Source organism: Parambassis ranga, chromosome 4 (genome assembly GCF_900634625.1).
Source record: "Parambassis ranga chromosome 4, fParRan2.1, whole genome shotgun sequence".
NCBI classification, from domain to species: Eukaryota; Metazoa; Chordata; class Actinopteri; family Ambassidae; genus Parambassis; species Parambassis ranga.
In genome coordinates, this window is record NC_041025.1 from 4,823,494 (window position 1) to 4,967,672 (window position 144,179).

The 144,179-nt window shown below is 40.8% G+C and overlaps 3 protein-coding genes across 3 annotated transcripts; 2 read left to right on the top strand and 1 right to left on the bottom strand.

Moving 5' to 3' along the window:
• Window positions 1-1,527: 1,527 nt before the first annotated feature.
• LOC114434568 (bromodomain-containing protein 3-like) lies at window positions 1,528-11,639 on the bottom strand. The gene is made up of 22 exons (XM_028403883.1): window positions 11,534-11,639; window positions 9,302-9,559; window positions 9,018-9,155; window positions 8,749-8,884; window positions 8,176-8,297; window positions 7,706-8,044; window positions 7,491-7,619; window positions 6,879-7,076; window positions 6,634-6,800; window positions 6,304-6,590; window positions 6,063-6,176; window positions 5,860-5,978; window positions 5,706-5,802; window positions 4,440-4,495; window positions 4,194-4,353; window positions 3,933-4,003; window positions 3,607-3,644; window positions 3,401-3,533; window positions 3,153-3,319; window positions 2,803-3,013; window positions 2,459-2,551; window positions 1,528-1,668 (listed from the first exon to the last, which is right to left on the bottom strand). The coding sequence occupies exons 1-22, from the start codon at window positions 11,570-11,572 to the stop codon at window positions 1,603-1,605; spliced, it is 3,138 nt and encodes a 1,045-aa protein (XP_028259684.1). The 5' UTR covers window positions 11,573-11,639; the 3' UTR covers window positions 1,528-1,602.
• Window positions 11,640-20,266: 8,627 nt separating this feature from the next.
• On the top strand, window positions 20,267-73,600 carry tgfbr3 (transforming growth factor, beta receptor III). Its single transcript, XM_028403251.1, has 17 exons — window positions 20,267-20,494; window positions 23,479-23,649; window positions 37,414-37,601; window positions 46,192-46,329; window positions 52,186-52,369; window positions 54,292-54,454; window positions 54,878-55,025; window positions 57,049-57,226; window positions 57,409-57,689; window positions 58,507-58,662; window positions 59,716-59,865; window positions 60,255-60,440; window positions 61,719-62,012; window positions 62,437-62,557; window positions 66,038-66,085; window positions 66,809-66,916; window positions 70,099-73,600. The coding sequence occupies exons 2-17, from the start codon at window positions 23,589-23,591 to the stop codon at window positions 70,215-70,217; spliced, it is 2,523 nt and encodes an 840-aa protein (XP_028259052.1). The 5' UTR covers window positions 20,267-20,494; window positions 23,479-23,588; the 3' UTR covers window positions 70,218-73,600.
• Window positions 73,601-109,213: 35,613 nt separating this feature from the next.
• Window positions 109,214-115,356, top strand: znf644b (zinc finger protein 644b). Its single transcript, XM_028403884.1, has 4 exons — window positions 109,214-111,866; window positions 112,508-113,077; window positions 114,469-114,571; window positions 115,197-115,356. The coding sequence occupies exons 1-4, from the start codon at window positions 109,214-109,216 to the stop codon at window positions 115,354-115,356; spliced, it is 3,486 nt and encodes a 1,161-aa protein (XP_028259685.1).
• The last annotated feature ends 28,823 nt before the right edge of the window (window positions 115,357-144,179 follow it).

Below are 144,179 nucleotides of genomic sequence, written 5' to 3' on the forward strand. Positions count from 1 at the left end.
ATGGAGGGCCATTGGTGGCAAAATGTTATACAGGCTGTAGCCTAAGCTGCAAATGTATTCAGAATCTAATATTGACATTTCAAACAAAACATGAACAGTTATATGCATATAAAGGTTAGATTTTAAATTATGAAGATATTAGCAATTTGGTGCAGATCCTGATGTTTTAGTCGTTTGTGCTAATAAACAATCCAGTTTTAATCCAATAAAAATAATTTTTGTTTTTTTAACAATGAAGCTTTAGAAACCCAGCTAAGACATGCTTAAAATGAGCAAAAGTCTATGGAATAATATGACCAAGAAGATAAATCCATCCATTGTCTTTACCTGTTTTGTCCTGCACATGGGTCACAGAGGTCTGGAGCCAACTGTCATTAGTTGTGGTTGTGTACACCCTGAACAGGTCTATTGGTCAGCAAACACATTCGGACAGACGCTAGAATAAAACAAACACTTTGGCTTTTTTCCAACATGGCTGACAAGTAGTGGACTAACTTTAAAGGATAAAAAGTGTGTCCCTGCACTCTGTAACTCCCTGGAAACATTTCAGTGGTGTTGTGAAACTCTGCATTGCATTGTGCTTCATTATTGTTAAGTGTGTTGCACATTTTCCTAACATGCTAGTGCAATGTGCTGAAGATACAACATTTTTTTACCCAGTTCCTCTATCAGCTGACCTGTTCCCACTGCCCTCATCATATGCTGGCTGACCTGACCAGCTGTGTGGATATTGACCTTTGCCTGCTTTTCCTATACAAGCTTCTAGTATTTTTCATGAAGCCATTCTCATCCTCCTCATTCTAGACACAAACAGCAGAGCAGTTAACAGCTGTAGCCAATCATGTGGAGAGAAAATCTACCGTGTCAGCATAAGTAAATAATCAGAATGTAGACATCTGCTTTGTGAAGTAACCCTCTACAGCAGATCAAATATTATTACTCTACAGCAAATGAAACTTAATGAAAACAGTGCAGATCAAAAATATTTATTTTGAGTACAAAAAAATCACATACACAAACTGCAACATATAGAATATAATAATAATGCCCCAAAATAACAAAGTGCAGTGCATATACATCCAGTAGTCAAGGTGTCAAGATAATACAAAACTGGAACCTTTGGAGGCGACCTACTTCTTTCTCCTAAATATTTAATTTCTTTTATGCAATACTGTTTTTTAAAGAAAAACAAATAGTGGAAACTGTAGTTTTATCTAATTTAGTGCATATTTGAAAAATGTGTGGCAGGGATTCAGGGAATAGTGTAAACAGTAACTGAACAACACTGCACATTTTAGTAAACAACACAAGGTGACATTGTACCTACAGTAGATGTAACTGCCACCTGTAAGGCATCCAACATACAGAAAAAAAAGCAGAAAAGGTTTCTTTTATCACAGTGCTTCACCCCAGTAATGCCTAATTTAACAGTGCATCAGTGCAAACACTTGCCAAAATGGACACAATTGTATTTTATTTTTTTTGTTATTGTCAAGAACACATTTAAGGTCCTGTTCCCTGGAAACAACCAACAGGACAGTTTATTAGTGGACAGGTCACAACAGAAGTCACTTGTTGTCCTTGGAATGTCTCTGTTGACTTTTAGTCCATGTTGAGTTCAAACATTGTCATGACGTCCCGCTGCATACACAAGTCAATTGTATACATCTATAAAGAGAAAGAAGCCACACAAAAGCTGTCAGAATGCCATTTACAGTTAAGTCCATAAGTATCTCCTGCTGATTTTGTAAGTTTGCCCACTAACAAAGAAATGATCAGTCTATAATTTCAATGGTAGGTTTATTTGAACAGTGAGAGACAGTGGGACAAAATCCCCCTGAGGTGTGTGCAAACCTTGTTGCCACCAAGCAGCCTACTAAAGAACATTTTGCGAAGGGATCAAATACTTATTTTATCAATGAAAATGCATTATATACATAATTAAGTTATAATATATTGTTATTGTTTTGTCTCACTATTCAAATAAACCCACCATTGAAATTATAGACTGATCACTTTTGTTGTGGGCAAACTTTGCCTTTGCACAGCAGCACAATATGAAGGACAAAAGAGAGGTGGTTGGCGGCACTAATCTTGCTGTCTTGGCAGTTTGTGTCCCACTCAGCACTATTAAGTAGTAATTTAGTTAAGTGCTTTGTGACCACTGCAAACATCACAGGGCAGTTAGGCCTTAACACCAAGTGGGTAAGCTTAAGCCAGAAAAATCACAGTGTGTTTGGGGTTGAAAAACACACTTTCATGAAATCTGCCATTTTAATTTTTTGCTACCATGGTAACAAGTCCTATCCTGCACACATGCACAGTTTTTGTTTTCATACCTGGAAATACTCAAGATTAAGAAAAATATCAACTTTAACTAAATACCCAAAATATGTCCACATACTTACAGACATGATTCCTGCATTTAAATACGATAAGCACGATAAAAGTTACTCACAGTCTCTCGTCGGCGGCGTTCTTGCGCTATTCTCCGAGCCAATTCTCTCTCCCTGGTCAAGGACGACCGCGTAGTTGAGGATTGTGTTTTCTGCTGCTTAACATTTCAATGGTAGGTTTATTTGAACAGTGAGAGACAGAACAATAAACAAAGCTATAAAACAATTCACATTTTCATGAATGAAATAAGTATTTGATCCTCTATCAATCAGCCAGAGTTCTGCTCCCAGGTGTTTTATACAGGTAAGGAGCTGACACTGGGAGCTAAATACCCAAAATATGTCCACATACTTACAGACATGATTCCTGCATTTAAATACGATAAGCACGATAAAAGTTACTCACAGTCTCTCGTCGGCGGCGTTCTTGCTCTATTCTCCGAGCCAATTCTCTCTCCCTGGTCAAGGACGACCGCGTAGTTGAGGATTGTGTTTTCTGCTGCTTAACAGGTTTGGGAGAATCCAAACGAGCCTCAGGGCGGACCCTCGCCGGCAAGTCAGGAACCTTTTTAACAGGCTGTGGATTCTGAGGATTTGCTTTACATGAGCCTGTTGGACTAGAAGGAGAGATGTCCTTGTTATTTGGCCTGTCAACTATTTTGACCTTCTTCGAAAACATTTGTCAGTAATTATAGGTTAAAACATACGTTAATAACTCACTTCATATCTAATGTATTTCCCGTTTTTGTGCATTACCCGTTCTTTTCAGGAGACTCCTTCTGCTGGTTTTCATCCATTGGTTTCTTCTTCAGTGCTTTTTCACGGAACTGCTGGAAGCTCTCTTTAGAGGACTTGATCATAGTTGAGGTGACTGACTGTCTCGCCAGTCCTGCCCAGGACGCAGCATTTTTCAGTACAATGTCCTAAACCAGACAAATGACTATGTTGAAATGCAGTCCATATTTGTAGGGCAGAAAAACACAACAAAAAAGGGGGCTGCGTACCTTTTTGGCAATCTGGGAATTGTCCTCTTTAGTGGCTTTTGCCTTGGTGTAAGGAACATTAGTCACATGGCCATTAGGGAAATCCTCAGCAAATCTTAAACCTGGAACAAACATTTTGTCATTCAAGTGTTGTCTTTGTAATTATAATTTTAAATGTATTAGGTCGGCATTTAAACGACTTACTGGTTCTAGTCTCATTAATGGACTTCAATGGGCTGGCTCCAATAGGGGACAGCATTGAAGGCTGCCAAAAGGAGAGCTTTGTTTTAGCTATTTAGTCGAACAGAAGCTCTGTACACCACACATAAAGCTCAGTGGAGGCTGTCTCTTCATTTAGAATGTTCAGAAATCAACCCTGCCAGCGTCTCAGGCATTGTTCACACCTTTGACCGACAGGTGTCTCAGGTGAGACAAGAGTGGACAAGTGGACAGCTCGAAGTACAGGTGTGAACACACAACAAGTGATCTGATAACCAAACTCCACACACACTCACACAGTCTGTGTGGAGTTTTGCGATTCGATAGGCAGTACCTCAAATCTGACGGCAGCCCAGTCCAGCAAAACTCCAGGAGATGCCATGGGGGATAAAAGGGCAGACACATCTGTAACAGAGTGGGAACTGACTTTCAACAATTCATATATCACTATATGAATGACTGCATCAGATTATCAGGCCTAGTGTAAGAGGGGCAAAAGGGACAGTTATAGGATGTTATTGCAATATTTGTGACAGATGCTACAATTTATTATACACTCGATGAATAAAATATGAGAACAAATTATAAGACTTACCTGGAGGTGAGATTGTTAGCCTGTCACTGGCCTGTTCTTCTGTGACCCGTGACTGCCCAGGAGGAGGAGGAGGAAAAGTGTGACAAGACTTGACTGAAGTTTTTGCCACATCTTTTGTCTGTGATGTCTGTTTACTGCTGAGAGCCCGCATCACTGTTGACTGTAGGAGACAACATTTAAATTGTCACTGTAACTTCGAATGATCTCTGGACCACAATAAGCATATAGTGGATGTGCAGTACATACCTTTCTATTTACTTTCTGGTAAGAGTCTTCAGTTTTCAGCTTCTTAGTTTTGGGCACTGGAAAAACAGACACATAAAACAGCCTAGTTTGGCATCATGTTTTTAGTAACTAAACTTTAAACTTTAATTTGTTTTGATCAATGGTATGTATGACAGATCTCCAGTAGAGTATGGCAGCATCCTTTAAAACTGACAAACATGAAACTGAATTTTTATTTGGATTTTTATATCTCATCTCAAACCATTTTATATTCACCATCACAGACCTCTAATATCATCACCATAACGAAATGAGAAGGGTCTTTCTTACTTAAAGAATGCTTCACAAAGGTCTCCCTATAGAAGTGGTTTCTTTGTGGCCATTTGATCACACAGGCATGGTTTACATAGTTCCTCCACATGTTTTCTTTTTAGAATTGATATGTTCAAAGACTCAAGAGATTCAAATATGTTTCTATAGGGGTGAAGATCTAGGGAATCTAGTATTTTTCATATGGTGCTTTTTTCACAATGACCTTTGTTTTAGCAGTTGATGACCTATGTCTCCTTAGCTCTAGAAAAAATTGTACAGCTGTTAATTTCTGATGCTCTGATCTATGTGTTCGTCATCCTATCCTAACGTCATGTTTGATCAAGGGTGTATTTCGACCACTAAAATATATTGCAATAACAAAAGACTGTGGTATATTTTGCTTTGCAAGGCTGGGTCAACCTCATCTCCTCAATACAAACCGCTGCTAGTAACATGGGATGCTTTGTGCACGCATTATAGTGAGATGGTGCAACAACATGCATTAAGTTCTTAAGGGTCATGATAAGATGCTCATTATGAGCTAATGTATACTTGTTCAGTTTTACTAAGGTCAACCTTCACAGTCCTCCTGAGCAGCAGGTTTCATCACTGAGCTGGAGAAAACTTTGAATTTGCTGGCTTCAGCACAACAAGAATAATAAGTAATGATTATTGTGCAGAAATTCTGTGTTGTGAGACACAAGTCTAATAAGCAATCACCATTAGTTGTGTTACTATAGCAAGACCAGTTTAGTCTATGAATTTTGACATAGTTTTATTTTTATTGTGTCTTAACACTCTCCTTCAAATGTGTGATCTGTAGACTCAGATCACACACTAGACATTTCATGAATAAGTAAAAGTTTAGAATGTGAAAATCCAGAAATCCAGGCTGTGCGATGCAGCAGAAAGACAAATAGGAGGAAAGAAGAGGTTAAAACAAAGGAGAGGGGAAAGCTGTGGGCAGCAGCTAACCTGATTCAGAACTGCTATCAGAACTGTCAGAACCACTGCTGCTGCTGGAGCTGCTGCTGCTGGAGCTGCTGCTGCTGGAGCTGCTGCTGCTGGAGCTGCTGCTGCTGGAGCTGCAGCTGCTGGAGCTGCTGCTGCTGGAGCTGCTGCTGCTGCTGGAGCTGCTGCTGCTGGAGCTGCTGCTGCTGGAGCTGCTGCTGCTGGAGCTGGATGAGGTGCTGCTGCAATCACTGAGGCGTGGCAGGGGGCTGGGTTCAGTGGAAGGCAAAACTTTAGCTGTAAGAAAAATACAGGAAGTATTTTTTAAAAACCAGAGTGTCAGAGCGATAGCATAATTGTTATACTGCTAAACAAGTTTACCGTCTGGCCTTTTCTTTTTTATTAACTGCCGCAGTTTGCTGATAACCTGAGATTTCCCAGCACTGTGTAGTTTCCCAGCTTGCATTCCTCCTGAGGGATTCTCCTGTTTTTCTTCTGAAAGATAATGAGCATGCAGTTTCATTGTGAGGAGAAGCTTTCATTTTAGCTGAATCTAATAAAAAGGAAGCTGTATTTGCTGACAGAGGACAGCTTTAGCGAAGCAGGACTGAGCTGTACTTACTGCCTCCATTTGCGTTGACGTTCCCTAGGCACGCTGCAACAAACCTCTGCAGGGCTCTCAGTGTGGAAGTCTCGAGTGTTTCAATGTCAACTTCAATCTTCTCTGGTATAGAATGTTGCGTAGAAGACTCCCTGGTGTGAATGATGTTCAACAGCGTGCCCAGTTTGTCACCAGGCAGCTTGTTGATGTCCAGTTTCAGCTGCTTCATCTCCTCGTAAGTCACTGATTTTGATGGGACGTCCTCATCCACACATTTTATGCGTGCTTTGTTGCTGTGTTGTCCTTGCCTACACATAACATAGCAAACAAAGCAACACATTTGATCGTAACAACACAATCAACACTACTTGCACTGATGATAAAATAAAGTATTCATACTTCAGTTGAGCAAGATATTGGCCTTGTAGTCTTTTTCTCTTTTTCAGCATCTCCATCTTCTTTGATTTCATCAGGGACTCTTGGGTACGTTTCTTCAGATGGTCACGGGCATCTTTGAACTGAAAACACAGGACTTCATCAACTGATCAACTTCTCAAACACCAATGACATCGTTTGCGTCTTGCCAGAATACGTACCTTTTCCTCTAGATCATCCAGCTGCATTTTCACCTCTTCTGATGTACTCTCTCCCTCTGAGGAGCTTTCACTTTCAGAACTTGCAGAAGTTGACAGACGTCCATTTGCACTTCCCTTTCCTTTCACAACTTGCTGACGAGATACTGAACCAACCTCTGGTTCCAGGGAAAGCTCTATGTAACGGGCCTCGAAAATTTCCTGTTAATAAAGACACAAAGCAATTATGAGGCAGCAGTATTTATCCTAATTGATCCTAATGCTATAATTGTTGCTTTTTACTAGGAAATAATACAACTGCACTAAAGTGTTAAACTAACGACAACCAAGACAGTAAAAGAAGCCCTGTTCTCCACCAACACCAAATCCAACTACTTAATTAAACACCTGCAGATGCACCTGCAGTTTTAACATCCATTCAAACATCTCCATCTACTGTCTGCTCTTTTTAAGCCAATGCAGATGCCAATTTCATCATATATACAGAAAATTTATTGAATAAAACCATCAATACATCTGCTTAGCTGCTACATGAACTGCAGACCTACTGGGAATAGGGCAACTCTACATTTGACTTTTCCTTACTCACTGACAGAATAACAAATAAAACTCTACCTGAAGTTTTCTTGCCAAGTAGGCCACCTCATGTGAAGGAGGATTGTAGCGGTAACAGTTGGAGAACATTAGTCGGACATCTGCCGCAAACTCCTTTGCATTTGCATATTCTCCTTCATCCAGTTTTTTCTGAGGAAAGAACACTTTGTATCCTGAAAACCTGTACTGAGGTCCTGGCCTACACTGAAACAATGCTTTGTTAAGCACCAACTCACCCTGATGGTGCTCAGGTCCATGGGCTGCTTGATGATTTCATGGTAGTCGTGCAAATTCATAGCAACTGCATCTACTGGGGTGCGAAAGGGCCACGCGTATGCCTGGTGCCTCTTTGAGAGCATCTCCTTCAGGATGTCATTGCAGGACCTGAGCTCCTTGGAAAGTCTGGCCTTCTTGCTCTCAAATACAGGGAAGTCTATCTTAGGAGGTATGATTTGTGTTCTGCTACCCCTCTGAGAGACTAATGTGCACGGTGCTGAAAGCTCCTGAGCAGGGGAAAGCTCCCTGCTGGTGGTGTTGGTTTCAGGGTATGCTTTCCTCTTCAAACCTTTTTTAATCTGAATATTGAGAAAGCAGTGGGACAGAAATAACAATTAGCCACATATTCTGACAGTATGGCTTGATGTACAGATGATTACCCTAGTCAGATTCAGCATGTATATACTTGTCAAACCATTTGAGTGCTCACTGTTGTATCAGTTGGTCCAGAGGGCTGGACGGGTGGGTTGAGCTGAGGCACATCAGGAGGAATGACTGTCACCGTCCGCTGTAGAACAACTTCTGACATCAGGGATCTCTGGTTGAATGGACCTGCGTCACAGGAAGTGTGAAGAGAATACACACAAGAACACTGAGTATCACAAAGAAAGCCCCCCCTCCCAATGTGGCCATGCCATTTTACACCTTCATTTAAACAAAAAATAGTAAGACAGAACAAAATGTATTTTAAAGATAATAGTAAAAATAAATACTAGAGAATGCACAAAGTTGTTTTCCCACGTGCCAATATTGCCCAATTCATCTTGGCTGATTTCTGTTACATATAGTACATGTACATATATCATTTCAAAGCAATGAACGCCAATATTATTATATATACCAACTGGGAAATGTTGCCATGTGTATACTCTATTTTAATATGTTATGGTCAAAGTAAGCATTGCTGATCAAATCTATTCAATCCATCACTGAGTCCAATAAAAAGACTGTCCAAAGTAATCATGTTCACAGGACTGTGGGTGATACACACCGTGCAACATACCTTTGCTTGTCATTTTTCTTTTTAGTTGTTTCTTTGCAGCAATTGCTGTAACTACCTCTTCCTCAGGCATTTGAGACAATTTCTGCAAAAACAGCTTTTCCAGTATGTGTGCCATAACTACTATGTCTTCTCCAGGCTGTGAAAAAAAGGGAGACAGAGATAGACAAACAAACAAAGTAAAAATCATATGGAAATTATTTAAAATAAGCAACATTTGCATTTTACACGTGTTGCTGTGTTAAACAGATTCACAAAAAGTATTCTCATACCTTGTTGTACAAATAACAGTTGGTGAACATGATTTTAAAGTCTTCAACACACTCAATTGCTTGCCAGTAATATTTGTTCTGAAGACGCTTCTTAATAGTCCCCAGATCCATAGGATTGGTTATAACTGTGTAATAATCCTGAAAGAAAACAAACACATTAGTATAAATAAACAATTTTTTCCTATAGTAAAGTAAAGGAATGAATAACAAACTAGGCTTGATGCATCTAATTTTAGATTACAAATAAAATTAAAACAGCACACACACTTTCTATTTTTACTTACAAGAAGACCCAGTGACACTGCATCAACTGGCTTTTGAAAGGGCCATGAATACTGATGCCCCCACAACGCTTTGATCACCACCCTCTCCAGGTACTGCAGCTGATTGGTTGCACGCCCAGGCTTTTTGGGATTTGTGACCTCTGGCGGAGGAGGGTTTTTACTCACAGTGGGACAAGCTTTCGTATCAGACATTGTGCTGTGCACAGACGAAAACGGCTGAGGTAGGTTATGTTCCAACTTGGAGCTCATCAGTCTTTCCTAAATGAAGAATGAAGAAGAATGTCAACTGTTTTAGCTAACAGATTTGAACCTTTTACATGGTATATAGTGATTGTGTAAGTCATATTTTCTTAATGAACATTTTAATGCTTGGATTTAAAAAAAATAAATGATAATTTTATTTTTAAATCTAAAAAAAAATCCAAGCATTAACTCCAAGAAAAGCAGCAAAACTACATGAGTCCACAGAGGAAAACAAAAATAACAATCATCTGATTGTTGATTACAGTATGGCATGTAAGGTTTACCTGTTATGAAACAAAAATAAATTATTCACCTGTAAAAATATCACATGGTCAGAATTGTGATTGAAGGGTATATGACATAATCTGGTCATCCAGCAATTTCAACTGAGCAAAAGGATTTTGTTGACAGGAAAAGCTCAGATCATGTTGAAACACCAGGTCATTAAATAAGGCCTATTTCTACTGCTACTCAAGGGAAACACTGCCACCTACAGCATGTCTCAGAACCTATGCCATTGCACAAATTAGCTAGGTGTGATTACCAAATCCAAATTTCAATCCAGCATTTTGGATGTCAAAAGTATCAAACTAATAAAGGATTATCTTATCTCTCTCTTAAGTAGTAGTAAATATGATTCCTTACATGGCTACAGTATGACCCCAAAACACTCTGCTGCCCTGGTTGAAGTTGAAGCTGGGTCATAATAAGACTTGGTAGAAAAAGTCTTAAAAGTCGGCTTAAAAGTCTTTCGCTGAAACATTAAAAATTCGCTGACTTTTGCAATGTCAACAATGCGTTGCTATGTCAACAATGCGTTGCTATGTCAACAATGCGTTGCTGTGTCAACAATGCGTTGCCATGTCAACATTCATGTCGTCAAAGGAGAGAAGACAAAAAACGCATTCCAAAACTTTCAAAAGTGTTACGCTGTGGTGGGGGCGTGGCCTCAAAGTTGACCATCCGCCATTACCAAGAAACACTGTATGTTCTGCAGTACCACCAACACACTTCATGCAATTACATATAACATGAGACACATATGTTATGTGTTGTCATGTCCATCATGCAATCATTCCAAATGTAACTGCAGATAACCTGAACCAGTGTTTACTGGTTGGTATTTTAGTATTGCAAGCACACACTGCTTTGACAAACAGTTCTGTCAGTTCAGCCTGATTGTGTGACGGATTGAATTTGCCAAATTATCTGAGTAATCTAACCTCTGTTTTACTCGCCTCATTTGCGCTGTTAATACATTTAAGTAATGGATACATCTGTCTGTGAAACACTGGCGCGTTATACATTATGTCTTCACTCATTTAAATCCTCATATTTAAACGTTAACGCCGCGTTTTATTCAACACGGGTAAAAGCACGCTGCTTTGTTGACAGTCCTCCGGCCAACACGTGGAGACTCTGACACGCCCACCGGCGCGGCTAGCTAGCTGGCTAATATCTGGCTAACATCCACTGTGCTGCAAACATGCATATTGGAAAGAAACAACGACACGTGGGACGATAACACGCTGATTATCGGTTCTTAAAATAAGCAATTAAGTAGTAGTACCCGCCCATATCAAGTCGTGTATATGACACAACACTTTTGCTTTGTAATAGTTTAAAAAAATGCTAACGTTGCCGTGTGACATTAGCCTGAAACAAACTTAGCCCTCATACTTAATACGTTGATGTAGTGCAAAAACGTATTTTATTTTGAAAGTGGCCTTTTTTTGTAGACGTCTGTCGAAACATAAGCAAACACGTCTTGTCAAGTCACTTTTACTGTAGTCACTTTAAGCTAACGTATAGCATATCAAATGCTAACGTTTAGCTCGCGCTCTTAACGGTTACAGGTTATAATTAATTATGGTCCCTTTCAACAAGTATTGACAGTTATCACTTATCAGAATCACGCCAGCTACCGTGACAGAAGTTTAGGTCCTGACAAACAGGCTAGTTGATTCACCATCTTCGTGTTAGCATTACCTTTCGAGATATCACGGGTTCTGGCGTTCGACTCTTCATTTGCAGGTGTCTCTATGGCAACCAGCTCAAATTTATACGCATCTGCTCATAGTTCTAGAACTGATTGGCCTAAACACTACCTGCACGTGTTCGCACACCCGTTCACACATAGTTAACCCAAAATCACAGTCCTCCTCTAAATGTGTAGCTCCTCGATTGTTTTAAGTATTGTCCAAGTTTTGTGTTGGGCTGTTCCAAACAAAATGGTAACATGATGTCACCGAAACATCCTGGTGCATTGTCACTGGATTCAAACACATCAGTGCCAGACCGCTGCTAATTATGCCTGTCGCCCGTTCCTCCGCCTGGAAGTGCAGGTAGTGTGAACAGCTGATCGGCCTCTCTACCGGAAGCAAGTTTTGTGTTTCCGTGTTGACCCTTAATACTTGTATGTCCCGTTTTTTTCTTTCTTATCTCGGCAGCTTTTGATATCTGAAACTTTTAAAGAAACACCAGCCAATATTAATATTTTAAAATCATCAATTTACTTCAGGTGTTGCCTAATACTCCAGTTATTGTGGTGAATTGTCAATTTATTTATAATTTAGTACCCTGATTTTGTGACCTTGTGTTGTATTGTAGTCTTAACATAAAAATACACAATTCTTATTATTGTGTAGCGATGTTACACGTTTAAAACACACATTATCATTTTTCACAGTTAAGGCCTCACTAGTAATTTACATGTTTTGTCCACAAGGTGGTGCCATTGGCTGGTTAAAAGTAAGGCTTATTACAGTAATACTGTATATCTGTCATACTGACAATGAAATGACATTATTTTTATGTCCATAATATGTTTTTCTATTGTAAGTATTGTAACCTATAGCCAACAAAAAAGAAAGGAAGAAAGAAAGAAAGAAAGAAAGAAAGAAAGAAAGAAAGAAAGAAAGAAAGACCCCACTGTGAAATGTTTTATTTTTCACTGAAGGAGACAGAAATACATTTCAGAAAATGATTACACTATGACAAAGGCCCCAAAGCAGGGATGTTTAGAAATGTAAAAAGAATGGTTGGCAAGTCAGTGCTACTTGAGTTTTGAATTTGACCATAAATAGTGACACTGTAAATAGTGTGTATTCCCCTGACAATGACAGGAAGCTTGTTCAGAAGGGAGGAGGTCATAAAGGAAAAGGTTCTGCGCCCCTGATGTTTCAAAAGTGAGGAGGAACAAAGGGTATTTATTTTTCAATGAATAAATATCAACTCCCCAAAACAAGTGAGGGAACACATGTTGTTAACACATGTAGTCACTTCTAATTAGTAATCAAGTAAACTCAATTGTGGAGAGAGAAGGAAATCAGAGAAAAGGGGCAAAACAGAGGGGCAGCATTCAGTGAGAGGGTCCGGGCTGGAACTGAACCTGCACCTCTGCATTGAGATAGTTGAACATCATGTGTCCTAGCTTGTTAAAATACAGCAAGTATCAGAGTCATCATCAGAATGAGAAACTTTAAAAAAAATTATTCCATCCAAGTGGTAAATTAGAAAATAAATATCAGCCCTATAAAAACACCTATACACAACAATCTGTAAGTGAATTCAGAATGTGATACCATCCAAATGTATTTATTTATTCCTTTTATTTGATAAGAAAAGGGCCTATTAATCATATTAATCGTCAGAAATAAACCATAATGAGCTACAGTTTGACCTGTAGGACAGTTTTCATGTATTGTCAGTAACCTGATAGTTGGAGTCAATATAAAATATGTTGTTCTATATAAAATATATTGTTCTGTACTAATATTATTCAGCCTACTTTTAAAAATCTGATTGTGTTTAACTCTGAATAACCAGAAATACTGGGACATCTTTTTATATCTGCCTCATGGCCTGCTAATGTCATTTACACATTTTGTCCACAAGAAGGGGCCATTTGCAAAAATGTAAGCCTGTAAACTGAGAGGCTTTGATTGCAGAGGTGTGTTATTATGGTGGATTGTTTTTAGTGAAGGTTTTTCAGCTTTATGTTGATAAAGCCCACTCTTTAGTCTGAATTTGGGTCCTTCCTGCCTGAACTCAAACTTAACTACTAATATAATTTCACCTGCTATTTTTCTTCCATCTTCCTACATCTGCCCTCGGACTGTCTGCCTGTTTGCAGTGATATCAGTCCATTTACTCACACAGAGATCATTTAGAACTGATACATTCAAATCATGAGTCCTTCATGAGTGCACAAGAAGAACAGCTCTGTAAGCTCTGTCTGTTCTCGAAACACTCTGATGTTGTTGGTGATGGCTGTTTTCCTCTGACTGTCTGTTTACTTCAGTGATGTGAAGAGCTGACGGACAAAGTGTCCACCTCCACCTGAAGGACCAGGGACTCAACAATGTGCACATTTGTTCAGAGAAGAGCGAATCTTTGAAGCAGTCCTGACATCTGTCCTCTGGAAGTTTCTGCATGAACACACGGTGGCACCAACACTCTTTAAGAGTGATTTTGAGTTTTAGAATCAGAATCAGAATCGTGTTTATTGCCATGTAAGTGAAGGGGGTTCACATTACTAGGAATTTGCCTTAGTGATTGGTGCATACAAAGAACATAATAATTAACATGAAATAAGATAAGACTAAGATAAAATTAAGTAAATAAACTAAAGTAAAGTATGTTGAAGGAATCATCTCCTACAGTGAGTGTGGGACTCACATCATTTTAACATTCACTGAAACATCCATAGTTCCTTCTACAGCTGCATGTCACATACTTATGTCTACATCCATAAAGAAGAAAGCAGTGAAACAATAAAGTTTTTCTTTGCCTGACCCCTGAGCACTTTAGGCGACAGTGTTAAGGAAAAACCCCCCTTTAACAGGAAGAAACCTTGAACAGGACCAGGCCCATGTGGTTTCTAGTTTCTAGTTCTGGGCGCTGCCATTCCGTTTGTCTCGTCTTCTTCGCCCCCAGGTCTAGTGGACACTTCTACAGGATGGACTGGGTTTAGCTTTTGAAGAAGCTGCTTCTTTTGACACCTCCATGATGCTTCTCTGGTGATCCTGCTGACGACTGGAGAGAGCAGACTGGCACAGACACAGCTCACAACAACTCACCTCAACATGCACACCTCACTCAGTGTTAAGTGAATGTGAGGCTGTTGTGGTCGTGTCTCAGTGACTCACTTCTGTCTCACTTCTGTCCTCTGTGTCTCTGTCTCTTCTTCAGTTTTCAGCTCTCTTAGCTCTTAGCTTTGCCTGAAATGATAAGCAGAAGAAACTGGTTTGGAACCCATTTGTGCATCTTCACCTCGCTCAGCCAAAAACATTTCAACATTAAAAAAGATGTTACACATCTAAAATCATCATTTTACAACGGTACATGGTAACAAATGAAGAAGAGCTGACGAAAATGAGACAGCTCTGCTCATCACAGCAACACACAGACATGTCAGACACACTGTAACTACACACAGAGAGACTAATGTACAGATCCTCCTGTCAGCAAAGTAAATGTCCTCAGAAACAAACGTTTTACAGCTGAGAGGTGCTCTTACCTCTCTGAAGGCTGCAGCTGGAATGAGCTTTGGAGCTCTCTGCAGCTCTATATATGTGTCTGTGTGACACACAGACACATATATAGCACCAACATTGTAATGCTGCTGCTGTTATTTTCACTAATTCAAATATCAATATTATCCAAAATCGGATTCATATTTAGCCCTGGGCCTGTTAAAATATGCAAAAGAGTGGGTTTAAGTTTAAGTTTAATGAAGACGTTAGCCGTGTCTGTTCAGCAGGCCGTATCCCTCCATCTTTATTAAACAATGTTATCTCTTAGTTTCTCTTCATTAACAAAATTGATCTTAAAATCATCTGTAGTACACAACACAACAAGTCTACATCTAACTCATGTCCACACCTTTCACACTTTCACCACAGCATAAATGTATAGTGCACATCACTGGCATAAACACATATAACCAGATTTGGCTTAACTGTCTCAATACAAAAAATATTTCAGCAGATACCGCTGAAAGTTTCTGCTGTATTGTGGATCCTCTGGAGGTTTACTCGCAGACAACGCCACCTTGGGATTTCACCCAAGGAATTAAGGTTTTAGGAAGTTTGCTAACAGTTTTCAAACAAAGGCAGTGCGGGAACGTTGTACTGAGGGGCAGAAGATGAGGTCCCAAGTTAAAATAATTTTATAAACAGGCTTAAACAATAGTCTGTAAATTCCACATTCAAACAGTAAATATAAAAAAGAGTACACTAGTCTGTTCAGTGGCTGAGCCTTACCGGTGAGAGACGGGTTGGTTGGGGTGAGGGGGATCCTGACAAAAGCAAATCACCCCAGACTCACGTGAAAAGACACCCAGGTCACCACCACCACCACTGGTTATTATGGTTTATTTATATGCCCATTAATTTTAGCAATTTGTTTTAAAAACATCAAAGTCTAAATGTAAAGTTCCAGTCTGCAGAAAATGGCAAAAACAATATGTCATATTGGAAAATATCAGTTTGGTTCCTCTGTTGTCGTATATGGCTTTATATACCAACAGGTTATATGTAATAGTTCAACTTATGTATAGCTATGTCTTCTAGCATGTACATTTTTTTGTAGTTGAATCCTAAAGTCCAAGAAACATCGTGAGCAGATCTATATTACTATCATTATCATCCATAAGAGGGCAACAGATTCCACATATTGGGGCTTTCTTCACTGTATGTGTCTTCACTCACAGAACAAAAGTGTAAATTTGGCTGCAATAAAGAAAAGACAAAAGAACCTCAAGTGTATTTCATAGCTAAATGAATGATACATGTAGGTTAATACAACCAGGAATCTGTTCTTTACTAAATTTGAACCCTCTGTGTGTGATTTGTGTGCCACACATGTTGTTGGTTGTGATGGGAACTCCACTGGAATAACTGAAGCTGTTTGGAGTGGCCAAACAGCATGTGGTTTGAGTTTAAAATGAATTAAAAGGAGAGTCTAACATTTCAATAGAAATCAGATGTGTTACTGCAGTGATAGGACTCAAAACACAGTTTTACCATAAAAACCAGTGCTGTACTACCATGAAAATCACCTCACCACTCCAGCTACTGATAGGTATTTGAAATCAAAGTGAGAACATGTGAAAGACTGTCCTGGTCTGCCCAAAATCACGGTGCACTACCAAGAGCCAGCTGGAGTGGAGCTTTAACACCGGCTTTGCCTTTTTTTTGTGTGGCCTTGATTGAAAACGTATGAGACAGGAAAACTTTCTCCTCTCTGGCCATTTGATACCTCTCTGTGCCCAATTCAAATATTAACAGCATCCTTGAGACATTGCTGCTGGAGCAGGGACAAAGCAAAGAGGATACCTGCGGGTATGACAAGATATTCTACTCATTAAATACATGACTGTAATCTGATTCTACGTAAAACAAGCGGACAGCGAGAAGCACTGAATACATACACATATCTCATAGGGGTGTTACACAATCACTGGCACTGTCCGTCTCATATGTTAGACCAAAGGGCACACTTCCTCTAATATCAGACAGGACTCACTATCTTCAGTCACTCTTTGATATAAGGCAGAATCTAGTTCTGCCCCAAACCATGACATTACCACCGCCATGCTTTACAGCTTCTTCCCTCCTGATTAACAACTCTATGAATGAATTATCAGTGCAGAGAACATTATTCTAAATTGGCTGCATATTCATTAGAAAAGTATAGCCTTCATAAAAAGTAAAGCCTTCATCTGAGAGGTGGTGTCAGAGGTCTAGGTAAGGCAGGTTCCACACTTTACAGGGAAATTATAATAAGCATTGTGCTACACCGCAATGCTTACTTTTCCATTTATTTAATTTAGACCATGTGTCATTTGACTGTGATTGAGTTCTCACTTATAGTTATACATAACATACATAACAGCAATAACAAGGAAAAAAGAAACAACATAAATCAGCAAAGATGAACAAATTTAAGCCTGATTTGTTTAAAACGTGCACTGCCAGCAATACAATCCACACACAAAACACTGAGCTCATTTGACATGTGGTGGCATTTGCACTGAGAGCATCTGTGACAGAGCGTGGTTGGACTTGACAGCTAATGCAATAACAACTGGGTCAATACAAACTCAAGGACTGCAGATACATTAATGGAAAGCGAAGAGACTTCAGATTGCTCATATCTTTGATGCACTGTTGCACTTTCTATTCCCCTTCATCTCAGCTGTATTCACAAGCCAGCACAGTGTAAATAAACAAAGTGGAACACTTTAACGGAGACATGCATATGTATGAGATGTAAAATAATTTGATCCCTTTGAGCATTTCCTTGTCAATTCTCCAAAGCACTCACATCGGTGCCTTTTTGTGTGTTTTTCCACAACAAAAGTTTCCTTCCCTCTTGTCACAGGTGCCATCTCATTAGTGGTGAATCACTAAGCTGACATTTGTGTTGTACCCAGTCACACAGCATCTCCTTTTCAGTAGAAGGCTGATATCACAGCAGTGAAATTCAGTGTTTGTTCAGGAGGGTGCGAGAGATTTCACACGTGGAAATCATTCCACGTAGTTTAGTGCTTGTGATTGGGGTTGTGGGGTGGTGAAATGAAAGGATGTGACAAAAATGCCTTGTGAGAGCTGCAAAAAAAATATTTTACACCCTAATATTAGAAGCCACCCAAAACTAAAACATGGAAATGGTTTAGATGTCAAATAATACAACAGATATCTAATAAAGTCTGTATTTATGCTGGTAAGATCACAATGGAAAGCTTCAAAACAAAAGTTTAAAGAAGCACAACAGTAATGTTTAAATATCACACACATGCTTGAGAGAACTTGTTATGTTGGTTAAACTGGATTTATACCATTATTTATGACATAAACTACATATTCAAAATGCCTAATGTATGGCAGAATCACATTACAGTCAGGGGCTGTGCCTGTATTTTCTGGCATTTTCTGGTGTCTGACCTCACACATGACAACCAGCAGTGAATTTATATTTACAGCAATTAATCAGCAACGCTGTTTAACTGAGAACAACTAAAATATGAAATGTCTCTTTTTTAGCAGTTTTTTTCTGTGGCTGGAGGAAAGCAACAGAGCATTACAATGTCACTTTTGAAGTAGTGACGCACAGGGTGTATAAAAAAGCAAAGCAACAAAACAAACAATGTACAATACTTAGTGTATTTTACTGTATTACTGTAGGTATACTTTTCCCTATATTATTAAAAAAAGATTGCAATTACTTTTTGATCCGCAACTTTCAAAAATTCATAAAATTACAGAAGCACCAATACTGAAAATATGCTTATACTGACATGCCTATGTTATATACAGTGTACTTACAAGCATGGCAAGCTGACCGAATAGGTCAGAGACAGGGTCATGTTAGAGTGATTGTAAATTAACTTTCCAGCGATGTCTTTCACAAACTACTACAAGCAGCTTACCATCATCACTCACTGCACCATGTGCTCACTGTAAGGATTCACTGTACTGACTGTAAGAGTTGGAAAACCTCTGACTATAAATTCCAGTATTATATCAGTCAGCTCATATATCACTACATATATATGCTAATACTGATGGGCCAATATTGGCCAATAGTATAGGTAGAACCAATGTAGGTCAAGCTCAATTTTAATTCTTGGACTGTATTTTCACACTGTTAAATGTATAGGGTTGTTTTTTTTTTTTTAAAGTATTGTGACTTTCTTGTGTTGAAACGTCACTTTGAAACATCACATACATGAGCCAGCATGGACAATACTTCTGTTGAATTCAGCCCAACCCAAATACATTCCCAAGTGATGTTTTGTATTGGTGATTAGGCATTATTACCAAGGGGTTAAGGGTCACTGTAGAACCATTGATTGTTACTATGGATACTTTGTACATTTACATCAATTTGTGTAAACCAGATGCATCCATTTTTCCCCAAAGGGCCAAAAATAATTATGAATGGTGTGCTTTAAAAATACATGCACATAACATAAGCATTTACTTTCTTTCTAAGTGAGAGGAAAAAAGTACAAGCTTTTCAAAAGTAATTAGCAGCCAAAATAAAGGGAAGGTGAAAGTGGACCAAATGTGCCCAAGGCAACAATGTCTGCAGCCCTGGTATATGTATTATTTTAGTATTGCACATATATTGTGGATTTGTAAAGTCTGGACAAAGTACAGCTGCCAAGAGAGAGAGCTGGAAGTTAAAGTTCCCCTATGTCTATTCCTAGATTGCAAATCCCAGTGGTCAATATTGGCACAGCACTGTGGATACGGTGTTTAAATAGAACCACTGTGTAAATAATTATTACACACACATAAAACACTGTAACTTTGCATCAGAATATTAATGGGCAAGAAACATTTGAATGATTTATGATCTAACTGATGTTGAGGTGCAGAAATTGGAACACACATCGCACAGTAATGGTGAAGTGATGAAAATAAGTGCCATTAATCATCATTAGAAACAAGACTTTTGATAAGATCCTGATCACTGTATGGACCCTCATGTGAGACTGACCTATAGCATCCCATCACAGTAACATACCAAAGTTTACAGCCCTGCTTTTTAGAATCTGGGCCCCCCACATGTTTGTAAGTAAAACAAGTGCCTAATGGACCTTGTGGTCCTCCTGCAGGGGCTCCTGAGGAGACCGTGCACCCAGCTTTGGGAAGCTCTGCAGCAGCCTCCTCCCTCCAGGCCCCGCCCCCAGAAGAAGCCCCGAGTAAAAAAGAGAGACAGATAGTAGTGAAGTGGTAAACACTTTCAGCGAGTGGGGGGCTGGTTATCCACACTTTTTTTGTATAAAAAAACGTCACTACAACTTCGTCTGTAGGACTTTTATTTCTACAGCAAAGTCACGGTGTGAATGTTGAAGCGAGATAAGACTCTGACATCCGCACCAACCGGAGCGACTTCAACCAAGTTTACTTGGGCATTTTCTGAAGACTCTGCATGGTACGTCCGTTTGCTTTTTAGTGCTAACGCTTTGACAAATCACTGCTTTGCTTATCATTAAAGAGTACAGGCCGCCATTGTACCCGGCGTCTGTGAATATTGTAAAAAAAAACAGCTGGTTGTGTTTACTTAGTCGCTCAAAAATCCAGCTGAACATCTGTCTCATAAATGCTCTGACATGCAGCTCCTCTTCTTCTTCGTCGTGAAGCTACACGCTGCTAGCTTGTGGTCGCTCTTGTTTATATCCACCTTTGTTGTTTGTTTTGCTTAGGAAACTGTGACAGGCAAACATAAAACACATGTAAACAGTGTGTATCCTTTCAGGGGGCATTATACTGTGTGTGCGCGCGCTCTGTTGGCAGTCCACGCGCTGCTGTGTAGTGGAACGTGACAGACGTGGGTGTAATATTTAACATTAGTCAACAGGTGTGTTTTGTAATTGTGGGTGAAGAAGAGGTGGTTTTATTGCAATGGTCCTTCATGACAGTTATTAAAACTATCTATTGTTATTGTTATTGTGGAGATTTTTTTCATTCATAGCTGTGTGGTCTATAAAATACCAAAATAATAGATTAAATTTAAGATTTTGGAAGTACAGTCAGTCAAGAAGTCATATAAATACTCCGTTTTGCATCATGCTGACATTGATTACTGCAGTGTAAATGTAGTATGATTGTCTGGGTCCAGACAGTCTGTAGGAGGTCATGTCACTGTGTCTGTAAAGGCTGATTAGCTCTGATGAATCCAGAGCTGCTGTATTTGAATAATGAACCGGGAGGGAATTTTGGTGGTTTGTCAGCTTGAGCTTGAACACATACACTGAAAGCACTGAAGGTCTCATTTAACATCATTCACCAAGACTTACAACCACATGAATGTTCAGATGACTTACAAAGTAATACCTCAACCTCTCATTTTGCACACCACACGATGCACTTTCAAACACAGACACAGCTTCAGCCTGTTTTTGTGTCTCAGAATGTGGCTGCATGAACATGGCCTCTGGTCGTCACAACGCTCAACTGCAGCATGCGCACACGTGATGATACAGATATAAGCCAGGCCTTTAACATTGGGTGACCACAAATATGTATGTTGGTTTCAGCTGTGCGCTGTACGTTCAGTCTGGGGTCTGCATGTTCTGATGTACTTTCCAGATCTTCTTTGGGTGAAATAGTTGCTCGGCTTAGACGGTCAGGGTTGAAATGAAGTCACATGAGGTGATTTGACTTGTTGCTGCAACAAAAACCAGCACCGTGGCGTGGAGCCTCTGGTGTAAGACCCTCAACCCAAAACAACAAGCTTAAAATTGTCTGTGTAAAATTCTGAGAATTTCTTTTTCTGCAGCCACTTTATTCCTATAATACTGTTTTGTTTGAGTTATGAAAGTGCGTCTTCTTTATTTACCTATGTTTAGTCAGTGAGGAGATGAAGGTCAACGAGGAGTGTACATCAAACAGAGGCTGGCTCTTTCTGACTAGCTAGACGTGCAGTATTTGTCATGAACTTCCAAAATGACTTCCCAGCCCTTTTCTGCTGCCGCACACTGAAAGGCCCTTTTGTCCTGTGCAAGCTGCTCGTGCTGCAGAGTGATGCACCTTAACACTTTGTGCATCACTTCTCATGCATGCTGTATGGTTCACCAGGAGTCACAGAGATGCACATCTGTTTCTCACAGCACAATACGAGTCAGAGTCGCTGCCTTTACACTTTGAATGCACACAATTCCTGTCACAGCACCTTCACCACATTGCTTTGACATTCAGCGTGAGTTACAGTCACAAGTCTTTTATAAAATCAGGTGTCTCTTCAAGAAAAGCCTGTGAGACATTCATAGACCACAACTTTAAAAATCAAATGTTTGATTGCTGGCTGCAGTCAGAACATGCTTTTTGAAACACTGGCATTAACAGAAACGGAGGAACTTCCTTTAATTGAATAAACAGCTTTAAATTTGCATTGTTACAGATTATAGTCATTTATAGTAATGCAGAAACAGCCGGGCAATGTCTTCTTTATGCTTTGTTGCTCTGAAGTTGCTCTCTGCTTTGTAGACACCGGCAAAGATAGCTTTCTGTTTAAAATATCTTGTATTGTTTTGGTCCTTTGTATAGATCTATAACTGTTTTCCTATGATCAAAATACTAATCAAGAACCAAAGGTACAACAACACCACAGCAGGGCCTTTTATCAGCTTTAAGACAGTAGTAGCGTATTAGACATTTTCCCCTTTACGTCCAATCCAAGGTAAATTTATAAAACAACGCACTAAGTGATGTGAGTGGCGTCATCATGATCAAATGAATAAAGAAGTTCTAAATAGTCTAAAGCAAAAACACAGTTTAACAACTTTACAAAATGTCTTTTCAAGTGTGCTTGATGGGCACAGTTCGATTAATAAATCAGCACTCATTAGAATTACTCAGACAATACGTTGTTTTTAGCAAGTTTGCAGTACTTTGCTTCTTGATTTTTGCCTAATATATGTCATTGTTTTATGTCTCTCTCTCTAAGTGTGTGAAATCTGTCTGTGATTTCTTTTCTCTGTCCTGCAGGTGAGTGTTTAGGGTTGGATTATTTGAAGTTAATAAAGCTTCAGGCAAGGTCATATTGATTAGCGCGCTAGTTATAAGCTGATTACTCAAGACCCCACTGCAAAGTCGCAGTGACTCCTGAGGTGCTAAATTAAAGTGCGTTAATTACCTGTGGCATGTTCCAAAGTGTTTTACACCCAGGGAGCTAGTCAGCAGTCTCACACTCTGTAGAGACTTGGGAAGGTGTGCAGCACGGTCTTTTGAAGCATGCATGACCCCCAATTAACCTTCCCAGATTAATCCCCTGGTCTCCAAACTGCTGCTACTCTTGTCTCATCTCATCACTCCCACAGCGAATATTAAGCAGAGCCCAGTTCCCTGCTGTTTGCCTATGCTCAAATTGAACCAGCTTCTTCTAGTTGACGTCTTGTATTTTTGTTCACTTTGCAGCTGGAGCTTGAAGGTGACTTCCTGTAAGCCAGAGAGGGAAACCTTTGTGAAAAGCAGAAGGAAGGCCATTTCACCCACCTTCATCATCCTGGAAGCTGCAGGATAATAAAATGGCTCAAAGATCCCACATTCCCTGGCTGGTTCTTGCAATATGCTGCTATGTATCTGCAGGTAAGTTTCTCTCACACAGACATGTGTTACTTACATTTTACTTTACATCCATATAGATAATTCATTGGTCAGAGCCAGTGTCAGACCCATCCATATGTTGTCAGGAGTCAGTGCTGTTTACTACACACCAAGGCTTGCAGTGTTATGCTGTCAGGCAAACACAATTTTTCTCATGCTATGGGATTTTCCACTCTTTTTCCTGGGATGCCTTTCTAGACGGTGCTTGTTAGAGTCTTGAGTTAGGGGGATTTACATTTAAGAAAGCGCTGACAAGTTCAATCTCAAAATACACACTCAGCAGGTCTGCATGCATGTGTCAGATTGGTTGGAGCGAGACTGAGATCATTAATAACAGTGAAGCAGACAAAGCTAAAGAAATAAGGGCATAGAGAGAATAGGGGCTATTTAAAACACTATGGGGATGATGGCACTTAAATGGTTGGCCACACTGTGAAAACCTGTTCAAATAATGGAATAGAAAGCCTTTATCCAGTCATCATTGCTCACCACAATGAAATTAGGAGTGTTTTCCAGATTAACAAAATAACAGTCACACCAGGAACACATAAACACATTAACATAACATGTAGTGTTGACTGGCACACCAATGTCTTATAGGAAACATCCTCTCAAAACATGAAACATGAAAATCTGAACTGTTTCAGTTAATTTAGCAGATGAAGAGACACTAGATGTGTGTTAAAAATTAAAAAAAAATATCAGTTTCATTGTACCAACAGAGGAAAGAAATTCAAGAAATTCTTCCTTTGGGGACCACCAACAGCACTCAGCAGGTCTGCATGCCTTTTACCTTATATATGGAGAAATCATATATGAGAAAACATTGACGTGAAACTTAGTATAAAGCATCAACAGAGGATTTAGTTGTTAAAATTTTCTGGGGATGTAGAAAATCTATTGCTTTTCTTTTACGTATGCAGAGCCACAAAAGGATCATGTCCTTAGATTTCATCCTCATACTGAGGATCTGGATTGTCTGAAACAGCTGTTCATTGATGTTGTGTTTCTGGTGAGAAGTTATGGGATGTGGCTATAAGTAGGTGGAGTTGGCCAGTTGAATGATCACTGCTGTAGCATCCAGACTTCATTCAGAATTCAAAAGGTGGTTTTCTTTGCTTGGTAACTTGACCAAAGTATTCAGTTTGCTGATCTAGGCCTAACACCCGGTTTGATGAAAAATATTTATTCTTGGCCAAATTCTGGCACAGACCACACTAAAAATGTAGTGTAGTTTTTTCCCGATAGTAAGATGTCCTGTTTACAAAGAATGGTTTCACAATGTTTTGCTTTGGACTTGAACTCGGTCCAGTGTTGGTCTGTAACATCCCATGTTGTTTTTCTGGCAGCATAGGAATAATTACCCAGTAGGAGGCATGCTACAAAATGAACACCCCAAACAAATGCGGTTCACATTTTTCATACTTTCCGCCTGATTGCCGCCATAGGTTATTATTTCCAAAGTTCTTCTCTGTTCTCTGGAGGTCTGAACCACACTCTGGAGAGCTGACTTTCACTTAGACAATAGTTGTGTAGTTACTATGTGCTGTGGGCAAGCATAATTTCTTTCACAATGCCAGGATCTACAACACAATGAAGTCCCGTATGAAGCTTTCCTCTATATTCTTCCTCATACGGTAAGGCACATTGTTACTCTGTGTCACAAGGGACAGATATTTACAGTTAGACAACCAAATGCCCTTTCCTCTAAAGTGCCCTGGCAGTGACTGCACTCAGTTACAATCAGGTAATTCTTTAGAAACAGGCCAAACAATACATTTTGGATCAAAAACATAACCTTTTTATGACTGTCAATGATGAACCTATCGGTTTTTTATTTACCTTTAATACACCCTTACCTGTCTTTCACCTTTCCTTCTATTTTACTCTTTTTCTATGATCCTGCAGCATCTGTGTAAACAGTCACATCTGCCTTTAAACTTGTCAGGAGTGCTCTTACGTAATGTTTATATTAGTCTGCAATGAGTCTTGGGCTCTCAGCGTAATGCAATCCAGGATCTGAGCCTCTCATAACTCTTAAAAGTCAGACTGCGAGCACCTTGACATCCATATTTCAGTTCTGTGCTCTGCTGCTTTACTCTGCTTTTTGCTGTTTATACATTTTTTTCCATGTCATTACTACTATTTGGTCATTGGCGTTTCTCCACTGGCCGTAATGGTCATTTTTGTTGGGCTGACTGAGTTTTGCAGTAAAATATTGCTGGAGCAATTTGAGGCATTTGCCAGAAACAGCTCCAGCAGGATGCTGGTTATACTGGAGGCTGGGTTTGGTGGTTCAATGTGAAAAAACAGCAGTGTCCCTGAATGAAGAAGATCTTTTTCTTCCTCCTGTTTTGCATCTATCCTGAATTTACTTACTGATGAATGATGAGGCTCTTAGTACAAATTTGTCCTCAGCTATTCAACGAAGAACCAAATACACTATTTAATAGAACAAATGGAAAAAAGTATCAGAGCTGTGCTTGTATTCAGTCCATATGTCCAACGTTCAGCTATACAGTAAAGTAAACAACTTTCTCTCTGTCTGCATTTTTGTATACTTTTGGCAGACAAGAGTCACCGTGATGCCAGAAGTGGTTGTAAACTTTTTTTCCTCCCCCTGCAGTTGAGCAAAAGGTTTGTCTCTATATCTGCAATGCTTTCTTCGGGCCAGCAAGAGTACAGAACTGCCAAGATGTATTGTGCAACCGCTGTAATCTGAGAGGTGGGGTAGCCAGGAGGAGGAGAGAGGCAGGCGCAGGCGTGGGTCGTCTGGTCCAAATTGACACACTCCACACACGCACGGCGTGCCAAACCAACAGAGTCCCTTCCAGCATGCTAAACCAGATGTGGCCCTGTGATTCATACGAGGAACCGAAGGAGCGCAGCACAGAGGCTGTGTGCTGCGAGGCAGAGTGGTCGGGATGTTTACATAGCAACGGGAGTCCTGAGTGTGTCTAATTACAGGTCTGCTCTCCCCTATGGCAAAACCTTTATCTTAACAGTGCTGTCAAGAAGGAGGCAGTCATTCTGGCCCTGCTTATTGAATGACGGTAACCCCAGCGTTTAGGTTTAATTAACATCAGCGTGTAAATTCAGTTGTGGAGTATCACTCTTACCTATTGACTCAACACACCAATACCACAAGGTGCACATAATTTTGTGAAGGACTGCAGACAGGTTTCTACAGATAAATGATCTTCCACATCTATCATATCTTGTCAGCCTCCCATTAAGAGGACACTTACGCAAATCTCCAGAAGTAAACTGAATTCCTGCCTCCCGTCCCTCTCTCTCTCCCTCTCTCCATAGTTCCAGTAAGCAGGCGTGTAAATAATTTTGGTCAGAGCCAGTAATGGGAGACAGCTGGGGTGATCGTGCGCTTTCCATTGTGTTTCACCGCCCTGTGAAATAAAAAATAAAAAAAAAAGCACTGAAGCTGGGGAGAGTTAGAGTAAGAACGTTACGTGGTGTGTGACTTCATTGAAGAAAGAGATTAATAGTAAAAAAATAAATGGACTATCTCTGTCCAGATAACCTTCAGAGGCAGCTCAACAAAAATATCTTGTGTTATCTCCCTGTAGTTGTTAAGATATACTTTTCTTTATTAAATGTAGAGTCATCTCCAAATTTGGATGCATGACTCAAAAAGTCCTGATACGGGATGCAAGCTAAGGGCCTCCAGGTGGTGTCTTTCATCATACTGACCCCTCCAGGGGCCTCACCTTTCCCACTCCATTTCCACCAGATGAGTCCTGCTGAAAGACCATGTCCCAGTTTTGGAATGGTCCTTTGGAAAAAAGGAGGTGTCCATCCAAAAAATGACAGAAAGTAGGCCTTTCTCTGATACTTGCCATAGATCACAAACACACATGCTTGGAAACACTCTCATTTTCCACTTGTTTTTTTGAATTGCATTTTGGATATCTAATAGGGAGAGAAATCCAGTCTACTTCTGTCTATCGAAGCTATAAATGTTTTTTTTAACAATTATTTGTTTTTCTCTTCACAGCACATTATTATGTAGTGTCTGGTCTAACCAACCCGTTATTCATCATGCCCTCCATTTGTTTACTGTTGACTCAAGAGGCTCTCCCAGCATCCTTTGTGCCTGTTCATACACGAGGCAGCATGACATTTGACAAGTCATTCTTCTTTTATGAAGTTGAAAAAGCCCGGTGGAATGTAGCTACTTGTAGTGTGTGTGAAAAGGCTGTCTGCCTTGCCCTTTCTCACCTCTCTGACTCCTTCACACAGGGCTCACTCACTGGTACAAAGGCCCAGCATCGTTTTCAGTCTTTGCTTTTCTGTTGGTGTCAACCTGCGGTTTCTCAAAGGATCCTGTTATCACATCTGAGTGATGACGGCTTTGTAAAATACCATAGGAACAAGACACGTTTTGGCCTTTTATTTGATTAACGTTAAAAAAAAAGTCCTTGGTAGTGACATTTTTAGCAATGTGCAGCATTAAGTGGTTGTGTGTGTATGTGAATTTAGATGTTGGGTTAGAAGAGGTTAAATATGGGTTAACTTGATAAACACTAGTGTTATGATCCAGATCTGTATGCTGGCTTCCAGATTTGTTGCTTGAGGTCTGTTGAGACATGAAGTGGATAAAAAGCTTTCAAAACAAAAAAGTGCACTGTGATTAGAGTGGAATGAGTTACAGAAAATCCTGTTGTTATTTAAACTATTCCCTGGGTTGTATTTTAAGTAAATGAACTAATCCTATTGCAAATATTAATACAAGAGTAGTGCTAAACCACCAAAATCAGAGATGAGTTGCGTTAGTTCGACTTTGGCCAACTTTGATTTACTTGATTATTTTATTCTTTTTTAAAAAATAGGCTTTCTACCCTCAACATGTTGGATGGTTTTTAAAACGTACATACATTTACTCACCAAAAATATCATAAAACATCTTCTTGCCAGACACAAGTTTATATGTCTGCAAGTCTAAAACATGATAGATTCTCTCTGTTTTATTGATAACCACAGATCTGTGGCATTATGGAGTTCTATAAAAACAACTCCATAATGCCACAGTTTTTACAGCTTTCTTGGTAAAGATTAAAATTAGAGATCAAATAATTGACGTCCTATGGACATAGGATAACAATATCCATGATATACACTACCGGTCTAAGGTTTAGAACACCCCAGTTTTTCCAGTTTGTTTTTTGGAATGATGCAGGTATAAAAGAATAAAACAAATAAACAACAAACTAGCAAAACACCTCCTCCTCCATATTTGACAGTTGATGTAACACACTGAGGGACCCTCCTGTTACCTACGGCTACCTACTCGACGGCATACAAAAATCACGTGCCATGAACCAAAGATTTCAACTTCATCTGTCCATAACAACTTCTTCCAGTCTTTAGTATTCCATCGGCAGAGTTTCATGCCCCTACCAAGCCTCTTTTTCTTATTGTGATGTCTCAGCAATGTCTTTCTTGCTGCAACTCGACCTGTCAAACCTGCAACTCAAAGTCTTCTCTCCACAGTTGAAACTGCCACTTGCCTACTATGACCACTACTAAGCCGTTGACCTGTGAGCCACTCATCACGCAAGCTGATGACTCTTAGAAACTTGTCTTCTGATTCTGTTGTGGCTTTGGGTCTGCCAGACGTCTTTCTGTTAGTTTCCCCCAGATTCTGAGTGTCTTTTGATGGTGAAGGAAACTGTACTCACTGACACCTGACAATAACGCACGTTATTTTTCAGTTTGGGCTCACCTTACGTTTTTTCTAACCTCTGACTGTTCACCACATACCTTTGTATAATTTCAAGCTATCCATTAGTCTTCAACTAATTGACTTTCAATCAAAAACACAAACAATTTGGGTTTGACCTTAACCAGAGGTTCCATCATTGCAGACATTTTTCTCAGTGTGTGTAGCAAAATCCTTATCTATGATTTTTGATAAACAGCAGAACTGAACTCGATCGCCTGTCCCTTTACCAGATTGACTTTTCATTACATCAAGTTAGGGGATTTCATTTAGCACAGAGACCATTTAGCACAAATAAATTCAGTCTGATATCCAGAGGGACAAAACAAATGACCCCAGGTCAGGTCTCTCTGCTTCCCCTACTGGGCCTAAAGCTTTGTGAATGTAGACCAAGTGGCTGCTCCCGATCCCCTGCCATGTCCCTGTCAAAGAACATGGCTTCGCAGGAATGTATGATTGATGAGAGAGATGCCTTTGGAGCAGCAGGACAGATTCTCTTTCCAGAAAAGGGTATTTCTCTCTTAAGCATTTAGTGTTGTTATGTACAATGCTGCATTGGGTTAGCTGGTTCACGGTGGCACTCTGCTTGTGATAACTCAATATTCATGCAGCCTTGTGTATGATCCTAACTGTGCTTTTTAGATTCTGTCAGCTCATGCATACGATTCTCAGCTGGTCTAATCCATTCACTACATTTTAGATAAATGGACAGCCAGTTCCTCAGTTTCGTGACTGCGCTGACAACTTTTTTGTTCTTTGGTATTATAGGTTCAGACAGCACATGTCAGCACCCATCAGTAAAGACATACAGTGGTAGCACAGCCAGTAAAGTCTTTAGTCATATGCTCAGTCTCTCCCAGCTGTCTCACTTTACACAGTGGCTCCTGTGTTCCTCTGGGAATTAGCCTTGTCAGCCATCTCTTCAAAGCCCTCTGATTTATGTCTGCATTTGAGGTAGGGAGAAATGTACCCACTTCGATCTTCTCTGCTTGCCTGTGGCTTCATATGCAGCTTGTAATTGGTCATGTATTCTTTTTTCAACCACCGCTGATGGTTTACCAACAGGTGCCCACTTCATCTGTCAGGGCTGATGAACAATAACCAGACTCACTGTCAGGAACAGAAATGTGTTTAACACACCTGTCATGCATGATATACTGTATGAACTACTGCATTTCTGTTAAACAAAGCTATTTGTCTTAAATTGTCTTAAATACCCTCATTATAACTGGCATAAATAAAATCCCCAACACTACACTGTTACCCTATAGTATTGAAATTAGTAATTGATTAATGGGTAATTTCAGTTTAAATTTAGTTTTTTTTCATGTCTAACTATGTCTAAGCCAGTTTCTCAGTCACTATTATCAGATTGATATAAAGCACTTGGCTAAAGTGAAAATGTAAATTATAAAGATACCTAAAATAACAGTTGAACCTCTGACTTTACTAAAGATTAAATAATCATTTTGGTTTTACCCACAGGTGTTACCAATCTTAATCTTAACTCTTTGCATTTTTATAGTTTATATAAGCCACTATTTTATTTTACTTTACTTTGTACATCGACTGCAGATCAGCCAATAATTTGTGAACTTTGTGTTCTCAAATCTGCACACTCACAAATAAGATGCCCTTTGTTTTCTTTTGTATTCAGGTCCATCACTGTTGCTGAGGGTTTTCCACGTGCATATAATTTATTGTCTGAACACCTGTTAACATACTTACAAACTGAAAGAGGCTTTGTCTGCAGATCCATGCTTCCTCCACATACAGCAGATAAAGTGTAATCCAGTGAAATTATTCTCTTTGAGCTTGTTCTTTCAATTATATGCCAGCTGATGAGATTATGGTAGATGAATCTACCAATAAAGTTTGGGTGATATCAAGTTTCAGACAGATTTTGACTTGAGATTTCACACTTTGATGGGGAGAGTTTATGACTTCCCTAATGGAGTATGGGCTCACCCTAACCCTCCCTCCCTTCATCCCATTCCAACTTCCTCCTCTCATGCCTCCAATTTTACAGTCCAGAGATAAATCCTTTTCCTTAGGCCGGCCAGCATAGTGAACTTACTCTACCCTTATGAAAGGCTTTCCTCACTTCCTGTAGTAGTGGCTCAAGGTTCAGGGGTGAGTGGGCTGTGCTAATGTCAACACTGCAGAGCTAGTGATTCTTTAGTCCAAAGCCCCTAAGGAAAACAAAAACGGGTAGAATATTATGTTCCCCAAACTGGCTCATTCATACTCCATGGGAATCATGCCCTGCAGAGAAAAGGAAGGAGACCAGAGGATTCAAATAATCCTATTCTTCATATGGGAACTGGCATGTCGTAGGTTCAGAGTAGATACGTTTAAACAAAGAAGCTTTGCTGTATTTATTGTAATTAAGTTTGCCTTATTGTATTGGACAACATGCATATAATGCCACTAGGTACTCCTTGACTTCCTTGTTTTTGTCATGTAGCCAATGCAATCTCGATTTGCTGCTGAGTTTCTTTTGCATCTTCTTGCAAACACAATAAGTCTTTCTGGAGGAATACTGGGAACTAAACATGTGAGGATGTGTATACACACACAGAGGGAAGGTTTTGTTTATTTATCTTCGGAAATGGCTTTGTGGGAACATCAGATTTGTCCCTAACTGGCACACAGACTGACATCACTTCCTGTACCAAAGCCTTGGCTCAGTGCCACACTGTGGAAGGCAACAACGTGCAATCTCTGGAAACAGAGGCCTTTATCTCTTATGATAGGAGGACTGTAATGGTAAATGTACCTAGCAGTGAGGGTTCAAGTTTGTCTTGCATAGAAGGAGCTCTGTTTGTGAGTGGTCTCCACCAAGGCTATTCTCTTATAATGCTAATGCAGCCGTAAACATTCACAGTTTTATACTGATCATCCAAAAAGTATCTCTTGCCTCTGCACTTATTTTTAAAGATGCTATTTTTGCTGTTGTTGAAAAACACATTTAAACACTTTATTGAAAAATAGTAACACAAGCAACAAACTTTGGCATAGCATCAGGAACCTCAGTAGTCATCAGATGTCAGTAGTTCCCACAACAAACAATGTTTCGACATTTTGAAGTGGAACACCAGAGACAGCATACTGTACACATAATATACTGCTTCATTTTAAGGTTTGTAAGAAGAACATTGACTTCAAGAAATGTTGACACATAAGTTGTTAATACCTCTAAAATACATCCACCAACATGCATGAGAGTGTCAGTGTTAATATGAATAATTAGTAGAAACACAGACCAGCTCAGAGCACTACAAACTCATTACAGCATTATTTCTGGCTCCCGGCCTTGTCTTGATCCTGTTTCTCTAAAATTCTTTCAATTCCTCTCCTGTGCAGTTTCTGTTGTTTTTGCGGCTGGTTTTGTTAATTAAAAATAACAGGTTCCGACAGAAGAACACCAGTAAGTCAATTTAATTGTTGTTTCTGTGTTAAAATATGGCAGGGATGCACTCTGAAAAAGCAGCTTCTTACTTTTAATCTCCGTCATTTTATCACACATTATAATAGTCTGGAATGACGATTATAACTCTGAATGTGGGAGATGAACTAAATATCTGAAAGAGATATTAGTGTTTAAATCACAGAGGAGGTTATAGTCCAGGAGTAGCCTGCCAAGGACTGTGAAAAGTGTCTAGTGACATCAGTGCCTGGACCTCACACTGTTTAAAAATATCAGAAGTATTTACACAGTCTCTCCTTCCTTAGTATGGATTTACTGTGGTTGCTTTCAGCCTTACCTCTAATACTATAACAGTGAAACCCAAATGCATTTGTAGGATAATATAAGCATTTGTAACGGTAATTACTCTCTGAATGAACACTTCAACTGCTTACAATGCACACACTTCCCTACTGTCAACTAGTTTTTTACTACACCCTGTCTGGATTGTTCAGATTGGACCTGCAACCATTTTACTCTGTACTTTCCTCTCTCCCGCATCAAACAATATTTCAGCTTTCATGTTGTGTTTAAATGACATTTCAACTCCTTTCAGCACACTTTCAGACCCTGCTCTCACTTACAGTTAATGTCTCTCCTACACCTGTTTTAGTGCTGTATGTATGCATGGCTTTCCATTGTTTCTGGTTAGAGAGCCAAACCAAGCTACCAACTACAGCATGTGGTGGTATCATGATTCAATACTTACCACACACAGAATTTTGTTTTAGATACTTTAACCAGTGAAAAATGAGTCTCAAGCAAGAAAATCTAGCCCAGTTCATGGTAGCTTCCTGTGTTTGTGCCCACGTAGAATGAATGAAATGTGTGTCATGTTTCCCGCCTGATTACTTCTCACTTTCAGAGCAGAAACCACAAAACCACCTACATGTGGTGTCTACACCTGTGACGTCTAAATGAAACCTGTTGTCTACGATCAAGTTTAAAATGAATAATACTGTGTAAAGCTCCCGTAGTTTGACAGTGGTCCAATTTGATCTGCAGTGTTCTGGATAGCAGCACCTTTCAGTGGATCCTGTTGGCTAAATAAAGTCTGATCTATTTCTGATCCTTTGTTTGTTTGCTCCAGGTATGGCAGCTGTCAAAAATCCCCTGCTGATCCCTGTTACAACACAGGTACATGCAGTGTTGTGTGAACTACAGAGCACAACAAGATGTCTCAGTGGGGGTTACCCAGGCTAGTTTAGACTGTTGTCTGTCTTCAGATCTTTCCTGTCTAAAACAGGCTAAAAGACTACAGTATTGACAGTATTAAGTTTTAAAATACAACATATATATGAGAAATGATTGGGGAGATGAAGAGTTGTTGAGTCTGTTTGGCCCAAAAAGAATTTGGCTCTCCTGTCTGTGTTAGGTTTTTAATCTAAAGCCCCATCACTAGCTGATTTAGCTTGACACAGGCCTAGGCTCTTCATCAATGAAAGGTAGGTGTTTTTCCACTGCAGGAACTTGGGACAGGTGAGAGTTGGTGCAGTTGTCTTTAGGAATGCCTCCTAACTGGCCTGCTAAGAGTGCCTTGTGTGGTATTTTCATTACATCTAAATCTAACTAGAAAAGAGCTGCAATTTTGACTAACCACTCAGAGTCAGAGACTTGCCATGCTGTGTTTTAGCTATCTATATTAGGTACATTTTTCTTAAATAAAAACGTGTCCTTTGGGAATTCCATTTGGAAGTTTCAGAGAAGTTCCAGCAGTGGAAACAGCATAAATATGTGATAAATCATCACAATCACATTTCAGATTTGTAAAAATTGAAGGTTTTTATATTTGACGTCTTTGTTTTATTTCATTGTCAGCCTAAAATATCAACTTACTTGATGTGTTTTCATAATTAATATTAACCAATTAGCGTGCCTGCCTCTTTTTTTCAAGAGTTTAGTCGTTTTTATGTAAACTACTAAGGTTTGGTGAGATATTAGTTTTGAATGTGCCTCACTGCAGCTAACTACAACAATTTGGTATAGTGTTACTCTATCTGTTGGGTTAAGAAGGTATTTGTGGTATAGTCTGCAGAGTGTCTGGTGGGTCAAAACTGGACTTGTTTTTCAGGCAGAGTGAACAACAGCTTCTCTCATTCCTCTGCTGTGGGCGTTTGGCCAGGCCAGCTAAAAGGCAGTAGTAGCAGCTGGACAGGACGCATTCTGTACTCCACTGATGACTGAGGAATAAGAAAGATGGTTGGCAAAATTGTGAGACAGAAGCGGGGGAGAAAGGCAGACAGACAAGGTGACAGCAGATGCTGTGTTGTTGTGGCAGGGCCAACAGATGCTAGCTTTATTTCCTCTATAACTCTTTTCTGTGCTTGTAGCCTAATGATAATGGCATATGTAATAAGGATACAGCTGAATGGAGCCTGAAGACCTCGGTCTCTTGAAAGATTGAGACATTTATCAGCCTCCTGTCATGTGAGAGAGTACTGTAGAGATTTTGGCACACACCCTCAAACAGTCTGCTTGAGCAGGCATTCGGGATCCTACACAGAGAAAGAGGATAAACACAAACATTTATTTTCTCACCTCAGCACACTGGTTCAAACGCTGCGTGAAGAGAGTATCAGTGTTGGATTATGTAGTTCATAAAGTATGTTCTGCAACCACCAAAAACTATAATATATATAATAATACGTAATGTTAAAGCAGTTTAATGCTACAGGATTTGTCCTTACATCAATAGGCTAACCTATGTGTTGTTCTATATGTACCAATATAAAGAGTAGCTACCCAGCTTTAGTCTGTCACTGTATAGTATATGTACAAAATAAGCAATGTTGACTGATAGATGTAGAATTTTTACTCCCTCAAAAATGGTATCTATTTCCATTGGGTTATAATCCTTTGGGAATAATGACCACTTTTTTACTATATCTATAAAAATCTGGTCAGGATTATATTGCCCTATTTTTTCTGTGTTATCTTTTTCTCCTTTGTCTCCGTTCTGTCGTTTTCTTTAAACAATTAGAAAATCAGATCATTTTCCAACCAGTGTTGTAATCTTTTGGCAGTCTCCCAGAGAGAAGTACTTTTTTCGTTGTTTGTCTGGCAGTTGTTTGTTATTCTCCATGTGTGAGGGGAAAAAGTGAGTTGAAGTGCCCTCAGACGTGTTTGTGGGAGTGAGGCCTGATGACATGGTTAGGGAGGGAATAGGCTTGGGTCCTATGGGAGGAAAAGGGAGGGAGAGGGGGGAGGTTGGGGGTTGAAATACTGATGCACCACAGGTTTTTGCCATTAGGCCCTGTGCTTTTATCACTAAAGCCAGACCTCTTGCCCTGTTTTAATATACGTATGCTCCTAAGAAGAGTCAAATACGGTATGGTGTCCGTGGGTTTGGAAACAAGAGACAGCACAATGTCTAGGTTGAGAATGTCTGTCAAAGACTTTGGATATTTCTCAGGAGACAAATATGGTAACAATAAAGCCTTTGTGTTTTTCTCACAACACACACAGGGGAGCTATGCCATACATGATCTCTGGCTTTATGCTGATCTAACATAGGCTTATTGGACGGCACGGAAGGGGAAAACAATAGCTATGTGTTCGGAGCAAAAAAAGAAAAGCATTTTCCCCCTTGCTGTACCCCAATGCAGAGGCACTGTATTTTTGGAGAGACTCTAACGTTGTTATCTAGCAGTTTTTTTTACTTAGACTTTAATTATTCCCAAATGTTCCATCTGATTGCTATTGGCAGTCTTTGCGTGTTTAGTGAGATACATTTGAAATGTGAGTGCGTCTTGGCTGGCACAGGGCTGAGGGCTAAATGCAAGGTCTGACCCTAAGATAAAAAATAAACCTGCAGTATACTTTCTCATAGTATACAGGATATTCTAATAAAAGAAAGAGCTGTTTGGTAGCTGACTCAAACCTCAGCAGCTTGCTTTGTGCCACCCTGACATGAAGCTGGTGTATCTGCAACTCACTGACTGTGTTTAAGTGGGTCATACAGATGTAAAATGTAGAGGAAGTTTACATTATAGTTAGCTCTCAGGCTGTGGTGAGGCTCGTTAACCACCTGAGAGCTTGTGGCTGATGAAACGGAAGTAACATATCAAGCAGGAGCTAATGTCAATGCCAAGAGCAATCCTGTAAACATAAGTGAATCTGTGTTTAAGTCAAGCACTTCAGACGTTCAGGGGTGACAGAACTGTTCATTAGACAAAACACAGAGAGAGCCAACAACCCAGACTTCAGTGTCCTCACACCCTGCTGAGCGCTGCTCTGCTTGGCTGACTGATGTCTGTAGCTGGGTCTGTGTGATGTCTGTCACTTAGACTACAGAAAAAGGAGATAATGAGTTTCAACTTTACTATAAAATAAAAAAGAAATGTCTGAAAGACACGACCAACCATTGACAGTTGAAGGTGATAACTGGCTGATACTGTGTTAGTGTTAGCAATATGTAAAACCTCACCCTTGTTTTTTTTAATATGCTTGTACCATGGTGATTACTCACCATCATGTGAGGGCATGATGAGGGCAAGTGTAGCACCGTATTCATAACATATTCTTATTGTTCTTTCTGCAGGGCCTTTGTTTCGTAGCCCCTGTGAGCTGCTGCCAGTAGGGACAGGACACCCAGTGCAAGCCACCCAGAAAAGCTTCACTGCCCTCTCGGGCTGTGCAAGCAGAGGCACCACCAGCCTGCCGCAGGAGATCCACATCATCAACCTGAGAGGACATGCTCCAGAGGGTCCAGGCAACACTCCAGCAAAGGTGAGTCAGCCAAACACAAAAAAACCACAATTTCTTTAAAGCCATAGTTTTCAAGTTCATTGGCCAGATAGGTTTTAGAACATAAGATAAACTAGTCCAAACCTGATGATCCAATTAGCTTTCCATATTTCAACATTCCACCTTTTACAGGGTTGAAAAAAGAACAGTGTCAACTCACTTAAATGTCTGTTTGTTTCCAGCCACTCTCTGTTATGAACAGATCTCTACAGCGCTCATTCAAACTGTCAGCACGTCTCACAGTGTTGATCATGTTGATGTCGGTTGTTAGGCCACTCCCTGCCTTCAGGTGTTACATGGCACTGTTGTAGCAGGACCATCAGCCATAGTTAGGAGATGAATCATGGGCCCACAGCCTTTAAAAACTCTGCATGTGGATTTTAAACTGTCCCACGTATCATCCCCCCTTAGTCACAGCAGTGTAAAAAGCAGCATGCATAGACCTGCCATTGCAGTTTTCCTGCTGATGTAGGATTTCGCAGTGCCAAGACCAAATATAAATGCTGTGAGGGTATGCTGCATCAGCAGATAGATGAAAAATTACTCACTAGTTTCATTGGCTGCATTTGTTCTAAGGGTTTATTACACAAACTTAATTTATGTTATATATATTATATATAAAATCATAGTTACAGATTTGTTTTTTGTTATGATTGACGATGATCGACTGATTGAAAGAGAAACAATGCATCTGTTTTTACATTCTTCCTGATAAAGTAGATTTCTACAGAAAATGAAAGTTTATGCTGTAAATGAGCACATTATTGCTTCTATGAAAAGACCAGACTCATATCTAGTGTGAGAGTCTGTAAAAATCATCTGATCACATCCATCTCTTGGTAAACCATCACCTCCATGGTCAAGTGAGGACTACTGCGGAGGAGGCTGAAATCCAGCTGTCCGTCCCCCTGCCTACAGCCTTGGCTGCAAAAGGTTGAGATTAGACGGCCCTGCAGTACCTCATGTTGTTACTGAGGTTTTCTGCGTTTATCTGTGATTAGATAAAAGCTCCTAAAGGACACTGAGATACTCTATACTCATTTTTGTCCTTGATCACATTTCCACCTGAGACGTGGGCACAGATTGGCCTTACTAGGCACAAGCAGCACCTTCTTTAGCCTTCAAAAGGCCACATTGGAGGGCACACAGTGCGTCAAACATATACACTCATATGCAGTCCCTGATCTTTAGTGACATGAGGAGGTGAAACTCCACTACAAAAATATCTCATCTTAAAAAAAGGCCCCTCTGTGGGGAGGGATGTTTTCACGTAAAAAGTCTTATGAAAAAGGATTGTTCTTTATTAATTTACCTTGATCACTATAAATATATTAAATGTTTCCTTCCTCCAGAGCAAGTATACAAGAATAATTTTCTTGCCAGCAGACAAATCCCTAACCCTGTAGCATAGTAAATATGAAAGAGTAATACACTGAAAAGTGGCTTTGAAAAGTGTGCGGCTTGCTCCTTTGTGGCGGAAATGCGGTCAGTTTGGATTCTCCACAGTTACTGTGGATTCCAACAGCATCCTAATTCATGTCAAATAAAATGCCCACATAAACTTCTCAAACCACTTCTGCAGAAAAAAAACATGTTGCCTTTTGTCCATCCATAGTAGCACCATGTACCATACTCTCAGGTTTGTTTATCAGTGCAGTGTATATATTGTCAGGAAAAAAATATTTCTGTCCCATCCTGAGTCATCCTGAAAAATAATATGTTAAACTTGTATCTAAAGCTGTTTAAGGTGTAGCTTAATATCTTTCTGTCTATTTTTATTGTCTGATTAGAAAGTGTGCAAATTGATTTCACTCTCAGTAATCGGTCCTTTCCTATGTTTGCTTTGCGTGCGTGTCCATTGTTTATTTTCTAAGTCAGCAGAGGGGTTCCCGGTCAGTGTGTGATTATGTAGATTTTTGTCTAAGTTCACCTCCTCACCTCTGCTTATGGGGGAGGAAGTGGTGTCTGGGCCGCAGAGCAGACTGTATTTGGATGTTCTGAATGAAGGCCTGCAGCACAAAAGGTGCCTGTGGCTGTCTGGGTTCAGGGACTGCTCAAGAACACGATGTGCCCCAGTGACTTCTTACTAAGTGTCTGCACAACTAAGCCTCGACCAGGTAGGGGAATAAATCTTCTGTTGCACATGGGCTAATATGGTCTGCTAGGGGAGATCACATGGTCAATTTAAGACACACAACACACACATGCACACGCATATCCTGCAGCTGCAATGTGTGAGGCCTGCTTCTCATCTCTTTCACATCCGTGTGTGAAAGTCACGGCTTGCAGTTTGTCCATATTTTCAGTAAAGACGTGAGAGAGCAATGAATTGTTTCCTGCCTGCGCCAGTGAACCCATTCTGTATGGGTATTAACCAACGGGTATGAACTGTTATCCACAGAAAGAAATGCACAGCTGGACCTGACTCAGGATACACACTTTGGCTTCTGGCCAATCTCCACACCAAAGCTGAGTTATTAAGTGCAACAGAATACCTCAGCAGTGACTGTGCATAGTACTTTGTCTGAGGTTTGCTGACATTTACAGGGTTGTAGTTACCTACGATACAGCCCGAGGTTGATTTATTTAGGTATTTTAAATCTAGAGAACAAATTTGGTTTTTAATTATAATGTTAAAGTGGCAGATGAAAATATAACAAACTGTGAATATAAATACACATTCAAACTAAAAAAATATCAACAAAGTAACTAAATAACATTGGTATTGATGTATCCGTGAAAGTCACCGGTTTTTAATTCAGGTACTGCCGATTCATATTAACAAGTAACAACAGCTGGCTCTTACATCAACATAAGAGAATTCTTTTGGTAAGTGGTTCTGCCTAGTTTTACAAGTGCTCCCTCCTAGTAATCTGATGACTAAGATTAAGAACAGGTTTCTTATAAATGTGTGATTTGCCATCAATAATTCCCACAAAAAATAGAAAAGATCCCTCCTGGTTGGCATGATGGCTTCAGCTTGGTGTTACAAGTATCGAACATACAGTATAGTTAGTCCTTACTGAAAAATCTGAAAAAATAAACATGTTTTTAGATGATTCATTTTAATTCTGTACAATGGCTATAAGTCAGTGGTCCAATACTACATTGAAGTTATATAAAGAAGAATTCATTCATATTTCAGCATGTCAGATCACTTGCCAGTTTTATATAGACTGGAATTATATTCACCCTGAATAATATCCATTCTGCATTAGCAGCTTTGCACATGGCTTTACTGAGCAGGTTTGTAATATCAGACCTTGCTTTTTTACTCAATATTTCTCATAAACAGTCTGTTTCATAAACCCTCCTCCATAAAATGGCCAGTGCGGACACTGTCTCGCCTGGACAGGTTTTTAACTTCAGAAGTATTACTCACATTTGTCTGAAGTGCCAAAAAATGATTTCTTCAGTCTCAAGAAACCCCTCCACTGTCTTTTACTTATGTGGGAGGGAGACACGCCAGATTGAAAGAGCGGTGTCCTTTGATAGGTCAAGTAAAAAGACACTTGGCTGAACTGGATTCAGTGCCAGGCTGAGGCTGTGTGTCTGAGAAGGTAGTCATTTCCTCTAATAGTGACAGAATGATTTTCACATTTTCACAAACTTCAGTCATAGAGAAGCAGAGTAAAAGAGCAAATGAGAGTCAGAGTGACCTGTGCTGTTCATATTACCTCCGAGCTTTAAACCCCACCAGATTTTGGAGCAAAATATCTTTTCACGGGGGTGACTATTGACCCAGAGGTGTTGGTGTTTTGCCATTTAAGCTCTACCAAAACAATGACCTCATCCTAATGCGTTTTTTCTCTTCTCCTCTCTCTGGTTTGAAGGTGTAGGTATCAGGTTTGAACATTTTTCCACATGCTTTCTGTCTCATGCTAGGAAGGATAACAAGCTGCCGCTATCACCACATGTGCGTTAATGAACATGGCATTTTTGCAGACACCTTCTTCACAGCTTGCGACAATCTGTAGACAAACATAAGTAAGAAAAAAAAAGCAGCCTTTTAGTGATAGGGTTAAAAATAAACAAAAAGGTCCAGTTAATCTCACATCACCCGTCTTTCTCTAATCAGTTTACCAAAGGCAAACATCAAACACAGCCACTGGCTCTGAATCAGGGTGAGGCAGAGCAGATGATTATTTTATCAGCTGGAATTTGCAGATATCTTACAGGGTGTGAGTGACTAGCTGAAGGAGCTCTCCAGGCACAAACAGCTGGTGAGAACACACTGTCAGATATGAGTTGAGCTCACACACAAGGCAAACTGCACACACAGACGCAACATGCAAACTTGCTGTGGGGGCCTTTTGGTCCTGCTATAAATATATAATAAACATAGGAAGATGCACAGACCACTTTCACACAAGTACTGAACTGAATTCTGATGCTGGGAAACTGAAATATATAGTTTATATACCTAAAATCAGTAATATTTCACTTCAGGAGCCTACTTTGTACTATAGTGTGATAGAGTGAAAGCTAATGTAAATGTAAATGTAAAAGAATGATGTAAAATGATCACATTTCTTCAGTTCATCTTTTATCTGTCAAAGTTTAATCTCAGTCTGTTATCTTGACAACCCCCCCTCATGTCCTGCGATTCTGCCATACCACAAGATTACTATCCAGACGTCCCGTCTCCGTTTGACGTCTTTTCAGGTTTTTCCTTTTGGCATTTAGCTGAGTGCAGACTGATTATCATCACAGCTCAGGCTCCAGGTAGCATCCCCTTTACTCTGGAATATGTGGGTGGTGCTGATAAGAGCGGTCAACAGTTTTTGGTCCGCCTCCCTTCTATCACTGAGCTTCTTTCCTCTCGCCCTCCTTCCCTCTGTACACCATAAGTGATCCAGAAAGAACCAAGATCCAGACAGACAAGACATGCACATACACATCAGATAACACAGTGTGATTGGTCCCAGGCTGTTCTTAGCTGAGTTCTTAGCCAGTGTTCCAGGCTTTAGCATTCATCAGTTCGTCAATCTAGTTTAGTGTTAAGTTGTTTTTTTGTAATAATCTAGATAGCACTCTGTCTGAACCCATACTTTTTCAAACATGCAAGCTAGCTATTGTGGTTCATGTCATATTGTACACAGGGTTTCTATCTAGAGTTGATTATTATTTCCTGGGAGGGAGAGTGTGTTCCCAGATTAGTTTGACTTTTTGGCTAATTAAAGGATGTTTTGGGCTTTTTTTCTGAACCATCAGGCCTCATCAAGCACTTAATTAGCTCTTTCAATAAAGGAAACTCCCTTTTCCTACAAGGACACTGAGCTGCACAGATACTGAGCTCTGACTGCAGGGTGTTTACACTGCTGGGCACAATATTTAACTATGAAAGTATCACATTACACAGTTTTTATAAAGCACACTTAAAACACAGTGTGATTTAGTTTGTTTAAAAGGTCGTGAAAATTGTAACCACACGCTCAGGACAGGACAAACAAATCACAGTGTCACAAACGTCAGTAGGATCTAAATCTAAACATGTGGGTTTGTTATGCAATGAACGCTTTTGTATAATTTATCTTTTTTGGTTTTCGTTGCACTTGGCGGTGTGGTTGTTGTTGGAACAGATGTACAGCTTAAAGTTGACACTGCATTGTTTTTTCCCCGTAACATTTCCATTGTTTACACATGCTACCACCACTAATGGTATGCTCTGTGACGGGCCTTGATTATCTTGCTACAGCTGTCGTCCCTTGTGTGGAGTTTAATTTCAGTAATGTGATAGGCCTTGACAAACCTCTATCCATGGCTGCTGGTAAATGTGCCCCTTAACTGTAATGGACCCTGGACCCCTAAATCCCTGTGCCAGCCTCTTGATAATTAATCAGGTGTGGCCTCTTGTTCCCAACAGACTCTGCAAGGGTCTCTGTAGGTATCTGCATATATCAAGGACATCACAGCTCCACCTGATCCTTGGAAACAACACAAGGCATTTTGATGCCTGGCACATCTGCGCCTCTTCTCTCCACACCCTGGCTCTATGACAAGGTCTGTTGGTATGCCCACCAGGCTCAACAGACCTCACGATCGCAGCTCAGTGGTCAGAGATACCAGCTGCTGTTCCGTTAAATTGTGCAAATTGTGCATCATCATTTCTAATAAATAGCACTAATTGCTGCAGGTTTGCTGCCCTCACGCCTCTTGGCACTTCCTCCTCTTAGCACTCTGTTTATGTGTGTGTTTGCAGGTGACTCACGTCTTCTGGAAATGTTTCTGTCTGGTTTTTTAAATTCCTCATCTTTTACAACTCTCTCCCTCACTCTCACTCTTCCTCTACCTCCCTCTACTATCTTTCAAAGCCAGAGCCTCAAAGCCAAGCCAGGTATGATTATATCTTGGTTGTTGTTATTCTCAGAGGAGCAATGCGCTTGATTTTTTCCAGTGTCTGGACTGGGGGGGGGGGGGGGGGGGGGGGCAAATAAGCAAAACAAAAAAAAAGACTTTCTGCTCTGTTTCTGTCCAGATTGCCTCATAGATAAGTGTTTAGTAATTTCTTCCATTTCTTGTCTCAAAGGGATTTTAATGATTTTTGCAGCACTTTCATAGACCGCATCACTAAACACTGCGGTTTGTGTTGCTGCCCTCCAGGGCTTACGTCTGGTGAGGACTGATAATTAAGCTTTGATGCTTGATGTTCACTGTGTTTGCTCTGTTAGTAAGTGACTTCATGCAGTGTCAGTGACAAGTCTTTGAACATGGAGGATTGTCAGGATATAAAATCAGACTTTCCAAGGTCAAAATCTTCTTTGCTGAGGCACATGTTAGTCTGGTATGCTTCACTAATTCAGATGTTAAGTGTAATTACATTTTTTTTGTGCTGCCCTACAGGGAGACAGGTAAAAAAAAAGATTAGGAAACAGCCAAGAATGCAAATTTTTACTGCTTGGTACAAAGTTTTTGTTGTTGATACATTTTCTTTTGCGATAGTTGTACAGGGTGTGAATTTTTATATAACTCACTCTTTTAATTATATTGAGACTTCAAATGTTCCCTAATTATGGGCCTGTAGGTGCCAACTCACAGCACAAGCGTCATGCTTCTGTGACTGCCGGCCCGCCGAAGACGCACTCACAAGGGAGTTTAGGCAGACTGTGATGTTGCCAACATGGCGGCTGGAGCCTTCCACAAGGATTTAAACCAGCTCTTTGAAAGTCTGTGAGTGATGTCACAGACTTTTTATCTGTAGTTATATACCGTCTCAAAACAACAAGCTTAAAAACAGTGTATATAGCAGCCACATTACTAACACATCTTTATATATATAATGTTTGGCCACACGGACAAGCATCAGTTTTGACCGGTCAGTTCATGTGGATTATTTGATAATTGAACTTGCTCTGATAAACACTTCAGGTATTCAACAGAGAAGAAAGGGTGTCAGTGTGAATGATATGGAAAAATACTGTAGGGATAAATTACTTTATTCAGTAGTAGTGTTGTGGCTTACTTTGTCCATATATATCTGATTTGTAGTGACTGAAATAAATATGAGCGTAGCAGAAATGCAGCGTACCAGAAAAATGTTAATGGTTTCCATTTACGATGTAGATCGCCATCTTGATAATATGCACCCTGCAACCACATCCAAACTAATTATTGCTTTGAACGTTTTTCATGGTGGTAACTCATTTAAGCAATCCTAAAATTAACCTGTCAACTCATTTTCACAATCTCTCTCTAACTATTGTTATTAGAGATAAATTGAGATTGTTTGTTTTAGTATTACTTCAAGTAGAAGTATAAAGGCTGTAGTTCTGTTGAAAGCAAATTGGATATTTTTGTGATCTGCAACTGATTAAATTAGTGTAGGGGTCATTGCAAGTGAATCCTTGTGGGTTGAATTTACTGGCTTTTACTGCTGACACACAAGTTAGGACTAATCTGATAAGTGTGAGAATACAGGGAGAAGTGTCAGCAAGGCCACTACACCTCTGAGAGCATCAGCTCTCATCAAAGGTTGAGGACATTTAAGTGTTTTACCAGCTCTTGAGCAAGCTTTGGTAATAGTGGTGTTTGAGCTAGAGCTTTGCCTGAGATGAGTTCAGGTTCAGTGAACGCTCAGGCCTGCACCACCTGACTTGATTTGGTCCAGATGATCCAGACACTGGAAGGAAACAACAGTTTAGGCCCCAACACATGCAAGTTTGTTTTCCCTGTCTCACTAACAGTCTGAAAATCTATTTTAATGGCAGTCTGAGAACCAAAGGCATTGCTGCACGCTGTAGAGATGGTAACAGCAACCCCCCCCTTCTTTTAACAAAGACTCCACTGTGTGAAAGTTCAGATCCCGCTGAGGCTACATATCAGAGCTAAGCAAGTGCCTTTTAGGGAGAACACAGCATGCTGTCTTTGTGAGTTTATCAGCAAAGTGAGTACATAAACAACCATAAAGCCTGATAAAGAAGAACAATCCACAACATAACAGAGCTGCATTTACACCAGCAGAGCAGCTGTGTGAAACAGGATGATGTTATGTCCTGAGACTGGTCTTATATTGAATTGTTTTTGGTTTTACTGGTGATTATTGACTCCACTCTTTTTTTGTGTGTCCTACCAGGTCGAGCTCCATCTAAAGCCCATCCAGTCCATGCTGCATCACCAGAAGCCGCTGGTCTTTGTGCTCAGCTCCCCCCAACCACTGATCTGGAATGTCAAAGCAGAGAACCTGGCACTGCGCATCAAACACACCTTTCATGTGAGTCCAGCATCACTAGAAGCCTTTAAACCATCCTTCCTAAAACTGTGTGTTCATTTCCTTGCAGGTAAAACCCTATTCCCTGCTTCAGTAGCCTTCTTCTAATAAAATATTTGAAGTGATGTAAATTTGCAGTGGACTATAAAAGAGGTCGCTAGAGTTCAGAGCTCGATCTGGAATTCATGTGGTAAAATATAAAATGTGCTTTGTCAGCTTTATTCACACTTTACAACCACATGGTCGTATCCCCACCCTTCTCCTAACAATCCTGTTGATAGATTGGCTGCAGTTCAAATCAGACTGGGTGTATCCCAGTCCCACAAAAACCCTGTCAACAAGTAAGAGGAGGTGCCAAAGCTTAAAGCTTTACTGAGGACGAGTGTAAAACTTTTCCTTTCATCCACTGATTTTTGCTGAGTGGGGCACAAAACTATTTTTTGCACAGCGTTTATAACATCAGCCACCATGTTGTGTTGTTTAGTTCTTAAATCCAGCTTTCATGTGTGTCAGGAAGAAGACATATTTTACTCATTCTAAAGTTGTTGGTTCATATATCAAAATAGCTGGGCAGGGGTTTTTGTTACGATGAGGGCACACATAGGGGAGGAAGAGGAGAAGATTTAGTGAGGGTATCTCAGTGTAGCTGGAGCCAGCTCCCCTGGGGAGCCAGCCATATTTAGTAAAGGTACCAGGGGGCCTCTCTGGGAAACTTAATAAAAAATGTAAAAGCACACTGCTTCAGCGCTCTTGTTCAAAGCCTGTGTATCACATGAGAAAATCATAGCAAAATGGGACCCAGAAGCCTCAGCCGTGACTTCACTATGAAAACCATGGTCTCTGTGTGCTCTAAGGGCTTTTTTGCTTTTCATTTTCATTCGTATGTTAACAGCACGGCATTGTGCAAGAATGCAGCATCAGGTAGACAAATTATTTCCATATGTGGGCCAGAAGTTTCTTGCTTATGTCTCAAACGCAAAACATCCTGTCATGAAAGCCAATTTGGCATAGAGGAGAATATACACGGATGCTTTAGCTCATCCCACGCACATACACAAACAAATGTTTATTAAAAAACTGTCGCACTTACATTTTCTATGTCCAAGCCTCTTTGACATTTAGACCATGCTTCTTCTAGTCCTTATAAAACTTCTTAGGCATGTGTGACAGTCACTTCACATAGTTATATTAGTAACCATCACCACTGCATACAGAGAAATTGCAGTGTTTGCGTTGTTAGCGGGCAGGATATGGATTTTTACTCATGTTGCATCCGAGTGAAGCATTTCATTCAAGATTATTCTCAGTTCTAATTCAAATATTTAGCCTTTAAAGAATGTATTGAAGTCTCAGCAAAATTCAGCAACTGAAATGGACCATAAACACACAGACAAATACACTACACCAGTGCCAAATACTCCTCTTACTTATTATTTCCTGTATAATGGAAACATTCTCATGTCAAAAGAAACGGATGTATTTCATATAGATGGATGCACATCTGGTCTGCTTGTGTTTTGCTAAGCTGTTATAATGTGTAGCCAGCGAGATGGGTGTTTCATGTAGACGAATGTATGAGAGCAGCAGGTCAGCATCACACTAAACGTCTCCCCTTGTCAGTGATGGCAGACAGAAAACAGCTGAGAAGCATCATTAAAACAGGCAGTCCAGGCAGAGCTGTTGCTGCGTGTTAATGAGGTTGGACATTGGTGCTTTTGCAGAGTTTCTGCTTTATCTCAATTTTTAAAAAAGACAGCTCTTAATGTACTTTCAAAATAAAACACATCTTTGTATTAGAGTAATGTGTATTAAATTCTTTAGTCACACATGCTCTGTTACTCATCGGCTAGAAGAAATATCTTTTTTTCTGAGACATGAGGTGTCAGGTTTCTTCTTGACTTTCGTCTGATACATAGCTTTTTTAAAGTGAGGTTAGAAGATATAAAGAGAATCAGTGAAGAAGTAGGCCCCCACATGCAGACAAAGCCAAACTAATGGTTTTGACTGACTGCAGGGACCCTGCTGAATTAGGTGTTAAGTATGCTGTGTTTGAGTGACAGCACTGAGGCCTCTGGCAGTGCAAGCTGTTGGTATCTTATCCACCAGTGTGACTGCTGGAGAGAAGAAGTCCCCAATTCTGCTCCTCTTCTCAGGTTCTTTCTACACAGTGACAGCATGGTATAACATGTCAAACATGTGATATGCCATACAACGTGTTGCTGGAAGAATGATTATCCTGTTTCGCTGATAATAAGCATACATTCTTTTTATCACTAATAAATTGCAGCTGACAGTTCACTAAGCCCAAGTAGTGGGTCAGCAATAAAGGCACAGTTCAATAACAAAACTCTTTGGTCATGGTATGCAGGCATGGACAGGCCATGGTGGGCTGACGTACATTTTGAGGCCAGTGACGGGATGTCATAATTTAATCAAAATTATAAATTTAATAAAAGTATAAATATATTATAAATGTTTGTATTGGCTGTGACTGCTCCCTCCTCTGCCCACCCCTTCCCCCCCCCCTTGACTAAGGTTATAAAGTTTTGCTATTGGAGTTAGAGAGAAGGGACTGTCCGTCTTTTACCTCAAGATGGAGATTGTGCCACTGTGGCCATCTCTTCCAAGATGAAAATCTGTGCATATATCCTCTGGTACATCATATTGCGTATATCGTATAAATAATTATGGTGGGCCGACATGGCCAAAAATGCTGGGGCCAGGCCAGCCCTGATGTATAGATTTCACCAATTCCCACACTTACTAATCTGTCCTTTACAGTGGAGTTGAGATGTTGTTGTGGTGAGTGTAGAATAACAGAGTCAAGAGGAGCTGGTATTGGCCTTAACGCTTAACATACAGAGCAGATACTCACTGCCAGACCTCCCTCATTCTGCCTTTCCACTGGAGAGGCTGTTTCCTGGGGCTAATAGGACTCTGCATCAGGCCTGCCAGTCCTTGTTTCCTGGTCCCAATGCTCTGGGCTCAATGGACACAGATGGGCTGCCTGGAAAAGCTTCAGAGATGTGGAGCACACTGTTGCTGTTGGCCAATGGACCTGACTGCTTTTAAAATGCCAAAATCCAGACTTTTGTTGTAAAACATGCACTCTGCAGTAGTTTTTTGTCAATCAGCAGCAGGCCAGGATTCATCATGGGTCTAAAATGACATGAAATATGAACAGTGAATTTTACCAAGGGACACCAAGGTTTGAAGAGGGACACATGTGCAGCGTGTGCTGTGTTGATCTTGTGGCCAAATGTGTATGTTTCTTTTTGGAGGGTTAGGGGAGGGAGAGCTGTGTTGCATCTCTGCTTGAAGGGCTTAATCTGGAGCAAATGTTTTATTACTCTTGATGGAACAACACTGTTAAGTTTTGCTGTTGGCTCGTGTACTGCCCATTGTTTGTTTGCCAAGCTTCGCCTCTTCACCCTTGCATTTCTTCCACTAGTCAAAGGCGTGCAGTGTGAGCTCTTACATGAGCGCTCTCCTCACTGTAATTGTTAATGGAAACCACGGGTAGCCACGATTGGTTTTTATTCGGAGACAGACACGGCAGAGGAACGCTCCAGAGTGGCGCTGAGACATATGGTATTGTTTTCTCCACAACATAGCCTGCCAGTTCACAGGAACACATCTGCAGCGTGATTAGCTCCCCGTATCTCATCAAGAGGGAGAAGATCAAATCAGCCACAAAAAGCATTTATCACATTAATATCACCAGAGAGTTATTAGCCATCAACCCTTTCTGCACTTTCCACCACCCTCCTCTGTTTGCAACACCTCTTATTTTGCAAACAGCTTTTGACCCTTTCCCAGGCTAAGGGTGTTGCTCAGAGGATAAAATCCAGCTCTGATAATTAATCTCAAACATTTGGCTTGCTGTTTTCTTTTTATTGCACATATGGCCATAATATGTTGACGCTTATAGGGCGAAAGGGCAGGAAATATACTGTTAAATGTTTTGAATCACACAAAATAATAGTCAACCTACTGAGATGCCTTGTGAGTTGTTGACTTAACATGCCTGCAAGTACCATTACCAAGATGAAAGCAGGAGTCTGAGTCCCCTTGGTATGTTGCTAACTTCTCCTCTACATTCTTTCTTTTCCACTGCCAAGTCTAAGGAATTCCTCACAAGTCAAGGTTATGTCCAATGTTCATGTTTTTCAGCTTCACAGCAATAAAGGAGTTGCAGTGGCTTACTTAGGAATATTGTCATATAGTGGACTTATGCTTTACTTGGCACTTGAGACCTTTGCTTCAAGCATTGTTTGACCATGTGATGAACATGAATCCAACACAAAGATTCATCTGATATGACACAAGCAGAACAACAGCAGAACAGTTTTGCTTTGTGTGAGTATATTTATTGAATGGCAGCTTATGTAAGTAGCATGCAATGTGGTGTATTAGATATATTCTGTTGGAGCCTGTGACGATTGAAAATTGCTTTTTGGTTTCTAGCACTTTTGTCTGTCAGCTGAGCAGAGAGAGAGAGTTTGTTAAATCCCAGAGTGGTCCCTCACTTCCCTGCTTCAAATTCCTGAGGTTTTCAGTGTTCTGCAAGGCCTGGAGCTAATTTGGCTTTCAGGCTTTCCCCCTCTAATTCTTTGTGACTAATTATGGTCGTATACCCGCAATTAAACTGATAAACTCTGCTGAGCTTGGCAAGGTTAGCGAAGAAACCCCAGCCCCTCCTCGACAGCTCAGGGCTCCACCTCTCTGTTCTTCAACATTTCTCTTACTTCTCGCAAATGCAGTAGACACACTAAAAATACATTCAACCTGATTCTTCGACAGAGAGTGTCTTTTCGGACCTTCACTATTTACTGCCTCTGGTTACAATGCCAGGAACGCTGAGAGGAGCGTCCAGAGGTCAGACAGATGTTGCGCATGAGAGGACTGTCAAAAAACCTAAAGGGATGTTATCCTAGTATCATTAGGGTTTAGGACAACTTCATAACATCATCACAAAGCGGTGCTCTTCTGTATTCTCCTCCTGGATTCAAAATAGATTTAATGTTTTAATTGAGCTTGCCAGCACTGTCTCAGCTTATGCATACAGATAGGGTAGCTTGGAAGAAAGAAAAACAAGCATAGAAATAAAATAAGGTAGGCCGTCTAGACCGTGCGCTTGGACTCATTTGATTGTTCAGTAGGCTTTCAGCACATGTGAATGTTTATCTCTGAAATGAAGCACATGGGCCGGACGACATTAACTGCCAAAGGTGATCACTGATAAATGCAGCCAGGCCGGTCTTCTTGTCTTTTCTCCCTCATTTGTGTCAGTTTTTTTATGTGTTCTGTTGGAATTAATGGAGCAACAACCACTTTATCACAGTGGTATTTAGTGTTGTGTGAAATTCAAAATTCTTATTCTTTGTGGCCATGTTGAAGCACACTGACACATTTGTGATGACGCAGTACTCTGTATAAACACTGGAAACCAGACACCTTATTGTGCAGAGGAACATGTGTAAAAATATGCAGGGCATATTTGTAGAAGCTTTGCAATAACGGCTGGGATGGAGTGTGAAGGATGGGTTTCACCGGTGTTTAAAGAGCTGGTGTAATTTTGGAAAGAGAGTTTTTTTCTGCCTGCAGCTTCTTTTTATGATCTCAAGTTTTTGTTGAAAAATAGGTTGGGTAGATTTTTACGTGCATTCTGAACAAATGGGTCACTCTAGGCTGACATTTTGGAAATCAGAAGCACAATAGTTCTTTTAGGGAAGACCACTTCTATTCACTGATGATTGAAATGAATGTGAGCAAGAGTATAGCTGAACAAACTGTGGTAACAACTCATCCCAGCAGCTCCTTTGTCCTCTAACACTCCTGTCTGTTCTCTTCCTCAAGGTATCCGAGGGCTCAGAGGTCCACTTTAAGCCAGGAAACTTCTCCCTCTTCACCCAGATCCAGGAGGAGACCCTCCCCCACGGCAATGAGCATCTCCTCAACTGGGCTCAGAAGAAGTACAGGGCAGTCACCTCCTTCACTGAGCTCAGGATGACTCAAGCCATCTACATCAAAGTTGGAGAAGGTGTGCAGATTCACAAAATTCCCAAACATAGCTCTAGGCCCCAAGGCAGCAACCTCCCCCCTCCACCCATTCCCCTTTAGCTTTCATAACTTTACTCAGCTTTTGTGTTTTAGCCCAGGATAGAGGTTTACAGGCTCAAGTCTAGGAAAAGAATTCCTTTCCCTCAATAGACATTCAACCTATTGCACTGTTTAACAAGGTGCCTGTGGTGTTTCTGAGTTTTTGGCTGCTGACAGTCTAAACCCAGAAGAATAATAGAAGTGTTTTGGCACAAATAAAATTATATTAAATTAATCAAATAAGTGCTTTCTCAATAACAAGGCCAAAAATATCTGAAAACAGGATAGTGACAGACACCATTATATTTTTATAGACCTACAAATTTACAATGATCAGACTAATCAAAAGTTAAACATATAGCCTCATAGTGGCGCACAGTAAATAATATCTTATTGGTTTCTGTAGAATAGATATTTGCATGCTATTAAAAATTATTTTAGTTATTGGTTTATTTAAACATGTAAATGAATGCCCCATCTAACATAATGACATTAGTTTTTCCTGGCAAGAAACAAAAATGACATCACACTGTGTTTGCCCCTTTTTTAATTTTTTGTGTTATAATCTGTGAGGAGGTGTTTTTTTTTTAGTATTTTGTCAGACCCACATAAAGAATAGCAAATCAGTTTGCAGCTGAGCAAACACATTTTTACTAATGGATTCAAATTACCCGAACTATCAGTCATTTGTTTCATCTACAAATTTAAGTTGTTGTGTAATGTCCTTTTGTGTGGAGGATACAGACTGCAGCAAAAACAAATATAAGTAAAAGACAGATTGCACCTTTCCAGTTTTTCCAATATGCAATGAGAGTGAGGAGTGTGAGGAGTGAAGAAGCGCTGTGGGATTCTCAGGGGAGGCTATGATTGATCTTCACATGTGTCCAAGATGCAGACTTTCAATTCTTCATTTTCTAAGGCCAGTTTATACAGTGAACAGACAGCACGGTCAGCTGTGCAATTTGTCTTTCTATCCCAGACAGGATATCTCGTTTTTAATGAGAATCTTTCACTACATGGAAATAAAGCAAAGCTTGTGTCCATGGAGGAGTAATGGCTCCACTACTGCTGGGGATAAGTAAGTTTTCTCTGGGTTTGTGAGTCGCTGTGGAGAGTGGAGTGGTTGCTCAGCCTCAAAGCACTCGGCTTGTGTGATTAGGGGCTGTGGTCTGGCAGAACCCCAGAGTGCCATGATGTTTGCTTCAAGTAAAGAGCTGTAGATTTCCACTCCTTCACATCTTCAGTAGGGTTTCATAAAGATGGTCAGATTCTCACTTTGCTTCCCATACTCAATGTCTCTCCTCAGCTCTTTAAAGTGCCACAAGAGTTCCGGAGAGGAAGGTGCCAACTTTCAGTTTACACTTTGTCCAAAGTTCTGTTTGCCAAATAAGGAAGCATCTGTCTTGTGTTTTCTCTGTGTGCTGAGAAAGAGCTTAACTTATTCATGTTAATGAATTTTGTAAAAAGTAGCGGAAAACACACGGAAAGGTTTGGTTTGAATATTATTGTCCTGTTATTGTGAAAGAATTCTGGTAAAATTCCCTACTTAGTTTTCCCACAAAAACCTAAGAGACAGGTCAAACCAACCAGAGCACAGGTCCTGCTAGTGCTGCAGAGACAATGGGAATATTAGCTGCGGGGTTCCAGGCAAGCTGTTCTTCAGTTGGGTCAAAGCAAACATTCAAAGTCTCTGTGAACCTGAGATTGAATTCCTTTCAGAAGCAGGGGGTACTGTTCTGTAGCTGACCTCGAGCTCTGACCTCTCAGTAGTGATGTAACAGAAAGCTGTATTTCTCCCTTTGAGGATCAGAATAGCCTCACAGATCCCCACCATCAGTAACACAAACATATCCCCACTTTCAGATCCAGTGTTTTCTGACACCTGCAAGATTGACACCAAGTTCCTGTCTTTGAACTACCTGGGCAGCTATGAGGAACCACAGGCATCAAGGGGCTGCGTCCTGTCTGTGCCCGACAAAGACCAAGAAGTCCACATCATTGAGCTCCAAGCCCCAAACTCCAGCAGGTGAGCAGCTGAAGCCAAGAATACATGTTGCCATGGTTTATTTTTGGATGCTCTCACTAATCTCTGCGGTGTTTGTTTTGGATGGGATCTAACATGAAGACAGAGGAGGGGGGGGGGGGTTCTCTTAATGCTGTTCTTTTGAGGAAGATATTTCAAAACTGGGTCTCCAACTCTAGGTTGCCAGTAATGTCCTCACTTCCCAGTAGAGTGATTATTCTAAACACCCAAAAGACCACAAATCTGGGAATGCGTTGGTAGCCATGTTAAGTCTTGCTTCGGTGCTATCAGGTCTGTAGTGCATATGTCTGCTTTTTTTCTGGGAACACTTCCAGCTTTTTAATTAGTTGGCCAGACACAGAAGGCACGATAACACAATGTCCATCTAACCATCCAACATTCTTTTTTCTCTCTATTTTCCTGCAGTGCTTTCCAGGTGGATGTCATAGTGGATCTACAGCCTCTGAAGGACGATGTCCCCATATTTCGTAATATCGTGTTGGTGCTCAAGTGTGCCAAGTCTGTTAACTGGGTTGTCAAAGCCCAAAATGTGATTGGCAAGCTCGATGTTGTGGTAAGCTAACGTGATAACAAAAGCATTACATGCTGTTTTTTGCTTTACAGACATCACAGGAGATTCTGTGTAGTTGTGTCACACATCGGAGTGGCTCACAAGTCATGTCGACAGAAACGTCAACACTTTTTACTGTTGGCCAAAGAATGTGTCACACCAGGATGTGTGCCGAATTGGTGCCTGGTGCCACACTGCAGGACAGGGTGGGGATAACAGGTTTGGAGGAACTGTGAAATTTCATCGTGGCGGCTCCGGGGATTGTCATCGCTTTCAAAGAGCCAGCGGCTGGAGGGGTGGGGGCATCACATATTTTGCAGAGCCAAGGCTACTGCAGTGCTTAAACTGCAGCAAGCCGGAGCTGTGAACATGAATTATGAGCAGCATTTGCTTCAGGCACTTTTTTAAGCTCCAAGCTGTTAGACATCCTCCCCACACAGAAAAGACAAACACTGGCTAATTACTATGATATATCAGGGTGCCCTTTACATAGAAATATGGTTTTGTACATATGAACACCAAGCATGAGGATATAGTTTTGAAATTAAATCTTCATTATTGCTACTAAAGTCTCCCAGCCCCTTAGAAACCATAATAATATGACACCTATGCACACTTAGGAAGAATCGTTGAGCTGTAGATCATGTCAATGTAGAACTGGAAGTTGTTCAACCTCCGTATTTGCTCCGGGGTTGGAATTTTATACCTTGTCTTGAGTAAAAAAATTTAAGAGACTCGCCAGTGCTGTGTGTTTCCAGATGTTCTATATGCTTGCTGCCTTTGGTATTCACTGCATGATGGACTCTCATTGCTCATCACTTTTGTCTTGCATGTACCTCTCTGCTCTCTTAACCCTGGACTGATTTCAGTGGACGTGTGCAGGGGCTATGCTGTTTCCTCAATGTGTAATGGTGATACTCCTACTGCGCCGCTGCAGCCATGACACCGTGCTTTTTCCAGGCGCAGCGTGTTTGTACAGCTGCCCGGCCTCCCCTGTACATTCAGGTTGCTGGAGTGTAATGCTAGTCAAAACTTGTAAACATTGCATAGATGATCGTGCATCATGTGTCTGACGAATACACTGACTTTTTCATTTCTAATTCCCTAATAACACAGACACAAAACACTTCAGTAAATACTACAATGATGATTTTTAAACTTTTAAAAGTCTTAAAAAGGCAGTTGCTAACAAGTGGCTAAATGAAGCTATAAACGATGCAATAAATATCATCAAGGATGAACCATACTGACTGAAAAATACTTAAATCACTGATCTCCCTAAACATGGTCTTTGCAAAGACATGATTACATGTAAACATGCTAGTGTTAGTATGCAGCACCGAGCCACTGGTGTTGCGATAAACTCTTGTTACCTAATAAATAACTTAAATAATTAATAGTTACTTCCTTATTAAAACTGATGCAGATACATTTAAATAAATAGTACAGCCCTAACCACCATTTGTATTACTATTTTATTATTTAACACTGTTCTAATAAATTGAAACATGTTGATATAATAAAACAAAATCTGCTACAGAAAGCATCATTTCATCTCTGTTAATCCCCTTAAGAGTCAGCCTGAACACCATTTTTTGAGAGCCTCAGACAGTTTGACCACAGTGGTACACAGGATGTTGTGCTTGTGCAATCTTTGGGAGGTCATCTGCTGTGCAAGTGATAAAGCTGAGGTCTCACTCCTGTCAGACTCTGTCTTCTCCTCTGTGTTGCTCAAGAGACTTGAATGTGTGGGAAATGGCTGTGAGAAAGAATGAGTCCTCCCTCACAGAGGGAGCAGCGGGGCAGGACACGAATTTTAAGCGCAAACTAACACGCCGGTTTCTCTGCTGAATTGATCGAGCTGTGACACGCCCATTACCTCACACTCATTGTCATGATTCACACTTTACACAGAATGAGTGCAGGACTGTACTTGAAGTCAATACCTGAACATTAAATCATGTCTTTCTATGCCTGTCTTTTGTGAACTGCCTTTCTTTTTAAGGTTTCATTTTTTTCCCCGCAGGCCTCTGATACTGTGAGTGTCAGCGCACAGATGTCAGTGTCAAAGTCCCCCAAGCAGCACCTGCCACCAGGGCCACAAGCATTGATCAAATGGGCACAGGAGCATGGGTACAGACCAGTCACATCTTACACCAGCACTCCTGTGGCAAACTACTTCAATATCCGACTCAGACAGCCAGGTAAACCTGAAGAAAAGTCTAAATTGAATTAAATTGTAGCTAAAGTGCTATGTGCAAGAGAAACATTTTAGCAGCTGCTCTAGTTTTGTTAATAACCAATTTTTTGTGAAATTAGCGTAAAAAGTGTGAGGCTTCCCTGCCTGTAAAATCTGCCATATCATGATGTTCTGTGTGACGTCCAGATGTGGTGGATCCTCTGGATAGCATGCTGCCTCCTGAACTCTCCATCCTGCGTGATTCCAATCCTCACCCTCGACCTGGAACTGCTCTGCGCCGCTCCGGCCCGCCCTTACCCTTCCCTCCTTCTCCGTCAGATGACCTGCCTTTCCTGCCCTCACCTCTTGACGACTGGCACTGGGAAAATGGAGAGCCCGAGGAGCAGCTGGGTGTTCTGAGTGTTGGCCTTAGTGTGCAGTGTGAGGACAGAAGGATGGTGGTCAGCATCGATAAAGAGAGCCTGGAGGTGAGTGGAGATATCTTAGATCCTGGACAGAGTCTTCATTAGCAAAATCTCCAAATATATTTATTGTTCTCATATTTGATGCATAAATTAAATTTTGTTTTCCTTTAGCTAGAACACTAGAACAATCAGTCATTTATCCAAGCCAGATTTATTTTAGGGATTGAAAATGCAACAGTTGCACATCATCTGCATTGTCTCTTTGATCAGTCAAACTGGTGTTTGTTGTTAAATCTCTTTTCATGTGACGCAGACTTGATGTGACAAAGTGTGACAGAAAAACGGAAAACAACAAAGAGGACACCCAAAGAAAATAGGAGTGTCTAGACCAATTATGAAGCTGAATGACAATCCTCTGCTCAGTGATTAGAAAATGCCAGCATAAACCACTGTGTTGCTGTGGTCTTGATTTTACAAAAAGCACCCATTGTCTGCAGATCTGTCAGTAAAGGATAAAGTTGTCTAAAGAGATTTATCTGCTACAAACCCGATATACAGAGTGGCATTTTTCAGTTCTACAAAAGAAAGAAGTAAGAAAAAGTAGAGAAGAAACGCACGAAGCAAGCAGGACTGTTCCACACATTTGGCGGCGGAACATGGGGACAGCTCAGTCAGACCACATCACAGAATGGAAACTGGCATAGAGTGTAATTAGGAGCTGGAACTAGACCACCTTGTGGGATTTGTTTATTCCTGAGAACTCAAAAGTTTCACACAAGCTTTTTTTCTTCTATTTCTTTACAATTCTTAAAATGAGTTAATAAATGAAAAGCGTTTTTTGATCTTCATCCAGTGTTGCTGTTTTTTGATGTTTCCTCAGGCGAATGGGTTTATTCATGCCAACATCACGCTCCAAGACCCAGACTGCAAAGCAACAGTCAATGCCACCCACTACACATTGGAAACTTCTCTGACTGGCTGTCAGACCACCGTATTTCCCATGCAGGATAGCCCAGTGGCCCTCCACATTAATTCTGTAAGTATATTGATGTATAAGTCAAATGTTTTCTGTATTTCAAATTGAACAGTATTCATTATCCACCAATAAAGAGCCATGACGGATTTGTTAATTTTATCATTAATTTCCATGGCAACACATGCAGTTTCTGGCTTGGATGTTGTTAGCTGCTACCGCTGCTGTGTTCCAGCTACACAGCTGTCAAAGTTGGAGCTCTGACTGGAAAACTCAAACCAATGTCATGCACCCAATTTCACAGAGAAGAACATCTTTACCCTGTAGTTGCAATTACATTAAGGAAAACATCTAGGGAAACTCTCATCTAGTACCTTTTGCTTTGCAAGCTGAACAACGATGTGTCTATAGAACTGTGTGTCTCGTGTGTAAATGGAAAAAAAGGAAAAACAATAACTTCAGTGGGATTTTAATTCATACTTCAGGCTTTTTTTCATAATGGTGAACCCTTATGTTTATGGGATTTAACATCCTGACATCCCCAGTCATCTTCATTATTATGGAATGCATTCATTCAACATATTTGTTCTAACAAGCAAAGGATGAATCACTTCCTCCCAGACCTTTTGAAATCCTTTGTGTGCGGAAAGTTGGAACAACACTTTTTTCTGTGTAAACTCTGGGCAGATGTCCAAGGTCATCTTTTGTGTTAACATTCGGTCGCAAGGGCATCTTCTGACTTCTGGTCAAACATGATTGATTTTCATCGTCTGGGTTTCCACACACCAAGGATAATCTGTTGCCTCCACTGTGCTGTGATCTGTTGATTTAATTCAGCAGTGGCACCAATAGCTGGTCAGTGAACAGCCCTGTTAGGGTCATTAAAATTGGCCTCTGTCCTTAGTAAATCTAACTTTTGGTTCCACCAGCAAATTCATATCAGACTCATGTCTCCACTGAGACATTACAAATATGTTACTGGCCATTTCAACATTTGTTTTGCAGACCCCTCTCAATGATTAACATCTCCGCCTGAATTAAGCAACAATACTTACAACTGAAAGTGTTCTTTTTCACTTTGACTTTGTGAGTCACAGTCTTCTCTGTGGTTTGCAGGTCATAATAAATCATGCTGAGACTAAGGATGGGAGTGGCGGGCCGCTGGATTATGAGGATCTGGAATCGGAAGACGTTCTGTTCCCAAGAGTCCGAGCTGGGTCAGAGAAGACATCTACAGATCAAAGGCAGCACCCGTCCATCATAAGGGTAAGACAGTGGACTCATTGTGGTGCTTTCTCTCTGAGAGCTGGCGAGTCCACGCCTCTGAAAACTACATCTCTATACACCTTAAATCATGCACAGTTGGACAAAACTCCATTTGCCAGAGCTGCTTGCTTCTAGTAAAGCCCCATCTTTTTGTGATGTCCATTTAATGAACCTGACCTGACATCTTCTCCACACTGATTTTTTCTTTGTCTCATCTCCCTCCTATTGTTCTTATTCTTACAGTGTCTGTTATATTCCTCCTGAATTCTTCTGTACTTCAATGTGGTCATACAGTGACAGAGTCATGCGGGGTGAGGGTGCTTAGCAGTGGAATCTAATGTCAGATCCCTGCTGATGTTTGTGTTGGCTTTGTTCTTCTCTCCTCCTAGTTCAACTGCACTTACAGAAAGAACCAGAAACCCTCAGAAAAACTTCCCAGGATTGGATCGGGTCCAGCCAGGCCACCAGGCAACAACATGACGTTCAACATGGAGCTGTACGACACCCTGCCCATCAACAGACCTTCCCGCCAGGCCTTCTACACGGTTTCACAAAACCAGAAGGTGTTTGTGGAGGTATTGTTTGCATTTATAACACAATTGTTCTCGTTTCAGTGTGCAGGATGCTGTGTGCTCTGTCTGAGGCTTTAGCTCTTCCTGCTTTGATCTCTTAGTGTGGCGTCCACAAGGTCAGTTTGTATTTTGTCTAGTTGAGGCTAAAAAGCACTTACTTTCACCCCTCTCATTCATTGTATCTGTGTGTCGGGCTGATAATATTTGTTTCACAGCAGTAATGTTGGTCACACACAATGTAAGAGAAGGGAAGACTCTGAGGCCCTATGATTTATGGTGATGTCAGCAAGAGATGCTTTACTGACAGTGTGGACGCAGAGTTACAAAGAGCTGTCTGTGTAACTGTGAGAACTCACACTGTGCTGAGACCTGACCTGACCTGAGGCAAGAGCCGAGAGGTGCACAAGTGAACTTTGATGGTCACAAAGTGTCTTTTTGTTTCGTTTGAAAATAGCTTTTTAAACCATTTCTAAGCCACTTTAATGTGTTCCTGTGTCTGTTGTACTCTGTCTGAGACCTTTCTAATGAGAATCAAAAAGAGGAACAAGGAGGAATAATAACTCAGCTGACTAGCTTGTGGTTATGAATGGAAAGATATTACTGCTGTCCTAACTGGGACTAATATATGACTTGAATAACTTTGTTTGAGTTTCTGACTTGAGTCAATATCAAGGCTGTAGTTTGCTTTGGTTTCCAGACACACAGTGGCAGCTAGAATTTGCCAAATGTCTCAGTGAGCAAGGATGAATACAATTCACATTTTTCTTTAAGGTGAAAAATTTAAAGCAAAAATGCACAGATGATAATAATAATAAAATTCCCAACAGAGAGAAACAAAACTTGTGATTCACATGATCATAAATTCACACAAATCTAAATGCCAGACTTCAGCTATGTGCTTACAGCTGAACCATGGGTGGTTTGGACCAATCAACGTCCTGTTAGAAAGCAGGCGTTGTGTTGTCACAAATTCACAGATGAGTCAGCCAGCAACATGCTGACTATTACATTGCCTGCCTGTCCTTTCCAAATAGTTTTCTTTGGGTACTTACTTACATGGTTCTGTGTGACTAATCATCTGGTGCCAACTGCAGAGGGAAATATCCAGCCCTTTAGCTGCCAAATCTTTATCTTTTTCTTTGTCGAACTGTTTTTTCTAGGAAGCTGCTGTAAGAACAATGAGCATGAATTAAATTTAAACTAATGGGTTTACAGAAACCTGAAGTACCATACAAATGATCATAATTTGGATTAAATCTTTTTTTCTTCTCTACACTCCAGGTCACATCAGCCGCATCAGACCCAGGTCTGGGGTTCACCATCATATCGTGCTTCATTTCTCCAAACTCCAACCCCAGAGAGGCCTCAGAGTACAAACTCATTGAGACAGTTTGCCCCACAGATGACTCTGTCACGTACTATCCTCAGAGTGACTTCCCTCTCCTTCCCGCAGAGACAGAAAAGAAAAGCTTCAGCTTTAACTTCAACTCACAATTTAACTTGTCTCTGCTTTTTCTGCACTGTGAGATGTCTCTGTGCTCAAAGAGATCTCAGGGGAACCACGAGCTTCCACCGGTATGTAGTTTAATCTTCCCAAAATTACTTTTATTCCTTTGCCTCTTCAGTGATTTCACTGTACAAGCTGTCACGGTTGTTTTAGTCTCTACAGAGCCGCAGTGTTTGTTTGAGGTGATTTCATGCCAGGCTTGTAGTGCATTGCCTGGCTGACCTGAGCCGTTATTATCAGGTCTGCCTACGCAGGATTTATGAATTGATGCAAGGTTTGCCAGGTGTCCAGCTGCAGAACAAAATAAGCATCTATCTTATTCATCGTTTTTCTCTCACTGTTATCTTTCCAACTCATACAAGTACTTTTTAGAGCTCATTTTGCCTCCAAAAATAGTGTTGGAGAGTAAGCTTATGCAGGTTTTCATCTGTTTGTTTCTGTGACAGGTGTTTGTGTGGCATTTTGAAGTTTATTTTTATTTTTCTTGCACAGTGCTTAAAGCCCGGTGCGACCTGTGATTCTCTTTCTGCTGACACTATCTTGGCATTGGTGATGAACACCAAGCTATCTACCAAGCCACTGGTTGTGGTGGACAATAATCTGGACATGACAGGTTAGTGAGAGGAGAACACAAAGATTACACATACTTACACTTATGAGTATTCAGAGTGTGATAAGAAACCTGGTATAATAAAGGAAGCTGTTCTGAGGGCAGAGGATCCAGTTAACCAGGAATTAGAAAACAAAATACTGCACATCCCTTTTACACATCTGGTTATCATCAACTGCACTATTGTGTATACACATTTGTGTGTTCGAGCTTGTGGACAACTGTACACGAATGTGTGTTTTGGGCGTGTATACGTACTGACATATGGCCGACTCCAGTAAAGGCGAGTGTGCTAACACTGAGGCCCAGTTCTGCTGTTCTGGACCAGTCCACGTTGAGCAAGATGTGGAAAAAGAGGAGTCATACAGCACTGAACTCCAGTTGTTTTCACTTAGACCCTTCACTGTGGCCTCCCCTTTCCACTAGAGAGGGGGAGAAAGGGGAGTGGTGGTCCTCTTGTTGGCTTTGGGAGCCCAGCCAGAGCCTGAAGGCCCCTCGATCATCACTTTCTCAGTCATTCATAGGTTCATTCACTGTATTGCAGTGTCTCGGGGGCTGTGTGTGAGTGTGATCACACACACACACACACACACACACACACACACACAGAGAGAAGGGAGTCTGCAGGGGGTGGGGGGCATGAGGTAATCATTCTTACATTGGACTAATTATGACCTAAACTGATATCATGATATCTTGTGGACTGCCAGAGTTTTTCAAATTAGCATCTCTTCTGAGAAATGACATCAACCTGAGACCCATGGTCAGATTGAGTCAACTTTATTGGCTCACGGATTACAAATGACATCATTTTAATCAGCGGCATCTACAGCACGACCGATATAACAACATAGCTGATATTGGCCAATATAAGCGTGGATTATAGATACACTGGATTAGCTGGGTGTTACACCGGTGTCACTTCAAGTAGGGCCTTTCTGTGTCATGTATGCACTGTCCAGGTTTTCTGACTCCTTCCTAGACTAGAGATTTACATGTCACAAAGAATAATAAACAATTTTAACATCAAAACCCCCTCAAAAAAAAAAAGTGAGTTTTCTAATTACATGTACGGTACATTTAAATTTCTGGCACTGTAATTACATAACATCCAATAATAGAAATGATGTGGCATTTCATTTAACAAAACTGTAAAAGTTTTCTCTTAGACAATTATATAAACACTGTTACATAACAGGATAACTTACATTTCACAGGTTTTATAAACAGATTTTTGAGCAGATGTTAGCTGGTGCAGAGAGATAGGACTGAATAATGAATCATTTTTGCTCACAGTAACGAATAAGTGATTTACTTATGAACTTGAGATAATGCCATGAAAAAACAAACAGTTTCCTTTGATATTTGAGCCGTTTGTCAAGCTTTTTTGTTCCGTCTCGCTGTTAAACATCATCAGTATTGGCCTCAGACATCCTGTATCACTCAGACTGCAGTGTGAGTCAGACTTGTACAGGATAATTCTGACCAGAAGTAGGTGGATTTATTACACTCTAATTAGACATCGGGTTTCACTGCTGGGCAACGATACTGCATTGATGGAGTCACTATTTAGCTCAGACATACTGTTGATGTAGAAGATATTGGTGAACAGAGACTGTGAAATTTAAAGTAATGACCGAGTGAGTGAGCTTAAGCTAGTCCACAGTGGGCAGCAGGGTGCACTGCCCACACCACTTTGCCAGTGCAGCAGTTATTTTCCATGGAGTACAGCAAGTAAACACAGATATGCCATAAACACGGTGAAAAAAAATTCAAAGATCGTGTTTTCTAACACAAAGGCGTCTCTTATGCTAGGATGGCAAACAAAACAGGCAGCCACAGTTCTGCACTGGACGGCATCCCTAAGAGCTGAAGTTGATTCTACAAATCAAAGAGGGCCACTTGTGGCCAACTTGGTGCGTGGAAAAACATAACAGCCTAAAAGCCTTGCCACCAAAAGTAGATTTACTGCTTCACAACATCAATACATTTTTTATGGCTCTGGTAACGTTCCGAAAAAGGGGATTTATCTGAGAGGCTGGTACTGTAGATTGTATCATTACACCAATACGAGTAGTAGTCATTTTGTTTTAGTCTGCAAAGTTCTTATATTAAACATATTGGAGAGGCTGGGGCTGTAGTGTATAAAATATGAGCCTTCAGATTGCTTATCGTTCTAAGTAGCTGATTTCGGTGATAAATATCAGTGATGATGTATCACCTTAAACCTGCTGCATGCGGTGTTGTTACTATACACATGGGCCGCTGTGTGCACTGGCCAGATGTCAAGCAGCACACTTTATGATTAAAATTATCATAAAACTCCAAACTTGTCATTTTAACGCTCAATATCAAAGGATGTTTACACATGTACATGAGTTAGGATCCATGCCTCAGCAAACTGCAGCCATTAGGAAAGTATAAATCTAGCACAATATTCCTTTTTGATGGTTACAGTTCAGCTGTTGTTGGCTTCATATATTGTGATCCCTGTGTTTCAAGAGTTGCACAGGGACGACATCAGTGCTTTCTGCTCTCCATGTGGAAAAGGTCAAAGTTGAACAAAAACAAGTCATTACGCAGGAGTGCTCTCCCATTCCACTGCGAGCTAACTTACATAAACAAATGACGTGTGTAGTGATATCAGTGTTTTTCCAACTTTGGCAACAGCTTAAAGCTGCAAACACAAGTCATGAGTTTAACTTTGGCGGCTGTCTAATGCTGTTAAAGTAGGCTAGCAGAATATGCTTCCCCACGGATATCCCCAAGGTGCATTAAGTTTTCAGCGTGACACGTAACATAATCAAGTAAGAAGACTAGAGAAGATAGTGGCTTCACTTTGTCTCATCTGTTTTTCTGTTTGTGAAGGTCTTAAGTGCTAATGGCCCCTCTCTATATTTTTAACATAACAAGTCACCCGGGACAGATAACAGCAGCGCGGTGGGATGAGGAGCAGGGTGGCAGAGAGGGCGTCCTCTGGCCGTCGTCCCCTCTGAAATTAAAGTCTTCTCTGATGACCTGTCATCATCCATTACGCGAGATGAAAACTTAAAGGTGTTCTTTCCAAGAATAGCACCCATTGTGCCGGAGTCTTGGACGCCTACCAGATTTGCCTCTTGAGTTCGCCTGTACACAAGCGCCTTTGTGTTGTTTGTTAAGACATCATTACAGCTAATTTCACTTTTGAAAGGCTTCCAGATGGCTTGAAATAAACAGGCGAGCAGAGCTGGTCGGAGTCAGAAGGTTCATCTGCTAGGACACTGTCAGTGTGCTGCTCTTTCAGCGTTTTCCTGGTTCAGGTTTCTGTATCACATTCCACAGAGAGTTGCTTATCAACACAGTGCCATATCAGCAATCTGCTTCTCCTCTGGCCTCTGGCTGGACAGGCTGACTCAGGACATGTATTGTGTTATTTTAAATGTATCATAATTCACTGCATATATAGCCTGCAACACATTAAAAATGTGTTCTGTCATTTTGCAGTTTATCCACCCAAACCACCCACAGGACCAGAGAAACCTCCTAATGACAGTAAGAATATACTTTTGATTTCTTTTTACATCACATATCTACCTACAATTCTTCCGAAAATGTCAATAAAAACTTTTTTTTTTCTTTTTTTTTCTTATTTTGAATGTGATGTCACTGAGTAATGCTAAGTTAACATCATTGGCTATAAGAAGAGCATCATGGAGATGGATTTAAACACAGTTCAAATCAAATGCATGGACATATAAAAACATTATATGATTCAGAGAATCCCGAGAAATTCGTATTTCTAGCACAGAACTGTGGTCCGATCAACTACAATTTAAAATGCCGTCTCAAATTGTCTACTTGTGTACCTACACTTGCTATTTTGAAAGCATAAGTGTGTCCATACGGTCACCATCAATGCTCACCTCCTTGGCTGTGTAGCATAACGGGAGAGACCACCAACCAATGTCCAAATCCGATGTCTCAAACTCAGAACATTAGGCTGTTGCTAATGCTGCTCACCCTGTGCATGTGTTAAATAAGCAGCGATTATCAACAGCAGCAGCAATTGGCTTTTTCCATGCTGCTCCAGCTAACAGAAGCCTTCACTACTATTATAAAAAATAATTGAGAAAATCACTTTTTAATTGTTCGCGTTTATTTATTTCATATATTCAAGTCATATTTACTTAATGTTGTGTAAATTGTCTGTTTAAAAAGTATTTTTCCAAGCTGTCATGTGGACATGTGTGAACAGTGTGCTGCTTTGTTTCACAGACGCTGTGTATGTGCTGGACACGCCGACAGTGGTGGGGATTGCCTTTGCTGCCTTTGTGATCGGTGCTCTGTTGACCGGGGCCCTGTGGTTTATCTACTCACACACAGGTAGGTCCTTTACCTGCTGCTCCACAGCCCCCCGACTCGGGTCTCTACATTAATGAAAAGATAAGACGCAAAGGAATGTCCGAGCGTCTCGGTGCCAGAAATGTGCCGCTGTGATTGCCAAACATCCTGCTGCTGACAGGGGCCGGTTCACAATAACATATTGACTCCTCTACTGTAAATATATCCTGTTGGTCAGCAGCAAGAGCTCTTCTCTTTCCTGCCTTTGAATGTTTTAGGGACTGCTCAGTGGTCAGCAAAATATGCTCAGCACAATGGCTGGAGACGAGTTGGAAATTCCCCTTGTTGGGTTTAGTGGGCGCTCACAGGAAAAGACACACAATCTGTCCATTAGATGCCAAGACCTTCCCCACCGTCCCCAGCCTGCTGACCCTAGCCAACCCCTGAAAGGAAGCGTGCTCCCAGCAGCCCTCTGAGTTCACCATTACATAGAGCTGCCCTGTTCTCGTTGGCCTCCGTGTTTAACTGATGATCCGCAACCCCATTGACCTGCAGCCTCATATCTGATGTCCTCTCCATGGACGGCTTTCTTTAGGATTCAGGGTTTTTTTAGAAAATACAACAATTGTTGTGTCAGTACATCATCCTCCCTGTTAGTTACAGACACTTGTCAGAGTGGTTGCTGTATTAGAAAGTGTTTCAGCCACGCTCTGTCAGAATCAACATGCTTTCTGTAAGTACTAAAGATTAGCTGTCCGATTTCAGGGCCGTTATCTGTATCATAATATTGCTATTGGCCTCTCTATTGAAAGTCACTTCATTTCTGCTTTATGGATTTTTTAGTGAGCGACCAACAAAGACACACAGCACTTGTAACTGGCTGCTTTTCTAAAACATGTGAACAGGTGTATACTGTACTAGACATGGAACAAAAACACATGTTCTTCTTATCATAATAGGCCTCTTTGGACGGGATGTGTTAAGCTGCACTGGATAAAAAGACCTTATAAGGCAACATTTGCAGTTCTATGTAAACCCCAGAATGTAGATCCCCAAAACAACCACCAAAAATATCACTTCAGTGTATTTAAAGTAGTTGATGAAACACAAAAACAAATTTGTGTCCATCCCCTGGGAGGGGGTTGAGAACCTCGTAAACAGCTTTTCCTTTTTTTATCTTAATCTTAAATTCCCTACAAGGCAATTAGAAGTACAAACATCCACCCCACGGTGTATTATTTGACATTTTGTTCATTGTGTTGGCACAGACAGTCTGTAGTGTGCCAGGGCTGTACTCACCTCAGCCAAGAAACCTGCACCTCTACACTTGTGCTCAAGCCGTGAAATAATACACCAATGAAAAATCCAAACTAACTGTATAAACAGGCTCACATGGGGAGAAAGCTTTTATGAGCCACGGCTCTATGGACTCTGTTGAGTTAGGACTGAAATATGTCCATGGCTGATGGATGACATAAACCTTAGGATTTCAAGATTTTATGTGTCTTTTTAGGGTGTTAAATGACATGCAAGAAGGTTATGGATAGGGCAAAGGATAGGGGGACTCTGCCTGTCACCAGGCTGTAAAGTTATTGTAAGGAGACTTCAACATAGAAGAGTATGGCAAAGTGGAAATCATAAAATGTGTACTGATCACATGACTTCATCAGATGATGTCATTCTGATCTAATGATCTTGGTGAACTCCCGACTTTGTCACCTGAAGTTGACTTGTAGTTCTGAGTAAAATTAATTAAAGTAAAATTGAATGAGCCACTGTTATTATCAAGTGGCAGAGTTCTGTTATATGCTCATATACTTGCAAAACTAATGCCTCAGCTGTCCTTTTGTCTTTGTCACATTAGCCTTAAATACTTCCTCACAAAGCCTGCCTCTAAACATCTAACAGTCGTGAATAAAAATGTGACTGTTATAGTCTAGATTTCTTCTAGTGTCTTTCATAAGTCTTTGAGGACAGAGGCGGGCAAGCATCAGCAGTTCCTGCTCATTGATTTAACGTCTACATAAAGCAGTGAGAGATACATCCTTAGAAACTTGCAGCTTCAGATTGTTGACAGTACATTTGTGATTTCTTATCCCTGAGTGGACATCTGGTTACATGTTTCTCATGCACATTCTGTGACATAAAAGCAGCCTTTATCTCCCCCGTCTTGAAAGATAATATTGGACTGGGACTTGAAATTTCCTCAAACGGATGAGGTGAATCCAAGTCCCTTTGTTTTGTAGAGCTCTGAGTCCTGTGAGGGAAAGACTGCTATCAGTCCTGTTCTGCTAAACATTAGCAGAACTGTGGGGCCTGGAAGAGGGAGCAGGATGCAACCATCGCCTGTGGATACATATATGCATGCAGCTAGCTATACGCATCGTGCAGCATACACTGTAGTAGATAGAATCTTAGGAGAGACATCTGCACTTTTCTGTGAGTAAAAAACAATCAGCAGCAATAATAACTGTGCCAGATACCCAAATTAAACACAGACCTGGCTTTATTTCAAAAGCCGTTCATTGTCTGTCAGAGACACTTTTTTGTAAACAAACACAAGCCTTTCATTTGAATGTTGGATCTCTAGAGTCTACAAAATGAAATGCTTATTTAGACATAGAACAATAAACCAGTAAGAGGTTGGAGCTCCAGTCACAGGGTCCCATGTTGTGTTTGTTCTACTTTAGCTACGAAGGCAAAGCTAATTGATTCCAGATAACAAAAGAAGTGTGCGAACAGGGAGACGTCTTCTTTTCTTCTGTCAGACAGGATGTGACGGGTCGCTTCTGAGACATCTTTTAGGGTCGAGCAGTTGAAAAGACTCGTGTCAGATTTTACACTGAATGCGGTTCAAGTAATGGCAGATGAAGTCTGGAAATCTCCTTGTATTTTACACATTCACAGGGCTTTCTGTTGAGAAATATACGAACACATTCATCTACATAGTGTGCACTTTTATTCCAGCTACAGAGTAAGGTTTTTGTCAAGTAGTGACAGTTATAGTAAACAGTAGGAGATTAACACGTGATTCATTTTTCTCAGTATATATGAACAATGCAGAGCCCAGAGTCTTAAAGGAGTTCAATTTGTAGCTTTAACCAAATCATTTTGTCATGCCGCTGCATAACTTTCACTAAATTGCATCCATTTTATTCTCTGCGTCCCTTCGGTCCAATCCCCTCCTCCCTGTGCTCCCACTCCCACTCCTGCTCTATGTCTAGGTGAGACAGCTGGCACACAGCCGGTCCAGAAGTCCCAGCCTGTCTCAGAGAACAGCAGTGCAGCCCACAGCATCGGCAGCACGCAAAGCACACCGTGCTCCAGCAGCAGCACAGCGTAGCCCAGGATGGGCCCGGCGGGTTCACGGAGACCGGTTTGCTGATTTCCCTCCTCCAAAGGATCTTGGGATGCAACAGGAAGGAAAAAAAGTGTAATTTAAAAAGCAAAAACCTTTTTTTGTTGCCACTTCACGTGTGTGCAAATGTACTGTCCTAGTGTGTGTAACAGTTCTGAGACACAGCTTGGCAGCCTCACCTCATGTCTAAAAAAAAAGTTTATTTTCAGGCATTTCTTTCAAATCCAGATGCTGCCTTTTTCTGACCACAACACAGCCTTTTGTTTTGACCTTAAATGGTTTGGTTCACCCAGCAGGTGTACTGATTGAGCAAATGAAACAAGGCTGCGGTGATGTCAGCGTGAGACATTGATGGCTGGACCGTAACACGTTACAAAACAACCACTATTAGCATGCCAACGAGTGTGCAGTATGAACGCAAGCCATCATCTCCCACACTGAGGAGATCATGGCCTTTTACACACAGTGTAGGTATTGAATGTATGCAGAAGATTAAATGCCAAAAAATGTGAAAGAAAAATGTGAAAGCTGATAAAAGTCCACATTTTATAATCAATTCAGTCCTTTATAATGGATTCATAGACCGATTGTTAAAGTGTATAGGTTTAGTAATAGGTTTGAATAGATCTATGTAGGCTAAGCTAACGTCTCAATTTTTATTCATGTTTTGCAACTTTACAGGGACATAATGCTCCCTTTTTATTAAGAACAATTCAGCATTATGCATGTAATTTGATTACTATGAACAAAGTTAAATGAGAAGATGGACACCTCTGTCTTTGTGTTAAGTTTGTAGCTGGATGAAGCATAGCTTAGCATAAAACATCAAAACAACTGATAGCTCAAAGATGGCTCAAACCACCAAATTGCCATTCTACATTCTTCTTTATGTATTATTGGACTTTGGCAAAAACATGCAGCAAGTGATTAGCCTAGCTTAGCATAAATAGCAGAAACATAAAAAAGGGCAGGTTCGGAGAAATTAAAAGTATTTTTACACTTTAGATTAGATAGACTGTTATTCTGCATTACATATTACAGATGTATTATTGAGTGTTGGACGAAGGTAAGTGCGATTAGCCTAGCTTAGCATAAAAACCACTGTCAGAAAATCAGAAGTGCACCAGTTTTGGACCAGGCAAGGCTAAATACGCTTATCAACTGCCACCTGTTTGTGTTCAAAGCTCAATCAGCTTCTAATAATAATTAAGTTAATAATATTTAATTAACCTTCAGACACAAGTGGTGTCGACCTTCTCCTCTAACTTCAAAAGAAAGCGTACTTCTCAAAATGCTGAATTAGTCATTTAAGACTTGTATATTTTTGTCGATATTGTAAATACTCAGCTGCGTGTGTGTAAACTCTTTTTGCTTCTTCTGGATTTGACAGGATTAACAGTGTACGGTCCATAAGGGCCATTTCTCATATTAAAATATAGCTCAAGGCTTATTTCAGGACAGAAATAGTCTATTTTTGTTCACTATGAAAAACAATTTGTTAATCAAGTCATCATTTATGCTATACAATTAGTCAAAACTGTCCCTCAGAACTGAAGCCTGAAAACCAAAGATATGATTTAGAACAAATTCCTGCAGCTACAACATGCTGTATAGGATTGGCTTGATGAACTTTCTATTGATTTATGGTTCGGCCCTAGAAATAGACCTTTTGTCATTTTAACAAAGCCAAACACACAATGTTTAGATTTTCCTGACCCCTTTGTTTTTGTGTAAATCTTGGCACTGATAGTGTGTTGAATAAGCTCATTGTTATCGCCGTATATTTTCCTCAAACTGCAACACAGCGCCTACCCCGCCGTCTCAGAAGAATATGAATGTTTGCTGTGTGTGTGTGTGAGTGTGTGAGCCTAACTCTGAGGAGGGAGGTTTCCCTGTAAAGACTTAAATGTGTTTGTGGTTAGGAGTGACAGATAAAATAGAATGTATATTATCTCAAAGCTTTTTTTCCCCCTATGTAAACATGTATAAAGCTTTCAAAAGAGAGTATAAATATATATATTTGTGTATAAAATTATATTTTGGAATATGAGGAGGAATATATATACCAAGAGAATTTTATTGTCTAATGTGTGTACGTACTGTGAAATGTGGATGTGCTCGTACATAATGTGTGTTTGTGGGAGGATTGAATAATCATAACACCATGTTTTATTTTTGAATATATAATGATTTACTGCCCCACCACCACCACCTTCTGAAAGCGGGTTCAGAAGATGGATGGATGGATGTTATTGATCATGTTGCAGACACACACAGTGAGTTACTGTAGTGTCACTTACAGTATAGAGGCCAGACTCCTGACTTGTTTTGGTTCTGTGGTTGTCACAACAATGACATAAAAATAATGACAAACATAAAATCCACCCTGAACCTCAGCTGGTAGCAGTTAAAGCCCATCCACAGTATAGAAAAAAAAAGAATATATGTGAGAATGGAGTCTATTTTGATGTTTGGATAGTGTTTTCTGTTAGACTTGTGAAGTGATTCTTATTTGAACCACTTGCTTTTGCTGAAACATTTCAGACTTGTTTGTTTTTTCAGGCCTTATTCCAGCTGAGTCTGCCGCCAGAACCCAGCTGTTCGCTTTATGCAGCAGCGATATGCAGCACACAAGTATTAGCATCAGATTGAATATCATGAGTCAAAAAATGCAACCCAGCCTGTTTTTTTGGAATTGGAGGTCATTGTGGGATTAAGGCTTTCTGCCATTCCTGTAGTTTTGAGGTTTGACTTCAGTGCATCCATCTCCCACATGTAATTACACCCCCACCCCACTCATGTCATGTAAGAACCCTCAGTTCTCTATCTAATCTTCTCATTAGAGATACTGTGGGTGTGTCCTTTCACTCTAACATGTGCCCAGTGCATGCTGGGAAAATCTTCACCACTTTCCCTTTTCCGCTCATGACCACACGCAGGTATAATGTTCCACTGTGTTATCAATATGAAATGATGCTGTACCACACAAAAGGAGAGGTGTACTGTTCCACTCAGTCAACCTGAACAGCTGTAATTAGAGCACACATCCACATATGTAGGTATTGATTGTATTTTTTAACCATTTGACTACCTCATGTTTTATATGAATGTGTATTTGTGTATGAGAGTGTTGTTGTCTCTTTAGATTATATTGCAGTTTTATCATTTTTGGGCCCCCATCGTGGTTTTGTTGCAGTTTCATATTTCAGTTGTCAGTACAGAGTTTAAGCTTCGCCTCGATGCCAAGTTTGCCTTTTTTGGGCATTTGTAAATGTGTCAAACTTTTGTTTCTGAAACTTTTTTATATGCTGTAAATATGCATGACATTTGTATACCCATTATGACCAATAAATTTCCATGAAAATTCACAGATTCCTCCTGTCGTTTTGAGAGTTCTGGGGAATGCCTGAAGGCACACGAGCGTGGATTCCTCCTGTATGGATCCACTTTAGAACAATGAGCTGTAATAATGATGTGTTAGGCTTGGCTCTGTGGCGGTGAAGTCATGACTCGTCTCTGGTGAGCTCATGCCGTGATACAGACCATGTGGAACCCTGGCTTTTTTTTTTTTAAAACTGGGAGGGCGGCCACTGAAATGAGTGCGATGCATGAGCCTTTGGACCCCCCCACCCCCCCCACAGCGTCTTTGCTGTTGATTAGAGCTCCTTGGAGACGGCTGTAAGCAGCGTGCCTTGGAGTAGACTGGAAAGAGAAAGAGGCCAAGGGCGAATGTTAAAGCAGCCTTTCAACCTCTCGTGCCAGGCTGACAGGTCCTCATACCCCACATCCCTCTACCCCCCCCCCCCCCCCCCCCATTTTGTGATGTCACATTATCTTCCCTCAGACCGACCTCGCTGAAGCATCCTGAGGCTATGAGGCTCCTGTCCAACTGATGACTAATTTATTGAATTTTTTCAACAAATTCTCATGCACATCATCAGTTGTGATGTAATTATTTTTATTTCCAGCTTTCCCCTCTGGGCAACTGAAACACAAATTTGTTGTTCTGCAGCTAATCCATTTAGCCACTGATTGCCCCAGACAATAGTGCATGACAAATACAGGATCAAATTAAGTTTGTGTTTTTTTAGCTGACAGGACTCCAAACACTGATGCTGGGGAGGCTTGGTACTAATTTAGAGCAGGCCCTTGCTCTTAAACTTGATTACTTGGATTCAGTCAGGTGAGATGTTTTGGAATTCTTGGCCAGTGTAGAACATTAGATCGGGAATGAGAGCAGTGTAACAGTATCAGCACCTCCTCCTGTCTCAGAACAGCAACTCTGAATCTAGGGCATCTTCCTAAGCATTTATACTGTAAATCGAAGAAGCCTATCAGATATAAAAACAATGGTTTGACACCATCTTTTGCAATCAGCTTCCCACTCTTGGCTTTCCATACCTATACTTCTTTTTTTGCTCCTAGTGTGTGCACAGTGGGGATATTTTCAACACATCCTCACCAACGAATGGCAAATTTGGTCAGTAAACACCCACGAAACGACACACAGTGATGTTTACGGCGATGGTCTGGAGGGCCAGGAAAGTGATTTGTATGTGTTCTGCAGGAGGCTGTGTCCCCTGTGGCTTTCTTTTATTTGAGTGTGTCATGACCTGTTGCAGTTTTATTGAATAACCTTAACTAGGCTATAGGCAATAAATACAGGATTAGGATGAGATTAGACTTTTTGTTTTCCAATCTTTCACAACTCTCATTGCCATTTTCAGCTGCTGTGCTGACAAGTCCCGCCCCAAACAACACAGTTGACATTGACTTTTTATATAGAATCTCTGGTAGGTGCCAGATGGACCCTTTTATGTCCTCCTGGTGAGGACCGGCTATCTTCCTTTGTGGGCTAGAAAAACCAAAACTAACTAAACAAGGCTTAAAGGCTGTGTGGATCATGTGCTGTAGCACTATGTCATACTTGTGTGTATCACAATGAGTGACACATTTCACATGAGTCATAAGCTCTCCATGATGACTATTGAAGCTTCTTTCTTTAAGGCTAGGAAAAGCACAGACTGCCACACAACATGGCAACAAAGGACCTCCAAACAACCACAAACAACACCCCTTCAGGTCTCACTCTTTGACACGTCTGTGCAGAGGGGCCTTCTTCTCACCATCTTTCCATGAGGCGAACATTACTCACCAACAATCATCCAAAGGACTCCAGTCACACACACGTGAGTCACATTCAGTGTTATCACTGCATACAAAATGTGTGCAGACACACATCGTCTCCCTGGTTGGTCTCTGCTGGGATATTTCTCAAACCAAAGTTTCAACAAGTTGAACATATCGAGCAATAAAAGTGCTTATCTAGTCTGTACTTTTCGTGTTGGGGGAATTCAGCTGAAAGTGCCTGACTGAGGAGCGCTAACTTTAGCCTCCCATCACAGCTGCTTCATATGTTGCACAAAAATATGACTGGGCTACGTTTCATATTGCTGCCAGAATCCATAAAACATGTCTCATTTTGCTGAATTGCAAACTCTGTTTTGATTGTGGCACATGGGTGCTCCATGTGCTGTGTTTTTTTAGACATTTGAGGCCCCTTATAGTTATTGCTGGAAAACGCTAGAGTGATTCCAGTTGGATGAGGGGGGGGGGAAAGCTTTATAGTCTAAAATTACACTCCTCATAATGAAAAAGCTCCATCATAACTAGCTGTATACCACAAACATCTCCCAATCAATTAATGTTAGCTTCTTTTTTTTGTTCTTTCTTCTGGACCTTTGAGTGCACATGTGAGGAACTTCCTCCTTGCTTTTCCTTTTACTGACTGATTTGCTGCCCGATCCACAAAATCCAAACAAAAACAAAGTGGAAAAAATGAGCCGGCGCGCTCAGTCCTCCACTTCATTCGTCTGTGTTGTTTGGACAGGCTGTCCTATCTGAGAGAACTGCTTTTCAACCAAAATGAAAGCTGATCCCTCACACATCTTCTGCATGTACACGCAGCCTGTATCTACACCTGGCTACATACTCCCTCTGATTACACACACCCAGCACTTCCCTGTCAGAAGTAACTTTGTGTGTGTGTGTGTGTGTGAGGTGGTTGGGAGTTTATGTTTCCGCTGCTGTGGTCAAAGTCATAACTTTTTAGGAGGAGCTCTGCGGCGCACGTGGCTTGTGCAGACACATCGTTCATTTACACTTGACCAGGTTGTGGCCTGAACCCCAAAGTGACTGTAACCGCTCTGGGAGGTGGTTTTTAATACATATAACACATAAACAGATCAGAACCATATAATATGTCTCCGTTGCTTCGAATTTAAAGCGAACCTCTCTGACCGACTGTTGTTGCTGTTGCAGAACGCCCACTGTTTGTTTTCAATCGAAGGAACTTCATTTGGATTCATGCCAACACAAGCATATCATCTGTGCTGCAGATGACATTATTGCAGTATGTGGTGCCTGCTGTCTTTAAAATAGCTCATTTCTCATTTGATAAGCCAATATAGTTCAGCTGATACAGGTATATGCACATGTTTGTTTTCCACATGATTTCACAAAACATCCAGCTTTTTGTAGTTGAATTATCTTATTAAGATAGAAAATAGAAATAATAATAATTTGTAGTATTAAAGGAATGCCGTCTGTATCCCCTTTGGATGATATTGTCCAGGGGATGTAAGGTTTGTGGTTTGATTCCCAACCCTGCCTTCAGGCTGATGCATGCGCGTACTTGTTTATGCAAATTAAAGATGTAGAAAAGCTCTATAAAAATGCGGCTTATCTACTAATGCTGAGCTTTTGCAGTACACTCTAAAAACTGTTCACACTGCAGATACAGTTGTCTTTATATGCTCATCAGTGTAATCATGTTTGTGATGTTTTCATGCTAATCAGGTAAAAGCTGCTATCTGCTATCTTCCTGTTTTATTTTGGTAGTTATCTACCCTTTTTTTGCATTACTTCCTGTCCTTTGTCCATTGGTTTCCCCTGTGTGTTACAACCCTGACCAAAAACCATTGGTCTCTTTGAATTACAGGCTCTATAACAGATGAATACACTGTTAATGAAAATCTTAGAAACTGAGGAAAAATTGGGTAAAAATAAAAAGTAGTTGAATTTTGCTCTGGTGGATCGAAACCAGGTTGTAATTAGGAGGGGAAAGAGGGGAAAAGATAGTAGGCAATTTCTTTTTAGTTCATTAAAACTGAAAGATGTTAGAACCCTATAGTCTTTAAACGTCAGAATCCAGAATACGGACTAGGCCGACATCTTTTTTCTCCAGAAGATGTTATAATAAGTCATAGATGAATGTAACGTTTATTCAGCTAAAATTTGGGAAGATCCATCCACATTTGAGACAAAATGATTTGAGCATTAAGTCACCCAAAAAAAGCCTCAACATCCATGCTATAAGTATCTTTTCCATTTAACCATGCACAATCTGATTTCTGGTAGGTTTTTCTTCAACTTTCCTCAAAACACAGCTCTCCTTGCTGCCAGCGCCCACAAGCAACACACACACACACGCATGCACAGACACACACACATGCAAGCTGCAGAAGGGAAGGCCAGACTTCATTAAGATTTGTTTTTCCATCCAGGATCCTGAGCAGAGAGCCGCCTCGCCAGGCCTCCAGAGTTCAAATCTGTGCTGCAACCAAACCAAATAAGCCAGGTCCAAGTACCCTCTCCTAAGTACAACCAGATGTCTGCCCTCCTCTAATAATGAGAGAAAATACACACCTTTCCTGCCGTTGGTCCGGTGGAAGCCCCAGCTGATCGGTGAAAGCTGTCATCCAGAAAACAGATGTGCAAGCTGTGCTTAGAAATTAGGCCTGAAAGTGACCGAAGCTAGATCTGTGCAGCTAAAACACAGAGAGGATAGCTCCAAGTTTAGAATGAAAAAACTCTTTTTCTTCTTTTCAGATACACTGTACTTCTCCCAACCAAATGTTTTTTTTGGATTTAAAGAAAATCTGCTTCCTTTTTAATTGTCATAATTAAAAATAGGGGCATCCACTTCACATGGGTCATACTCTCATTGATCATTGATCGTCTTTGACTGATTAGATTGACCTGTTTTCTGACTCTCAGGCTGACATGACAGAGCAGGCTAACAACCTCGCTGTGGATCAGGCGGGAGTCCCTAAATTGAATTTCACAAACAAACAACAAACTGACCCACAATGCCTGAAGCTGCCCCGAGGCTGAGAGACACGTTCACACAAGAACCATCATGTGATCACAATCAACAAGACAGAGTAACTGTAGGTGAGTGATATGGCAGAGACTGTATAAATGTGAGAATGAGAACAGGTTAGATCACAGTGTTTTAGGTGTAATGTGGTGGCAAACCTTTGCTACTACACTGGGGAAGACACACTGACATTAAACTTTTATGTCTCCTGTGTGAGTTGGGAATGAGGCAGGAATCTCTGAGAGAGCAGCCGGAACAACAAAAAAACAAATGATGTACATATGTACACAACATTACATTCGGATCAGTATGTTTTTCCCTTCATGAAAGAACTACTCATGTTACAGGGATGATACGTCTCTCAACTCACGAGGTCTTGAGACATATTGGCCTTGAATGAAGGGACGACAACTGATACTGGGTGCAGCCTCTGCAGTGATGCTAGTAATGCTGTAGCGTACCACATGGTTAAAGAGAGAGCCAAGCCAGAAGACAAAGTTCTTAATTTACCAGTCAGTGTATGTCTCTAGTGTGGGCAAAAAGTGGGTAATGACCAAAAAAACAAGGTTACAAAAGTAGAAAATATCGGATTTATCCACACATTGGTCAGGTTTACTCTCCGAGATCCGAGATTGGTTGAGAAGGTCAAAAATCCTTGAAGGATTCAAAGCACAGTGTCTGCTTCTCCACATTAGGGGAAGCTAGTTGAGGTAGCTTGGGAACCGGGTAAGAGGCCAACTTAGGGTGCATCTCTTAGACGTTTACCAGGCATGCCATCTGGGCCCTTGACCCAACCAGGACTGACTGACTAGCTGTCCTGGGGAGCTGCTGGGAATGACCCCCAGAGAGTACCTGGACAGAAATTGCTGCACAAAGAAAGGATTGTGAAGGTATCCCTTCAAGGGGCTCTCTGTGTTGGTTGGACTAAGCTAAATTCCACAGACACATCTCCATAATGACTCCCCCAGGAGTTCTCATCGCTTCTCACAATCTTAATAACAGACTCTTCCATGCAGCCCAGTCAGAGTTAGGTCAGACCTGGATAAGGTTTGTCTCCTCCTCCCCTCCTGTTGTCACACTCCTCCCCCTGTTTTTTTTTGTTAAATCCCTCCTGCATGAATTTGTCCTTCAGCACTGGTACAGACATTTCTGATGTTTTGAAGTGAGTCACACAGTTTGAAGAGCACCTCACTGCAAATCTACCTGTTTATACATTCTGACAGGCGGACTTGACTTCAGCTGGAGATCAATGATGTCCTGCAGACAGCAATGATTACTTAAACAGCTCTCATCATGAGCAGAGCGTTGCAGATTCAGAGACAGAGCACCTTTCACACTCAGATATCTGCCTTTTTCACTCTGTCAGGAGCGCAGGGGCAGCCGGCATTCTAATTTATTAAAAGATCCTTATAAAAGTCTCACTGGCCTGATTGCTCCGATGTAAACAGTTCTGTCCCCGCTCTGCATGCTCTGCTGCCCTGCAGAGACTCTACACCCTATATGGTCAGCATAGTAAAAACACTCAGGGGTTCGGACCCAAAACAAATTATTCACAGGGACCGCTGTTTATGGAAGTGTCACCGTCTCGAGGTTTCACATTTTTGTGTAGGTTCCACTGTTTTTCTGGAGGCCAGCTGCACAAAGTAAAACATTAACCTCTGCAGCACCATTTAAAGTTCAGACTTAACATCTCGGCATTATAAATCTCTCATAATCGATTTGTTGCAAGCTGACATCTGACGGTAACGCCGCACGTCCTCCAGCAGATGTTCCTCACCATCAGCTTATTAAGAGTGCACATGTGTTTCATTTGTCAGTAATGGGGGGAATTTGCTGGGGTGCTAACACCTCGGCGCTGACACAAATCAGACGTGGATGCGATGCAGAGCAGAGTGCTGTGACCTTGCCGAGCAGCAGAGATACACAGACAGTGTTCGGGTTGATCTGCTGATGTGTTACCCAGCTTCACCTTCCTACAGTCATCCATTATGGAGGGCCTGGATGTCTGCCCATGCAAGGTTGCTCTTATTTCAGCAAGTTACACTTCACTGAAGACAGTAATATGCAAATAGGTGTAATATATATTTATGTGTAGAAAGTTTACCTTTGTTTCTGCTTTTGCATTCAGTGCGTTGCTTTTTGCTAAAGTGTAATACCTTGTACTACCACTGCATGGCAGCAAGTCATAAACAAATTAACAGTTTAAGCTAATGCGTAAAAAAAATATTGAGGTTTTGGTCGGCACCATTTCAAAGTTTACATGACAATATGTCCTATAATAGATCAATATTTATTAGTCAGATAATATCATATTTCAGAATTTAATTAAACATTCTAACAAATACAGCAATAACGTTCCATTTACTGCAATAGTGGCCCATGACACTTGAGTTCACTGCATTCCATGACATCTTTGTCATCTTGGAAGCATCAACTAAAGCTCTTGGTTAATTCATATACAAGTAAATTGGTGGAGTATTGAGTTGCAAAAGCTCATGATGTGAGATGGCACCCCACACTCACCCCTGTCTAACAACACACTCCTCACACTGAAAATCAAATGTAGCACAGCTCCTCTTCTTCCTCTAAGACAACACGTTCGAACCTTTCTCTGTGCCTTGTTAGCTTTGGAGGCAACCACATTCAGTTTTCCTCATGACCTGCAGCCAGAGTTCATCGTCCCCCACGTCTGCCGGTGACCCTGTATTTGCAAAGAAACGTCCTTCTCTGTCTCACACACACACACACACACACACACACACACCCTGCTCCTTCCCCCTTACAACGGATTGACTGTACAACCTTGACAGGGCAGCTTTATCGTATGAGGGCTGCTGTATTTCAGCCCCTCTTTCCTGCTGCCCTTCATTATAACTGTCCCTAATGTCTGAGTGCTGATTGACCAGGCCTCTTGAGTTCCATTTTTACCCTGCTGTTATTGAAGGCACTGCGCTCATCAAGGTTAGCTCTCTTGACTCTGTCAGCATCTTCTCCAGCTGTTCTTTTGTGTATTGTAGTTACATAAAGGATGAGGGATGTGTTTTTGTTTTTTATGATTTACGCCTTACAGTACAGTGAAAGTAAACTACAGCGGCATTAAATTTACTTCAAATGTTGGTGCTTCTCGGAGTGAGGAAGAGGCCGCCACCTGGACTCTCACTTTAGACGTATGTAATGTGAGCTTGGCCTCGGAGCCTCCTGCAAATTTGTACAAAAAAAAGTAGTAGATATTTATACAAAACTCAGCTGGATCTGATTATGTTTAATTGATTTAATGATTACCTCCAGTGCCACTGTGGAAAACTGCCTTAGTGTCTGTCTCCACATGCTGCTGTATAAGCAGTAAAACTGTGATATCACTTCTGACATTAAAGCCTCCATGTATTCATTATAAAAATGTGCTTTTCTTTGTTATGGGGATGACTGGGATACGCATATGCTGCCAGAATTATGTTTTAATATTCATGTTATTTATGAATATTACTTATCATATGTCATCATATTTTGATTCCGTTTTTAGAAAGGACTCCACAGATGCATGAACATTTTTCCAATACCAGTAAGAAGTGCTGCTGTGTGTGTGCAGAAACATATAACCATAGCATAACTGGCACTGATCACCTCCAGATTCCACTCTACGGGGAAGTGTAAAACAAAACAAACACACAGGTAAAAAATCTAAATTATAATCATTAAAAACAGAAATACACAATCACTTCCTGTCTGGCCCTGCACCTCCTCCCTTCCCTGTCCTCAGTCACACATTTGGACTTTTAAATGATGTCCACCTTGAACTGATTCATAGTTAAACCTGACAGGCTGTCCACTTACCACATGTAAACAGATCACATGTTCTGCATCTGGCCAGTTGTTGTCTACCTTCATAGTGTTGTGATATTGCACTGTGATGTGATGTGTGATAATTCCCTACAAAAGGACACAGGCCAGATTAATCAATCAATGTACCGTAGTATGACATGTTATGGACAATCCAGTGGAAAATGTTTCGGTTTGCAGATTAACAGCTTGAACCTGTTGTAGCTTTGTGTGTTTGTTGTCTTCCTGTTTCACCATGAAACAACAAGGAATCAAAGAAATGCTCTCATAAGTTCAATGTTGAAGAACCTGCCCGTCCTGACCCTTATCACTCCTTATCATTCTCAATGTGCTGTGCTGGACTGAGAACCAGAAAAATGCAGGTCAGAAAACACACAGTGTGGTGTCTAAACCTTCAGTTTAGGCCTTTTACAGATTGTTGCCATGACATTAAATAAAAAGTTAACAAAAAGAGCATGGATTCTGCAACAAAACATTATTTAGATATTACTTTAGAGCCCTCCTGTTCATAAAGTCCTCCAGACAGACACCCTCTGATAACAAAATGTTAATCACATTCCAGTGTGCTCATATCCGATTATAATATCTGATAATCAAACCTGACTCAATAACCAAAGAAGATTTTTTCTCATCTAGGTCCATGTTGTGACCTCTTCTTGATAGTATGAGCCTCTGCACTGATGTATGCATGAGGCGTACTTGTGAATTCAAAGCAGCCCTTTGAGGGACGGGGAGCTGTGGCTCATGGGGCTGTGTAGTCTGTGGAGACGTGGACAGGCCACTTTGATTTAACAGGTTCATCGTTGCCCCTTTGGGCCATCTGTGTTGCTTCAGAAGCTGCATCAGTGCCCTGCAGGAGCTAAATGTATGGCTTCTGCTCTTCATCTCCCATCTCCCAGAGGCTTCAGCGAGTGGTCACTTACTAAGCCTCCTTCATGGTCATCATAAAACATGTAGCTAACATGCCCCTAAACCTGTATGAACTTTTTTTAGAAGAAAAAAATGCATACATTTAAGAATCCAGTTAGAGAAAGGAGCATTTTGATGTAAGCAATGTGCATAATTACAGTAATTTCTGTCTGCCAACCTCTAATAATCCACCCCAGAGACTAAAAAAATCTGCTGAGATTAGTTTTTTCTTCTGTGGATAACAATCCTATTTGTGCCAGCTTTCTGTGTTATTTGCATGCCTGCAGGGTACTGATCCACAAAAAGAACCAAGTGGAAAGATGCTATCAGCACAGGGCATAAATAAACAGCGTTTAAGAAGGACTGATAAAATATATTCATGACTATTAACTAACAGGATTTAGTGTAACATTAAGCCCAGGTCTGCATCACAGACCGGAGATTACAGCATGTGATACAATGTGGTGCCGGGGAAATGTAGTGTGTGTGTGTAAAAAATGCTGATTGTGGCCTCAAAGCGGATGGGGACCGTCTTTGCTGTAAACTGCATGGTTAATGACGCCAGCTTAGCTCGCGTGGTGGCCGGGCCGCACCAAATCTCTCTCTGTTCCCAGGGGTAAACGCAATCATTAAGATTCAGGCCCTGTTGTGATCCGAGTTGCGGCGTACACACAAAAAGCTCCCCCTGCTCTTATAAAGCATATTTAGACCATTAGATTTGCCACAACTGACAATTAGACTGTTGGCTGGCTCTGCCACACACACACACAAACACACACATTTAACCCAAACTGTACAATCTTTGCACGGAGTGAGGACGGAGCTGCCTTATCAAACATTGTTAACAGTGTGTTATAGATCTGTGTGTAATCTTTCCAAGCTGTAAACTGTGCTGCTTGCTATTGAGTTTGTGTTCAGGGATTTGCACATGTCGCCCATCTTATCTGAGCCAGATGCTTCCAGGCCATTTCGGCGCACACATGCACTTCAGTGGTGTTAAGTGAAGGAAATTGCATCAGTTTTAAAGACAGACTGCCATCACATGTATCCTCACATTCAGTCCGGTAAACAGGAAATTCTTCAAATGAGCTCCATGAGTTTTATTACATCATGAATAACTGGGAGATGTTAAACTGTGAGTGTCCAAAGTAAACCGCTGCAAAAGTCTTCGCAGGTATAAATTTACATGGCCGTGAATGTGGTGTTTGTTACCTGGTGAGACCTTTCATGGCTCTGAAACTGCACGTGGCATCACCCCCAGACTTCCCTCCTTCCTTCAGGAAGTTGTGGTCTACCTGCTGTCCGGCAGTCACCTGCTCTTCCCCACAGAAAACATCTGCGACCTGCGGAGACTTGGCCGCCTGGTGTAAGCCCAGTGAGCAGACACCAAATCACAGAGCTGAGAGGGAATAAAATATGGAGAAATAAAGAGCAGCTCGCAGATGTTATATCACAGATGAATATGAATAATCCCAAAGCAAGGACAGGAGAAAAAAAAAATCTCCAGATGTGTGGAGGAAGTGACTCCCAGGGGGAAACTCCTGGCAGAGGAGCGGTTTCTCCTCTAGACAGGACGGAGAGGAATAATTCATCCTCACATGCAGACTGCATGCCTGCATTGTGTTCAGGGCCAAAAGGTCACCGTGGATGTCCGCTGCTCAGCCTCTGATAAACCTCGCGTCCCCTCCACCCTCCCACTGTCGCTTCATTTTTTTAAAAGGAGGGGGACAAATTAGAGGAAATTCTTGCCATTCCGACTTCGTGGCTTCCCTTTGGCCTTTCAAAACCCAAACATGACAGCAAAACTGTGAGGAATGGCCTATTTATCAGCTGCATATTTTGGCCAGCTTATCAGCTACTGTTGTACTTCGAGGATTGTACTTCCAAAGAAACAAGTTCACTTTATCCACTGTTTTATGTTTTGACTGGTAAATCGTCCCAGATTATATTGACATTTGAAGTGAAGAAACACTACAGCTGACTGAGCAATCACTTCCTGTTTTTGTGTCACATGGTCTTCACTGCTAAGGAGGTCCTATTGATTCCATTTGGAGTTTTTGATTAAAGTTTTGAATAAAGGGGACACGTCTTGTGCCATGAGGGTCAGCTTTAGTCTTAGCTTATAGCATGATTTATACTTTTTTTTTCATAATTTTACATAAAAACGTACAGACCGTAGGCTACAGTGCAGGGGCCGAAGAAACAAGGGCTTTAATCGTACATGTCATGACAAAAGTAATACTAAACCAAACTATGTAATTGCCAGATCAGGGTACCTGTAATAAGAGGTAGGGTAAGGGACTGAGAGGATAATGGCTGCTCCTGGAGGTGGTTCTGCCATCTGTCCACCTTCTGGATGCATTTCATTTTAGGTTTCCTGGCCACTTGCAGCTGGTTGAACCCAATGATTACAGAATGTGCATCATCTGTAATCCTTATGTGTCATCAAAATGCAAAATGGTGTGAAGGAGATCTGGACTGCTTTGCTCCCACAGAGCTTTGAGGCCATGGATTGTGAGTGCTAAATCTTCCCCCCATTATCAGATATTGAAATGCATAGGCATGCTTTAAAAACACTGGAAAAAATGTGCATTAAGCCCACCAGCAAAACATTCTCAGACTTTCAGCATCTGCAACTTCCTACAGCGCCTCCTGAAGCCTGCTGGGAGTTGTAGTTCTTCCACTGAGTCCTGGCTCTGCCTCAGTGTTTCCATGAACTCAGCTGTGCTTGGTTCGCCTCCAAAACAATGAGTGGCATCAGTCAGTGCTTCAAATGATCTAATAGTTCTTAATAAAAACTACAGCTGGCAATCAGCACTCAGCAGCCTAATGAACGATCAGGGAGGAGCATGGATCAGGTTCCAACATAAACAAATGTAAGTCCTGTTTATTGATCATGTAAAGCTGTTCATTATAAGGGGGCAGTGAAGCCCTCGCTTGTTCTTGCCTGCCCAGAGAAAGCTCCTCGAGATTACACATGGCACAAAGTGTAGTTTGTGCTGCTGCCTGAGATGTGTGTGTTGGCAGTGCGCAGGGTGGTGGTAATACACTCTACAGGCGGAAAGAGTTTGTGTTGGATCTGAACCAGCAGAAAGCGTTGCGCAACATTAGGCAGTGTTCGAAGTGCGCGTGTTTGTGTGTAATATCTGGGATGTGGAGGGACAGAGGCAGCAGACAAACTGTCAGACTGAAGAAGCTGTCCCAGAGGACGACTGGTCTGAATCCTACTCCAATAAAAGTTGATGAGTGGAAAGTAACTGAGGCTTCATCACGGAGACTCTGTTAGAATCAGCTTCAGTGAGGGATTCAAGTGTGTGTGCGTAATAAAACACAAACTCTGAGATAACGCATGCACAACCTCATATTTTCTCTGAGGCTCAGGTCAGAGCATTTGCACTATACAACTCTGTCATCACTACAAAATTCACTCTGGCAGGGTCCCAGTTCTTTGTAGTGCACATTCATGCTCACCAGATGTATATACTATATGTGTAGTATGCTATAAATCACACTGCTGAGCATTTGCACGCAATATGCACAGATCAGACATCATCCTTCTGAAGCTGTTTGGTACATTCTAATATTACTATACTCGTTGTTAAATTGTTCCCCCCAAAAAGTGTAAATGCATTTTTAAAATATGCATTCATATGCACATAAACATACATGTTACAACTTGAAGATTTATACAGGCAAAAAAAAACATGGCTTCACAGTTTACCTAGCTGTACTCCAGCTCAGGCAGCACAATGTTGTCAACATGGATTTCCTCATCTGCAGCACCCTCTGGTGGAAATAAAGTGACATTAAACTACAGCAGTATACAGCACACTGCAGCTCTGTGATACATTCATCCATCTTCTGAACCTGCTTTGTGTACAGGGTCATGGTGGGCTGGAGCCTATCCCAGCTATCTACAGGTGAGAGGCAGGGTACAGCCTGGACACATCACCAGTCCATCACAGGGCAACACACACAGACAAAAAATAACCATGAAGAACAGGAAGTGCTTGGGTGGGTTATATGTCCCTTTTATAAGATGATTGGAAGATTTGGAGCGGGAAATAAAGGTCATAATAACATCAGTTAATGTTCATGTGTGACTAGTTATGAGTGAAAACAGCATTTGCAAACTCTTAATTTATGACTTAACTCTAACATTACATTTGTGGAGGAGGGGGCTACAGAAAGAAAAGAATTACAGAACTTCATTCTTCCGAACTTACTGTGCAACTGACTTTAAAATGCAGAGACCAAACATCAGACTGTCAAACAGGTGGTTTGTAATGCTCACAGTTTGCAACCTAAGAGGCATCACAGCAAAAGAACCCACACAGTGGCTGAAAAAAACACCGTTTTTTGTAGAACCCTCTGCTTTATAACCAACATACTGGGACTATACTGGGACATCCTAACCTCCACAGGTCAGGATGTCCCAGTATAGTACCAGTATGTACCCAGCATAGTTAATATGCCTATTTACATGGTCAAAGTCACAATTTGTCTTATTATTGAAGTTGCAACGTGAATAAGAGAAAGACTACACACCACAAAGCCGCAAAAGTCCTTGAATACCAACATGAGGTCCAGGATGCCCTTAGGGGAGTGCCACGGTCTTGCCTGCTCTGATGTGCACATTTTCTCTCCTTTTTAGATATTTATGTGTAGAAGTTTTGTGCACATAAAAAGGATTAGGGGCTGACCCATGTCTACACACTGGACTTATTCTCTCCTCTTGCCTCTGTTGGTTGATGGTCACCATGGACAGTAAAGTGTGCAACCATTGAGATTGAAAGGTGTCTATCATTTAACACATTGCATGTTGCAATACACCAGTCAGTGCAAACAGTTATGGACAGTAGTAGGTGGTCCTTTACTGACATCACGTAACACGTCAGTCACACTTCCCACTGAATCACTATTGTGTACTTGATACAGTATATGTATTAGGCAATATAGAGCATGTCATTGAATGTAATAAAGATCTTTTTTTTTCTTTTTTTCTACATGTATATGCATTCATGTTCCACAAAAAGCTATATTTCAGCAGGTTTGTGCTTGTGGTAGCTGTTTATTATATCAAATAATACAAAAAAAAACATTCCAACACTTCAACAAAACTAACATGCAATATTCATGATCAAAATTTTGTGTCGCTCCTTCTCAGCCTTCTCTGAGTGAAGTGCAGTGTACTTTGAGATGCATCTGAACTTCACTGAACCCCTTCAGCACAGACAGACTTGCAGTGAGAGAGATGAGTGTGTGGAGGAGTACAGACTGCAACCCGGAGCCAAAGTCTGCATTCCACAGCAGCACAGTACAGTCCGGAGTACTGTAGCACATTTATTACAGCAGCTGGATGTACAGGAAGCTGCTTGGCTCATTGTGTGCGCTCATCATGCCAAAGTTAGGCAGAATAACTGGCCGAGGCCTTGGAGCACAAAAAAAGAAAAAGAAATTAAAGCTGCAAGCATCGATGACAGGCCCTCGCACTCCTTGTGCCTCCCCTAATGTCCCACGATCTCTCTCCCCCGGTACCGGCACATGCTGTACACCAAAACACATATACAAAAGACAGGTCCTCCAGCCAGTAGGTGGGACAGTGACTGTATCATGTCAGCATATCAATGTGTGCAAAGTCAGATGTTCCGCACCACTGTAAAGTTTCATCCACATAGGATGAAGTATGAGGGAGATACAGCCACAGAAACACCTATTTCCTGTGCATTGGCGAAGGGTCAAATTCGTGGCAGCGCCACAGCCAGCCCGTATGACGAAGTGCTGCGTTTTTGATCACTTTTGGTCCCTAATGCCTTAAGAGTAACCAGACCAATTTTCAGCCTGATTGGACAAATCCCCTAGGAGGAGTTCGTAAAAGTGCGAGGAGTGGAAAATGCAAAATGGTGCAGTTTTTTCAAAATGGCGGACTTCCTGTGCATTTTAGAGGATACCTCCAAGAAACTTTTTTTCTCGTCCCAAGGTGATACATATGCGTACTGATTTTCATGTCTGTAGGTCAAACAGGGACTCAGCTTTCATTCCAGGGGACGCTGGGGAGACATGTGGCCACGCCCACATATGGTGATAGGGTGATATGAAAAGGTGCACAGGGGCACATGTCATGATAGAGAAAGAGGCAGGTAGGATGAACAAATCAAGAAACACAGCAGCTTTCTCTATGGTGGCAAAGGGTCACCTTTGTGGCGATGCCCCGCCCACACGGTGTAACATCGATCTGCGTTTTAGATAACTTTTGCTCAGCCATGTCTTCAGAACCATGTGACAAAATCTCAGGTCTGTCAGAGTATTTCCCTAAGAGGAGTTCGTTCAAATACGAGGTGTGGAACATGGATAATCAGCCTGAACATAATTCATACTGCCAGTAGGTGCACTATGAGTGAATCAGCATTAGCATGTCGATCTGTTCAGAATGACAGGCTCAGCATGCCTGATTTTTTTCACCCACATAGGATGAAGTATGTGGGAGATACAGCCACAAATACATCCATTTCCTGTGCGTTGGTGAAGGGTCAACTTCGTGGTGGCGCCACAGCCAGAATGTATGACGAAGTGCTGTGTTTTTGATAACTTTTGGTCCCTGACCCCTAAGGGCAAGTGCACCAAAGAAGAAAAAAGGAGAATAATAAACGCTTGCATTTCAATAGGGCTCTCGCACGTTTCGTTTTCGGGCCCTAATAAACTTTTGCATTTCAATAGCCCTACAAAAAGTACATCATATGCCGCCACACTCCCACTGAAAACAAGTGAAACTCCTGCACTGCTACTGTCTAGAAAACAAAAGAATTCATTTGTGATATTGAAACTGACACGGGGCAGCCAGCTGGGTGCCAACACATATAAATTCAACTGGGATGGAATTTCACAGAATACATGATCACTATCAAGAGTAAAATCACTACTGTCAGTGTCAGATCAGAGTGCAGAGTTGACTGTGGATCTAACTTTTGTGGCTGGGGGAATCATTAAAACAGTCCCGCCGCTTCATTTCCCTGTGGCCGTGCTGCCCTTAGACACAATTGTTTCTCAATTAAACTGAAAACATGCAAGTGCAGCAGTAAATAACGCAGCTGAATGCAAGCTCAAAGACTGTCAATCAATTATCCCATTAGTGGAAAACTTTACAGAAGACTCTTGTTTGTCTTGTGTGATTACTAACTCAAGCATGTTCCAGAGGGCCGCAGACTCATCCGAGGCCTGATAACAAGGCAGGCGGGGGGTCCCTCTGTAACCTCACACATATCCAAAGCAGCATCTGTTATTCTTTTGTACGCAAAGCATTAACTTAACAACAGAGCCGAGGTCATCCACTATTCTCTTTACACAGCAATCACAGGAGGCAAAATGGGCTTTATTGAAATAATGAGCATGCACATACAACATCTGACACAGACTCACAAGATTTCTCTCCCCTTTGAAGAGAACAAACGCATCGGTGAAACTTTAAGCATTCTCTTTATTTCTCTTCCTCAGATATGTTGCGAAAAGAAAACAAATATCATCTCAGACTCCAAAGCGCTGCTCGTCTCCAGTGTACAAAACTAATCAGCCTGTGTTACTCGCCCAAGGTCTTCCCATTTTTTATTAGCAACATTCAGCCCCCAAAGTGAAGCAACATGAAAGAGAAAGCAGAGCGCTCAAAAAAGATGGCTTCGTCTGTGCAATTTATGTCAATCTGGCTTTAGCATGTTTACAGAGAGATCAATTCCCAAACTCCGAGGGCCAACATTGTCAAAAATGAATAATTTAACGATAACCTTAAATTTTCTGTTTTGCCATAATTGCCTCTGTAATATTCTTCCTGTGCCAAACAGACATGACTGGAATCAAAGTGTTTGTTTATTTCACAGGGGTGACAAAAAACAAAATAAAATACAAAAATCACTCTGAGCTTCAGCTGAACAGATTTAGAAACAAAGCTTGAAAAGCTTCATCTTCATATTCATTCTACATGCTTTCAAATGACCTCTGACTGATTTTGAAGCATTTTAAATGATTACAAAGTGGTCAACTTTCCTCGCATGCTACTTAGCCCTTAAAATCAGTCTGAGGCCAGCAGTTCCACCACAGAGAACTTAAGAGAGCTTAAGATCTTGAACAGGCAGTAGGGTTTGAATATCTGTGCTCCATGCATGGCTCATCAATGAATTATGGCCCACTGCTTTCCAAAAAGATACCACTGTGTGAGATCTGCTTAGCCGATGAAAAATTACATCAACATCAAAGAAGTCCTCTTAAAAGAGCAAGTTTAGAAGGATTAATATTTGATAATGCTCAAACCCTGCATAAGCACACAGGCAGCGAGTGCCTGATAATCTCTTAAGAATATTAAAAGCCCTAATGTGCCATATTTACTGATATTAAGGATTAAAACAGCATATAATATGCGTTTAAAAATCGTTTTGCATATCAAAATACAATTTGTGCGCAGTGATTTAATGGGAGTTAATAAGACTCCTTTCAGGAGATGGACACAGAGGGGTACCCTCTGCCACCTGGTGGTCATTAGCTCATACTGCAGGGATCAAAAATGAGAATAATGTTTGAAACTAATCACTAACTATCCATCTCCACCCAGCCCTGCATACAGATGTCTGTGGCTTTGCATTTGTATTTCATCTGGGGATGCATTTAAGGACCAACATGTTCAGAACTTAGATCCTGCAGTTCAGTGCCAGAATATGTAAATATGAGGGTGTAGCTCCAACAGCAGTGTGGTGGGATGTGACTGAGGCACTTTTCTCCACTATATTAACAGTTTTTGTGCAGATTTAGCTGTTATACACAAACCTTGACCATTGATTTCCAAATTGTTTTAAGATAAATCAGAACACCACTGACAGTGATCACTGTCCACACAGTGCACACAATTCAGATTTCTAATAAAACATGTTAGTGGACCGATCCAGCACATAGTACTGGTTAACTGAACTGCATGTTTGCATCAGTGTCCTCTGAGTGAGTCCTCTGCTGCACAGTGTGGTCTACGTTATGTGATGTGTTGACTCTCAAAAGACTATTCTAGAGACATTAACAGACACACATGTGCATCATGCAGAGAAATGCCTGCAAAGACATATTTTACAAAGAATCTTGATTTGTAGCTATATTGATCCATTTAAATTTGCCTCTCTTGTTGTAAAGACACTGAATAATTGATAGTGTTTGCTTTACTGTCACACTTTAGGGTGGACCAGTTGTGTGCTGTTTGCTTAATCAGTTTGAAGATACGAGTGTCACCTGCAATAGCTGCATCTCTATCTGCTTTTCAAAATAAAACTCCTGTCAGTGTGTCCGTCACTCATAAATCCTGTTTATTTTTTCTTTACCTGGTACCATGAAGTCACATCACAGCAGAGCACTGCTCTAAATAATGTATTAAGAAGTGTCTGGATAAAAGGTCATCAGCTGATGCAGACATGGGAGTCACTTAATTTATAATAGAAAAAAAAAATGGAATTTAAAACAGCACAGAGTGGTCAGGTGCTGACCTTGAATTCAGATGGAGGTGTGGAACAGCCTTCATTAGTGAGCCAGTCCACCTGCTCCTCTGGAGAGAGAATATATGAATCGCTACATCTGAGTTAGTGAACTCGGTAATTCACATACTGTCTTGTGCCCTGTGATTTAAACTGGTTCTCTGCCTCTCTTTGTTAACCAGCTTCAGCATAATGATGTAGTTTTCTGTGATGTTCCAACACTATGGCTGGAGGCAGGAGTTTAGTCAGCAACGTGCAGGATCAAGGAAAAAAAAAAAAAAAGTGAGCCACTGAAAATGGAGAAAAATGGCTCGCAGTACCCCAAGGTAGGAAATAAATTGCAGACGATAACTAGTGAAGCGAGGCACAAACAGCATAATAAATTGTTCGAGATTTTTGCTCTCATTTTGCAGAGCAAAAATCAAACTTTGGAGTGCGCACTTGGCAGGCCATTAAAAGAATTACTTCATGCTCTGAAAACAGAGGGATTGTGTCAATCCCTATATCTCGCACAACAAAAAAAAAAAAAAAAGACAACGCACTCCTTGGAATTGCTTTGTGTTTTCTGCCATCTAGGTGGGTGCTGATGATGAGCTCAGATCACAGCGGGGCGAGCACAAATACAGTAAGTGACTTGGAAATAGCTTTGAAAGAAACATATCTCTGTTGAATAAGGAGCTAAACCAAGAGTTAACACACACTGGCATGGGGTAGATAAATATTTATGCACAAATATTTATGTCTTACAGTTTCTCAATATATCAATATTAATGATTAATGATCTGCATTCAACACTGTAAATAATTTAGTTAAAATAAATAAGTCATATTTTGCCCACTCTATAAATATTCAACAGATCTGGAGATTTTTGTTGTTGTTGTTGTTGTTGTTGTTGTCTGCATACTTCTTGTTGATAATAGCAATCACTGGAGTAATGTACACTGAAAGATTTGTTAGTTGTTTGTTTAATCCGATAAATATTTCATATGTTTGTGGATATAAGAATTACCACACACACATGGAAGTTTTCTTCAGTGCAAACTAAAGTACAGTAAAATCCGGATTAATAATCTGTAGCTGCAACAGAGTCAGAGTGTTTTACTGAAAGGAGCAGATGTGTTGTTGGAATGTGATTCAATGAACTATCCTGCCCTGATAAAAATAATCTGATCCAGATATCATTCACAAATAAATAGTGGAGACATCATCTCCGCTGTATATCCCCTTATCTTTGCTCGAATTCCTGGATTGTTTGATGGGACATCATCAAAGACACAATCTGCTCCACAACACACTGATAATGACACGATATCTCCCCTGACTCATGAAGTTTGAAATGCCCCCATGATCTCTTTACATGAACATAACACTCAGGCAAGACAGAAAACCACGAGGCAGTATTAATAATGCATTTTCTAACATGCATTCTGCATCATTATTCTACAATTTAAATGAGGGTTAAAGCTCACTGCTTACTTGTACAAGAGCAATTGGACATTAAATATAGAACAGTGGCATGTTTTTATAGGCTACCAGTGGAAACTTCATTCATTCATTCATTCATTCATTGGAGCCGTTTTAAAATTCAGTTCAAGGTCACATGTGGGAAATGTAAGCCTGTTTCTGTCCTGTGGTTCCTACACAGTGCTGATGACACCCTGAAGCCTAAAGGGAGCATGGGAAATATATAGGCTGCTTTACCCTGCACTACAGTGACATAAAGTGGGCTAACTTAGAGTGAGCGGGCCTAAATATGCCTTTGAAAAAGAGAGGCAGCCCACTTATTCATGTCCCTATGCCAAAAACAAGTGGGTTAGTTAGATCAAGGTCAAACGGGAGAGGCGCCGGTTCGAGTCCAGCCTGCGCCGCTTGTCGAACAAACTTCAAAAGTCATGTGGTTCATTCACATCTTAACTCTTATTGTCATATTGTGTTGTTTCATATTTGTGAACATTTGTCTCTTTAAGTTTTTCTGTATGTTCAGAAAGTGGACATGAGGGGTGGGTGTGCAGTTCGGGTGACGCTCACTCCTCTACCTCCTGCCGTGAACATCCCTCTCCTCCACCGCAGACTCCAACCTGCGCGATTTTACAGCAAAATGGCGACAGTGTAGCCGGAGCAGAGGCGCTGCTGTCAGAGGAATCTGCAGACCTGAGCTGGGTGTCACAGTCTGCGCTGCGCAGGGAGGGATGCACAGCTGCCGGGCGCAGTCAGGCAGTGAAGGTAAAGCACCGCAGTGACTTCTGTCTGAGTGCAGCGTTGTAGTGTAGTCTGAACTCAAACTGCGGCATTAAGAGTTAAGTGCAGGACATCACTGAGCAGCTTCTTCTCTTCTGTCCGCGTCTGTGAGAGCAGAGCAGCTAGCTGACTGTCGCATAGCCTGTCACACGGTCACTGCTGCTAGCTGCTGAGTTAGCTCTTTGCTATCTGCTGTCAACTTCTGCTTACCTCAGACAGTAGCTGTTTTTTGTAGTTTCTGCAGTACGCAAAAGAAGGTGGTTATTTATTTTGCAGGTTCTCTTTTAAACAATTATTGTATGTAAGAATTCCACTGATATTCTCAATGCAAATGCATTTCTGTTTGTTGACAAAGTTTTCAGTACAAGGAGTTATATCTATTTTCCTTATAGTTTCTTCTGATGTTTTACTCCTTTGTCACCTTTGTATTCTTCACAATACGAGACTAAAGTGCTTTAATCGGCTTACTTTCTGGATTATGATGTTTACATGGTAGGTAATTCTAAATGTGACTTCTGTTTCAATTCACATTATTAATGAGACAAAGTTTTGAGCGTGACAAAATTGGAACTGTCCTATTAACTAAGAATAAACTGAAGTTTATGTTAAAGTTCTTTAAGCTGTCAGTAGTGTGGCTAGTTACAGGTTGAGTAATAGTTCATATAATGTGTTTAGATTTCAGTGGCATATGTGGCAATGAACATTTTGGAGTGAATGCCATTAGGGATCCATCCATCTATCTATCTTAGGCAGAGTAATTAGCAGCACAGACTGTAGTAGTGGCGAAATGATGAGGTCACTTATGTATGTAGTTTTTCTCATTAAGTCTTATTCGTTGAAAGTTTTGCAGTTTACCTCCATTGATCACTGTTCATTTTTTTTTTTCGATTGAGGTCCCAATGTTGAAGGGGTGTGAAGGGGCCCTCTGTAGCTGGTGGGTTTATAGAGTATAAGTTTGCTCTGTGGCATTCACACTGTTTTCTGTGGAAATGTAGACTTTGAACAAACTGAAAGTTAAGATATTGGAGTCATTTGAAATGTATGACTTCATCTTTATAATTGCTAGATGACAAAACCCCTGGATTGTGAGAGGATTTGATAATTTTCTGCCTCATGCTTTGCTTTTATGCTTTTTCTGGCTCAGTAATTTTGTAGTTCAAGAGCTTCCATAAGATCAGCGGGTGTTTTTCGTGTCTGACTGTGTGTCATTTTCTTATGTATATGCACAGTTCATATATTTTAAAATACTTTTTGACAACTAATCTATAACATTTTTATTTATTCTATCAATAACTCACATTTTCTAGTGCAGCGAGAGTGCATCACACCACTGTTGTCAGCTCAGGATTGGAGGTTGTGTATAATCAAAGTGTAGACCTATATAAGTGAGTCCATCACTCCCTGCAGGTGTCTAAGGATGAGCTTACACAGCTATAGAAAGAAGTCAGTGGTAGCTTAACAGCCTAGTGTTGGTTTTACTGCATTAGTATACCGCAGAGAGTAAAGGAGTCAACTGCTCCACTAAATAAATCAGATGGTTGAGGCATGTTATCCACAAATTGATTATATGTCACTTGACAAGGTCAAATATTTTAACCAAGATGCCTGAAGTCCCTGAATGCTCAGCATAGCAAACAGTTATGTGCTCTCTGCTGGCCTGGCTGGCTGCTTACACAGCTATAAATGAAGACACCTGGGACTACTTAAATAGGAGCACACTGGCCTGAATTAGCAACTCAGCTGAGGAACAGCTGCAGAGATGAGACGTTTTAGTAATCAGATGCACCTACCAAGAACATTAAGTCTTGCTGAAATACATCCTATGCAAAAAAATAAAAAAAAATAAGGGTGGTTTGTTTCCTTAGAACATTGACTGAATCACTAATCGTCCCATTACACCATCTACATAACACTGCAAACTACCACAGTTGTTTCTCTTGGAGGTGAGCTTTCCACTGCGGCTGTAACCATAAGATTAATTATTGTTTTGCATAAAGTGTTGGAAAATGGTGGCTTGTTTTTTTTTCCAAGCACAGGATAACGTTATTTTTACAGTTTACCACTGCATGAAGCCCGGGAAATATGCAAGCTGTCGCATTTTACAGCCTGAAACCTGATACTTAAATCAGCCTCTCTTAAAACGTGCTGTAATGTTATGCATATAGTTTTGTTATATTGTAAGAGATTAATTGACAAATAACATATTTAGTAAAGGGTGGTTTTCTTTGTATGAATAACACAGAAAGGCATCGTCTCAGTTGCCCTAAACAACGTTTGTTGCTGCCACATACAGTAGAGTGTAGCACACAATGCAGACATGTTTACAGATTCTTCCACCTAATTGCTAAAAACATCAATCCTTGAATTCAACTTATTAAATCTCATTACTGAGCTTGAAGTGTCAAAGCATACCTGCGCTCCACACACAGGCAGACATACTCTCATTGACATACTACACATCATTTTGTTAGCAGCATATACTGGAGACACTGATAATCGTCATCTCATTCAAACAGCCCTAGCACACCAAAGAGACAGTAGTATCTGTCGTTTACTATTCATTTAATCTGACCACACTAAACTTGTACACATGGGTGTTTTTGGACATAAAGGATTGTGTCATTTCCTAGCATCGGTTGCTTGATGGGTTTGCTATTTAGACAGTGTTGGTCTGTGATTGACGTACATAGAAATTATATTGGCTGCATGCTTGTGTGATGAACTCTTTCTCTTGTGGACTTTTTATGGATTTCAAAGCAGTCAAACATGGCAGCAGCTCATCTGGAAGCTATTCTGGAAAAAAAAAGGCATTTTAGACCTCCAAAAGTCTTTGTCCAGAGTTTCCAGAGGCGACTACTGATAATGGACATTGATATGTTTTGGATTTATGCAGACAAGGAGCTGCCATTCTGCGGACACTTGCCATTATCCAAGCCATAGTGATCTGTAGTGTGCAACTTGTCAAAACTAAAGAAAACTAACTGCTGTTTTTCACTGTTACAGGTTCAGAAAAATGTGGCTGGCTCTCGTTGACTGGTATGTATGCTCATGTTAACTTTTCATTGTCTTAACACTGCATGAATATTCAGTGATTACGACAAATGCAGGTGACATTAAGAGAATGTTGCCTCTTGTCAGAAGTGCCATTGTTCACTCACGGTGTATGACTCAAGACAACATGGTGACAAGCAGTGAAGCCTAGATGTTTTTATTAGTTTCAGACAGCCCCTTAACTGGTATAAGTGTATTTGAGCAGATAAAAAACGAGTGTTGATTGCGTCTTAATTGCGTGTTGCGTTGGAGTCTTAACTTTCTTCTGCTATCATTATTATAATCATAATGGCAGAGCATAAACCTAAAATGTGACCGCCTCTGAAGAGGTGTTATCATTCAGAGGCACAGTTGCATGTCTCTTACCATCTTAACACCTGAAACTGTAGCTTGGATGTGTGAAATGCTCTGAAACTATAGCTGGGTGTGATTACCAGTCAAATTAAATCTGAGATGTCAGTTATATGTGTCACTGCCTCCACTCCTACACTTGGCAGGTTGTAGGGAGTGACAAGCTGGCTGTTGATTATTTTCCAGTGTGAAAGAGAATCACTGACACACAGCTAATATTTACAATACCACAGTCTTTGTTTAATTTTCTTGAAATGTAGTGACTTTTTGTTGTGGATTGCCACCACATTGACATTATTTTTGTTGTAAAATCCCCAACTTACCGTAACTAACTAATGAAGCACAGAGTTTTCAGACAAGAAGCCATTTTTTTAGGAATAACTTAACAACGTATTGGATCATTTTAACTTAAAATTGGAAGAAAAGAAGCAATTTATCTGAGCCACACAGGATTCTAGGAAACTGTGATGATTGTCATTATTTTTTATTTCAATAAAACATGTTAAATCAGCTGCATGTATACTACAATATAGTGTTTGTTTCCACCTGCAGTACTCTAAGGTAACTAAGAGTCGGATTTATAATAGACAGACTGGATATGTTGTTATTTCAGCTCCCATTTCTGTTTGTGTTCTCCTGCGTACGTTCCAGTGAACGTTTGCTGCTGCATCTGTAACAAACAGCATGAAGATACGAGAAAGCTTTTCATTTCCTTAATTTGTGATGGCAGCTCTACTGTGAAGGATTCGCAGAAACACATTTTGGATGAATTTCCAGGGTTAGGGGTTCACTCCAGTACTTTGATTGTTTGACACATGATGCAGCCTGGTTATATAAAAAGCCTCAAACCAGCAGCTTTTGAAGACGATTAATGTCAACAGCATCCAAACTACGGATATCCTTTCTCTTTTTAGTTTGGGATATTTTTAATGTTTGCAGATCTGAATCTGCATATAAATTGAGAGGCACACTCACTTTATATGTCCCTTTTTTTTAAAGAGACACATGGGTGACTTTCTTTTACCTCAGCTACTTGAATCCTAATTCACAGACAGGTGAGATTGCTGCAGTCTATCAAAAGCAGAATGATCCATGAGCTGTCCACAATCCAGTCTGCTGCTCAGCCAAACCCCTTCATTATCCTGTTTCATTCAAGCTGTGGACCATTTCCTCCACTAAGGGGCAGAATATGATCACTGATACTCTCAGCTCTCACTCTAAGGGATGATACATTGAGGAACAGCACCAGTTAATGTAGCTTGAATGATCGTGGTAAGCTTTTGCCTATGCAGACTAAATTAGCTTGAGGATGAAAGAAGGGATGATGGGTGTATACAAGTGTGTTATTGCGTGAAACACAAATGTAAATAATCAAAAGAGGCAGAAAAATAAACAAATACATAAAAAAAATCACACTTACAGCATGTATTTGTGATATATTTAAGGAGTGCATCACCACTGTGAGTTCCTTGTCGTTTTATTATGTTGGCATCTAATCTCTAAAACATGCTTTCTGTTATGCTTTAAGTCGGATCCAATACACACAAGCCTGCGAGAATGTCAAACCAGTATGGTCTTGTATTTATCCCTCTGAAGTCCAAACAACCTCTATCGTTGAGGGCTAGGATTAGCGAGCTTCCATTGTACATGAGCTGTGCGGCGGCTAACCCTTTCTGAGCTCAGCACTTTCCTCATTAATTTCCCATTTATTCTCAGAGTTGGATGTGATATTTTAGAGATTTGAGCACGCGGGGCACAGGTTAGGTGCAATTATGCTGACGGAGGGCTTTTATAGACATGCTCAATGAAATCTGGAGTATAGGATTATACATGTAGAAAGTTATATAGTGATTAACCTTCATTTCATTCTCCCCGGCGAGCTCTAGAAGGCAAATCCACCTCCAATCAGCTGCTGCCAGGTATATTTCTCCATCTTGATAAATGACCTTCAAAATGATAGAGCGAGGCAGTCCTTTTTGTTCTTGTGCTTTTGAGGCATTTCACTGCCCTTTCAGGTGGTTCAAATGCTTCTTTAAACTACATACCACTCCACATTTCCTCAATGTGCTTTCACTGTGGGACTTCTGTCCACTACAAGTGCAGTGGAGGAATGCTTTGGTCGATGGGCCTATGTTTTGTTTGCATGGTACACACAACTTTATAGTGGAGTATTACATAAATTACATTTTAAATTAATGGCAAAAATCACAACTTCATTCTAACATGTGATTACAAAGTTTGGTTTGATCTGTATATTGTGTCAGGATCTTTGTTAAGGTGGAATAGGAAGAGAAAAAACAAAAATTTCAGAAGTAAAAATCCCAATTTTATTATAACCAATTTCCTTGTAAAACAATTACACTGCATGAAATTCAAAACATCTTCTTAAAACTGAGCCTGCTCAGGTTTTTGGTGTCAGCAGCTGCACTGCCTGTCTAACAAGGCGCAGAAAAAATCCTGTTAATCTGCTAATGATAGGGAGGAAAATAATGAACACTCAAACGTCGCACTCGTTAAGCACTATTTAATTGATTAAATGCATCAGTGTCATAATTTTCTACTTACTGTCATATTTAACACTATTAAGGTTTTTAAACTTATATTATTTCATGTCCCGACATTTTAATCATATGTAATCCTTTTTTCACAAAAGCAGCGTGATTGATGAAGCCACTTCTCGCTGCTGCTATCTTTTATTTCTCTTCCATTTTTATAGCGATGCGGCAAAAAGCTGGCTTTCACAACAATGGCGGTTTCCTCCCTCGCCCCTCAAAGAGAGGACATTTTTGAGCCCCTTTGATTTGGCCCGATTTGTTTTGATGTGAGGAGTGAGTGGTTTTTAAAATCTCCTTAACTCCCCAGGCCTTGCCCAGCCTCCCACAGGGCTAATGACCGTAGCCTGGCCCGTGTTGAATAATACAGACGCTCGTGAGGTGCAAGTGGGGAGGAGGGCAGGGGTTAGACATGGGACCCTCCTTCTACAGTACACCTCCATTGATAAGATTGTATTAATTGGTATGAATAGAGAGGGGTTTTCTCCCTCTCCTTGTATACATTTACCATTATACTCATTAGCTTCCCGTTGCCTCCCAGCGAGTTTCTCCTTCACATCCCCCGGGGTCTCCTGGGAGGCAATTTGCATCTCTCCATGGTGTCTCTCTGGGGTTATTGAGGAAATATTAGCCCCTTTTCTTCTGTGGCCGACCCTTTGATTTATTTGGAGCTGGAGCTGATAGAGTGGCACTCACATGTTAATGACTGGTGCTGATACAGGCCCCGGTGCAAGACGACTCATTGATCCGGGTTGAAAAGGTACAATTGACAAGCAGTACTGAATAATCGTCTTACATGGCGTCTGTGTGTGTGTGGACCTTGTAAAATGACAAGGGAATCCCACTGCTGTCAAGGCTGCTGTGCTCCAGCTGTCCACTTCTCCTGATAGAGTTAGATAAATAGACTTTTGTTGGCCTCTGAATTCCTTGTGACTTTTTGACAGCCACAGTTTTGGCGTCTTGGCTTCAGAGGCTCCCTTCTTTTTCTTTGTTTGCTACTCATGTCATCTCTCTGACCCCCGTGTGATCACAGCGGTACTTATTTTAGCCGCTTCTGCACTCAATCAGGCTGCGAACAGCAACACTTGATCCAGTTTCTGTTTGGAGTTGTTCGCCCTGGTCTAATAATAGAATTCAAGGTGACTACTGGGGGATCACTTTGGTTGCCATTAGTGAGTACTGAGCCCTCTGGTACCTAAACCCCCCCACCCCACCACCACCCATCAGTCCCTGCCATGGTGCATTCATATTATGTTTTAAAGAAAGATAATGAGGGATTTCATCCTAATACCTGCGATGCTTGACATGCCTCCGAATTTAAGCTCACTGATGTCTGCTCGGCAATGTGGAGCCCGTCCTCAATTTGGAGAGCAGTTTGACACCGACTCCCTTTCATCTGAATGGTCACATGTCTACGGCAAAGCGCCAGCAACAAAGTTTGATATATATATTTATTTTTTTCCCCCCCATCTCAGATGAAGAGCAGAGCATCTGAGCATGCCTAATCAGAGCAACAACTCCTGTCTTGCTTAGTATTTATATACTTTCAGTTATATGGTAATAATAACATTTAATAAAAGTCAACATCCTAACTGCCACTAAACAAAAATACCCGCTGCATCTTCTCTGCATACTTATAACAGATTAGAGGTTATGTATATCAATTGCGCAGCTCATGCATATTGTTATGAAGGAGAAATGCAGGAAATGGAAATGTGCCATTTCAACAAGCCGGCACAGCTTGCCAAAAGCAGGCAAGTGGGTAGTGCTCGCGGTGATGGTCGGGTTTGTTTTCCTCTCAGTGTTGGGAGATGAGAAGTCATGTATCTAAACAGAGCAGATATGATGTTTATGAGAGCCATCTGCTTGGCAGCCCTCCTGTGCCCACTGCCCTCCTCAACGTGAGAGCAGCCTCATTAAAACGGTCACATGCCTGAGAAATTTCTAACCGCTGTGTTTTTTTTTTTTCTCTCTCTCTTTTCTTCCCCCCTTTAAAAGGAGTAGAGTTTAAAACTAACAAAGCCTTGGGAAATCCCCATCAGACATCCCTCCCTTAATCCATTTAATTTTGAAAGGTATTGTTTAAAGCTTTAAAGTTTATATCGTTTAATCCCCCTCCAACACTACGGGCAGCAAATGAGGCCATGTCAGCAGCTTGAACAGATATAATCTACTCCACACAACAGAAAATCCTCCTTCAAGACAAGGTTGCATGGGTTTCCTGTGAACTCGCTGTTTGATGTTTCTACCTGCTATTGAACATGACTTCTGTCTTAACCCAACTGTCACTCGCTCCCTGTCCCCTTTTATCACTCCGAATGTTCTCGCTTCACCTTTTTTCATCAGTAAATCTACCATCACAGCCATTTCACTCATTCTGTTTTTAGGAGAGGGAGGTAAGGAGGAGTTTGCTGTGGACAGGTTCAAGAGGATTTTTTTGTGTGTATGTTGAACCTTGGTCATATAATGGATTGTTTTTCATATGAGAGATTCTTGCCTGTGGTTCAAGGCTCTTGCTCGTTTGACCCCTGTTGGTCTGGAGTGTCTTTTTGTGGTTTTCTTCTCCTCTGAAAGTCTTTAATTAGGCGATTTCTTCAGAATATCCATAGATTTGATTTGTTTTTACTGCATTTTGTGAAGACACTGTTAGCATTCTGTCCTCAGCTAACAGTGCACTAGGTTAGCACAAAGAGACTGTAAGAAAACAGAGGAAACAGTTACAGTAGCCTGCTCTATCCAAATATAACAAAATAGGGCAAAAGGGTCCGGTGGGCATTCACTCCCAGGCCAGATGACTCTACAGCAGTCGCTAGAACAACAAATAGTACAAACTGTGATGTACCAGAAAGTAAGCAGAAACACAAACTCATCTACTGTGTAATTAAAACCAGCATTGGTGTACCATTTTTTTTTGCTATTGTGCCTAGCTACTTTTCTTTTGGCCCCTTTGTGGTTGTGCTGTTGACACTGTTGTGTAACGGTGACCTCCATGTAAAACGAGCCAGCGTGGCAGAAAGCTCCATAGGAAAACATGAGTTGATATGAGGCACACCTCATGTCCTTTGAAAACATGTACGGAGTTGGCTTCATTTTCATTTTGTGAAAGATGAAGGTGACAAAGGCTGATTGGTTAATCAAATAGCCCCTGTCTGTTGGTTTGCTCTTTTTTCAAGTCTTTATGCTAAGTTAGAGTAACTAGCTGCTTTAAGTCCATAGTTAGCACAGGCTGTGAGTGTCATCATATTATGTATGTATTACCACGAACTGAACTGGTCAAGAAAGCGTTTAGGTTTTCAGCACCTAATGCTCGGAATATATTACAATCTGAGCTTCAGCTTCAAGACCTTGTTACATTAAATGAGTGTAAAGCTCTGGGGCTCTTGCAGTCTTCCTTGTCTGGCTGTTTTATGTGAGCAAGTTTTAATGTTGTTAATTGTATCTGTTGTTTATTGTTTTTAATGTAACTGTGCTGCTGACCTCTCGGCCAGGTCTCATGTAAAAGAGATCCTTGATCTAAATTAACCTGGTTAAATAAAGGCTAAATTAATACAAATATAAAGTTTCACTCCAAAAAAAAAAAAAAAAAATTTTATAATTTAAATAATATTTTTAAACTTCATGTTATGTAATGTGTTTTTTTTTCAAATGCTTGAGTGTACACAAAGATTCTTGTGATTTAAAAGCATATATTACCATTTAATTTTGGTTCTTACTTTAAAGAACACAGTTTTCTTGGAAGAAACCGCCTATGGTATACTTTCCTTTATTGTGTGACTTAAGACATATAACTCTAATATGTATTTTCACTCAAGCAGTAAATTACATTGTTTAGTTATCAAAGGCTTTGTGTAATTACATTTGTGCAGTTCAGGATGACAGGGCTGATAGTGTCTGCACAAGACGCTGGCATACATAATCACAGGCAAAATCCCATTAGGGAAAATAGAGACCATTATTATGGAAATGACCTTTGGGTGACAAGAAATCAGTGGGATAAAAGAGTGCGTAATCCTGACAAAGACGTTGTGTGAAAGCCGCTCTCTCTTTATTTTCTCCTGTGCAATTTCAAGAAATGTTTAGGCTTTTTTTTTGGAGTGTGTCGGTGTTCTTTGCAGATTCACGTTTGTTTAACACAACATGCCAGTTAGTCAGATTGAGGAGTGCATTGTAAATTTCATCTTGCCATTTGAAACTGTGGGTAACTGCAGGGCTAAGATAGCAGAAGAAGAACTTAACTGTGTGTGTTTTCTTTTTTTTTCACTGTGGCACCCTCACTGAGAGAACACACTCACCTTGGGATTACTGGAGTGTCAAGTTGAATCTCTGTCTGTTTGTTTTGAGCCACGCTTTGATACTCTCACTCTAAAGAGGTAGCTTCATAAATTCACATTGTGTCAAATAAATCAATAGATCCCATTAACTGTGGAAGTTGTGTAGTGCAGTACTTGAGGGACCGTGCCCCCCCCCCCCCTCATTTAGGCATTTCTCCAGCAAAGGCGATGGCAGAGGAATGTAGGGTTGGCTGTTGATCCATACAGACAGCTCCAGCAGTTGAAATGGTTTGGCTGACTGGTCTCAGTTGGTCTTTAGCGCTGTCTCCACTGTGCTGCCAGACTGGGTCTTCAGCTGAACAAGAAAAAGGAATTTGCTTAGACATTCACAGTCTTACAAGCCTACAGCACCAGACTCTTCCAGGTCAATCAGTTTGTTGTCCTCACGAGACTTAAAGTTTGGTATTGCAGTTTTTTTCATTTAAGAGTGGAATAAGTTACAATGAATACTCTGGATTATCCGCAGTGGTTCGTTTATTTGGAATGTGCTTTGAATCTAATTGACAATAGACAGACAGACAGTTGTTTACACTCACAATTAATCCTGTTGAATTGTGAATTTTTTGTCGTGGTACTGCAGTATCTTTGACCCAGGAATGGGTAACAAGGTCTTGAAGCTTATTATCTGAGTTGGTGCCCAACTGTCACTTGAGTTGGTCAAGTGACTCATGTAAAAAATGAATCCCCATACAGATGTTATATAAGTAAAACTGATCAATACAGCCTAAAACAGTTTTTGTACCAGGCTGGGAACATGTTTATGTCTCCTGTAAAGGTAAAACTTGAAAATGGAGGTCTCTAAGGGTTGACTCACTTGGAGCCAGCCCTCAGAGGCTGCAGGCCTGGAGGTTTGACATGCGTTTGTCTCTGGTTGTTTCAACCTGTGCTTCATGCACATATGTATATGTACCTGTACAGGTCGATATTTCCCTGTCTTACATTACAGTACAGTACCATTATAAGCACATCTTCAAGTTTTTATAATGTGCCTGTATTCACCTTCTCACAGTGCCTTACACCGCACCGACTCCCATGGGCTTTATATTCAAACACATACAAGCAGATGACATTATTGTTTCCCTTATGAAACACAAATATAAACATAAAGATTTGTCTTCTATCAGATTTTAGTATATTTTTCCAGGCGGGTTTCATCTGAGTGTAGTTTCACAAAGCGTGGACAAGCGTGCTCTCCCACACTTCCAACACCTACTGTCATCAGCCAAACCTGTTCTTTTTGATTTTACTGGTGTAAAATAAACTCTGAAAACTTTATGTAACATTATGTAACACACTTTTCCACATAGCATCTTATATATTTACCATTTTTAGAGACGATATGTTCTTTTATCTGCCATGTCTCCAAGTCCCTCTGCCATATCAGCCTCAGATTTTCACACCTCACTTACCTTCTGTTGAAGTTATTGCAGGTAGCCCGACACATTAGAAATGAGTAGAAAAGCTAAGATGTCATGTTCACCCTGCTACAGATTTCAGCCTTGCAATATAGATTGTTCTTAAAATGTTCGCGTAAATGACAGAATTTCATTGACAGGTCTTACGACGGCGCTTGACTTTAGCACTCTGTCATTGTAACATAGATGGGTTGTCGACTCTCTAGCAGTTTGTGGCTGCTCTAATTGGAGTATTGCTTTAAAGAACACACAGAGAATTACTGCTTACACTGTGTAATGAAACAAGTAATTCACCATAACAAAAAAAAATTACCGGTAAATGTTATGTCATTTTTATAAAATGAGATTGTTCACAGTAGAGAATGACAGGAAGATGAAACAGAATAGGGCATGATGTGCGCTGTGGTTGTGAGCTCAGCTCAAAGCTGTACTGATGTGAGTACATGGCATGCTTCCCAGCCCACCAACTATCAATGTGCTGCAAGAGATTGCAGCAACACCATTACTTTCTGCTTTTTGTAGTTCATTAGGTACACATGTAACACAATGCAATTGTGCAATTGAACTGAAATAAAGCTACTATCGTATGTTCAGTTTTGTAGTTAGTCAGTAAATAAAAAAAAAATAAATATGCAGTATTTATGCTAGCTTAGTTATTTAAACAGCTTGTATTCTAATCCAAAATTATTTGAAAATCTTTTAGTTAAAAGTGCCACAAAGGCAGGATGTATATAGTGTTGGATTACGTGGTTGCACAAATGTGGTTACGGTAATAGAGCTTTCTGTATAACATACCACATTTAGCCTGTGTTGCCTTTGTTTGGGCTTACCACGTTTACTGTCTCCCCCCTTATGCTCCACTTTATTTATACATGTATTGTACATTTATACATCTTTATATGTGTGTGTCTTTGCATAATATATTTATCTTTATTTAGCAGTTGAAAGTAAATTGTTTAAAATTATTTTGCTTATGTGCTGTGTGTCTACCTTATGTTAGTGGGAATCGAGAAACTAAAAAATTCAAAGCTAGTTTCTCTCATTCTTAGTGGGGCTGTTTTAAAACAATGTAATACCTGTCATCATGAATATGTATTTTTGGGCCAGCTTCATTTTTTTGCTCTTCATAGTAAAGAATTCGAGCACCACAGATGTACTGAATTGCATTTTTTCCTACATGAGAAGGAAGCCAATAACATACATACATAACATAGAGGTGTTTGTTTGTTTTCATGTTTTCATAGACAACACAGTGATGATGATGCACCTTCTAAATCTCATTTACCAATCTGAAAAAGCAGGCGAGTGTCTTGGGGAAAATAGCAGAAAGCTCACAGCAGATTGATCTGTGCATACAGCTTAACTGTATTAAGGCTCATAATCCCTGTAAATATCTTCAGGCAAGGCAAAGTCAGCCTTTTAACATTGACTAAATGAAGTAAATAGAAGCAAATACATTTTTAAAAAACTGCTTTTCTGTTGAACCCCTGTTAAACAGCTATATATATATATATATATATATATATATATATATATATATATATATATATATATATATATATATATATAGCAGCATGTGGTGTGAGTTGGATGCTAATGAGGCTTGCAGGTTTTAAACCAAGACATTTTGATGGTTTTGCCACCCTGCCGTTTGGGGGTAACAGTGAAGTTCGCTGTAAATGTGGAGCGTCTGTTCCCTTTTCGAACCTCTAACACCACAACAGATGGGGAGAATATGGAGCTCGGAAGGTTTTACCTCAGAGGTGGTAACAGTGAAGCCACTCATTAACACTGAATTTACCACTTCGTTAGCAATGCAGCTTCCTGTAGAGAGCGACCAGCCCTGGATGTCAAATCCACTGAGCATACATTTGAAAGTAAATCAGCTCTGGACAGGCAAAGTGTAATCTCTTATAACATCTTGCACACATTCAGAATTGTAAGTTTGGATACATCCAAATAAAAATCAAATCAAAATATTGATTGCACGTTAAATTCACTCTTGGATGAATTTGTATGCCCTTCCTCGTGTATGTGCGAAAGCGTATGTTTTCTTTGTGTGGGTCTGTGTTTGTGTTTTAGACAGATTGTGTGCCTGCCAATTTGTCAGGATTCAAGTAACAACAGTCTCATGCTGGGATCCGTGTTGGCACCATCACAGAGTGATAAGACGCAATATGATCTCATTGGAGGTGTACTTTGTTCCCATGGAAATTGGTCAATTTTAGCAGACGACTGAGAACTTTAGGTGGAGAAGCAGGAAGGTTGTATCCCAGAGGTACGCTCACATAATTAAGCATCCTCGCCAGGGTATTCAGGGCTAACAGCAGGGTTTGTTGTGAATAGAGGTGGTGAAAGAGGGTGTTGGAAAATCATAATGCAGCACAGAATAATGCCACTCTCATTTTGCAGAGCAGTGGGAGTAGCCCAAAAAAAGATTTTTTTTAACAGTACCACATTGTCAGTGTGAATGAGATTTTTTTTTTTTATTATACCTGTGGCGCATCACTGTTGCATTTTATAATTTGCATCTTCAATATAGATGGGACTGTACTTAAACGATGTTATTCTTGGACTTTTTGGCTTGTTCGAAATAGTAATATTACTTTTACTCTTTTATGTTTCAGTGTATAACTACTATGTCTGATCTGAAGTCAAATGCACAAGAGGACAAAGACGTGGAATCTGTGTCTGACAGCCCCGGTCGTACTCTGGAGCCATTACAGAGTCACACATTCTCCCTGAAGAACAATGCTGCAGGTCTGTCCTCAGATGAACACGAAAACCCTTTAAATGGAACCCAGCCGAATCCATTTGTATACAGCAGTGTCCCTGCTGTTCCCCATGCAGGCAATTCATTGCCTTCAGGAGCACTTGTTAATGGACCTGGTTCACACCCCACCTCAGAGGTACACTGTGTCCTGAACAAAGGCACTGTTTTATCCAACAGTGTCCTGGATGCCGCATGGCAAGCGGAGAAGGACACGAGCCCCGAGGTGTTACCACCACCTAGTGAGCTTCAATCAGACGCTTGGAAGAACACAGCGGGGCCCGCCGTAAAAACACTGGCCACACAGCCAGGTGTCAACACGCCACTGTCTCACTCGGAGGAGAATGAGTCTAAACTGGCCTGTTCCACACTGTCAGGTGACAGTGCAGAGCAAATGCACATTAGCCAACCTTTGACAAAACAGACAATAAAAACAAGATCTCAACGGGACGTGGAACGGTCAGGAAGCTCCTCAGACGATTATGATAATACTAAAGTAATCAAATGGCATTCAGCAAGAGAGTGTTTTTTTCACAGTGACAGATGGCTGGAGACCAAAGTGATGCACCAAAGAGGCAGAAAGCACAATACATGTACAAAAACCATGTCAGGCTGTCTAGAAAAGGTTAACAACAGCTACAGACGTTTCTGCAGCAGTAATGATGTTGAAAATGTTGACAGTGGCAACAAAGACGAATCTTTGGGCACCCAATCTGATATTAAATATTCAGTAATGCCATTCAAAGACCTTTCTAGGAACACAGCTTTAGACTCTGAGCACCATATTTATAGCACAGCACAGGAAGGCTGTAATGAGGAAAATGACCCTGAAGATGAAACCAGTGAGAGTCCAAAAGTGGAACAGCTGGAGACAGAACAACTTGAACAAGATCCACTTTTCTTTTCATGCACAATATGCAATGTTAATTTCAAGGAGAAAAGATATTTCCATAGACATATGATGTATCATTTAGGCAAGCATAATCAGGTGAACAGTGAGAAGGATTCGCAGCCCTTTATATGCAGGATGTGTGGGCGTTTGTTCTGTGATAGCAACTCCCTCATGAGGCACATCATTATTCACCAAGACAGGCTGGAAAAACTTATGGTGGAAATCAAAGGTTTTAGAAAGAGTGAAATTGAAGACAGGGCCACCACAGCGCCATGCCCTCAGTGTACATTTGCCTGTAACTGCCCGAAAATCCTTGTCCGGCATGCCAAAAAGCACGATAATCTGAAGCACTACTACTTCTGTGAGGAGTGTAACTACATTACACTGACACAGCGGGCACTTGAAGCTCACTTACATATCACACACCAGCCCCAATACAGCAGAATGACTCATACTAATGATGTAGAGGGAGCAGGCCGTGCTCAGTTTCAGTGTAAAATGGGCTTTTTCACAAGCAGACAGAATGTAGAATTGGAAAGACATTCAGAGGTGGAGCAATCCCGTAGTGATTATAAAAAGTTTCCTGACAAACTTCAAATTCCTAGATACCATCCACCAAATCTGTTTGCTTTTGAAGAAAGAGCTGTTTTCTCCTGTTGTCCCCCTAAAAAAGAAGAGATTCATGAGCAGAAGTCTAATATCAAAACCATAAACTCTTCTGAGCACGGTGTTGGCAGCACCAAAACCACACTATCGCCATCTTTATGGAGGATCGACAAGCACGGAAAATTACTCCGACAACCGGAAAAAAAATTAGATGTGGAAACTGATCTCACCTGTGTAGAAGAAGATGCTGAAATCAATGACTGCAAGCATTTTGGCAGCACAAAACAGGCAAACCATCCTGTTATTTTACTGGCAGCGAAGAATCTTAAATTAGACCACATGTTCTGTCAGAATGACCCGGCAAGCGGGAGTTTACAAGTGCAAGCAAACCAAAATTCTCCATCAACGTTGAAAATGTCAACACCTTTACATAACACTATTGGAAATATGAATGGTAATATATTGCCTAGGCTTAGCCAGAGGCTAAAGAAGCAGTGTGCAGTTAGGAAGATAGAGAAAGACTGTGAGGGCGGTGATAACTTGAGTGATGACACCAGCGAAGCTACAGGCGGCTGCTTGGAAGGCAGCAAGAATGAAAGAAACCCGTATGCTCAGAGGTATTTCAGAAAGAGGCAGAGCTTTTCAGCCAAACACCAAAGCCCTCACACACTCAAGGATGAAGATGATGGAGATGAAGACTGTAGCGACATAGAGCAACTCATAATCAAGGAGGAGTACATTGAAACTATGGCTTGTGATGATTCTTCAGAATTGCCTGTTACATCTCCCGGTGATAGCTTTGATGTTTCCCCCATTGCAGCAACAGAGCACAAGCCCTGCCCTTACTGCCCTGCCAGTTTTGAGTCTGGAGTGGGTTTGGCTAATCATGTGCGAGGGCACCTTCACCGAGTGGGGTTGAGCTACAACGCTCGGCACATGCTTTCACCAGAACAAGTGGCGTTGCGCGATTGTAAGCCACGATTTTGCAGACGGATCAACACTGGCATGAGAAGACTAAGAAAAGGTGATTACCATTACTATAACTAGTGCTATCTACAATAAACACAACAAAGAAGCCTAGCTCACAGTTAATTTATATAAAGGCAAAGATGTCAAGTTAGGGTGGGATGAGGTGGAAGTGTCTAAACCTGCAGTTCCTCCCTGCTGCCTCTGGGGCTGGCTTTTAAAGTGAGTCAATCCCTATAGATAAAATTGTAACTTTGAGCATGACCTCTTTGAGCGACAGACAAGTGACTCAGGTCATAAGTCTCCTGCCTCTGTGACAGTCTACCAACCTCAGCTCTCACACTCCACCTCTTTGCCTGTATTTGGGTTAACTGAAAGTTTAGGTGGACGATGGAGACGATGTCAACAAGGAGACACTCAGACCAGCTATTTAGAAACCAATGTGTGATGGTAGAGAAAGTTCATCCATATATTTCACCATCTATGGTGCTATGTGGACATTCTACTGGCAATTTACATATGATCTATGTTTTAGAACCAGATTTTGCAGGAAGAAGGGTTTTGCTGTACTAATGGCATTTTTGTATGGCTGATATGCCTTCATTCCCCATGCAAAATATGTGTACAGTATCACAATCATCAATTGTAAAATCTTTGGAATCGTAAGGATGTAAAACATTGTGTTATATTTTATTTCAGCTTTTAAGCCAGAGACCCAGGGAGAGCACACATGTCCCCTGTGCTCAGGCTGGTTTGATACAAAGACTGGCCTCTCTAACCATGTGAGGGGACACCTGAGACGCATAGGTAGAAGTGTTACCAGCAGCAATAAGTCCCCGCTGTGTATTCTAAAGGAACTGCTACAGGACAAAAAGGAACACTGGAACATCCTTCAGCTCCTCAAAAAGAGCCGCTTCCTGTCACGACATTCAGCCACACAAAAGTTCACCAGGAGAAATGGCCTATTCTTTATGCGTTCAGGCATCCCAGTTAAAATCCAACATGGGTTAAAGAGTCCACATCCCACACTGGACTGCTTTGTACTAAAACAGGAGGAAGGGACTTTCGTAGAGCAGAAGCGTCCACAGGTTGAAGCTCAAACAGAGGTCAAGGCCTCACCAAGCACTTTAGTTGAACTGCTCCAAACTAAAGAGGAGAGTTCAGTGAGACATGATCAGGGAAACTATGCAGCCAGGACCATGTGCAATATCACCAAAGATGGCATGGAGGAGACAGAGATGACCAGTGTGGAACCCAGCTGGATTCAAGGTATGGATTATAATGCTGTGTTGTTCATCTCAAAGGGATTGTTACTACTATGTTCACAGTGTGCGATAAGCTTGTAGGTTGATTTGTGGTTTCTGACTGAGCTCCATATTTTCTTCTTTTTTTTTGCTCATATTAGCTGCAATGTAGCATTTCCATTATATTTCTCTTTGCTTGCATTCATGTAGAGAACTGCACTGTTCACTGAACACTAAAGCACGGTCTCCTTTTCTAATCAATAATTTATCACAAATTTACCTCAACACAGATAACATGTAGCGAGAAGCCAATGTGAGCATAGTTCACAATAATTTGATTTGTGTGGTGAAAAAAAAAACACATAGTGTAGATAGAAGTGCTTTTGAAGATCGTATTAAAAAATCATGAAAACCTCTTGATGTTGAGTTGGAAGTCCATCATCTGTGTTTGCACAATTTTGTTTAATGTCTGTCCAAATCAGACTTTGAGTCAAGTAGAAAGATGCTGGGGAAGATTTGGAATCTCTTTGTTGAGTTCTATTTAAAAATGAATGTTTTTGTTACAGTGGCAGCTGCAGTGTTTTTCTGCTTTGTTCCTGTCCTAAAAACTCTGACTTGATGACAATTTGTAATATACCATTAGAGATTTAAAGAAAGTATTTGGCTCTTTTTCAGTTAACACATTATCATGTCAAGTTCAGGAATTCTCATAAATGAGTCATTTAATGGAAGCGATTTGATTTATATATAGACATTTAGTTTAGCTGCGGGCATCCTTACTTTTCTTTAAGATAAAATGACTTTGAAAAAGTAAAACCAGGTCTAATTTCTCAGAGATCATTTGGGAAAAGTACTTAACTATCACAGTTCTCAATATTTGTTAACAGGCATCGGCGCACTGCAGGATCATTGACAGTTTTCTGTCATTGAACAGACAGATCTGCGTTTGTGTGTGTGGGTGTGTGTAGTTTACGAATCCTCTGTGACTCTCACAAGGTGTATCATATGTGAAAATAGCCCCCCTGAAGACACATGATTGTGTTAAACTTTGTCACTAACACATTCCTAACAGGAGAGTGTAAATCTGACGCTTAGAAGGAAACCAGGTGGAAGAAGACTTTAGCACGCATGGGGAGTAACAGTTTTGCCTGATAATAAAATTACTGCATGATGTCAATCTCTGCTCTTCAGTAAGCCTGATAATCCTAGATCTAGGTTTGGTACATACTCCATGTAATTAAAACATATGTTAAACTTCTATGAAAATGTTTCAATATCCTTTGGAGAACCAGAAGAGGTCTAGTAGTAATAGACATTTTATGAATTAGTTTGACAATTGTTTCTTTAAGTATTGGGTTTTCTGTTAGTTATACTTTTATATCTTCACCCAGATAAAACAGTGTTGTTTTTTTCTAGGCTATGATTATGATTATAAACAGAAGAAACCAAGACCAAGGCCTGGACTAAAGAAGAAGATTTTACCCTCGGTGAATGCTGAGATATGCACTCTCACCTGCAGGTACACAGAATGAAAGGTCACACAAACCTTCACTTGTTCGAGGAGCACAACATTCGGGTCTGCATGGGCTGTTGACACAAAAAGCACAATATGTGTGTATATGCAGGTTGAATGTGTTTCTGTTAAATTCTGCTCATTCTCACTTTATTGTTTTAAGAATCGTAAATCGTGAAAAACCTACGCACTGCAAGCCAATGGAAAGAGGCGCCTTGTAAGACATTGTTCTGCAGTCTTACTGCTGCTGTATGGCCCTTTACATTTTTACTGAAGCCTGAACACAAGAAGACTCAGGCTGGCTACACACTAGGCTATTTCAGACCAGACACAGGGCCAGCTTTGTCTTTTTACCAACATTTGTTTTTTTCATCTGAAGTCATGTTCGTTCTCAAGAATTTCTGTAAGATCTCATGTTTGTGGAGCTGTGCAGATGCAATGTGTTTAGGTCTATGTGGAGAGGGACTATAATGCCTGTGGTCACCCATGTTTTTTTTTATAACAGTTTGAAAATCTTGTGTCTATTAAGACTTACTTTCAAATACTAATAGTTAATAGTTTCCAACAACTTGCACCTGATCTGAATCAGTCCCTGTACAAAGAAACGACAGTTTTCTCTCTGTTCCTGCAGATTCTGTGACCTCGTCTTCCACGGCCCCTTGTCTATCCAGGAGGACTGGATCAAGCATTTACAAAGGCACATTCTGCACACCAGCGTTCCCCACTCAGGGACAGCCATGGCAGAGGTTTTGGGGCTTCATCATAGAATGCAAATAAGCAATGTTTCCTGAGCACCCAGGAGTGGAGTAGAGTTTTACCTCCTGAATTTGCACACAGTTTTATGCGTAGATAATTCCTGCAACAGCTTCATAGAAGTGTATGATAGTTCTTTTAGACAACTTGCTAATATTGTATGTAATTAATACACCTTATGTTAGCTAAAAACCTGTTGAAGAATGTTGTTATGATTGCCTTATGAACTTAGCTAATTACGTGTTATACATTTTTATTAACTGCTATACACACTGTTAGGAAACAGTGGCTGCAGCCACAGCCACATGTCAGACATTTATACTCACACAAACATGTTCAAGCTGGTCTGATGCACATTTGAAAAAACTGCTTTCAAGATTGTGTCTTGATATAAAGTGCCTTGTTGTAATAGCAAAGCAAGTTCTACAACAACAAGAAAACATCTGTTTCTAGAAGCTCATCATTACAGGAAAAGTAAACATGAGCAGTGCCACTCCTTCATTGTACAAATCAAAATTCTATGAAATCTTGTTGAGCAGCGTACACAGGAGAGCGTGGATGTCAGCTCTCTGTATCAGATTCAGAGAGAGGGAATCTCTATTAATCAAAATGACATTCAGGGGATGCTGTGTTAGGCTGGGGACGGCTTGTTCTGCCATTGTTTGTTCCGCGGTTTAACCTTCAACAATCAGCAGAAGAAGAAGTGAAATCTGGCTTCCCTCGTAGGCAAAATGTGTTGGAATTTAAGTTCTCTTTTCAGACTAGAGATCACTCGTACTGAACACATGCACGTCTGTAACCTTATCACAGCTCATCTGCAGGTCGCTCCACTCTGTTTGAACGCATTGCCATTACCCTCCTGCAGACAAAAAACATAATGTTAACAAAGCACAGAGATGGTTTTATGACCAAATGTCTTCAAATATAGCTAGTCTATGCATTTATTGAAATGTATTTGAATATATTCTACTTGTCAGTGTATATTTTGAAACAGTACCTCTTTAACACAATGTGCTTATACAGAACAACATATACATTTATTGTAATATGGCATGAGTCAATAATTTCAATATATCTTAAACCTCATATTATCAATAATTGCACAGATGTAAGCTACACTAATAAAAACTTGCATGATATAAAAATGTTACTATAACGTCAGGGTATTAAACGGTTAATATTTTGAGAAACTGTCACAGCTGGAGGCAGATAAGCATTTTCTATCTGTAGACTTGATATGTGGTGCAGCATTGAGAGGAGCATGTGACGAGAATTCCAGCAGCAGTTTTGATGAACTGAACAAAGGGTTTAACGAGTGTGCGGATAATTGAACAAGGTGAGATGGAGGCTGAACAAGAGACTTCATTTGCAACAGAAAGGTGTTTATTGCACCAGATGTTGATGAGAGTTCGAGGTTGTTTAAGTCTGTCTTAGAACAATGCTCTTTCCATATGTACGCACTGCAGTTCTGTTCTCTTTACACTGGTGCTGAAGTGTCCTAAAGCATTTTCAATGAAAGAGTCAGACTTGTTTTACCAAACAAAAATGTATTTTTAATTTGGTTTACTGCTTCTGTCCCTCTACTGTTATTCAGCAAGTAAACACAGTCCAGGGAACTGCAGCAGAGACTCATGAAGCCTCCTATCACTTTTAGAGAAACATTTAAATGCATTTTTTGTCTGTTGGGTTGTTTACATATGACTTAGCTTGGAACTGTATTAGGAATGCCACTGAAATATTAAACCTAACAAAGGAAGTGATGACAGATGGGAAAAAATACACCAAGGCACACTGACTAATCAGATGACTGTTTGTTGGAGAGCCAAAAAAAGACATAGGAAAAAAGGTCTATTATTAAATGTATTATTATCTGACTGTGCTTGTGTATCAATTTAATGCAAAGTTGTGTTATATCTGTGTGAGAGTCATGTGTTCATGTCCAATTGCAATTAATGGGCTGTAACTAGGCTTAGACTCATAGACTTGGTCTGATTTTTCTGTGGAAGGCTCTGGCTGTCACTATCCTATCTCTCTCTTTTAACCCAAATACACCCTTAATTATGCATAATGTTTAATCTTAACATAGTTGATCAATTGAATTGATTCAAATATTATTTGAAAATATAACAGGAAACATGTTTTTGTACTTGCCTGTAAACATGGTTATTTCTGCTGTAAATCTGCACATTTTAACTGCAGGTCTATGGGATTGACTCGCTTTTGGAGTCAGCCTCAAGTGGCCACTGATGGAACTGCAGGTTTTTTTACACTTAGACATTAACTTCATTTTTTAGCTCTGGGAGTTGCTGCTTGGATTAAACACTTAAGTGTCAAATATCCGGTATCTGTCAGGTCTATGAGAGGAAATAATGTATGCTGTATAGTGAGTGATATGATTTATATATTTGTGTGTTTGTGTTTGTGTAGCATGATTGTTGCCTCAAGGACAACAACTTCAAGACTTCAAGATTCAGTCAGACATGAGAATCATTAGATGATCATTGTTGGAAACAGCAAAATATGATCACAATATTACAATACAGTCTAAATATGGTGTTTACCATGCACTATAATCTGTTAATCTGCTCTGTAAGCAGCGACATAAACAATCTCTAACATCATAATCATTTTAGGCAAAGCCTCATTTTGTAATTCTCGTTTCAAGACAAAGTGTCTCTAATTACAGAGCACAGATGCAACTTTTAGCAGCAGCTGGAGTTGCCGCTTTCACTTGTCTAAAGGTGTCTTATGTGATAATGAATCCTCCCCCTGCCCCGCAACACGACCCACTTTTATTTGTTATGTTTAGCAAAAATTTGTTGCAGTCCTGTTGGGTAAAACGTGCACACTTCAGTGTCACTTTGCACCACAATTCTCGACAGGAAGTGATGTTAGGGCTATTTTAAACTCCAGTTTGTTTTTAGCAGCGCAGGCTGAGTATTTGATGTATCTAATGCTTGATAGCCACTTCTGGGTTTTCTACTTACCAGTGGCAAAGGGGGCTAACCCTGCAGTTTATCTTGGGCAGTATTTAAAGCAGCGATCAAAGCTGTACAAACCAATTGTCATCATGCTTCTCCGGAGGGAATTTTCAAGTACATTAATGCTCCTTCTTTGGGAAATAATTGTGCCACTCTGTGACTTCATTAGGTCTCCTGGCTGTTTCAAAAGATGTTCTCTCTAGAGGTTGAAAGCCACATCGCTGGCAGACAGCATCCCAAGGGGCTGAATGAATAAAAAAAAAGGAGAGATTATAATGAGATTGAGTTAGCCATGACCAGAATTGGGCTTTTCATTATTCCACTGACTGGAGTGAGAGAGGGAAGAGGGAGAGGGACAAGGCTGACAGAAAGAAATGTGTTGTTGCAGGACCTGCACTCACCATCTGCCATGGGGGTCCAATGGTAGGCAGCCAATGCATGCTTATCATTGCCATGGGTATCAAAGGGGGCCTCCTCTCTGGAGAGTTCTCCATTAAAACAGCAAGCAAGTAGCCCCTGCACAGACAGAAGAGAGGAACATTGCTTTTAATCCAAATGTTTCTGTATGCTTGTTCATTAGCATATGGATCACCTTAATCATTTCATGAGGTGTGAGAAAGTGTGTCTTCACTAACAGGACGTTTTTTGGCAGCTACTCTTGCGTTTTTTTTCTTTTTCTTTCCAGTGTCTGTAGCAGCAGCGATCCAAAGGTCAGGACCATTGATCATGACCTGTTCTTTGGCCAGTTATTCAGAAGTGCCACAGACTGCCTGTGTGAAAAAAAGAGAGAAGAAAAATCAATAGGTTTCCATTATCTGGTTGGGCAGTGTCACTGGCCTGTCAATGATCCTGTTACAGCGGTGGTACAAGGGTGACACGGGCCCACACTCAATCGCTGCTGACAAGAGGAAAACATGCTGACAGGCACCGGGAACAAGTTGGAACACAGATTTGCACTTCAAGCAGCCGTCCGAAGGAGGTATCGTGCAAGGCCACCGCATGGCAGTGGGGGTGCGGGGGTGGGGGGAGGGCAAGGCAGGGTTGGGTGGAGGGTGGAGGGAGGTTGAGAGGTGATGTTGGTGGTGGTGGTGGTGGGGGGGATTCCCAGCCAGCCTCCTTCTACTGTCTGACTGTCTAGCTCTCAACCACAAATGCTTTTATCCTCCCATAAATTATTCACCTCTGGATACACCAAAGGAAACTCGCCTGCACTGATTGTGGCTGAGGGGAGATTCATAAAAAAAAAACCTCCGGCCATGCAGCTTGTGTCTGCAGCCCCCTGCAAGTGACCGCACAAACGTATGCAAACCTCACATACACATAACAGCACAAACAACATAAAAACCACAGATTCTTTCTTTTACAAATAACCCTGCTACAAGAAATCATTCCATCCCAAACATTTGACAGAAATGAATCATTTTCATAGCTGTTATTGACTTTCTGACACATTAGCTCTTCACCTACAAAGAAAACAAGAGTCAGCTTTCATCAGTCAGTCCAGATGGCCGCTCAGAAATTAAGGAAGACATCAACTGTCTCTTGAAAGAACATGAATCAATATATTTTGACAAGGATCAAATGTGCTTCAGATGAACCTTTTGGCCCTCCCAAAACAGCCTTTCTCCTCTTGTCAAAGCTCCTTATTTTTGTTTGTCTACGTGTAATGATCAGATATCCTATAAAAGGTGTTTTTAATCAACTTTTTTTTTTTTTACTCCTGTATTCATCCAAAAACAGCATTTTCAGCCTGCTGCTTCTGCTTAAGCCCTCAGGACATATGTGACGTCACGCTACAAAATTACTAACCCACATTTTTTTTTTATCAATTACACATACATATGTGTACATTTTTCTCTCTTATGTCGGCAGTTGAGTCCATAATGACTTGGGAATTCAGGTTAATATGTTGACATGGTTTAACAACAGCGGGTCATGTTGCACAACACGCATGGCTGGCTCCGTTCACTGCAGCTGCTGACAGGTCCTAATCATGCGCTGCCCTAAAGGCACGGGGGCAGGAGAGGGGCTCTAATCACTGAATTATAGACCAGCAGCGAGGCTTCAAATTGAGACGTAATTAAAGTCAAACTTGCTGTAATTGTTTCAGCTAATTGGCCAGACAAGTGCGTTATGGCGCAATTACAATGAGATGACACTATAGTGTTGTTTTTTCCTCCCCTCTATATTTAAATTATTCTTTTTTTCTGTCACCTATTAATTCGCCTCCATCACGTTAAGCATCAACATCAATTCGCCATTTACAGTAAGGAGATTAACCATGCAGCCGACACGTCGTCCTCGGGAGCGATGCCGCACCTTTCGGCAACATCATTATTTCCCATTAATTACTCCGCCAACCAAAATGCCTTCAGAAGCGGAGCCGCAGTAGGTGTGACGGGCGGACTGGTCTGGGAGCAGCTGCCCTGCATCCCGCCGGGCTCAGGCTGACCTCCTTTTTTTCCTCTCTCTCTCTCTCTCTCTCTCTCCCCCTCCTGTCTCCACAAACTGGAGGCCTGACAAGTCGAGCGCGGAGGATTTGACTTGGATGAGGAGAGAAATGTAGAATATGAGCCAGAAATGACGAGTCAGACAGGATTCCGGGTGTAGCCAAAGAATAAATTGTCGAGAGGAAAAAAAAATAGTGATCTTAAACGTGTCTGTAGTGATCCATCACATTACACCCGGACTGCTGGAGCCCACTCCTCTTCTCAGAATAAACCACTATCTTATTTTTGTTGTTGTTGTTATTGTTGGTTAGAACACTCATTCACACTGTAAGTGAATATTTACGGGTGTGATTGTAACCCAGTAATCACAGAGAAGGGTGTGAAACGGCTCTGTGGGATTAAAAACTGTTTACTAACCACTGGGCCCATGAGCACCGTGTGTGCTGATGCCTGGGTGCAGTTTCAGACTCGGACGGTAGGAGGCACTGCTCGTTTCGTTCTGAAAGCCATATAGGAGAAAGTGGCTACACTGGAAATGATAACAAACAAACAATTATAATAAAGATGATTAAATTAAATAAGAGCAGGAAATAAAGAAGGTAATTTTACAAAATAAAAGCCTCAGATTTACAGAAGAAGAAGCCTGATTTTTTTTTAAATCTCTTGAGTGAGAGGCATTCACGTGATATTATGGTATTTAAATATTGTCTTTGCAGTCTAAAGGACAGTAGCTGACTTCTAGACTTCCTTTAAGGCCCTTTTTGTCTGCTATCTATTCCCCGCCTTTCTCTCCAAGCCTGCACAGATTGTCAGTAATCAAACACACCTCAGAACAAAAAAAAAAAAAAAAACACAATCTTTTTTTTTTTCTTTGCTTCTGTCGCATTTGAGGGAGAAATTTAATTACAACCGCGGGTGTATATAGCAGGCACCGGGAAAAAAATAGCAGGCGACAAATGAATATACAGAGCAAATGACAAAACATGAGGGGGAATAACTGACAGATGAAAAGACAGAGGATGTGCAGCTAACAGGCAAAACGCGCCGGTACAAAGCCGAGCACACCTTTGAGAGCATGAGTTTGTTTTATTGCACTTCTCCCGGGTTGCCTCTCCTGTCGATTTGCAGAAAAAGAAGGGGGGATAAGCGAACATGCCCTGTTTAAGAAACAAACATGCAGATTAGATGGGATTCTGACAACACACGGCTCAGACTTCATGTCCCACAGCTCATCTCTCAACAATGAGAAGGGTTGAAAAATCCACTCAGCGCGCGGTTGACAACACTTACCGTCATTCTGCAAACAGTAAATGTAAATAATGAGGTGGCATCTGGAAATAAATAGTGGAAGTCAAGACAGACTGATAACAACTCCGGTCCTCTTAAGACCCCAATGGGTGGTACTGAAAAGCTTTCTGAAAAAAGAAACACAAAACAACACAAATCTATAATGTGATAAACGTGAATTTGATGGATTTGACACGTAGATATATATTTTTATTTATTCATTTCTAAAATAGAATTTAAATCACACAAGTGGATTTGGGCGAAGCCAGCAGGAAGCCTTTTCTTCTTATACAAAGAGAACAGACCTCACGAATCATGTGTAACATCTACTTCAGAGTTGTCACCTGTTATCTGGTACCATGCAGGCTGCGTGTCAGGAGGAGGATGCTGCTCCACTGTGGACTGTGCCACGACAGGCCAGGAATATCTGAAATTTCAACACTGATGAAAAGTTGTAGCCTGTTTCAGAGACATGAAGTTATACTTTTAATTTCAACACATTAAACATTCTATAATACCAAATCCACATAGGATATTTTCCATATATGCACTTTTATATTTGAGTATTAACTACAGTTTACCTTTATTGTTGGATGGAATTTGTTTTTGGTGTATTGCTCCTTTAAATTTTATTCAGCATCTCTGTCCACCGTAATCCTCTCCATATGTCAGCATTAATATTAATGTTATATAATTATGAATATTGCAACTAAAAAGATTTAAATGTATTTAGCCTTTACGTGCTGGCTGTGTGTGTGTTTTGCATGTTTTGGCGTTTATGTCATTGATTCTGATGAATAAATAAATACATTTAAATGGAGATTATTATATTTCTGCCTTGTTGTTAGGCTTTGAAATAAATGTGCTGTTCCTATGCCTATGTCATGTTCCTATGCAAAAACATACCACTGCAGTCTGTATAAATAAATAAATAAATAAATATTATTTGAAGAATTGAACCAGATGAGATGTCACGTGACGTGCAATGAGGTCAGTGAAAACCCGGAAATACAGGTATCTCGTGCGAGTTTTTCTTCTAAACAAGGTTTGAAAACATTTGGTGGGAAAAAAAAACTATTTTAAATATTTTCCCAGCATGAGACAGATGTTTGCAAACAATTACGAAGGAGGTCTGTTTGCGTGGACTTTGTTGGCGGACGTAAACTCGGACTGGAACAATTAACAAAAGGTAAGCTAGCATACACAGCCTGAACACTATTAGCACCTAGCATGGCACTCCCACTGCTGTTAGCGCCTTCCGTGGGTTCAGACCCCCCACCACCAAGCAGATTTCAGTGTAAACCTAAAGAAAAACACACAAAACAACACAAGACAAAAACACATTTCTGCTGCACAAAACTTCTACTTGCAGCATTGCTTCACTAATGTGATGTGTTTGTTGCTATATTCGAGTTTGAAGCAGGAGGGGATTTGTGACGTCACAACTAGTTTTAAACAATTATGGTTTAGTTCACAGCTGAGGTCCAATGCAAAAATAATAATTGTCTTGAACCTTTTTAGGAAATTAAAATGTAATTTTTAAAATGTGTGGACGGCAGGTTGGGGTGTCACAAGTCAAACAAGGTTGAGAACCATTGATCATCCTTGTGACAAGACCATCAGTTACATTAGAAAGCTTCTCTATGCTAAGATTTTTTTCTGCATCCCAGTAAACTACTGATTTCAAAATTCACACTTATTTTATTTGAAAACCTACTTCACTGAAAATGTATTTTATTTTTTATTTTTTATTTTATTTTTTTTACATTTTTTGCCTAATTTTCCATTCTTTGTAACCGTACCCAGTGACAGCGTCCCGACACGTCCGACCATTACAGGCTGCGGTTCATCCGCTCTCCCCCGGCAGCCTCATTTTTCTATTCTCCTTCACTATCCAAGGTTGATCCAATCACCAGATCAACAACGGGAAGTGCAAGAGAACAAATAATGGAGACAAAATGAAGAAATGATTAGTATGCTGTGAAAAGTACAATACGTTACTTATTTAGCATTTAGATAACTATCTATCCTGAGGAGCAAGCTTCAAAGTTGAACTCAGTTTAGGCGAGGGGGATTAATTCTCTCTACTGCATGCTTCATTGAATCTCTCATTACCAAACTTTGTCTGTATTGATGTTAGATTTGATTGAAGATTAGAGCATTTAGCAAATCTTGCTTTTCCGCATGTATCAGGCTTTTTCAAGCACGGCACACCGCTCACTGGTCAATACCCTCACTTTTATCCAGTGTCTGCTTCATTTAAACTTAATCAACTCCATCAATGAACTGGAACAGCGAAACGTCCCCTGGAACAATAGCTTTTGTTAGATAATGCTTTGGTCTTATTCCCAACCGGGTGGCGATAAACCTAAAATTACACTATGATGAACTATTTCAATCAATATGATAATGGAAATTGGCTTGGGTGACTCTTTGCAGGGCTTAAGGAGGCAGGCTAAAGCCTATGTGACATTAATACATCTCCATGCTCTCTCCCTGCTGATGCACCCCCCCCCTCCTCCTATCTCACTTTATTGTCCCATCTTTTCAGTGACATTGACTACACCATATTGCAAAGCGCCTGGTAGTTTAATGATCTATCTGCACCAGGGAATGCTTGAGCTGAAATGGATACACAAGCCGACAGTCTCCATGCATTGTTTGCCAACTAAATTATAGGCTGTATACTTTGTTTCCTGTTGTAGCTCAGTGGGGTGTAGATCAATCATTGATGGCACCGCTGTAAAGAAGCCACAATGCGACTTTTGCTGCTCATTTGGACGTTTTGTCCTTGTGTGGCATCCAGTGCTTGTTATAGGCTACAGTTCATCATATTTATACTGCCACCAAAAGACCAATTTCACAAGCCTTCACAAGGAAAAATACATGCCCCCCATCTGTTGCATACTAATAAATATGCCACCTTCTGGGACAATCCAGGAGTGATCATGATGATCAACTGCCAAGTGTATGACTTACCATAAACCTGGTTATTTGAAAAGTTTCCCTTCACCTAATAATTGTCAGATTTATTGCAGCACCTATTATTATTTTTGAGAAATAATTTATAAAACACACACAGCTGTTTTTCCTGTTTATATTTCAGTCATTTCATTATCATTTCTGAGGCTGGTGCTTGCACATGGTACGAGATGGATGCCTTTGTTGTTTTACGCAGAACTGCGTGGTTATTACTGAAGCTTAAAGTCGCAGCTGTCCTTTAGCAGGGTGTCACTGATCTGCTCTGTCTCCCATTAATTGTGTGCACTGATTCATTTATTTTTGTAAACAAAGGCATGTATTTGTAATTGTGTTTGCATTTAGAGAGGACTAATCTCACTGCAGAATCTAATGTGCTTTTTTTTGGTATGTTCTATCTAATAGACCCTCCCCTGTCAGAGTGCCTTGTAAGGCATTGGGAAAAATATACTTCTTTAATAGCACTGATTGGTTAAACTCAGTGTGCAGCCATTGGGCTATGTAAAGGTCAATGGTTATGTGTTTACATGTTAGCCAGAAAGATGGAAGAGGTGGAAAAGCATCAGTTTTAATGTCTTTCTCTTTTACCAGTTAAAGTGCTGATAGCAGATAAAGTGGTAGACGTTGACTTAAGCCATATGTTCTTGTTTCAGAACAGGCCTTGTTTTCCTGTTACCAGATTAGTTTACCAGATTAGCCTTAACTGTAGTCTTTACGACACTGGCTTGTAATAGAATACATGTGATTTGTTGTAGGGCTGGGCGATAAATTGATTTTATCGATTATTTGAATTTGCTCTTGAGGACTATTTGTTTGTCATTAAACCGATTTTAACTTCTACTGCAAACACACCCCACTGTGCTCCTTTAGTTCCACTGTGTCCACAGCCAGCAGAGAAGAGCTCGCCCCTAAAAAAGGCAGTTTGGGTGGTTGGGTTTTGTGGCATCAGTGTGCCTTTCAAAAATGTGTCTATCATCTCACAGTGCTGCAAAGATCTTTAATAACGCAGATGTCTCACTCTCTCCTGATCACCCGTGTCACTGCATGTTTATATATGTATGTAGTAGCGTGGATGATCGTTAATACAAGATCTTTAAACAACATGCAAGTTTTTGGGCCATGTCAACAAACCGGACAGAGAGCTGAATGCTGCGGGCTGAATAACAGAGGACTGTAGTCATGATGACGGTGCTCTGGCTTGGTAGTTAGCTAACTTTTTAGCTAGTGCCTACTTACAACATAAGTCCATCCATCAATGACAGGTTGATTTAACATTAAACTAAAGTAGGAAAACTTTGTATGCTGTAAGTTAGTTTTATCAGTTAAAATACACAGTAATTTCCTATTTTTATTGCGTTTTGGAAGCCAAATCAATCAATCATTTTCAAAATGCGTTATTTTTAGGAAAGCAGAAAAAATAGTTTAAAAACATAAATCAGGTTTCATGTGAAAAAATGAAAAATGATTTTATTTTGAAGACATATCGCCCAGCCCTAATTTGTTGTCGTTAGTCAAGTACTTCAGTGTATTTTGGAAGTTACATTTATTAAAGATAAACGCAACTTCTCTCGTTGGCCAGGTCATAATCATTATCCTCCTTTTTAAAGGTGAAAATAAGCCTGTATTGGCAGTCTAATTAGTGCATTAGTATTGCTAGAAGATATTCACAACAGAGATGGCTACTCCCTCTGCCTCTCGAGCCTCTCGCCTTTTGCAGCAGCCGATGTCAATTAGCCTGTCCTGCATCTTAACTGAGAGAAGCTGCTTCCATGTCACCATCATCCAGCGAACATGAAACGCTCGACGTGTCGTTTGACACTTTTGAATATGTTGTTTGCCTTTGTTTCCATGTTTTACTCCTGGTGCTGGAAATGATTTGAGAGGACAGACATGCACAACAGATACAGCACCTTGAACATCAAAGCCCGGCGCTGCAGCATTAGTAACAGTGTGTCTGTGTTTCTGCTGTAACTCACACATGTGCGTACAGCCTGTGTGAGTGTGCGTGCACGTCGGCACGCCTGCCAAAGGAAAGCATCCGAGACAACCCAGAATATAAAAATTTACAGGCCTTTTTCCTGCTTTGTCTGTCTTCTTTCCCATTCTCTTAGGTGAACAGGGGCCTGAGTGATGGACCCAGAACCTTTCATCTCGCCCTGTGAGTGTAAATAGCTGTCATGTTTGATTGGCGTTCTGACGTGCACATGTGATACCCTAGAAGACGGGAAGAAATTCAGTGAGGACCCAGCATATGATGGTTCTACTGTCTTGAAACTGAAGAGGTAATGAATGAATAATTACACAAAAAACACTTTTCTCACATTTCCTCCATTGAGGTTTGTTACAGTTCATGCACACGGCATCACATGACTTCCATACCAGCTTACAGCGCACAAGACTCGATCCACATTAGTGGCTTTATAACTAACTTTTCATGTTCACAAAACAGGGAACAACATTTGTGGATCTGCATGTTACAGACTGTAGAGTTCTCTATTAACCTAATTGGCAACTGTATTTATTTATATTGTTAAAATCATGAGTTTATTAAACTGAAAGCAGTGATTCTTTAGTCAGTGATTCCTGCTGTTGGTTTTGTCAGTACATACTGTAGTTAAGGGACACATTAATGGCAACCTATGCTGCATTTACTTGTATATCTACTTGTATATGTACACTTCTGTTAGAGATAAATAGCAAAAAGATGCAAGAGGTATCCTATAGTTAGAGCTGCTTCAATTCCATTGTCGACAATCCTCTCAGCACTGTTTGTAGCACATGTAGCAGTGTTCATCTCAATATTACCATGGCTATGGATCAGTCACTGGTGTACTGCTGACCTACATTTTTAAAACTCAAAGGATACAAATGAAAAAAAATGACAGTAAATGTAAAAGGACAGACTGAGTTGCTCCTTCTGCTTGACAGTCTCCAAGGTGCCTAAATCACCAGCCTCCTGCCTGTTTGTTGACTCCCCCATTTTGATATTATTATTATTAGGATCAATGAATATCGTTCTTTACAATTGTTTTTTTGTCAGGTTCAGGCCTTTAACTTTTTTTTAACCAGTATTTTGAATGTTGTCCCTGCACCAAGCATAAATTTAACCTCCCTGAAACAATACAAGCTGACTTTAGAGTCCTCAGATGATCAATCTACATTGGTATAGCCTTCCAAAAAATGTGTGTAATTTTTCAAATTTCATGCCTGTTCTATTGGTGCCTGGGGTATTGGTGCTACTAAAAAGTGACATGCTGTGGCATGGAATTACTGTTTTACATGGTTAATGATAAATGGTTGTATTATTCCAAGATCAGTAGATGGTGAACTTTCACTTCTTACCTAATATGGGTGGCAATACCTTAAGTCAAAACTAGGTAGTGACCACTTAAACTCTATAGTAAAATTTAACGTGCTGTATTGACAGCTATCAAGTATTCATATGGATATCTATGCGTAGCCCATCCTTTGGATAGCCTACTGCTGATTTCAAAGTGTTCATTTATTATTTTAGTGTACATTATCCATCATCATCCATACTGATGACTGTGTGGGTGGACACATATTTCTTTGTTTGGCCCCAGAATGGAAATGTTGATGTATTTTACAATAGGCTTTTGCTTTGATTTAATACACCAAAAAGCATATCACTCTCATCTGCACTCCAATGGGCTGGAACTGGTGGGAAAGAAACAATTTAACTAAAGAGAATATATGCATCAAATGAAAAGCAGATGAAAAAATATGCAATTATGTTCCTGATTGGGTTAAGTATTTTCCTGCCAGCACATGCCAGCTACCACTAGAACCTGTCCCAAATGGGCGGCTTCCAGGCCTGGGCAAGGCCCCAGAAAACGTCACATCAGAACGGTGCCATCTCCCGCTCCGTCTCCATTTCCTCAGATCCACGGCCAGTGCGTCCCCGTCATTCCCCTCTTCTCTTTGCTATGCTCAGCCCCTCTCTGCGTCCCAGATAATGGAGCTTAGCTTCTGTCTGCCAAAGGGTCCGTATAGCTGCCCAGGAGTAATGACCTGAGGGGGTACTTTGTGACAACCAGGGTATAATAATGCCTCTAGCTACGGACAAAGCAGACCCTAGGGGTCAATTTTTAAATACTTTTATGTTTTTCACCAAGGGTAAGAGTCATTTATTTTTATTGTGGGCTATATACCACATATACACTACAGTAACAGCATATTTATTCCAGCCAAGGGATATAAAGTGTGCTTAATGTTTATTTCAACAAAATGTGGTTACGTTTTGATAGAGTATTGCTAGTTGTGAGCTTTTGGATTTGATGAGACGTCTTCCACTTTTCAGCAGAGTTTACCCGGCAGGCCACGGCGCCTCCGATCAAAATTTTGATATTGAGGTACGCAGGGGAGTCAGGAATCACCCATGAATGAAAGCCTTCTCATAATGGGTTAATTGTAACAAAAGCACAGGGTCTTGCCCCATTGAACAGAAGAGGATTGTGGAACACAGGCCCGTGGAAATGATGTCAAGCAATGTGTTGCCTGCTCTGCCCTGAAGGGCCATAGTTTGTCTGTCAGCAGTTAAATGCTTACCTCCACCCCTCCCCTAACACTCAACAATCAATTTACCTCCTCAGGGTCTATGAACCCAAAGATTTGACCTTGCAGACTTGAGCTTTGTTTCCCCCACATCTCTCACACCTCAAAGAGTTCTTATTAGAACACAAAAGAAAGGTAGTTTGCAGTCAGGTTTTACAAACATGCCACACCATGAGAAATATATTTTCACTTGGATAAATTACTGTGATTCTACATTTCTATTAACCTCTTTTGATAAGAAATAACTCACAGGGTGGCACTATTAATCCTTTTGATGTTAAGCTTTTATTTAGGAGTTTTAAATTTGCCCAGATGTTTAAAGAAGTGGTAGAAAATCTGTTCGCATTTTAAAATTAGCATATAGTCAGTAGAATGGGACTAGAATCCGTTTCGAATTGTTAGTAGATGAGTTTGCTTTTTTCTTCCTGGTGACTTCATTAACACACTCCATCTCACTAGAAAGCTGCACGGAGGACTGGGATTGCATAATGGAGGTCATTCTTGTTAGAAATTAAACACATTGTCTAATTAAGGCTGATAATTGAAGGCTGCTTACCTGATGTGCCCCAGCAAAGGGGACTTAAATAATTGTGTCCCCCTTGTGTGATGTTTACATTGCTGCCAGTCCAGAATGCACTCTTTTCCAGTGCAGACAAAAGCCTGATGTTATAATATGCCTTAGTGGGTTTTTGTGTAGTGTGAAAGGTGCTTTGCAGACAGTTACTTTACAAGATTGATTGTTTGTGTGATTAGCAAATGTGAGAAGATGATAGTACAGTGTTTTACTTTTTGGAAGTAGCTAGGCCTGTTGTTGTCCTTCATGCTTTCAGTTGTTATGCAAAGCTAGTCACCTAAATCTTTAGACTACAAAGCATATCAGTCCTCTTATCCATCTCTTGGCAAAAACTGAATTCAGGAAGTAAATGTCACCAACTATAAGCAGTATGTTGTTTGTTTTGGCAGGTTGTGTTGTCTGCTGGCAGCCATTCATAAAGACCACCATTAAGACTGAGCTCTACTCCATCATCAGCAAAGCAGGTAAGAAGGCATCTGTGTATGTTAAAGAAGAACAACACCAGTCTTATAGGTAACGATTTTGTAACCAGACACACATATTCTGGTGACAAGATTATTGGACACAGGTATCAAATCTGAAAATCGGGTTTTGGTGTGATGTACGTTATTCAATTGATTGCTTGAGCACACAGCCTGGGGATGCCTTTGTGTCAATCAAAGACTTCAAATCCCAGGATTTATGCAGCCCCCCTCCCATTTGTACAGTAACCAATGGAGAGAGTACACACCCAGCAAGGTGCTTGCTAATTGGGCATACTGAGAATAGAGGGAAGTGGAAAAGCAGCACCTTTTTTCTCTTATGTGACATTTATTGAAACTGCTGATGGTTCAGCACAAAGCTTTCTTCAGGGTGTATGAGGAAGGCTCTGTAGTGGTGTCATCTGTTTTAAAAGATCATTTTTATGGCATTTTAGTATACAGCAGAGAGGTACTGGCAAGCGAGGGGGATTGATATGCAGTGCAAACTCATGGGACCATTAGTACAAAACCAAGTTCCAAATGAAGCTCCAACATAGGCTGAAAAAATATATCTTTTTTAAAAGCTTATTTTCACGTTTGGATTGATTTCACTTCAATGTCAAATTTTGTTCCTATTTGAGTATAAAAATTAAATGAGGGTTAGCAAAAAGACGCAACATGGCCATTACAAATCATCATCAGGAAAAGAAAGGTGGGCAGCTGTTGTGATATGTAAATACTTTTATATGGCTTTCTCACAAATAATGATGTGATGAGTCAAGATCTGATTTTTAATTTAGGTGGTCAATTTAGGCTGTAAATAACAAGTCTAGCTAATGTGTCCACAACTCAATGAATGCTAGGCTGCACTAAGCTATAATAGTATTATCAGTTCCCAATTCCTTTTAATATAGTTTTATTGATCAGTTATGATGATGTATTTTGTACGTCTATTTGCTGTCTGTTTGTAGTTCTCATTACCATATGTGAAAAGCTGTTATGAGTGAAACAAAATGTATTGTCATTGAAGTATGTTATACAGCTTTCCCCCTTTTGCTTTTAAAGGCTATTCTTTGCCATTTGTGTCAAATCTCTGCTTATTTTTCACTGTTGCATTAACCATTAAGACTAAAACTCTGTATAGTTTGTGCTGGTGGAGTTTTTTTTTTGCTGAGGGGAAGACAGAGCAGTTGAGGATGTATACACGTGGGGGAAGAGCTGCAGTAATAGAACTCAGCTGGAGTAGGTTACTTGAGGGAATGCTTCAGGAGGTGGAACAGAGCCAAAAGAGCGAGGAAACATACTTCACTTTATTGATTTTGTCGATCGTCTTAAATGAGGGGCACTCCAGGCCAAGGGCTCACCTGTGCATTTTCTCTGTGTGTGCCTATGTTGTTCAGTGGACAACATGCAGTGGTTGTAGCATGGAAGACAGGAATTATGTGCTATACAGTTTTATGTATATGAGAAAGATGTGTGTATGTGACCTTCAATTTACATCTATGTTTTTGGCTTTTTTGGAGTGTTTGTTGTAATTTTTATATCATAAGTGTGTGAGGTGTGCTGCCAATGCTGTAAATTGGCCTATTGTTTGGGCCTCATGCATCTCCTGGAAGTCGTAAAATGAGCCAGTGTGTCTCTGAAAAACCCTCGCCTACACCGCCCACGTCACAGGGCATGACCTCTTGCATTACACTAGAGATACACACTACGATTGCTGCTTATTCATCAACTGTGACTTGGTTATAAATGGCTTTTTAAGGCAAATATTGATTAAGTCAAGTGCAACATCACTTGGCTTAAAGCAAATGTCCATAAGCAATTACCGCTTGTAGTCTCTTTTCCATTTTTGCTTTGGCTGACATTCTCATTTGTTTTATATTCCCATATGTCCTGTCAGGTGGGACAGGATTCCTTTTCTGTACAGTGTCAGTGTCAATAGTTATTCAATAGCCAGCACCCTCAAGTTTTTACCTCTGACCCTGAACACATGTACACAATATTAGAGTCAGTGGGAGTCAGCTGGTCATTCCACTCAATAGAGCTCCATCACTGTATATTCTTCAGTATGATTTTTTTCTTATACTTTTTTTAAATTTAAAGTTATCACATATGAAACTGAATATAAATTAGATTATAGCTCCAGTGACATCCTGCTATCTTGTGATAAATCAGTGAAAAGGATTCTACCGGTACTTTTTTACTACTCAAATGTATGTTGTGGCCCTTCACATTACAATATGTATAACTTAATACAGACAAACACACTGTAGCTACTGTTGCTGTATGCACATGTTATTACTCTGTAAAGTCTACAGTACTATAATATTTTGTAAAAGCACAGGTGTACATGGTGATAAAAACACAATTGCACAGGAAGCTGTCATTCAAACACAGTTTTGATGACCATAAATATGCCTGTTTATACTGTATGAATATACTGTGTGTCGTCGAGATGTGTGATGAGCTGTAACAACACCAAACCATGCAACAGATTTGCAGATGTTCAAAATGTACTTAAGGATGGACTTTTCTGTAGTTTTGTGATGAGTAAGCTCATTATATGTTCAGATAAGAGAAATGGACAGTGGTTTCCGGTTTTTGAAGTGCTGTATAGAGTCTGTGTGTGTAGCTCTGACTGTCACTATATTGGCACCACCTAAGTCCATCTAAACTCTCTTTTAATCCAAGTGCAGATGTAGGTCTCAAATGGAGCTAAGACAGTCACTGAAGCAGGAAGCTTGTAATCTGAGTCATAACTCACCTGTCACCCACATAAAAAGTCATCCTCTGTACAGTTAAAAAATAACTCTTATTTGTACCAGGCTGTAAACATGTTTATTTTTGTGCCTTTCAACATGGTAGTTGATGGGGAATTGACTCACTTTTGTAGGCAGCCATCAGAGGCCATCGTCTGGGAGGAGTTTGGAAACCATTATTATACATGATCACATTACTGCCATTAAAATAATTTAAGAATATCATCTTGAAAGACCTGTTGGTAAAATCAGCTGTTTGATAATTTATGAGGCAACAGCAGCTTATGTGTTGTGGGGATTGGCACTTTTCTTTATATCTTTATTGTATGATATATAAGTATTTTGTGTTGAATAGGAAACTGGAAAATTTGAAAAATATTATTAAATATTAAATATTTCTGCAGCTAAACATGAATGATAAACCAAGAAAATAAATTGAGTTGCTGCCTTGAGCACTTGTGCTATTTTCTATTAGTTGATGCACGTGGTTGTATTTTGTGATGTTACACCTTAGTGCACATATAGACCTTTGCACTTCTATAGGCTGAATATTTGGTGTTTTCCTCTTAACAGCAGGCTGCCAGAAGTATCAACATTTGATCTGACTGCTATCTTGGAATCTCTTTGTTATCCTGTATGATAACCTTTTCTCTGACAACAGTTTAGCTGTATTGAGGGAATTGATATGATATTACTGGGTGCATCCCCCTCTTCTTGTCCTGCAAATTATCTTCATATGCGTGTCGGTTATAAAGTACCTAATCTCCCTTATCTTTTGTCCCTCTCATTTCATTACACAAAATCCCAAAGAAACCACTGGGCAGGATCGGTTAGTCCCAGCCAGCTCTGTGGTTTTCCTGTTCTTTATTAACGTGTAATCAAACATCCCTTTAAGTGGAAAATAAATATCCAGATCTAATAAGCTGCTCAGCCGGATCATGTAAATGCAAATTTTCAAGCTGGTTCCTATCCGTCCCACTGAGGGGAGAACAAGCCACAGCAATCGCCTCCTCCACCCTCGATTGTAAATCAAGGAAAATAATGGCTGGATAATGACCAGTTTGCGGTCCCAAGCAGATTGAATGATAACAAACCTTGCATGTTGCACGCAGCTTTTCATTTAACATCCTATCATGGGGAAAGCCGGTGAACAGCTTGGTGTTCCTCATTAAAGGGGCTGTCGATGCCTTGTAAATTTCGTGGAGCAAGGGGCTGAAAATTCACAGGACAAACTTCCTGATAGGGGAAGACAGGGTTTATTCCCCACCCATAGAGGCCTCCTGTGCCATAGCGGGGAGCCTGAAGATCTGAGAGGACCGGTGAGCCGCCAAACTCATTGCAGTCATCTGTTTTCTAATGTGAAGGAGTAAGAGTGTGAATGAAAGGAGAAGAATACCCATTTAGACAAGTGCTAAATAATAGACATATAAATTGCTTGGTTTTCTTGTTTGGGGAGATGCTGATTTAGCTGCTAATTGGTGACAGAAACTGTCAAATGGGTAGCAGATAGTGATTGTGGTGGCTTCTGTCAGGATTAGGTGAGAGGAAAGGGAAAAAAAAGGAGCTTTCTTCTGTTGAAGGCAAAGACAATATGACGGCAGTCCCCTCCCTTCCCTTGTCTGATATTTACCCAAAACACATTAAACAGATAAAGAAGAGAAAAGAAACAATAAGCTCGGGATTATGGACCCTGTCTCTTGCCTTTGTCTTGTGCTCTCATGTTTTCCCTTTTTTCTCTCCTCCAAGCTGTCTCTCTGATTGATTAACGTGTTTGTTTGAAGAAATTCTGAATGTTTGCTTGCACAATAAAACACACAGACGTACAAATACGAGCAGGATGTACACAGAGACGAACGCTCGCATGCACAAAGACAATGTACTGGCTGTGAGCAGAGAGACAGCCAGAGAGATGGATAAAGACTGACTGACTGACTGATCTCTCGAGGGCATCTTCCTCTAACCCTGCCTTGACTCTCCTCCCTTTTCTCTGGAGCATTAAAATGAACAGTAATTAGGCTTTGATACTCTGGCAAATGAACAGTAATTAGAGTGTGCTACTGTGGATCCTCTGCCTGAGCTGCTCATTGAATATTCACACTATTATTGAACGTTAAGATTAGCTTGCCGCTGTCGTACACAAACAGTGTGGCATGGCAACGGCCCTTTGCAGATGGTGTTAGGGGGATGGTGGAGGCACAATGTGTGTGTGTGTGTGTGTGTGTGTGTGTGTGTAGACAGGTCGCCCAAGCCTGGCGGACCCTCAGAGGGGATTTTCTGGTTATTAGATCCTTGCCAGATCATGGGCCAATTATAAAGAAAACTGTCAGTCAAGGCAAAGTGGCTATGTGATTAGCGGAAAAGGACAAAATCAGGTGAGGAGTGTGAATCTTTCTGGAGGCAGCTTTGATTTGCTAATAAGAGGGAGAGGGAAAGGACTGGGGCAGGGTCCCCAGCTGTAGTTCTGCTTTGCTCTCTTCATTTTCACTGTGACCTTCTTAGCACTGCTGGTCTAATCTGCACTGCAGAGGAGACATAAAGAATGGCTCTCGAGGGGGTTTTCTGGGTCCAGGCTCTGAATGAGGCACAAGGGGGTTAGCCACCAAAAATGAGAGCAGTACCCCCTACTCCCAACCAGAGGGACATGAGTAATCAAATAGTTCCTTCAGCACGACAGGGGCCAAATGCTGCTTAATTACCCTAATAGTTTTTAAAGAGTTTTTACTCCTGATAAAAAAAAAGAAAAAGAAAAAACACTTAAAGCTATGTCAGAGAGAGAGAGAGAGGAAGGAGTGAAAGGATAAGAGGAGGGAGGGAGAATCGCTTGTCTCTGAGAGCATTCTTTGCAGACAGAAGCTCTATCCGCTCCTCTTCCTAATTTCTAAAAGCACAACAGTGTATCCTAATTTAGTGGCTGGTGACCAGGGCTGACATTGAGGGGCGTGGTAGGGCCTTTTTTTCCACCCGTCCATGGTTTCTGGCTGGGGAGAAGCGAGCGCAGAGGGGAGACAGGCAGCACAGTGCCAGTGCTATAATGAAGCGCGGTAGACAGCAGGCCTGACAGCTCTGGCAGGTGATGCATGGGGCCCATGCTAATTCTTCAGCAAGCCAGTGATGGATCCTGAAATCTTGACCACACATCCCATTAGCCCCTGTCTGTGACAGGAGAATAAAGATATTAAAAATCCGGGAGAAGTTGGGAGAAGGGGGTGCAGGGGGATGCGGAGCGGGACGTGGACAGCCAGTCAAAGGACCTTACGCAAACCTCCAAGTCCTGTGCAATATTTTCAGCAGCAAAGTTATTGATGACTTAACCTCTGGGGTGCAGGTTATGGGTGATGGATACTGTGCATCCCCAGCATGGAACAGCAGAGGATAACAAGGTAGACAGTGAATCACCTGCCCACAGCTGATAAAAATAGAATATGACATCCTCTACAGCATATACACTGAATTATTCCACTGTAAATTCTAAAGAGATGAGTGAACTGGGCTCTCCTGTAAATAGATTAGTTCATTGAATGGGTTTTGTATGGTCTCAGCTGTTCTGTGCATCCCCACTGCCCTGGCTTTTGCATCTCAGCACTATGAATGCAAGGACTGTTTATTAGGCTGTCCCTGCCAACTCCTCTGCGACCTCCCCTCCTTTCAGGAATAAAAAAGACTAAGGAAATAAAAGCGGAGGAGGGTGTACAAGTCTTCAACTATCAAGCACTCAGGTGTGTTTACCATATATCTTTTATCTTCCTGTGCAGTATAGGGCTAATATTTTTGACAAGTTTTGTGTGAAATATAAATGACCCAGTCTTGGTACAAATAGGAAAACCAGTAGCGAGGCGAGCCGAATCGTAGCCAGGCCCTGAGAATCCTTCCCATTTCTCGGGGTTGACAAATAGCACCGAGGAAGTTCCAGGGGAAACTGAGAGGTTACTGTGACAGACAAGGAGCACAATTATCACACCATGATGAAAGAGCCATGGCGAGCGCGCGTCGCACCGTTAATTACCGTCCTTTTTCCACCAGCCTCTAATGTGAGGAAAAACACGCGATGACAAGTGTGTAAAAGAGCAAGCACTAAATTACTGTCAGGAAAAATAAACGGAGGATCGCGCGGCCCGCACAGTGATTTACGGGGGCAATTAGTCACCGCCCCACGGAGATGCTGAGGACAGCAGTGCGGCGGGAGTGTGTCAGGGAGAGAGAGTGTGAGAGACACCCCTACGCTCCACCCACACTTCCAAAGAAATAGGATGAGAAGTAGGAGAATGTTCTCTGTGCTCTTGGCTGAGTGACCTTTGTCTGGCAGAGGGCCGTTATCCAACTTTTCACTGGTTTTAAAGAAGTTCAGAAATAAACGATCAGCAGCGAACATCCTACTTCAAATCAGTGCCATGCTGTCAAGCCTATACGTATCATAATAGGATAAAAGAAGCGACATCATTGGGCGATATGGAGCCAATTTAGGTCACCATTGCTTGTTTTATGCTGAAGTAGGTTGATTATGGGACAGGTGTAAGACAAGCTAAAGCAATGTCTGTCATTACACTATCAGTAGAATACAGCCTTTTGTCTCAAGTCGAATATGTCAGCCTACTTGAAATGCTAAACGTCTAAAATGAGCACCCCCCCCCAACTCTACCATCAAACATCAAATGGGCTCTAATTGTTTCTAAACGTGACACAAGTTAAGATACTTCAGTTTAAAGCCTACTGTCACATCTCAAAAGTGACGCTTGATTCCACGTCTCGTCTTGCCAAGCAGCTTCTGAGACAGGAGGTCGCATCCCAGTCGTCACATGTCCCTCATATTTCATGCTCGGCTATGAAACGAGCCTTTCATCACGTATTAAAATACCTGCTGTACTTTTAAGGAAGTAAAACCACTGGGAATAAGCCAGAGCGAGTGGAGGGCCCATTGATTTGTAATGGCTGATGACAGATAGTGTCACATCATCTTTGTTAATTTCACTCATTCCGAGCCATTGAACAAACATGGCTTGCCGGGAGAAATTTTTTGAAATGATAGGCCATTGTTGAATAAATTTGAAGCTGAGCTTGTTAGGAAATTGTCACTGCGTGTGATATCTTACAGACATGTGATGAAATAAAGTAACGATAGAGGGGTGGGGGAGAGTGGTGGAAACTTACCTTAATATATCCATCACAGCCAACTAAAGACAATTATAGTTGAGCACTTTAAAGAAAACCCTCAGACATAGACTCTTGACTTGCTAAGCTTTTGAAGCGTTCACTTCACTTAACGCTAATGCCTGATGCTAACATGACAAACTGTGTTGGAGGATATTGACATTTTAATCTGCCTTGTCATGCTAGTATACATATTTAGACTGAGTATTTCTGTGTGTACTGTAGGAGAATAATAACACTGCCAGTAAGCTGAGTGTTGTCGGCAGCGTGATATGAAGTGTGTGTAGGGGGGTGGGTGGGCGGACGAGGGGGGGTTCACATTCTCCCGGCCATATAAATCCAGTAGGGGCTAGTGAGTGGGCTTGCTAGGTTGAGCCACATTTCCAGGTCAGTGGCCTTGAGCATGCTTGGTTACAGCTGCCTTGCCCATTCTTATTGGCAAAGGTGCCATAAGACAAGGTTGCAAGGGCCATAAGTGGCAAGGAGGAAGCGGTGAAGAAGCTAACCAGGAGAGGACCATATGCATGTCCAGTAGACTGCTTCCCTCAGGCTCTCTTTCTCTCTCCACATCCCTCACTTCACTGCATTATCCACTCCTTTGCCAGGCCTATATAAGTGCCAGGACATCAGACTTCCTCAAGCTGTCAGCCTCGCTTTTCCCCCCAGAACAACATGATGTGAGATTAGAGGGGAGAAAGGAAAAAAACAGCTGGTGGAGCTGGAGAGCAGTCAGTACAGAAACTCTTGCAATCAGATTGAAAATTAGAGCCAGTGTGTTTTAAATTCTGCTGCCACTGTAAAGTGAAGGCCACAATAAAAAAATAGACCACAATAACTGTGAATGTCAGAAACTTAAACTCTTATGTTTTCCCTCTATATGTATTTCAGCTCTCCAAACTGCTGTCTGCTAAATTCAAAGATATTGCATTTTTTTACTAGTTAAAGTTAATAAAACGTCACGTTTTGGCCACATTGTACATATGTAGCTAGAGCTGGTAGCTAGCTGGGTGGCTTAACTTGGTTTTGGTTTTTAACACAGACTGGAAACAAGGAAAAGCTTTTGTGACAGCCCTGATAACCTGATTGGTCTGTTGTCCAGTGTGCAGTGATGAAACAAGACGTTTTTATCAACCACTGTAACCAATACAGTGACACGTAGGAGATAGACAGGACTTTGTTTACAGCAGATTTTATTACCACCCTCACAACATTCATATGTGCAGCAGCCATCTTGGGAATTTGGGTTGGAATAGCTGTCACTGTTCAAGTAGAACCAACCAATATACCATGTATTGTGCTTTACAGTTGCATGCGAGGCTAGTGGTATCCATCTGTTTCAAGTGTTTGTGCTAAGCTTACTATTGCATTTGTGGTCTGCATGAACATGTTTCTTTAAAATTAATTAAGCCAAAAATATTCTCATATCTGGTATTTATACAGTACCTGCTTGCTCTTGTTGCCAAAATCAGAGCATGGTACTCCCAACCATGTGGAATATGTACAGCCAACATGGTAAGTTTACATTACTCAGTATGTAAAGCAGATTTTTATTTTGAGTTATAATGAAGCTAGTACAAAGAGCTTGTTTTTCATCTCTGAGCCAACAATCTGTGTGTATTCTCAAAATATCCTTCACAAAACCCACACTGGGGATTTACATGTGTAATTTTATCAATGTTAAGAAAGTTATTATCAAATTAATGTTGCCACCCCTTCTGTAATCTTTGTGTTGTGTTTTTCTTGTTTATCAAAGGAAGAGATTTGAAAATGTATTGGGGGTTTTCTTCATAAAAGAGATGCATGTGTGGAAAAAACACACTTTCTTTCTGTCTTCATGGCTTCCGGTGTTCTGTGAAGACGGGCTTTGAAATTAGACTCACTAACTGGCTCTGCATTAACAGACAGCCCAGAAGAAGAGGAGTTAAAAAAATAGGGTCTATGAATCAATATGGGCAATGGGGGAAGGCCAAATGTAATAAATAATACAATAACAAGCCTAACTAATGAGCTGTTGCGACGGTGCGCTTCACAGAATAGTCCCTTTGTATGAATCCCTGCTAATAATCTTGGGGAGCCGGCGGATGATGAAGTGTTGCCATAAGGCAACACCTGTGCAATTAAAGCAGCGGATTCTTTTGCACGTAACATTAATTTCAGCCCTTTATAAAGGCCCGATGAGCACACTAATAATCTAGTCTACTTGACTCCATGTCTAGCTGAAACAGAGCATCTAATTAGGTAAAGGTAATTAATTAGAGATAAACGGAGCTAATCAGGGCCCGTTAGCACTCCCACTTTCTTGGCATTAAGACATGGAGCCTCCTGCTCTCTCATTGGCTGCCCTGTCATATGCTCAGTGAACATGAAAAAGATATGTTTTTAGTAAAGGCTCTCTGATCTCACAGTGAACCAGCTTGCGCCCTCAAAATCAAGATTCTGTTCTATTGCTTTTCTAATGATCCTATTAGCCCTCGGATTTCTTGTTAAATGAACTGAGGTTATACAATGTCTGACTGGGTGGATTATTAAAAGAAAACAATGGGTTAATTAAAAGACTTTTTATCTGCAGTGATCTATCTGAAGCAAATGCGTGTCAGGAACAATTTATTTTAGACCATTAAAGGGACAATTAACATTATTTAAAAATTACACCTTATTTATTGGAGTATTAGAATATATATATTTTTCAGTAAACTTATCAATTAATCAATAAAATAATTGTTCAGTTAGTCAATAATGTAACCCTCACTATAAAATAATAAATAACTAGTGGCATTTCAACGCTATAACCGGCAGACCCCTAGTGGCTGAGCTTCCAGTCTCTAAAAATCATGATAGAAATACTTGAATATGATTTTGTGTTCTTTCCTCCAATATTTCACGAGGAAATGTTAAACCCCAGACAGCAAACATCCAACTTCCTCTCATTTTTGTTCTAATTTTCATATGAAAGCTGGAGGGGAGGGGGACCTGGATGGAACAGTTGCTTCCCTGTTAGATTGATGCAACGGCTGCATATAGAACCCCATGCTTCCACTCATGTACCTATCATGTCCAATTTTTTTTTTCCAGTAGATATTCCAGTCTGCGCATATGTGCATATGTGTGTTTGAAAATGGAAATTTAATGGTTATTGTAATGAATGTTGACTTAGCAGATCAGAAAAGCAGGAGGGAAGGAAATGTGAGAGAACCTGAGAGGAGAGGTTTGTTTAGATGCTCGGGTGTCGTTGGGTTTTCATGAGGAGGAATGATTTGGGGGAAACATGATTATTTTTTCCCTCTGCTTTTCCGTGTACACAGGGGAGTCGTCTGCTACAAGAAGGCAGGGCGCTCCCTCGACACGCATCATTAGAAGGTTTTTTACAAGCGACAAGCAGGCTATTTGGCTGTCATTGGGATTGTTTGAAGAGAATATGTTTCTGCACTGTACTCCAGGGAGCCCCACATCAGGAAAAAAGTAGATCACCCTTGAGCACTTGACACTGCTGTTATGCATTTGTCAATATTAAGGCTAAGAGGTTGGGCCAGTGTGTGTGTAAATTGGGAGCTTGGCGCGTTCGCTTGCCTCAAATGTGAGTTGACCTTTAACCCAGCATGTCACTCATTCACTAACCTTGTTGCTGCTAATTGCTACATTGAGACTCACTTATGCTCTTCAATTATTCAGTTATTCACAAAATGCTGAACAGTTTTAAGTAGGTTTCTCATGGGCTCACCCTGGTACAGCTAGATTAACTTGCATCCATGTTACCTGCAGTTATTCAGCACATCATATTAATGGTTTCAAACTTTCTGGAACCAAAAAGAAAAGGCTATGTATAGAACAACCCGCATAAGACAGCAGTAAAAAGTGAGGCAGCACATTGTGTTGACATGATGGTCTGTCATATTCTGAGCGCGGCCCATAATGCAACCATCACTGGTCCAAAGTGCAGGGTGTGTGCAGCGTTTACAATTGAAATGAGGCAGAGAGCAGGCATAGAGCTCCTCATTATATCATTTCCCTAAGGGCTGAGGCCAGCACTTCAGTTGAGAAGGAGGGAGACAAGTGCATCCTCGCTGCTCTGCAAAGACAGGGACGAGTAACAGTTTGGTTTCAACACCAATCTCCAAATGGCTTTTCAAAAGCGAACGGAGACCAACGCAGTGGGGAGAGATTTGTGTCGGTGTCTGCGATTCTGGTTCATTTGTCTGCTGTTCACCGTGGGCGAAACAGGCAAACATGGCATGCAGGGTCACATCTGATTCCCAATTGGAGACGAGATGGTGATAGGATGGCAGCAGTGAGAGGCGGCGTTGCAGCACTCTGCCGTGTCCAAAAGTATCTGCATCAGTGGTGCTGATTGTGAGGCACCCGCTGGCGCTGTTTAGATAGTTTGACTACATCAAGCTCCCTTCCAGACGGCTCTTACTGGTGCGATTAGAGGAGGGAGAAGATGAAAGGTGTTCGGTGTATTTTTAAAATTGTTGATTTTCCGTGTAATGATAGCTCGTGCAATTAAGCACTTGCTCCAGGCTCTGCATGTCCTTGTGAAAAAAAATCTCAATTATTTGTGTGTGTGTGTATGTGTGTGTGTGTGTGTGCCTGTCTATGCTTCAGATAGATTTAGTACATTAATATTTCTGTGGAATTTTAATGTTATGCACCAAACAGATTTTTCTATTAGTGTTGCATAGACTTGCTTGATATGTGATGTGGTGTTACTGTATTTTATTAAATTAGTCCACATGTGTAATGTTAGGATGTTCTTAAAAAGCCAGTTTAACGGAAACATGCGCACATTGTAACATCTTTTTCTTATATTATTCAGATGATGAAAGTGTGAACATGCTGTAAACACAGAGCCAACACCAGCCTCCTCCTATTGCTTTTATACAATAAACTCGCCTGACAGCAAAAGTTTCCTCTTGGATTGAGACATAAGCCAGCGTCTTCTTTGTTTTCTCATGTATAGGTTTCACAGGATAGATGACAGGACATTTTGTGTTTGTGGGCGTGTGTATGCATGCACTGATGGGGGGGGGGGCTAACCTGTAGGGGAGATTGTCAAAAGGGCTAAATTTGCCATGAGAGTAATTGTGCTGTTCCATGACATTCACTTCTGCTAAATGTAATCACTTTAAATAATGTCAGTGACATCTTGTGAAGTATTTGGTGGAAGAAAAGGCACTATGTAGGGCAGGCATCTTAGTGTGTGATCCCGACTGTCTGTGCGTTATCTTCTCTTTCATTAGAGATGAACAGCCTCGGGTTGGATGGGTGGTGTGTGGGGGTTGGGGTGGGCAAGGAGTGTGTGTGTGTGTGTGTGTGAATGGATGCAGGGGGTGGGCAGTGGGCATGGGAGTGGGGGGGGGGGTGGCTTCACTGGAAATGGTAAATAGGATTATAAAGAGGGACCCAGCGTTGCCTAGAAGACAAAAGTGACTGATGATTAGCTTAATATTTGTTGCACAATGCAACACTGGCTGAACATTGTGAACATTTATTGCTAGTGCCATGCACTTTCAGCAAGCATTTCATCACACCCAACTCTGGCCCTGTGAAATCCCTTGTAATTTTAACAGCGTGTTACAGAAGTAGGAAAAAAAGAGAGAGAACATGTTATCGGCGGCTGCCTGATGTGCCTTCTATACCTTGAGGCACTGTG

Excerpts from the sequence above, each read along its gene's own strand:
- LOC114434568 (XM_028403883.1), bottom strand. The coding sequence starts at position 11,572 with ATGAAGAGTCGAACGCCAGAACCCGTGATATCTCGAAAG. Across the intron at positions 5,803-5,859 it reads GCTCCAGCAGCAGCAGCTCC|AGCTCCAGCAGCAGCAGCTC; the intron begins AGCAGCAGCAGC and ends TCCAGCAGCAGC. Across the intron at positions 4,354-4,439 it reads ACCAGAAAGTAAATAGAAAG|TCAACAGTGATGCGGGCTCT; the intron begins GTATGTACTGCA and ends TGTCTCCTACAG.
- tgfbr3 (XM_028403251.1), top strand. The coding sequence starts at position 23,589 with ATGGCTCAAAGATCCCACATTCCCTGGCTGGTTCTTGCAATATGCTGC. Across the intron at positions 57,227-57,408 it reads TATCCGACTCAGACAGCCAG|ATGTGGTGGATCCTCTGGAT; the intron begins GTAAACCTGAAG and ends TGTGACGTCCAG. Across the intron at positions 60,441-61,718 it reads ACCAGAAGGTGTTTGTGGAG|GTCACATCAGCCGCATCAGA; the intron begins GTATTGTTTGCA and ends TCTACACTCCAG.
- znf644b (XM_028403884.1), top strand. The coding sequence starts at position 109,214 with ATGTCTGATCTGAAGTCAAATGCACAAGAGGACAAAGACGTGGAATCT. Across the intron at positions 111,867-112,507 it reads CATGAGAAGACTAAGAAAAG|CTTTTAAGCCAGAGACCCAG; the intron begins GTGATTACCATT and ends ATTTTATTTCAG. Across the intron at positions 114,572-115,196 it reads ATATGCACTCTCACCTGCAG|ATTCTGTGACCTCGTCTTCC; the intron begins GTACACAGAATG and ends CTGTTCCTGCAG.